The 103,668-nt window shown below is 36.6% G+C and overlaps 11 protein-coding genes and 3 non-coding genes across 24 annotated transcripts; 9 read left to right on the top strand and 5 right to left on the bottom strand.

Annotated features, from left to right (window-relative positions):
* Positions 1–1,396: 1,396 nt before the first annotated feature.
* Positions 1,397–10,659, top strand: LOC111487140 (protein TIC 40, chloroplastic-like). 3 transcript variants are annotated; one of them, XM_023134398.1, is made up of 14 exons: positions 1,397–1,771; positions 1,891–1,990; positions 2,189–2,246; positions 2,364–2,381; positions 3,086–3,332; positions 4,131–4,231; positions 4,303–4,366; positions 4,723–4,801; positions 6,113–6,153; positions 6,804–6,849; positions 8,807–8,901; positions 9,474–9,577; positions 9,644–9,691; positions 10,146–10,659. In XM_023134398.1, exons 1-14 carry the CDS (start codon positions 1,576–1,578, stop codon positions 10,203–10,205), a joined length of 1,257 nt encoding a protein of 418 aa, XP_022990166.1. In that variant the 5' UTR covers positions 1,397–1,575; the 3' UTR covers positions 10,206–10,659. The 3 variants fall into 3 exon arrangements, with proteins under 3 accessions (XP_022990166.1, XP_022990167.1, XP_022990165.1); XM_023134399.1 differs by having other exon boundaries at positions 1,888–1,990; positions 4,312–4,366; XM_023134397.1 differs by having other exon boundaries at positions 1,888–1,990.
* A 1,159-nt stretch (positions 10,660–11,818) lies between these two features.
* On the bottom strand, positions 11,819–13,619 carry LOC111487796 (psbQ-like protein 3, chloroplastic). Of its 2 annotated transcripts, none has more exons than XM_023135333.1 (2): positions 13,127–13,619; positions 11,819–13,022 (listed from the first exon to the last, which is right to left on the bottom strand). In XM_023135333.1, exons 1-2 carry the CDS (start codon positions 13,586–13,588, stop codon positions 12,972–12,974), a joined length of 513 nt encoding a protein of 170 aa, XP_022991101.1. In that variant the 5' UTR covers positions 13,589–13,619; the 3' UTR covers positions 11,819–12,971. The 2 variants fall into 2 exon arrangements, with proteins under 2 accessions (XP_022991101.1, XP_022991100.1); XM_023135332.1 differs by having other exon boundaries at positions 12,708–13,035; positions 13,127–13,616.
* Positions 13,620–14,400: 781 nt separating this feature from the next.
* On the bottom strand, positions 14,401–29,777 carry LOC111486985 (auxin response factor 8-like). Of its 2 annotated transcripts, XM_023134182.1 has the most exons (15): positions 29,215–29,777; positions 29,060–29,121; positions 28,754–28,869; positions 28,473–28,571; positions 28,092–28,148; positions 27,853–28,008; positions 27,687–27,771; positions 25,425–25,515; positions 25,172–25,336; positions 24,950–25,072; positions 18,984–19,059; positions 18,259–18,406; positions 15,400–16,403; positions 15,133–15,323; positions 14,401–14,824 (listed from the first exon to the last, which is right to left on the bottom strand). In XM_023134182.1, exons 1-15 carry the CDS (start codon positions 29,229–29,231, stop codon positions 14,650–14,652), a joined length of 2,565 nt encoding a protein of 854 aa, XP_022989950.1. In that variant the 5' UTR covers positions 29,232–29,777; the 3' UTR covers positions 14,401–14,649. The 2 variants fall into 2 exon arrangements, with proteins under 2 accessions (XP_022989950.1, XP_022989949.1); XM_023134181.1 differs by having other exon boundaries at positions 29,060–29,776.
* Positions 29,778–39,309: 9,532 nt separating this feature from the next.
* On the top strand, positions 39,310–41,301 carry LOC111487376 (probable acyl-activating enzyme 5, peroxisomal). Its single transcript, XM_023134756.1, has 2 exons — positions 39,310–39,382; positions 39,574–41,301. Exons 1-2 carry the CDS (start codon positions 39,326–39,328, stop codon positions 41,296–41,298), a joined length of 1,782 nt encoding a protein of 593 aa, XP_022990524.1. The 5' UTR covers positions 39,310–39,325; the 3' UTR covers positions 41,299–41,301.
* Positions 41,302–45,082: 3,781 nt separating this feature from the next.
* LOC111487609 (probable acyl-activating enzyme 5, peroxisomal) lies at positions 45,083–46,804 on the top strand. The gene has a single exon (XM_023135070.1). The coding sequence runs from the start codon at positions 45,116–45,118 to the stop codon at positions 46,766–46,768; it is 1,653 nt and encodes a 550-aa protein (XP_022990838.1). The 5' UTR covers positions 45,083–45,115; the 3' UTR covers positions 46,769–46,804.
* A 7,915-nt stretch (positions 46,805–54,719) lies between these two features.
* Positions 54,720–61,219, top strand: LOC111487610 (probable acyl-activating enzyme 5, peroxisomal). The gene is made up of 2 exons (XM_023135071.1): positions 54,720–55,610; positions 60,385–61,219. The coding sequence occupies exons 1-2, from the start codon at positions 54,745–54,747 to the stop codon at positions 61,190–61,192; spliced, it is 1,674 nt and encodes a 557-aa protein (XP_022990839.1). The 5' UTR covers positions 54,720–54,744; the 3' UTR covers positions 61,193–61,219.
* Positions 61,220–68,105: 6,886 nt separating this feature from the next.
* LOC111487797 (probable acyl-activating enzyme 5, peroxisomal) lies at positions 68,106–70,324 on the top strand. Its single transcript, XM_023135334.1, has 3 exons — positions 68,106–68,212; positions 68,286–68,396; positions 68,473–70,324. The coding sequence occupies exons 1-3, from the start codon at positions 68,156–68,158 to the stop codon at positions 70,192–70,194; spliced, it is 1,890 nt and encodes a 629-aa protein (XP_022991102.1). The 5' UTR covers positions 68,106–68,155; the 3' UTR covers positions 70,195–70,324.
* Positions 70,325–73,241: 2,917 nt separating this feature from the next.
* LOC111487588 (uncharacterized protein At1g65710-like) lies at positions 73,242–75,463 on the bottom strand. Its single transcript, XM_023135037.1, has 2 exons — positions 74,273–75,463; positions 73,242–74,162 (listed from the first exon to the last, which is right to left on the bottom strand). The coding sequence occupies exons 1-2, from the start codon at positions 75,461–75,463 to the stop codon at positions 73,398–73,400; spliced, it is 1,956 nt and encodes a 651-aa protein (XP_022990805.1). The 3' UTR covers positions 73,242–73,397.
* Positions 75,464–76,078: 615 nt separating this feature from the next.
* Positions 76,079–78,446, bottom strand: LOC111487678 (butyrate--CoA ligase AAE11, peroxisomal-like). The gene is made up of 3 exons (XM_023135170.1): positions 78,147–78,446; positions 76,979–77,858; positions 76,079–76,848 (listed from the first exon to the last, which is right to left on the bottom strand). Exons 1-3 carry the CDS (start codon positions 78,342–78,344, stop codon positions 76,199–76,201), a joined length of 1,728 nt encoding a protein of 575 aa, XP_022990938.1. The 5' UTR covers positions 78,345–78,446; the 3' UTR covers positions 76,079–76,198.
* A 5,704-nt stretch (positions 78,447–84,150) lies between these two features.
* On the bottom strand, positions 84,151–92,549 carry LOC111486942 (SUPPRESSOR OF ABI3-5). 7 transcript variants are annotated; one of them, XM_023134115.1, is made up of 17 exons: positions 92,374–92,549; positions 91,938–92,071; positions 91,785–91,863; positions 91,528–91,568; positions 90,532–91,291; positions 90,375–90,446; positions 90,190–90,282; positions 90,024–90,103; positions 89,614–89,764; positions 88,763–88,850; positions 88,593–88,687; positions 88,281–88,349; positions 87,603–87,782; positions 86,968–87,160; positions 85,189–86,145; positions 84,726–84,910; positions 84,200–84,557 (listed from the first exon to the last, which is right to left on the bottom strand). In XM_023134115.1, exons 3-17 carry the CDS (start codon positions 91,830–91,832, stop codon positions 84,378–84,380), a joined length of 3,192 nt encoding a protein of 1,063 aa, XP_022989883.1. In that variant the 5' UTR covers positions 91,833–91,863; positions 91,938–92,071; positions 92,374–92,549; the 3' UTR covers positions 84,200–84,377. The 7 variants fall into 7 exon arrangements, with proteins under 7 accessions (XP_022989879.1, XP_022989883.1, XP_022989881.1 ...); XM_023134111.1 differs by lacking the exon at positions 91,938–92,071 and having other exon boundaries at positions 84,151–84,557; positions 91,785–91,922; XM_023134113.1 differs by having other exon boundaries at positions 91,785–92,071; positions 92,370–92,549.
* A 2,020-nt stretch (positions 92,550–94,569) lies between these two features.
* Positions 94,570–97,818, top strand: LOC111487478 (phytoene synthase, chloroplastic-like). The gene is made up of 7 exons (XM_023134889.1): positions 94,570–94,930; positions 95,175–95,803; positions 95,891–95,941; positions 96,195–96,367; positions 96,479–96,714; positions 97,224–97,416; positions 97,542–97,818. The coding sequence occupies exons 2-7, from the start codon at positions 95,371–95,373 to the stop codon at positions 97,692–97,694; spliced, it is 1,239 nt and encodes a 412-aa protein (XP_022990657.1). The 5' UTR covers positions 94,570–94,930; positions 95,175–95,370; the 3' UTR covers positions 97,695–97,818.
* A 1,722-nt stretch (positions 97,819–99,540) lies between these two features.
* Positions 99,541–99,622, top strand: LOC111487873. The gene has a single exon (XR_002719130.1). It is a non-coding gene; the product is annotated as a small nucleolar RNA Z103 (small nucleolar RNA).
* Positions 99,623–99,793: 171 nt separating this feature from the next.
* LOC111487868 lies at positions 99,794–99,894 on the top strand. Its single transcript, XR_002719125.1, has one exon. It is a non-coding gene; the product is annotated as a small nucleolar RNA Z103 (small nucleolar RNA).
* Positions 99,895–100,068: 174 nt separating this feature from the next.
* Positions 100,069–100,150, top strand: LOC111487874. The gene has a single exon (XR_002719131.1). It is a non-coding gene; the product is annotated as a small nucleolar RNA Z103 (small nucleolar RNA).
* Positions 100,151–103,668: the final 3,518 nt, after the last annotated feature.

Below are 103,668 nucleotides of genomic sequence, written 5' to 3'. Positions count from 1 at the left end.
TTCTTTATAACCGTTATATTTTTATAATAGTATTCTATTTTTATAATAGAAATCTATGTGTCCAGAATCTTATTTTTATATCATTTCCTTCTTTATAACAATCCTACAGAAATTTTATTTTTACAATAGGATTAAAAAATAAGTGTCTATATAAATATGTACTGGTCTCTTATAACAAACCTATTTTTATAACAAATTCAAAATCCATGAGTGGCTCTCTTTTATCCTATTTTTACCATCTCTTTACCCCACTCCTATTTTTTATATTTTTAGAATAGGATTCAAAATATGTAATTCTCCATGTTATTTTTAAAATACGTTTCAATCTTTATTATCTGTATCTCACGTTTCTCACGTTTCAATCTCTATTATCTGTGTGTCCTAGTGTCTCTCTATTATAATAATGTTATTTTTAAAACATATTCCAACCTCTCTCCATTCTATAACAATCCTACTTACTTTCTGCTTTAATAATGTTATTTTTAAAACAAGTTTCAATGTGTCTCTCCTATAACAACAATCCTAGTGTCTCTCCTCTAATAATACTATTTTTAAAACACGTTTCAAAATCTTATATTTTTTTAAAATTGTCTCTCTTTATAACATTTCTATTTTAAAATACAACTGGTTGTTTCCCCTACTTGCACTCATTTACACGAATATTTTTAGTCTGTATTGTTGCAGCTACTCGCACCAATTTCCACGAATACTTCTAGTCTGTGTTGTTGTTGCTACCCGCACTAATTTTCACGAATACTTTTAGTCGTGTTGTTGCTGCTACTCGCACCAATTTTCACGAATACTTTTAAACAGCGAAATTTGTTGATAATAAGTTTTTATTTGGACCCAAAAAATATCTTTAAAACTATAACTACAAAGGAGTTAAATGCTATTATGACTATCCATGACATGTATAGCAATCACATACAATAATCTCGACATTGATTATTAATTTTATTTGAGAAGAAAGTAACATTTAATAAGTGACTATGGTTAGTAATAAATTGCAAGTACATTTATTTGAGAAGAAAATATTTGAAAAATCTCGAACATTCCGTGAGTGACTCTATTGTGAGTCATAAACTGCAAACACATAGACATGAATCATGACATTCAGTCATATTAGAACCTAAAACTATAGTTGTAGGATCCAATCTCTTTCATATACTGAATTTGTATCACTTTCCTAGCCATGTTTCTATATTAACAATAAAATATTTGGAGACAATTTTTAAAGAGTACTTTGGTTATAATATTTTTAAAATTTGTTTAAATATATTACTAAAATAAAAAAATTAATTGGTATTTTGAAATACTTGTGGGGTATTTTTGTAAATTAGATTTAAATTTATAACAAAATAGGCATTTAGCATGAGCCCGCGAGCTGATGATCCAAACCAACGACTGAAATCAAGCCCAGCGGTGAGCAGTAAACTCTGCACAGAAAAGTTGCACGCTCTCCACACACCCTGAACCAAGCCGAAATCTTTTCAAGGATTCCAAGCCTATCTTCATCTTCTTCTTCTTCCCATAATCAGTCGCTGTTTATCACCCGAGCAAACTGAGAAGAAATCAATGGACAGGCTCACTTTAGCCCTAGCATCTCCTCCCAAGTTTGTGTTTCTCGGCTGCTCTTCTACTCCTACCTTCTCCACTGCCACCAGAACCAATCAATTATGCGGAACCAGGCGCTTGGCAACGTCCTGGATTAAATCTCGTCCCAGAATTTATGCTTCTGCCGTTAATCGTCGATCCAACCAACGTATTGTCGGTAATAGTCGAATTCATTATATAAATTGATATTTGAAAGTAGCTTGTAGTCAGTCTTCAGTAATTCACTCGGCTTCGCATTTCGTTGTTCTCTGTTTTGTTTGTTATCGTCAAAAGCAGTGGCTGAACGATTTGCGAGTGTTTCTTCTTCGACAACCAACAATGAATCGTCTTCTGTTGGTGTTCCATCAGTTTCGGTTCCTCCCCCTTCCTCTTATGTGTAAATCTTCGTTCCCTTATCTTTCAATTGTATGTTTCTGAAGTTCATTCTACACTTTTTTCCTGAGAAGAAACAGATTTGATTGAGTAGATATGACACAAACTATGTTCAGTTTTTAAGATGCAACTGGCAGCTTTGTTCTGTTCTGTTTTTTATTTTATTTTATCTCTTTAATATTCTGGTTGTCTACTTTTTTAGAGGGTCGCCTCTCTTTTGGGTGGGTGTTGGTGTTGGGCTTTCAGCATTATTTACTTGGGTGAGTGAGAACCAAATCTATATGTCTAAACTGCATATTTTTCTTATGCGGATGTGATTAAATTTATCAAGAAGCTTTTAGCCCGAATGTTCTTTTAACAAGTTCTAAAAATTTCAGGTGGCTTCTTACTTGAAGGTGAGTTTTCTTCAACAAGGTATGGGGATATAATTGTGCCTTATAAACTGTCCTTCGGGTGCTGTCGTTCCTGCAAGAGTCGGTCTTCCATAGCTCTCTCTTAGCTTGCTCTGATATTCTTCTTAAAATGTCTGTTCTCTCTGCTTGGAGCTCTACACGATATCAGTCATTGAACGTAAGAAAAACATATGCTATCATTTTGGATTTCGGTATCATGACTCTGACGTTTCTTTGTGCATTAACAAAAGATGTAGGACTTACATGGGTCTAAGAGAGCCTAGTTACAGTTGAGGGATATTCGGGAGTCTCCTTCTCTTCTACGTGTTACTACTTATCTTTTACATAAGCATACGTCACATCTTTCTACTACTATAGTACTACTTATACTAGTTTTCTTTCAACCCTTTCCATTCTTCCATTAATACGTTGTCTCTTCATACTCTTACCCATTGACTAAGTTCTATCATTATTTAATAAATTGATCCCCACCCTTTGCACGCTTTCTTTTGTAAACAGTAATGATCGGTGGCCTATCCCAAAGTTCTGTTTCTCTGATAAAAAGATTCATGTGTTCAATGAACCTAGTACAAATTACCTATCTGTGTGTTTTTCTTGTATATAAATTACAACTTGGATCATTATTAACCTTGACCTATCTGTGTGTTTCTTTTGTTCCTATGAATTTCATTTTAATTGTGTTTTAGAAATATGCTATGCAACAAGCTTTCAAGACGATGATGTCTCAAATGAATTCTCAAAATGGCCCAATGAGTAATCCTTCACTATCCAGATCACCTTTTCCAATACCTCCAACATTTGGGACTGGCAGAGCAGTTTCTCCATCTGTTTCTGAACCTGCTCCATCAATTGATGTACCAGCAACAAAAGTTGAAAACAAACCAGTTACTACTGCCAAAATTGTGACGGAGGACAAGGAAGCAAAGAATTTTGGTACCCAAGGATTCTCCTTCAATTACATTATTTCGATATGATGGTTTTCTTGATTGATCAATTATGATTTGATTTTGATTTATGCGCTCCAAAGAGAATACTCTCTTGACTGGAGGCTCGAATGTTTGGGATAAATTGCAAGGTTTGCAGTTTTGTACTTCTGATGAGCTTAAAACTAAAAAAAACTTCCAGGGTTTTATTGCTTTTTTTCTTGGTATTGGGGTGTGAACAATGCGTTCCATAATCTTCTGGATTAGTTTGTGAAGTGCCCTATATGGATACTGGAACTATGGATGAATTTTTTATATGGTTTATGCTCTTTCTTGTTCCTTTTCTAATAATTACGAACCATTCATGTACTTAATTGTCTGTGTGGATGTATATTTGTTAGTTTTTTTAGATTTCTTTTGAGGAATTTTAGAAATTTCATTTCTGCTGTCTAGGTGCAACATTCCACCACTTTGCTTGTAGTAAGATTCTTAGATAAGTAGGTCCTTAATAACTAAAGATATGTGAAAGGAGGTTTGGCAATCTCCACCCCTTAATGTCAAGGCTTCAATTCTTTTGGAATAGGCTTCACAAAATTTAGTGTAATAGGTGATAAGTCCCATTCTCATTTCTTGCTTGTACCTGCTCAGTAGTATGCAATCATTGTAAATATATGCACATATATTTCGATTGCAGGTGTTCCAGCCAGTCTATGTGCTTCTTCTAAGCTAACTTTATAAGATATTAATTTGAATTTTCTGACATTTTGTATCAAAACTTGGAAGGATTTATAATATCTACTTTTCACAGCTTTTGTAGACGTTGCTCCAGAAGAAATGGAGCAAAAGAGTCCATTCAAAGAAGATACAGTGGACTCGAGTGTTCCAAAGAGTGCTCAGCCTACTGAGGAAGTAAGTTTGTTTTTGGTAGTTGTGATGGCTTGCGTCGATATGTTGATTTACTCTTTGATTTATTTATGAAGCTTCCACAGAATGGAGCTGCTTCTAAGCCGGCTTTTGATGGTTCAGAGGGATCACAATTCAGCCGTAAGTTGATAATAATCAATTATAATATTTCTTCGTTAATGTCATTCTTTTTTCCACACTCTACGTTTTCTCTCTGTACAAGTCTTAAATAAAAAGTAAAGCCAAACAGATGATAACTTAAAGTCCAGTCTTGAAAGATAAGAGCTTAGGAAAATACTTGATCTACATATGGCACGACCCTTATAAAATTTAAGCCATTATGTGATATTTCTGTCTCATACAAATAATTTATTTTATATTTCTTTGATCTTGTTATTTTTCTGCTGCTAGGTGCGCAATTCATGATTGAATGTATATTATCACAGTTTAGTTATTACATAAAATTTAATATAGTCTCTGACATTCTTGTCTATTAGGAAAACCTGGCTCAGTCTTATCAGTGGAAGTTGTGGAGAAAATGATGGAAGATCCGACAGTGCAGAAGATGATATATCCGTATGCAGCTTTTACTCTTTATCTACTAAATCATTTTGGAATTTTTATGATTTGGTTTTCTCATATATATGTATGTTTATATCAGTGAAAACTCATTGCTGTATTCGAAATAAAAATGTATAAGTAATGTGCAGAAATAGACATTATTTCACACATTTAAATGCAAAGAACTTGCAATACATCAAGCCAATTGGTAATAATAATCCAAGGATGGGGACTGTGATCCCTGTAATTTTCCAGGTTCTGTAGTTCAAAACTGTACTTGCTATATAATAGAGTTCCATAGAGGATAATATAGAGGAGTTCTTCACGATCTCTTGGAGATTTAAGCCTGATTTTCATACTGGATATTGCCCGAGCTAGCCCACTTATTTTATTTATTTATGTTAATGATAGGAATTACTATTCCACCTGGAAAAATAACTACCTTCATGCATCCTCTCCTCAAGGAAATCTCATAATTTTCTCAGTAGTCCTGATGATATTTATTGACATTTTGCATAAGTAGGAATATTAGAGAGGATGAAATAAGTGTAGCGCTGCCACCTTTTGAAAAGTAAGTGCTCTTCCACCCCTTTCATCTTCTCTTTCTCACAGGTGGTGGAGTTAACAACACCTCTCTTTTCAAACTCAGATGATATCTTTGAGAAACCCTGTTTCTAAAATTTCTCCTAGATTTTTGGAGTTTCACTGCTGAAATCATCAACTTGGGGTGTTCTTATCAACCAGCTCAAGGATAGGCTTTCTGATTTTCACCTATTTAATGTGTCTTTAAGGCTTATCTTGGAAGTTTTTGCAGTAGGAGACACTCCGGGGAAATTCAAATGAAAGCTGCTTTAACTGGGTTAATGGTTTTAGTGCTGTCTATAGTTACCTCTCATTTTCTTCGAGTCAGTGAGGATCCTAACAACTGCCTTTCCTGCCTGTTGATAAAACACCTCTTTTACCATTAGTTAGTCTGAAAGAATGATGTCAATGTATTTTCATGTCTTGTCGTAGGGCCAGAATCAGATACAATGACTTCCTTGCACCAATTCTTTTTTTTCATTAAATTGAGGTTTTGATTAGAAGACTCTCCATTATGCATGAATGTTAATTTTGTTTTCGGCCATGTCCTGGGCATTCAATGCCCTCGTATTTTCTAGGTGCATATCTTTTCTGCCTTTTGGGATCTTTTATTGCTTGTCTTGTTGCATATACATGTAGCTTGTATGATCATTTTCTGAAGCAGCTTAGAGCTAAATTTGGTTCCTGAATACTTGAAATTGTGTTGATATCTGAAAGAAAGTGTACTTGTTTTTCATCTTACAGCCATTTGCCCGAGGAGATGAGAAATCCAGAAACATTTAAGTGTAAGTCTATTGATTATTACATCATCAGCCATTATGCCTTCTATTAAGCATTGAGAAAGGAGGATATAAATCAATAAGATGAAGAAAAGGGCCCATGGGCGTTTCTGATGAAGATAGAAGAAGAAACACTGAGAGGGGGAGGGTGGGTATGCTGGAAGTAAATAAGAAGAAAATTAATTAACCAATAAGACAAAACATACGTGTGAACAAAGTGGGCGCAGTGAATGCATAGAAGAAATTACCTTTACCAAGTGATTGTAACAAGATGCAAGACAAGTTTTTCAATGCTATTTTAATGTTCTAGAATAAAAATCTTAGAGGGTCGCATATTTGGTAGTATTATTCTTCAGCAGCCTCTCAGATATATAAAGGTGATAGATACAATAAATAGCCTACACTTTTTACCCTTTTTTATTACTACCATTTAAATTCAGATTATGGATCTTATTAACAACATTGGAATTTCTGAACATTTATTTTAAACTTGATAACCTAGAATAAATTTCTGGAGTTCCTGTGATTTTTTTGGGGGCATACTTGGAACTTGGAAGATGGGTAACATATGCTTGGTTTGGAGTTTTACTTGATCAGTTACTTTATTGCTTAGTCTCCAACATGGCATCCCTTATTAATTGAACTATATTGAATAGGGATGATGCAAAATCCACAGTATCGTCAACAATTAGAAGAAATGCTGTAAGTACAGTTTCTTTATTCTTGTTTTTCTTCTTTAAAAAGTAATTATTTAATTCTGTTCGTAGGCTTCTTATATATCATCTTAGTTTGAGAGCCATCTTTGCTGTTGCTTTCTTTACTTTTGTGTGCTTGCCAACTTCTGAAACCATACCTGAGTCTTGTATTTGACTTTATTGACATATGCAATTGCAGAACATGCTTGGTGATATTGGACTCTAATGTTTTTCCTATTCAGCATGATCTGTAATTTAAATGCATAATGCAATTTATCCTGTGTTCCATATTATTTTAAGCTAATATTATATCTAAAGTTCATTTTTTATGCCTCGTACATCATTTCATAATTTTCAATGGAAGCTAGTTTCTTATTAAAAGAAATTATATCTAAGGTTCGTGCAAAGGGTCACTTTTATCTGGTTTCTATAGATCCTTTCATAGTCTATGTATAGCTTATTTTCTTCAGGCGGCCTTCCTATGCTCTCCATTTCTCAATTCCAAGCAAGTTTTCGAACCAAACATTTGCCATTCAATCAGTTAAAGAACTCCGATTTAATCGAGAAGTAGGAAGGGGATTTGAACTTAAAGTATGTTTGAGTTAGCTTTTAATACTTCTGTCATAACATTGACTTGTGGGTTGCTACTAAAAATAAGATTTTCTAAACTTTCGCCCTTTCTTTTGAGCTTTTGTGAACTTGATGTTGATACTTCGTGGAGATAGTATTGTTGCCTCATGGTAAGTGGTTTTTGGAGTGGCCTGGTTGGAGCCATAGAGGATTATAGGAAAGGTCTTAATAGATAGATTGAAAATGGTCTTTAGCCATACCATAACCCATAACTCAACTCTTAAGCCTTAAGTAGGTTGTCTGAGTTATTTATTTAACAAAAAAAAACCATGGTGGCATGTTGGTAACAAAAGGAGGAAGGTAGATAGGGCATTGATGTTTTGGGTTTCAATTACTCAAAAGGGCTTGTTAATTAGTCTTGCCTCTCAATCTTCCGATAGATTGAAAGAAAAATGTAGAAAGTCCATTTGTTGCCGCCATTGTAAACCTAACACACACCTCGCCATTGTGAATGACGAACCTTGGGAAGTATATAACACACACCTTGCCATTGTGTGACACATGGAAAAGATTTAAACCACATCCTTCCGGAAAACTTTTTGTGAACGTTTCTACCGACTTCTGAGTGTGTCTATCCTCTAGTTTGGATCGTTGGAAGAGGTTCTTCTAAATTCTCCTGATAGGGGAAGACTCCTTTGTGAGACAAGTTTTATTTTCCCACTTTCTTTTAATAATATTTTGTTTGTTTTGGGTTGTTTAAAAAATATTTGGTTTATTTGGTAGTAGAAGAACAATATGATTTTTGGTGATATAAAGGGATCTTAACGAGGTTCAAAGTTTGGATCACTTAAATCATGGGTTGACCTAGTATGGTGGTCACCTGCTTGTAATGTTAAAGTCCTATAGAGTTTTTCAACATTTGAATATTGTAAGAGCAAGTGACCTTAGTTACTCACAGTCATTGAGAAGATATAAAAAAGTTATTTTTTATAATTTATAGAGTTGAATGATCTTTATTTGCGGAGTACTTAATATAGAATTTTATTTTCATTTCATGCATGCCATACATGCTAAATTGTAATCGCACTACTTCTAGTTCTAGTCTCAATGCCTTCTCATTTTTATTTTTTTATCATATTTTCTTTTAGACTCCTTGGTGTGAGAGGAATGGGAAGATTTTTAATGATCGACACTCCTCCTTTGGTAGTTTTATAGATTTGCTCCTTTTTAATGCTCTCTATTCGTGTAAATGTGTAGTCCTTTTAGATTTTCAGTATTTCTTTCTCCATTACGGATTGGCCAGATTTCTTGTAGAGTTGCTAATATGTTTGAAGTATATGCTATAACACCATCTTCTAACGTGATGTTTTTTCTGCTTTAATTATTAATCTCAGTAACAATATGAGTGGAAGCCCTCAATTGGACGACAGCCTCATGGATTCCTTGAAAAACTTCGATCTAAACAGCCCTGAAGTTAAGCAGCAATTTGGTCAGTCAAATCGTTCTTTTTTGCTTTTGTACATTCTGCTTGATTACTATTCTCTGGTCGGCATTTACTATGGCATCATATGTTTCATATATAGATGAAATGCAGATGATGTATATGATTTTCTGTGACTGATGCAACCATATAATGCCAGTCTTAAAAATATGGACCGACATTTTGTTGTTTTGTTGTCAAAATAATTGATAAGCTCAGAAGTCTGTCAACTTTGCTTCGGTTTTGGTTTTCTGATGCTAATGTTTGTTTCTCTTCTTACAGCAATGCTGAAATTGATTTAAATATATTCTTTCAAATGAATTGCAAGATTACGGTTCATGTATACTCATAATTAATAGTTTCATTCATTATATCTATTATATGTTTCTGTGAGTTCATTGGTGTCTGGTTGGAAATGAAAATTAGAACGGTTTTGTTTTTAAGAATAAAAAACAGTTTTTTTCCACATATAAAAGACCGCAAAAACAAAATCTTATTGTTTTCACATGTTTTTCAATTAATTATTCATTTATAAATATTACAATAATTGAGCCTACTCTTTCTTTTTGCAACTATGACAGATCAAATTGGGCTTACACCTGACCAAGTTATTTCAAAGATTATGGCCAATCCAGAAATCGCTATGGCATTTCAAAATCCAAGAGTTCAGGCAGCCATCATGGAAGTATGTTTTACTTAAGGGTAATACATTTTTGGTTCAAATCTAACATTTTGATTTTACTTTTTGCAGTGTTCACAAAATCCACTGAGTATAACAAAGTATCAAAATGACAAAGAGGTACATTAAATTGATACTGTTCTTGTACTTTCATCTTTCATGTGGTTTATATAGAACTCGAACGAAGTAGAGTTATGCCGACTACATGTTGACATAAACTCAGAATTGCATTTTACTGATTCTGGTGGTGGGAGGGTTCTTTTTGTAGATTGTTAATATATATTCTATATCATTAACTTGCTCATTCTCAGCTGCACTTTGCACCTTTCTAGTTTCATTCAGTTAACGAAATAAAAAACATAATCACTCTACATTCTGTTGTTTCACATGTGCAGTAAATTGTTTCAATTTGTCTTTGTTGAATACCCCTCATTTAATATTCTGGGCTTATTTTTCTTATCCTTTTGGCAGATCGCATTGATCTCCATTACTTCATTTCTTTAAATATGTATCAATATGATTCACTCTAAACAAATTCTAATGTTATACCTTTTCTGTTTTGGTGCACTTGTAGGTCATGGACGTTTTCAATAAAATATCAGAACTATTCCCTGGAGTTTCTGGGTCACCATGATAATTGTAACTATTTTGGTTGCTAAAGAGTACATGACAAGATAAGAATCAAATATGGAAGATTGAGCATGCTTCCTTCCCGTCCATTGTGAAATAAGTTGGAGAAGATAGTCATCTCTGCCTTTTTCGTAATGAAGTTAGCTGAGTCGGTCTCGCCTGCTTCGATTACACGAGTTATATTGGATTTTTCGGGTGAGCTAATTCTTTTTTCCCTTTCAAAACCAAGTTTCTTTTTCCGAGTAGTACCATCTGGAGGTCATGTATTTATTAGTGGCTTTGCATTTAATCAACACATCATAGGAACCTCTTCTTTATATAGTGGTTAGATTGATTGTAAGAGACTTTTAAGCTCATTGATATATCAAGGTAGTCAATGTAGTTTATAAGTAATTTTGGCATATTCTTATTTCCCTTTCAATTGAATGACTTTATTGGAAGTATTGCTGAGTAAAAATATCACCACCCTTTATTAGGAAATTAGAAGTGAGATATATGTTTGATTTTCCATTTTCATTATATTATAATTCTGCATCCATATATTCTTCCTGATTGATGATGGATCATCAGCCGTCAGGTTGCAGCTCTTTAATTGATCAGGGAATAAGTTTTTATCAGTCGGGACTTGTCTCGAACGGGGAAGCTTTCCGTTTAGATGGGGAATGGGGGACGAAATGGGGATAAATGGGGTCCTGTGACGGGATTATATTCTCCACCCCACCCAGTTCTCCACTCTTGCTTAATATAAATAAATATATATATATATATATATATATATATATATATATTATGTATTTGACTTTTGGCTATGGGCTATATTGGCTTGGTTGAGACTTATGAGATTTATGTTGTAATATTAAAATTTTAATTTTAAAAAATTAGGATAGTAGTTTATGAATATATTAATTTATTATGATAAATAATATATTGAAAAATAAAAATTTTAAAATAATTATTATTTTTAAATGGAAAAAAGAAAATAATTCTCTCGAGAAATCTTCACTATAAAGAATGAAATAAGTGGTGGGGATGAGAGATTCTCTCGTCCCTCCCTGCATCTCTAGTCTTTAGCCTTGAGGGGGCTTAGGAGAGAGTGAACTCATTCTTATATAGTAAACTCATCTGTTAGCATGTGAGGGTGTATGAGAAGTCTATAATCTTAGAGTTTTTATTTCAATGTTCAGTTATTTGAATCAAAGTTTAGTCAAAAATATTGTAGAGATGAAAAGCTGTTTCAATAGATTCATCCATTTTTTTATTCATATATCTTACTAACAAAAAAACTTTATGTGAACGCTATAAAGTTTTTGTTTGGTACTAAATTGTGACATCCATCTTATGATAACATGAGATTTGAACTTCATTACTAAATTGTATGCAATGTGTCACAATCTGTAATACGATTGTGCCCCGAGTAAGTCATCGAGCACGATGACTAAGTTAAGTGAGGGAAAATGTCACAACCATACTATAAAGAGAGTAGGTTGTGACCTTCACGTCGCAACAATAGAAGCGATGACCCTCAAGTGGCGCCCATCCGACCACGCGAGGGCCTAGACGAGTGCCATGATGTGATCGAAGAGAACGATGCATCATCCAACACACCACCACGCAAAGTAGGCACTGAAGACAAGTTTAGACATAAGCAAGACTGAGACATCAGAATAGACATGAAGGGCAAAGATAGGCTTGTTGAAGGGCCAGGTAGAGCCCCAAGCCTTAACCTCAAAAGTCGGGGTTCCAGAAAGAATTTGAGCATGCGGTTTGGGAGTTAAGTCCATCCATATGAAATAGGAATGCTCGCCAAGTTTGATATCAATCGGACACCGGACGGACAATGCACGAACACCGTATGACCGTTCACCAAAATCATGTCTAGGCCTGGAAAATTGAAAATGGCTCAAAATGTACCATAGGAGTACCATGGTGTTAGCTCTCCACCACCCCTGACGAGTGTCTCGGGCGACTTCCTTTGAAATGAATTTTTGAAGAACAGTACCGGACGGCACGGGTGTGTCGGTATTGCGTCCTAATCCCCGTGTTGGAGGTTGCTACATACACTCATTATCCGGTACGGTATCCGTAAACAACTCGGCATGGGCACGAGAGGGCCAATGCCTCGATAGAACTCGGATGGATGGATGTACGGGAAGTCCCGATGGGATGAAAGACACGCGGGCCCATTCTCGATGGCATAACCGAGCGAGTTATGATGGCCAACGACATCCCGAGACTCGGGATGGAGTCAAGACATATGGACCCTGTCGATGGAGATCGAGATGACAAGATGAGAGGCAACGTTGCATTGAGAGACCTTGTCCCGAGTAGAGGCAAGGTCGAGCCGAATGATTTGGCCTAGCGTAGAGGCAAGTTGGATGTCTCACAGACGATTGAACATGCACGCGCAAACGGCGTGTGTAGTCGAACAAGCTTGTATTTTGCACAAACGATGTTCGATTGACGAAAACAAACCTCGCGTAAAGTACGACGAAGCCACAAAGCCGAGTTAAAAATATATATGGGGCTTAATTCCCTTAAGGCTAGTCGTGAGCGTGTCAAAATCACGACAACACAGTAAAAAACCGTAGGACCGTGGCACAATGCATGTTCATCATTGTATTCTACATGTTATTTCCAATATTTTGTGTTTATATGCCAAGTTATAAGATCGAAAAACAAAAGAATGGAAAGAGTATTACGATCATTGGCTGGAGAATCGAGAACTTTCGTTTATCTTTCTAAATTCTGGATAAAATGTCAGAAATGGCCATCACAATGTTATCGTAGCACTGCCAAACTCGTTCCGCATCTTTATCTCTCGCTGCATAATCCATCTGCAAATCGTCAAAATTGAAGAACAGAAGAGTTGAATTGAAGAAGATCATCAAGGCATTGTCAAGCTTCAAACGATCAAATCAAACTTACTCGAGTAACATTGTTGAAGAGAAGAGAATAGAGTTTCCTGAGAGGAGGTCGCTCAGCAGGCGGTTTATATTCAATTATAGTGTACAGATCCTGTTTGAGCAGCGGCGAACTGCTTCTCAACTGCTTCTGCGCTTCCTTCCAAGACTCCGATTCAATTAAACCTCTCACCTGCAAAACCGCTTCCGCATGGCCTCTGATTCCGCTCTCCGCCTCCTCGAAGCTCTGCTCCGGCGCTATCAATTTCAGATCCAAAGCATTCGTTATTTTCACAGGCGTCGAGGCTACAGACGACGACGCCATTAAAGCCATGAATCCCAGCCCTAATCTTCTGCTTATGCTTCTGCAATTGCTACAACGCTTGGCTGTGATGCTGAACAATTGAAAGGAGATTATAGGAGGAGAAGAAGAGAAATGGATACGATTACTGAGGTTTGAGACTGAGATTGGGCTTAATTCCGCCATTGAAGTACAGAGAGAGGCTTCCTCCTGATCTCTGTATATTTATGGAAATGAGAAGCTCGGAATATGCCACGTCAGCAAGAGAGAATTTGGTCAGATTTATTTATTTATTTATTTATTTAAAATCTTGTGTAATTATTAATATGTTACGGTAAAAATAAATAGCTTAATTTCAAATTGTGAAATTATCATAAATCAAGTGACCTTTTCGTATGGGCTTTCCTTGTAGATAGATTGCAATCGATCGACCAATTTGATCATATCTAAACCGCGTGGGTAAAGCTTCAAGCTTCTAATCATTCTTTTATACAATTTTGAAGAACACAATTTTCAAGACCAACCATGTTTGTTTGGTTGTTTCTCCTTCTTGTCAGCAGTGAATACCAGGAGGCTTCTAGAGAATACAAACCCTAGCACAACAAGTACTCCTTTCTATGTTTCCATGTCCCTTCTGTGTGACGATTGGAGTCCCATCATATGCACAAGCAACTATAGTGATGACGACTGGAGTCCCATCATATGCACAAGCAACTATAGTGATGACGACTGGAATCCCATCATATGCACAAGCAACTGTAGTGATGAGCAAACCTTGAGCGAAGGAAGCAAGAAAAAGGCCCCCTAAACCGCTTTCGTTAAAAGGAAAAAGATTACATTTGGCTCATTAGGGATATCATGCCACTTTGGTAAGTGAATAATCCTAATGGTAGAAAAAACTCCCTCCCATTTGATAACCTATGAAGAAAAGAACACCAGAAGTGAGACAATAAATCAGATTCGAGACAACATAAACTAAAGGAACAAATGGAGCAAGATGATCATAATGAACAGCTCGAGTCGTTCCAGTGTAACATTTCTTATCTAAGTAAACGACGTGCATGTATTTTAACCAGTCTTTGAAAATGATAGTTGTTTGAGAGTATTTATAAGCAAAGGAATTATGAATACAAAGAGTTTACACACACTGATCTAATTTGAAGGCATTCATTCAACTGCATATCTAGTTTGATTCCAAGTTCCAAAGTAAACGTCTTCCAAAAGCTCGTACAGTTTCCCCTAATAGCTTAGTATTCCAACGAACCAACAGACGGTAGCCCCGAAACATTTTCGGCTTCATTGCCACCACTGGTTAGTCGCTGACCATCGATAGGGTTGAAGGACTCGATTACCTGTTCCCTTAGTTCCTGAACGTCTTGAGGAGAAAGTATCTTGATATACCAAACATTATTGACAAATGCCCTGCAACATATAAGAACAGTACATGCAGAATTAGCAGACAGGAATTTAGGACAGGAAACGAAATTCTTCGTCTCAGAAGTCGATACCAGTTGAGAAAACCATGTGCAGTTCGGTTACTGTTATAGAGAAGTTTTGAAGAAATTTAGGACACGAAACGACGAGCTTTCTCTTTTCAGTATTAAACCAAAACAATTTGGAACGATGGTACCATTTTCATTGTAAGCACAAGTCTATAAAGGGGATGCATGGAAGTGAATATATACGGTTGAGCTCAGGTTATTTAAATGGAAAGGCATCCAAGTACTTACTCCCAAGGGTCGTCTCCAAGGAGAAGTGCATCGTTCTCCCTGTCGACAAATACAAGCTGCCAGCCTGATCTACAAGGGTCTTCCAACTGTCCCTCTATGCCAAACATCTGAGCCAGCTCCTCTCGCAGCTCCTGATAGCTACTGAACCGGGAGATGTCTAGCGAACGCCCAACAGACCCAGTTTTGTAAACCTGCAAGAAAAGGAGTTATAAGCCAGCACACAACTAAGATAACAGAATTCACCACGTGTATTTGCCCGGTTCAAACCTTCACAAATGTCTGAGTTGGATTCGACGGATCAACTTGCCCCGAGCTGTGCAACAACTCGGAAGAGCCTTGAACACAATTGTACAAAGAATTCTGAAATCCAGAATCTCCCAGTGGCATTGAGGTTGAATCAGGAGCAATTGATGGAGAAGCATAAGTGGGCACATTAGAGGGAAGCAGAAGCCCAGATGAATCAATATTAACACCAAAAAGTGTAGGACTTGGAGAATCTGAATTACAATTTCCCAGCTCCAAAATCGAGTCTCTACCAGAAAATGGAAAGGACATCGAGTTTGGGTGAGCATCGACCGGTGAATGAGCATTCTTAGAAACAGGAGATTGTTGAGGTAACTGCTCGGTTAAGATCGATTGCCCACTTCTATAAATATTGGAAAGATTTCCAGTCCCTTCAGCACATGATGAAGCAATTATGTTTCTTCTAGAGGAAATGGATTCTGGGTAATTTGAATTCGAATCCATAAGGTTTGATCTGGGAAACGTGGGCGATGGCACATTTGAATGCCCGCCCTGATGAAATTGATTGCTTTGAACCTGAACGGTATCGTGATACGTATGCTGTTGCTGGTTTGGCAGATCCTCGGGTTGATTTTGTAGCGTTTGCTGAAGAATGTGTTGGGGTAGGTTTTCGGACATAACTTGGCTTGGTGCTTGCAGGATGTTCTGAGGCATAGATTGTTGAACCAATTGCTGTTGTTGCAGCTGCAACAGAGAATTATGGAGGCCTGCCTGTTGAGCGTATTGGAACGGCTGTTGAAGATGCATTATTTGCTGTCTCAGCATATCGACACCTCCAAGGTTCGGCATTCCTGCAGCCAACATGGCTTGATACTGTTGGTTATGATCATTTCCAAACATGGAAGAATCAAGTCTCTGCTGCAACCAGGGCAGTGAACCCGCAGATTGCAAATTCAGCAAGTGTAGAGCTTGTTCCCCGACTCCTCCCCGTAGCCACATTAAGCCATTCGATGCATCATCTCTGTTATCTGTAAGGAAATAGACCATTAAAAAACGTGGTTATGAACCATGGGCACATTTGTGAAAAATTTTAAGCGCCGTGACCCGTGAGCATAAGCAATCCCTGGTAAATGACAAAACAGGGTGCCGAAATTTCCTACAAGCCATAAAAAAATGGAATGATAGAAGATACACAGAAGAGCACGAGGAATGCATTAACAAAATATCGATATGCTGATATGGAAGAAATAATCCATCAAAAACAAGAATCCAATAACAAAATAGAGAATATGCTGGTACTTATAAGTTATATTTCATTGGAAAAGAAAATCCAAAAACAAAATAGAGATACGTGGATACAAAATTTTGAAATCTGGAACTAGAAAGAAGCACAGGTAATAACATCAATGTGAGATCCCACGTCGGTTGGAGAGGAGAACAAAACATTTTTTTATAAGGGTGTGGAAACCTTTCCCTAGCAAGCACGTTTTAAAAACTGTAAGGGAATTCCGAAAGAGAAAGCCCAAAGAGAACAATATCTACTAGAGGTAGGCTTAGACTGTTACAGATGGTATCAGAGCCAGACATTGAATGAAGGGTGTGGAAACCTCGCCTTAGCAGACGCATTTTAAAAACCTTAAGAGAAATCCCAAAGAGGACAATATCTGCTAGCAATAAACTTGGGCTATTACAGATGGTATCGAAGTCTCACACCGGGCAATATGCCAGCGAGGAGGCTGAGCCCCAAAGAGGGGGGGACACGAGGCGGTGTGATAGCAAGGCACTAGGCCCCAAAGGGGATGGATTGGGGGGTCCCACATTGATTGAAGAAGGGAATTTGTGCCAGCGAGGACACTGGGCCTCGAAGGGGGGTGGATTGTGAGATCCCACATTCGTTGGAGAGGGGACAAATCATTATTTACAAAGGTGTGGAAACTTCTACCTAGCAGACGCGTTTTAAAAACCTTAAGGGAAGTCTGAAAGGGAAAACCCAAAGAGGACAATATCTGCTGATGGTGGGCTTGAGTTGTTTCAAATGGTATTAGAGCCAGACACCGGATAGTGTGCTAACGAGAACGTTGAACCCCAAAAGAGGATGAATTGTGAGATTCCACATCGGTTGGGGAGGGAAACGAGCAAGGTTGATATATCTCATGTTAGCTATGTACTGTGTATTGCAGGAAACAGAGGAGGGGAAAGAACACCAGTTGACTGGGACACAAGACTCAAAATTGCTCTTACAGCAGCAAAGGGCATTGCTCATATTCATACAATGGGTGGTCCAAAGTTCACTCATGGAAACATCAAGGCCTCAAATATTCTCCTAAACCAAGATCTCAATGCTTCTGTCTCTGACTTTGGCCTTACCCCTCTTATGAATGTCCCAACTTCTCGAACTGCAGGTTATCGTGCACCCGAGGTGATCGAAGCTCGTAAACANGGGGGGAGGGTGAGACTATGAGATCCCACATCAATTGGGGAGGAGAACGAAGCATTCTTTATGAAGGTGTGGAAACCTCCCCCTAGAAGATGCACTTTTTAAAAACCTTGAAGGGAAGCCCGAAAGAGAAAAGCCCAAAGAGGAAAATATCTGCTAGTAGTAGGCTTGGGCTCGGGAATTTTTTAAAAAGCTGCCAGCAAACGTAATCCAAAATGAACGTGCGATCCCAATCATGTTAACTCCCCTTCTTTATCCTCACACTTCTGCACAGACTCCAACTAGTAATCCAAAATCAATTCATTTGATACCTAAAGTAAATATTTTTATCCACTTAAATTTTCCATCTCAAGAATATGCATTACAAAGCATCAAAGACTTCAGAAAATAGTTCACACACCTAATTCAGAGCGCAGAAATGAGTTAAGTAAATACAAAACGAATACCATGAACAGACGAGACTCCAGGATGCCATGGACGTTTCAATCGAAGCGGAAAAAGGGAAGGATACATCGGAAATGTAGTTAAAGGCTCAATTTCCCACAACGATACCCTTGGCTGCCTCTCCCCAGCTGTTGACTCATCCCACCCGACCTGCAAAAGGACATAGTAACACAAATAAAGGCCAATGGTCAAGGTACTGAAAGGAACAAATTCTCTCCATTGCTATTTAATGTTATGGTTTACGGAATAACAAATTGATAATTCACAAAACCTTCACAGTAGAAAAGCTGACACTGAACTGCTGAAGTTTTAGAACAAAATCATTTGAGCACCCTAAACGACAAATGTCAAACCGACAATCTTTTCCGTATACTAACAAATACTACTAAACTTTAAATATATTTGAAGTGCATTAAAGCATATAACACCATTGGAGTCGGGTTTTCAGACCACTGTTCGTATAACCATAGACCTTTTCTGTACTGAAACTACTGTAAGAGAGTTTAACTCATATTGAAACAACCAAAAGATGAGGATTGTACTCTAATTTTTAGCAACCGAAAAGAACAGGAGTTACTAAATCAGCCGTACAGTAGAGAAAATAGTCATTCCTACTTTAGGCGAAAATCTTAGCATATGGTACTACATTAAGTAGAGAGAAAGATAATGTGATAGTAAATGGAGCAAGTGTTTTTGTGGAACTGTTGTAGAAATAAAGCTGAAACACCTTGACAGAACGCCAATGAGAATTCGACCAACGAACAGGATCGAGATCACTTATTCCAGTTATAGTACCCATGTACCTGACAATTCAACTATCCACATATTAGCATCCAGAAACATGCATATGCCCGAAATAAAAGGTAGAATTTTAACCTCGACACTGTCGAAGAATGCAATAGTAACAATCTATATTTCATATAAAGTCTTTGTCTAATACTTATGCTATATCTCTACATAGTCACAGATTATATCTCTACATAGTCCCTAAAGACAAAAGAGAAAATTTTCTTTAGAAAAAAGCTCAAAGAGAAACATAAAATCTAATAAGGGACCAAACATCACTTGATGATCTCTCGAGCCCTCTAATTATTTCTCTCCTCCCAAAGCTCCCACGAGATGGTACTCTTAACTTAACACAAAAACTTTCGTCTCTAGCAAAAAGGGGAATTTAGAAGGAAATCCTAGGTCATCTTTCTGCAACCCCTCTAGTAGCTAGCCAAATCGAGACCGGACTTTCAAATAACAAATTCCAAGCAGCATAATCTACATCGCAACTCAAGCAGCCCCCTACAATGAATGGAACACCAAGGCCCCACTATGTTCACATTTCTCCACCCTATCTAAGGTGTTACTATTTTGTGGAGGACATACCAAGCAAAAACCATAACCTTTTTGCAAATTTTCATCTTCCACGATGAAGTGAAGTCAAAATCACTCAAAGGAGAGCGATTGACTAGGTAAGAAAAAAGGATCTAAACGAAAAGCCAACAATCAGACTATGACTCCAACATGAACATATCACCTCGCCAGAGTACAATGAAAGTCACCCAGAAAAGAAGGTTGACAACTTCCAAAGCTTTCTTATCAAACAAAAAAAGCTTTGGAAACCCAACATAAACAAATGAGAGGGACCAAGCTGAGGCAAAACAACAGAAATCAAATGACTCCTCCCGATAATAAAATGATATAAATGTGGAAACACAAAATAGAGAGGTCTATCCTCCAACCGCTTATCTTTCCTGGAAAAAAATGTTCCTCCCGTCCCCCACATTACATCGGACAAAACACGAAAAGAAAGGGTACTCCTCAGCAATACCTTTCTGTTCTAGACCTTTCGTTTCTCGTTTTGGTAGGAAAAAGAACTGCACATAAAAAATGGCATATACAAGTAGGGGAAAACCACCTCAACCAAGGATTGCAATTTGCAAAGAACGCCTCATATTGTTCAAACCTCCCGCCATGTACATCGGGCCAATTATTTCCTTGGTGGTGACCTCAAATTTGGGTGCTTTTTATAAGTTTTTTCCTTTTTTCTTTTTGCATATGTAACTACGAATACTTAATTTCTATAGAAAAAACTGTCCAGAAAGTGATGCATGCAACCAGCACACTATTTTTCTAGTTAAACAATAAAAATAATATCAATGCTATAACATTTGCACTACTTGACAGATATTCAAAGGAATCTAGCCATAAAGTATAATGCACTCATCATACACTGTCAGTTCGTTATTGATTAGCCATTCAGCTTCATTAAAAATAAAATGAGAAAAAAAAACATCTAAAACCAATGGTCACTGAAGACGGAAGCTTGTACAAAAAGCAAGATATGCACCCTACCCCAGGTCTGAAACCACTGTTCACATCAGTTCCTTCTCTTTTTCAGTAATATTTTCAGCAAGCTCTAAGTGAAGTTCACGTACATTAGATGTGAGAAAACAGAGAGGGAACTGAGAACTAGGAACAAGTTAACTGATTGTAAGACAGGCAGTCAGTGATGTGCTATCTGGAGTGTTGGCCTTGTATAAGTCTACAAAAAAAGTGGGTAAAAGTTGTTAGATGCCATGAGATACAAGGGGTGGGGATAAAGAAAGAAGGATGGGCAGATATAGGAAGTCAGTTCCCTTAGTTTCAAGAGGAGGTAGAAAAGCTAAGGGCAGTAATCTACCAAACGTAACCCAGAGCGGTATGAGGGAGTTAAATAGAAATACGTGCATCCAGCCCCATTTGAACAGCCGACTTTTTTAACCTTTTCTGTTTTTACCTTTTCCTAATAATTAGTTTGGAAGGATTCTTAGTTGGGGGAGAGACCCGTGTGCATTGTTTCTTTATCTTTATATTTATCATTTTCCTGATAAGAGGTTGGATTCGGGGACCTCTATCTTACCCTCTTTTGATAAGTACTAGTCACTATCCCCGGGGTTTCGTCATCCTCTCACTGACGAAGGGGTAATTACAATCGTTGATCTCATTACTATCTTTTTTGATCAGATGTTCCATCATGGAAGAAGGGATTCTAGGTTTTGGGTTCCCAAACCCGAGTCTCCCTGTAGCTCATTTTTCCATCTCCCTAGCATCCCTTCTCCCACCCAAGGAGCTTCTACGTTCTCCTCTGTTTGGAAGGTTAAAAGATCTTACAAAAGTGAAACTATTTGCCAGACAAGTAGTGCATGAGGGATTGAACACAAAGGAACATTTCTCAAGACTTCATCTTTCATGTTGCGGTCACAATGGTGAGTTATGACCATCTTTTGTAGTATTATTTGCTCGCTTTCTCCCTCGGAGATACTTTTCAAAACCATTGAGGTGGATACAACTCGTAACAGAGAGTGTTGTTCCATGATTGAGGAGGTGCTCCTAAATCCACCTTTAAGTAACAAAGGGAAAGGTTTATAGAAAGCTTGTTTTCTTGCAATTTGTGGGGTATTTGACTTGAGGAATAAAGAATCTTATGAAGGTTCAAGAGGAGGATGAGCAAAGAGCTTTGGGAGTCCGTTAGATTAACTCGTCTTTCTTTTCGACTAGGATTCATTCTTGTAATTGAATTTTTGGGTTTTTTCTGTTAGCTCGTTTTTTAATGTTCATTTCTTTGCATGAAAGCATTTCTTCTTGTTAAAAAAGGGCATTGGGACAAAAGAGAAATATTTTTATAGTTCAAGTTTCAAATATCTATACAATTTCTAATAACAGAAAATTCACTAAATGTGACCCCTTCCCCATCCTTGACCCCCCCCCCCCCCCCCCAACAAAAAGTTCCTCCGGATCTGCTAGCAATGGGCTTAGCTGTTACAAATGGTATCAGAGCTAGACACCGAACGGTGTGCCATCGAGGACGTTGGGCCCCCAAGGGGGTGGATTGTGAGATCCCACATCGATTGGAGAGGGAAACTAAGCATTCCTTATAAGAGTGTGGAAACCTCTCTCTAGTAGACGCGTTTCAAAACCGTGAGGCTAACGACAATACGTAACGAGTCAAAGCGGGCAGTATCTGTTAATAGTGGGCGTGGGCCGTAAAAGAATACCACTCAAGCCAAACTTTACCTCTTGTAGAGATGTAGTAGGCTTTCTAGCAAGATGAAAGTCATCTTTGAACCTTTTCCACCATCATATCCCAACCAGTTTCCAGAATTACCAAGCTAAATCCTTGGAAAAAACACCCATTCTTATACATGTCACAATCCAATTCTCATCTTTCTAAACCAAGGAGAAGCTGGCTTCTTCGATTGATGCAGAAAGCCAACCATAGTTCATGTTAACGCTTTGGTTCCTAAAATAGAGGGAAAAGCATTCTCTTCTATAGTTTGGTACACAATTGACCTACTATAGTATTTCCAACTTCAAGAACCTTCGAAAAACTGATTTTGGATACCTCGAGAATCTATGGTGCACTCAATAAATTTCTTCAAAACTACGACATTGCAGTGCAATTCATCTCAATTACCTAATAATAATCGTGTTCCTGCCACAATGTTGAAAGACATCGATACATTTCGTGACAGTTATTCTCTCTTGCTTCATGGCTTCGGTCATTATAAGTCATTATCCTGATTTCATAAATTTGAGCAACATCTCGAGCCTTGAATAAGTGCAGTGCATGAAGTCCCATATGGCTTGTGCACTATGTAAAAACATAGATGTATCACTAATGGATGGCTCCATAGAACTCCAGAGCCATGACATTATCATGGAATCTTCCTCATCCCATGTAATAAATCTAGGATCTGGCTTCCCTGATTTTGTTCCAATGAGGTGTCAAAGTTTTCCCCTGAATTAAGGTAAGCACACATTTTTTAAAGCATTTGAGGATTTTTTTTTCCTGTTGAGTCGGTATAACAATCAAATCGGTTGCAAATCACCTTTCATTTGAACCATAGGAACTTCCTCTATTGGCGATGAGAAGTTTGATTCTTCCGACATGATAGAGTAGCAAAGAAAAAACTAGTCAGTCTTAGTGCAGAATCTCGAGGATCAAAGCAAAGAAAGTTGTTATCCAAGTGGCCCAAGTGATTCTTAGTCTAGGATTAAAGCTCGATCGTTTTGTCTGGACTAACGCTTTTGTCCAAGTGGGCCAAGTGGGATTGAAGCACGTGATTGGAATGGGCCTTAAATGGGGAAATTGTTTGGAAGCAGGTGGTAGAGCAGCTGTCGATGGACTGGATCTAAGAACCTTGCGAATCCTGGAAATCGTGAAGGTTTATCCAAAATTAAGGCTACTACAAGTCCGAGAATTCTTCTGCAAATCGGCCACAGATCTGAGTGAAACTTAGTTATGATGGACGAACCAGCCAGATGACATCACAAAATGATCTTACTTGCTTTTCCTCATTCCAAAGTTTTTCATCACTGAATTTCCAAACCATTCTTGTAGCCAATGCTTTAATCAAAATAAGGATTTACCAAGGCGACATACCTTTCCTTTCAAGCAACAAACCTAGAGGTTTCTCCATATACATCTCTTCTAGAAGATCACCATGAAAAAAGTCATTTTTAATATCAAGCTCATGCAAGGGTCAGTGATGAATAGATGCAAATTAAGCGAATAACCTAACAAAAGCCAATTTAGTAGCCAGAGAAAAAGTATCAGAATAGTCAACTCCATAAGTTCGTGTGTAGCCTTTAACAATAAAAGGAGCTTTCAACCAAGCTACAGATCCACCTGCATCGACTTTGATTGCTCCAACAATACGCTTCTTTTCTATTGGAAGATAAACTAAATCACAAGTTTAGTTGTAATCTAAGGTAGTCATCTCCTCCAACAAGGCAACCAAGATGAAACAAAACCTCATGAACAGTCTTAGAACAAATATAGACTATAGAGACCTAACGAAAGAACAGGAAGAAGAGTGCAAAAGGTTATATCAAACGAAAGAGGAAATAGGATAAGTGTACTGATGTTTACATTTACAAAGGGCAATAGGAAGATCGAAAAAGTGTCTGGCATAGGTCATATAATTAAAGGAGCTGGTTGTCGATAAATCTGAGTAATAGGTAGGAGCGTAAAAACGGGTACAGATTGAGGTGGGAGGTGGATCATTAGAAGGCTCTCACAAGAAGAGAGTAACGTAAATAAAAAAATCTTCCTTTTTATGCTCGACGAGACTCTTACTCAAAGGTGGAGAAAATAAAGAAGAATCTTCAAAGAAGTGGCATCAAGAGAGAAAAAATATCGATCAAGACTAGAACTATAACACTGATACCCTTTTTGAACACGAGGATAACCTTGGAACATATATTTTTAAGACTTTGGATCTAGTTTAGTGGGTTGACAGTGAACATAGCGAACAAAGCAAGTACAACTAAATATTTTGGTTGTAAGAGAAAATGAAGGTCGTTTGAGACGAAGTACGATAAGGTACCTCACCCTTACAAACCGAGGAGGGCATGCAATTTTTTAAGAATTAAGGTGTTGATACACCAATCTAAAGATATATGGAATATGCATCTGAAAGACTAAGGCTTGATAAGGATTCAATGTTCACTTAAATAAGAACTAACATCGTGAGAGAAGTAATTTTTAGCATTATCACTCGGTAGAACTTGAAGAGAACCACTACATCGAGTTTGTATTTTGACATGGAAGTTACAAAAAAGCGCGAGCAACTCATGCTGACCAGAAGTGCTGAAGAGGGAAGTATGCAAGAATATTCTTAAATCAAACGGATTATAATAAAGTATTTAAAGTTATCATACCTTCGAACGCTTGACTCTTCAGTCTCAAAAAGCATCCGAAAACGCATCCCTACTGAAACACGGGTATGAAATACAGCTTTAACATATTTTGTCAGAGGGATGACAAACTCTGATGGGCTAGCCCTGTAATCATTTTTTACAGAAGAAAATGTTTTAAGAAGGGTCAAAAATTAAATTATAAAAAAGCTATAACAGTAGTAAAATTAAAGAATATTTCAAAACCTGGGGTTGTAGAAAACTGTGAAACAGCTATTGGTTGCGGCAGCATGAGCAGCAGCCGCAAGGAGTCCAATGTGCATGCTATCACTTGATAAAACAGAAGAGGGCATCACAGTTTGTGGTCTTGTGGCACGGCGTATACCCAAAAGAAGCTGATTTTTTTCGTTCCTAGAGAAGTGATTCAGGGTGTTCAAATTATGAACTCTGAAATAGGACACATAGAATGAAAACGCAAGGCGGAAAATGGAATAGTTACCATATAAAAAGCACAGAATCCCCAGCAACCAATCTTTTGGCACTAACAAACACACTCCAACCAGTTGTAAGAAGATGTCGTTTTGGCTGTCCTGTGACAACAAAGATAATAAGCCACGTCAGCTGCCGATGCAGTTTACAGTTCCCGAATCGATTTTTAAGTTGAAAAACAGACTTTCAATGAAGAGAAATGATAGTGCAATATAAGAAACCCCAAGCAACCTTTACAAAAGCCAAGCAATCAGAATATGAGAACATCTTTCCCCGTCTATCTTTTATCTCGATTGTTGTTGGGATAAAACCACAAATATTTTACTCAAAATCGATACGAGCTTTTGAACAATCTAGTAAATTAACGGTTTGAGAAGAAGAAATGTTAACGAGGCCTCCAAAGTGCTCTCCAATGGCTTCAAAAGTGCTTCTTTTCCAGTATGACAATGGTAATTTTTTTAAAGGAATCCATTCTTCATAACCTTCAATGAACTCCAGATGAGAATGCTTGTCATAACACCAATTTTCAACTTCAAATATAATTCTCCAAAAAGCCCTCATTTACCTTCAAAACTTTTTTAAGGAATTATTCAACAAATTTCAACAAAGCCTTATCAGTCATGAATGGATTGATTAAAATCCTAGATAGAGAACAGTCTTCTAGAACTTTTTGAATTTCCTACCAAGACTTATGAACAAACAGCCCGAAAACCACAAAAAATTCATTAAAATTCAAATTCATCACTTCTTAAGCTTTTATTACCCAAAAAGATGATCTAGCAAAAGTCGTTTCAAAATTCTGACTCATCAAATCTTCTTCTCTTTCACAACCTCCGCATAAGTTTTGAAAGGCTGTTTTCCTTTATCCTCCACGGGCCTAAATAAGTTTCTTTCCAAGGATTTCTTATGTATGCTTTTGTGAGACCCCAGATCGGTTGGAGAGGGGAACGAAGCATTCCTTATAAAGGTGTGGAAACCTCTCCCTAACAGACGCGTTTTAAAACCTACCGGAGAAGTCCAGAAGGGAAAGCCCAAAGAGGACAATAGTTTCTAGCGGTGGACTTGGGTTGTTACAAATGGTATCAGAGCCAGACACCAGGCAGTGTGCCAGCGAGGACGCTGGCCCCCCAAGGGGGATGGATTGTGAGATCCCACATCGGTTGGAAAGGGGAACGAAGCATTCCTTATAAGGGTGTGGGAACCTCTCCCTAACTGACACGTTTTAAAACCTTCAAGGAAAGTCTAGAAAGAAAGCCTAAAAAGGACAATAACCGTGCTTGGGCTGTTCCAGCTCTCCTCATTTCTTTAGAAAATCCCTTAACCTTTCCCATAAGACAAGGCAATTCTTTTGTCCAAACTGATAGGAACTCGTAACATCTTCCTACCACCGGAAGGTGGCCAAACCACACAATTAAAGCACCAACCATGGAAGGATCTATATTAAACAAAATGTACCAGAAGCATCTCTGTCCTATTTAAAGGAGTGTGAATACATTGGATATTGCAAACTTTCTGCCAAATAGCACTCAAACCATTGAAGAAGGTGGACGACAAAGGTATCACTTCCTTGTTTTTCATATATTCAACAACAACAACAAAAAAAAAAAAAAAAAAAAAAAAAAAAAAAAAAAAAAAAAAAAAAAAAAAAAAAAAAAAAAAAAAACATCTTAGTTCAAACCAATTACAGAAATAAATATTACGAACACAACTCCTAATGTCCATGACGCTAAAGATGCACCAAATAAAACTCGAAGTAATAGATTCAGACAAAAGAAACTAACCCAAATACTGGTTGACAAAAACAGAAGGTGAACATACATACATACATAACCTCCTAACTAATAATGTTAAGCTTGAACTCAAAAACCAAAGGTATGAAGATGGCGAATGGAAGCTTCAGGTTGAAAGAGTTGGTGACAGCATTTTCAGGGCCAGGGGTCCTTCGTATGTTTCTACCCGTTATGTAATTCAATGTTTATACTCTAATAAGAACCAACCTCTCTTGGAAGTGAATTTTATTTGCAAAACAAAGTGTCTTACATTTGAAGAACTTGATATCACTATTACTTTGAAGAAAAAGCAAAAATGATTGATTAATAAGTTCCTTGACAGCTTCATTTCAAATGCCAACTAAAACTGAATGCTTAGTGCACACTACAAATAAATTGGTTGAACTAAGATCAAAGAAAAGGTTGAAGATAACTTAAAAACCATCAACAAAGAAAACTTTGGCACTTATTTCCACAAATGGACAGAACATAAGGGGACTTGCCTCGAAAAATATGCCTAAACTTCCATTCAACATCGTGAAGATCCCGTGCAATCAGCTCTTGCGCTGGTGGCTGCTGTGAAAAGTCCTGCAGGGCCATACAAAAGAAAGATGGCAAAAGTCATCCATCATATCCAACAGAATCATATAACAGAATATATGTATGTACCAGCGGAGGAAAAACTTTCTCAGCAGCACGACGAGGTACAGAGAATCCTCCATGAGTGCTCGTATCACTTGCAGTCAACGTCTTGCAAAAGTAGTTTGTTGGCTGTCTACTTGGAATCCCCAATTCCATGGGTAGAAATGTATCCTTTTGCTCTTGCTGTATGTATGAAGAATTTGAGCAAAGGAATTAACAAATGAGGCAAGAACTGAAAGAGAAATACAGTTGTAAAGATATTTTACTGCAGTCAGCGGCTGTAATGTCATTTGAGCGTATACTTCATCCGTTTCCACATCTGCCTGAAATGTCACACATACAAACAAATCCTGCTTTAGAGTTCTCACCGCTTGATTAATCTAATTTCATCATTTATGGTTAATGATTGATTAATTGTAAGATCGCACATCAGTTGGAGAGAAGAACGAAGCATTCTTTATAAGGGTGTGGAAACCTCTCCCTAACAGACGCATTTTAAAAACCTTGAGAAGAAGTCCAAAGAGGACAATATCCATTAGCGGTGGGCTTGAGCCGTTACATTAGTGGAAGATTTACGCATTAAAAGCATTAATCGTGAAAGGAAAAGGCTAAATACACTCAAATTACATGAAATATAGAGAACCCACATGCATCGTAACGTTGTGAAGTTGACATATCAACTGGGGAGGCAGGTTCGGGTAATTCGGTATATGCCCATCAACTTCTTTGTTGGTTGTGGCAGCAACCTACAAACACACAAGAAATCAACAGAAAAGTCCTTTCAAATTTCAATTCCACAAGCTAATCCAATCACAACTAACTAAACTACTGCACTAAGTTGACATATCAAATGGGGAACCGCATAAATGGAAATTTTCATTTTCGAACTAAAAAGAAAAATGAAAAAAAGAAAAAAAAAACATGGAACCTGTTCGCTGTGCCCCTGAGGGAAGTAGACAACCCGAGTCCCAGAAGTTGGGAGGGACACAAGGGGCCCCGCGCATGCATGCCATAGCTCTGAATTCAAGCATTTCTTTTCCCCTCCTATAATCATCATCATTATTACAACGCCATAATTAAAGCTCAGCACAGCAGTGATCAAAATTAATGGCGGGAGATGAGGGAACCAAAGCATTTAATAAAGGGGAGAGAAAACAAGAAGCACATAATAATAACTCAAAACAGGATTTCAAGCGTCCCAAATTGAAAGAAAACAGGGAAAATCATATCATACCTTCGTGATCCTGCTGACCAAACCCTGATGTTGAAAGCTTCATATCAAGCTTTACCCAATCACTAAAAAAGGTCTCAAAACACAAAAAAATCAAAAACAAAAAAGAATAGTAAAACCCTAATGGACAGGACAAGAACCCTGCCGGAAACTCATACCTCTCAATCGATAACATTAAGAAGATTCTTCCGCTGCCTAAACCCAACGCAATCGCTCACAACCCCACCGCGCTCTCCCATCTCCCCCGCCCCAAATCAAACCAACCCAATATCCATCGCTCTCCAAAACACAGAATCGTTAAGGGTTTAAGCAGAAAACCCCCCCAAAAAATCCCCAATAAAACTCGAAGCAAACAAATTCAAACCTCGATCAATCGACCCATAAAAAGGCAATCCAGACAAGATCCCCACGAGAGAAAAACGAAAGGGAACAACGATCAAGTGTGGAAACTGAGAAATAAGAGAAAAATTAGCACAAAAAAAAAGGTCACCCACTGACAAACAAGTGTAGAGTAAGGCGGTAGTAGCTGAATCGGGACTGACTGAGAATGTCAGTGAGTACAAATACACAGAGAGAAAGAGTAAAAGAGAAGAAGTGGGTTCTTCATTGGAGCTGAGCTTGTTCCAAAAACTGAAAGATGAGAGAGAAAGAAAGGGTGAGGAGAGAGAAAGCACGGTCAAGGCAAAGCAGAGTCTGTGTTTACTGTAATGTCAAGAAGAGTGAGAAAAAGAGAAAATCTAAAACCAAAAAAAGAGAGAAATGGAGTCCAGGAGATACTAATTTACAACGAAGCAATCTAAGCCCTTCATCTATCCGTACCTTTTCATCTTCACCGTTCATTCTCCCTTTGATTTGACAGCAGGCATGTGCCACCATCCTCCAGTGGTCCTTGTCAGAAAGTACGGATTATGTTAAATAATCACATTTTTCCTTTTTTTTTCTTTTTTTCTTTTACACACATTTTTTCTTTTTCTTTTTCTTTTTCTTTTTTTTAGTTTCCTGTTTCCTAAAATATCTTTGGTTTTATTTTAGTTTTAAATATGCAAAATTTCAAAATTTGTGATCTTTTAAAAATGTATCGTTTTTTATTTTTATTTTTTCGATTCAATTTTATTAAATAATAAACTCATTAACTATAATCTTATTAAATAACATTTTAATATATATTTTGAAATATTATATTCTAAATAATTAAATAAAAATAAAATAAAATTATGAACGTATTCCAAAGAAAAATATATATTTTAAAATTAATAATAAATTTAGTAGTACAGTTCAACCTATTTTAGTTCTAACCGAATTTTTATTTATTTGAACTACATAGTTGAGCAAAAATTTAAATATAATATAAATCGGACTAAATGTGAAAGTGTATTTGTTTGTTATTTTCAAGCATAATATAAAGTATATTTAAATACTAATAATTTCATGCTTTTATTTATTTATTTATTTCAGGTAAGATAACTCGTGACAGCCAGGTTAATCATAAACTCACTAAAATCATAACCAACAATAATATATTAGAAATATAAACCGTGGAATTCAAGTAGATTTTAGATAATTAACTCTCCACACACATACGAGTCAGAGTACTACTTAAGGACAAGACTTTTGAGAGTTTAAGGCGAAAAATATGCTTTAAAAAAAGTCAAACGTGTTCGAAGTAATATTAAACGACATGCATGTAAAACATACCAAATCATCGACTCTCTCGTTCCTATAAACTAGGAGTTGTAGTGAGATAAATATGTTCGAACGAAAACATTGAAATAAAAATATTACAATTGTGAAGTTACTCAATGATTATCTCTCTACCCTATTCGTCGTACTCGTACTTGTCTGTACATGAAAATTGTTTTGAAAAAAAAGTGAGTATTAAAAATATCCAAGGTAAATATACATACCAAAACAAGCAAACTCAAGGGACTAAACTTAACCTAGCTCATATAACCTAACCTTAACAACACATAGAGACATCAAACTTAATCATGTCAATAGCCTCGAGTGCTTAACAGAGAAGCTATGAGCCTTAATGACATAGTTATGTGAAGATCTACGAACAGTGTGGTACATAGAAAAAAAAAGTTGGCATGAATATGCTAAAATGGTCGAAAACTATATAAAGAGAAAAGACTCTAACGGTACTTGGTTCGTGGAGACATATTTATACTCTTAAACTTTGGAGTTTATCTTAATAAAAACTCGAATTATTTGTTCGTGAACCTTCACATATGTGTCAATTTGTACGAGCTCACAAGGGTGGACTCGTAATTTTACTAATTAAATTCCAAATAATTTTAAAGGAATTAATTTAGATTATCAATTTAAAAAACATCAAATTTTACTACTTAGTCGGTTACTACATGCATGATATTTAAAATTTAAAAGAATGCTTTATTTTTATAAAAAAAATATGTTAAAATTAAAATTAAAATACTTTTATTTTGGGATCCCAAGAAAAAAAAAACTATTGCTTTAATAGAATATTGGAAACAAACTTTAACCCCAAATGGGCACCAAAATAATTTATAAGAAAAGAAACATAGGTCAAACGTGACTTCTTTTTGTCCCCTAACCTCATTAATATATCATCTCGTGATGTGCCAGGCACGTTTCTATCCTTATTTAAAATAATTTAAAAAAAAATTTAGTATTAAAAATATTTGACAGAGAACTTAATATTAAATCGGGATATGTATTTAGATTTAGGTGGGTAGAACATTTATATATTTTTTTCCTATTCATTTTTGTTTGTCACTTTCATATATATTAATTTTATGCTATCACTTGAACATAAGTGCATATCAATTTCATATATACAAACTCGTGCATATCAATTTTTGTACTTAGATGTTGAACATGCATCATGTTCAAACCGTTAAATACGTGACTTTTATGTAACATACGCGTGCATATAAAGTCCCACAAATACACATAACATTCTCAGTATTTGACCTTTCCATCAATTTGTGTGGCCTTGAACTTGGAGTGCTTGAAGTGTACATTCTTGAGATTCTTGGTACTTTTATTTACTTTCTATAGTTAATATATTTGTCTGCCATTACACAATTGGAGATTGGCTCATGGACTATATTGGGTCGATTCGTTGTTAGTTCATCTTCCTGTGTTTAACGATCGGCCCAGTGTTGACGGTGTAATTTGTCCATGCTTAGATTGTTTTCTTGCAAGGAGTGGTCTTTACGGCTTTGATGGCATCGTGCCTATGTTCTTTATCGCATAAGCCCGTGGTGTAACTTTCATGGTGAGATCCTATATGGATTAGAGAAGAGAATAAATCATTTATTACAATGAGTGAAAGTCTCTCCCTAGCAGACGCATTTTGAAATCACAAGGCTAATGACAATACGTAACGGGTCGAAATGGATAAATCTACTAGCCCGCTAACTCCTTGATGACAATACGTAACGGGCCGAAATGGATAAATCTACTAGCCCGCTAGCTCCTCAAGGAGTGGATTGTGGAATCCCAAATTGGTTAGAGAGAGTAATGAAACATTCTTTACAAGGTTGTGGAAATCTCTCCCTATCAAACGGATTTTAAAACCGTGAAATACGTAACTAACCAAAGCAACTAATATTTACTAACAGGGGAATTGGACGGTTACACTCTTGCTTCCTTTGATTTGGCCGAAGTTGTCGTCCATCACATTGCTTCTCTCCACCAAAATGACTTTGGTATGTACCACATCCTCAAGAAAAACAACTAATACTTTGATATTTAACCACCCATCGTAGCAGTATGGCACTCGTCGGTGTTGATCTGCATCGTGTTACTCGATTTGTTTCTGACATTAGAGTGGGTCGGGATGTCGTTAAAACTCGAGTCAAGGAGCTGAGGAAGTAGTGTTCTTGTTGGCTTAAATTAAACCACAGAATTGTCTTGCACTGTGTAGAACGATTCTTTATTATGGTCCCCTTGCTTTAATTGTATTTGTTCCACATTGTTGGAACTGTACTAACAATCTATTTCCTGTTTGAATGGTGGATTCATGACCATGACTCTTTAAACTCTGCCGGCTGAAATCGAAACCTTTTATTGTCTGCTCAAAAGATAGTCTTTTGAGAGTGTAAAAAAGCTACAGTAATCTAAAACCATTCCTTAAAACTAAATCTTTCCTTTTCATCACTGTGCACATCAAAGTGTTATATTTTCAGATGATGGGGATGGGATTTAGAAACATCAACTTAGAGGTCCCACGTCGTTTTAAAAACCTTGAGAAAAACCTGAAGAAAAAAACATAAAGAGAACAATATCTACTAGTAGTGGCTTGGGCTGTTACAAATGGTATCAAAGTCAGACACTGCAATGTGCCAGCGAGGAGGCTGAACCCCGAAAGGTGGTGGACATGAGGCGGTGTGCCAACAAGGACACTGGGCCTCGAAGGGGGTGAATTGAGGCATCCCACATTGATTGGAGAAGGGAACGAGTGTTAGCGAAGACACTAGGTCCGAAAAGAGGTGGATCGTGAGATCCCACATCGGTTGGAGAGAAGAACGAAACATTAAAGGTGTGAAAATCTCTACGCATTTTAAAAAACTTTGAAGGGCTAAGGGAAAGACCAAAGAGGACAATATCGGCTAACGGTGGCTCGATACCATTTACCACTTTTAGCATCACTTATATCTTCCACATTTCTTGCATTTTCTCGACACTTCCACAGTATTCTTAAACCAGTATATACTTCAAAAACTTTCTGAGTTACGAAAACATCAATAACAACGTGTACATGTCAATAAACATTTCAACATCAATCCTGCACATCAATATAAAAAGATACAAACCTATAAAGCTGTCAGTATAAGCCAGTTGCATTGGTAAAGAATTTACGGGAATGGCCACATATCAAACCCCTCAGGCTTCTTTACAAGGATCTGATTGTATTCTGGTCTTGATGTCTGCAAATTGTTTGCCACATTATTAGAATCTCTTGACTTTTGCACATGAATAGAGGGAGACACTAAGAAAAATAGATACCGAACAGTAATCATACTCTGAATAATTAACGAGATAAGAATGTTCGTGATCTAGTGATAAGGCAAATAAACAACAAAGGATGTGTTGATGTCAGGTTTTAGCTAAATAATTTATTATAAAGATTAGTTTCAAGGACTAGAAATATTTTTTTTATAAAAAATTTATGAGCTAAAATAAAATCTAGACTAGAGAGTATTATAGGGTGTTTGCTCATTTCTTCCAAAGGTTAAAAAAGAAAAAAAAAAGCTTTTAAAATAGAAAACTAGAAAGTTAGGAATGAAACGACGTGAGTATGAGAATTAAAGATCAAATATGAAAGTTTTACTTAAAGGGCCAAACTCAACATGAGCATTCCGACACTCAACTAACTAACTACTGCACCAAGCGCACTATGAATCTATCTGACTGCTGTTGAAAAGGGAGAGTCAGCCCACAAGACACATAAATAATGAAATTAGTCTTCAATTTTGATGCCTACGTACCAAACAACATCAAGAATTGTGAGATCCCACATTGGTTGGAGAGGGGAACAAAATATTATTTATAAGGGTGTGGAAACCTCTCCCTAGCCGGAAACCTCTCCCTAGCCGACACGTTTTAAAACCGTGAGATTGACGGCGATACATAATGGGGTAAAGCAGACAATATTTACTGTCGGTGGGATTGAGTTGTTACAAATGGTATTAGAGCCGGACATCGGATGGTGTGCCAGCAAGGACGCTAGGTCTCGAAGGAGGGTGGATTGTGAGATCCCATATCGGTTGGAGAGGGGAACAAAACATTCTTTATAAAAGTGTGGAAACCTCTCCTAGTAGACGCGTTTTAAAACCGTGAGGCTAACGGCACTACATAACGGACCAAAGTGGACAATATCTACTAACAATGGGTTTGAGTTGTTACAAGAACTATCTACAACAATTTATTCAAGAAAATCCAAGATATGAAGGTTTTTTCCATAATCGTACAAATGCCATGCATCTCGCTATCTCAAACTCATTACACCTCAGAACGGAAAAGAAGCAACCAAATTTATACAAGCTTATTGGAACTAAGAAGGAGAGAATCAATTTCCCTTTTCCTGAATTTATGAACCAGAATCCATTCTACAATATGACCTCATTCTGAATCCTAAGAACTGCTTTCAGTCATCAATATGTTCACATTTCAAGAAGCTGCCCTATTATATGCAATGAGCTAGGGAAGGAAAGTGCTCCCAAGCGAACAATATAGCTATGGAACTCCTAAATAATGGCACATATGTGACAAAATGACAAGCAAAAGGCCGGAATATATTATTTCTAAGTGTGGTACATAAATATAGTGCTTCACCAAAATAACTTTTACTGCAGACGTCTAGATTCTCCAAATGTTCTTTTTGGCAAGAGAAAATGGTTTCATTAATGCCAAAAAGAAGAGACAGATGAACAAGACATCAAACTATGACAAAACTCTATCCAAAGGAGATCATAGAAGTACAGCAGGGTTCACTCTCTTATTCATTAAACGTATTTTATTTCCTTTTGTACAAAGCTTTTCCTTATGTATTGTGAATACTTTGTGTGTCTAGACTTATATTTTTCGTCCTATTGCGGACACGAACATATAAATCATTTATCTCTTCAATATATCATTCCTCTACTTCATATCTTGCCTTCTCCCTTCATCTCTTGCAATTCCACCCTTCGATCTTACAAACCTAAGAACCACCAACATTTAACAGTTCGTTCTCCACAATGAAATATAGCCTACGCCTAGAGAAGCATAGACTTGATGTACAGTTTCCCTTATAGAAATCTGCTCAGAATTTGACCAAAGAACTACTATCCACTTGAAAGTCAGCCTCCAATAAGAAAGCCATGTCTAGCAATATAAAACTAGTCTTTTACCATGACTGTTGCAACAACAACCTATTTCCCAACCCCAAGGATCTCTTGACACTTCGAATGATTCTATTTCTTAATATAGGCCAGCTCACTATTGCTTTCTAATGAGCCTGACATGAGACCGTTCTCGACCAACAGAAACAGCCATGTTCCATCTAATGCAGTCGTGGCTATCATAATTACAATCTGTTACTTACTGTGCAAAATTTCTAATAGACCTCTCCAAGTTCTTAGTCACAATGGGAAGAATTCTAAAAAACCAGGAAAGGAAAAGAAAAGAAAAGAAAAATAGGTAGGAATATTTGTATCCATCAACTTGGCCAAAGTGAGGTTGCAAAAACAGCCACTTCTTCCATTTCAAAATTTTGGAACTTACAAATCTAAAGGTTGCTGCCAAGAGGCAATCCTAAATATTCAATGGTTCGAGTACCAAAGCTCACAAGCCAACATTAGTAGCCAATTCAACCATAGCCTATACAAAATTGTGACCCGGATCTCGCAGATTTTTCTATTGGGGACAATTACATATAGGAAATTTTTCAAGTTCTTTAACTCCTTGTGTGTTTAGTGGAATATCTAAGGGACTATATGATAACTTTTTTGATTTGTTTACTATTTATAAACATCATACATACATAAATATCTTCCTTGTCTTCTAATCTATAGATTTCTTCCTTGTTTTCTAATCTACTTTCAAAAATATTTCTCTTACCTACTAGCCAAATTTTGAAAACCAAAAAACAGCAGTTTTTTTTCCCCTAAAACCTGAGTTTGTCATTCTGAAATTAGCGAAAAGTTCTAATGTTTTCACAAGTTTAGACTAAACCAGCACCTAGATACATTGAAAAAAAAAGGGAAAGAAGATTAACAGCTGCTCAGATTAAATCTAATTCGAGGGTCAAAGTAAACTAACATACACGAAACTTCTGATAACAAGATCCCAAAACAACGAATCAACAGCAAAGATGGCTCTCTACAATTATCATTTCGATCTATATCATCGGATCCAATCAAATTGAGACAACAAGCCTCAAGACAGAGCAAAAATAAGAACAGACGAATAACGGAGAAACTTACGAGATCTTTGAAGATAATAAAAGCTACAATGAAGAAGAGAACGAAAAGTATCTCAAACTCCGCCATCTTCAAGAATCTGAACGCCGTTTTCAGAAACCCTACAACCATCGATTCATTCCCATTCCCATTCCCATCCCCATTCCTGCTCCGACCACCTGCTCGAGCCATAGCCACCGATTACGATCGCTGCTTTTGACGAACTGTGGTTTCTCTTCAATGATCAAAGAGGAAAATGTATTCTCTATCCAGATATTAATTTGGTCAAATTTCTCCCTTTCGAATTCGGAGAGCTGAACGCGTTAAGAGACTCCTCGATTTCATATGATATTTTATTCAGATTTCGGTTTGAACACTCTACTCTCCCACAAAACAATTTCATAAAAAAAATAAAAAAAAATAAAAAAAAAATATTTTAATTTTTTTAATATCCTTTATTTAAAAAATATTGTTGTTATTTTAAAAATTACAATATTACTTCTCACCTTCATAAATATTTTAAATTTATAATAATTTATATGAATTTCAAATTTAATTTATATAAACATCAGATTCATTTAATTTTTTCGAAAAAAGTAATTTCCAACACATTTTAAAACATGTTACGAGGCAACATCCTCCAACGCCTTGTACCGTTGTAGTTAGAGATGATCTTGCCCATAAGCTTACTTTGCCAATTGGTATGACACGAGAGGTACAACCAAGCCTATATCCATTTAGATGAAGTTACAAGACATATGAAATAAGCTGAGCAATAATCATTCACGAACGTCACTCCAAAAGATTAACCTGATCTAATATGAAGGAAGAAGAAAGTTCTTGTAGAGAAGTAGATAGAAGAAGAGGTGACCTTACAACTCAACGATTAAATATGTGAAAACTCACTCCATATTCTATGTGAGTCGGTTGACTTTGATTAGACCCCGGGAGAAACGTGCTCACAAGGGTACCATCAAATAACACACAAAGATTTCTTATACACGTTCATTAGGGTCTCATAACACACTAGAATCCTTTTCCTTCTTCATTTCATTCTTAAATCAAATACATTTGGTTTGTTTATCATTAATTTTTTAAAAAAAAAAAANAAAAAAAAAAAACTCTATTAGCCTTAATATTTTACAAATTTTAAGATTATATTCACTTTTTATATATATTTTAAAATAAAATTATTACTAATTTTAATCAAATTCTTAAAAAAAAAACATCAAATAAACAATAATAACAAATAGTTCATACATTAAAGATTATTTAAGAAATTTTATTAAACTATAAAAAAATTCTAATTTTAAAATTATAAGAACTCATTTCTAATCTTTAAATTTGATTTCTAATTATCTATTAAGTTTGTTTTTTTTTTCTATTAATTCTTTACCAATAATAATAATAATAATTTTGATGAGACGAATATAATGTCAATTATCATAAATTAATTTAAATTGAAATCTAATTAACGTATTTTAATTTAACACTATTAAATGTAATTAGTTTCTCGAGTAGACAAATAAATTAATTAATTTCTACCCAATTGCAATTAATCAAGAAGTTAGATCATATTATTCAAATTAATTTATTAGTTGCGTCTACATTTTTGTCACGTTTGGATCCAAAAAAAAAAAAAAAAGAAAAAGAAAAATACTTAACCCACCAAAAAACTTGAATTTATTTATCTAATATGCAATTTTTTAAGCTACTAAAATATATTTTTGAAGAAATATGAAATTGGTTTTTAATTGGTTCCTGTGTATAAAAAAATAAAAATAATTATAAACAAATTTACAACTCATTTTTTATATATATATAAATTAAACATGTATTTATTCTAATTCCATTAAAGTCAACTCATTAAGAATCATTTATAAACTATCTCCCCACCTAACTAATTTGAAATTAAATTGAATTAATGTTTCATTTTTGTTAATGGACTGAAAGACTGAAATAGAGTTTATAACCACCAACACACAACACAACCTTCTATTTTCGAGTTAGTTGTCATTTTTTTTTTTTTTGTAAATATATAGTTATCTATAATATATGTTACTTTAATAAGTAAATCTCACCGAACTCAGATATCAAATAATCATAACACATCACTAATTTTCATAATAATATTAAAAACGGGGTAGGGCAGGTTGGTAAAACAACTAGCAAACCTACCCAAATTTTTGAATTTTGAAAAGTTTCAAATAATTAGAGGGTAAATAGAAACTTAAGTTAACATAAATGAGTAGTAAATTGAGTTCGGGTATAAATCGAAGCGGTTGTAGTACAATTTGGGAGACTTCAATTATCAAAATCTTTGATCGATTTAATAGGAATGTATAGCAATTTGACATTGTGGCGTCCTATAAAGTTAACCTTTCAAGACTTAGCAGTAAGAAATTTTTATAAAGTTAACCTTTAAAGCTACCCACTTCTAACTCGTGTTTCTCTCTCTCTATATATATATATATATAGCACTTAATAAAAATTTTAATTTATGTCATTAAAAATTTGAGATACAAAGATTTTTATTTTTGTATAATAAATTATCCTGTTCGTTCCTCTAACTTCCCATATTTGCAGAGACGGAAACAGAGCAGCCATTACAGAGCACTAACGAAATCCTCCAAACCCATTTCCATGGAAGATTTGAAGCCAAGACCTCCTAATTCCGCTCCCCTCACTCCCATTGGCTTCCTCGAGAGAGCCGCCACCATCTACGGCAACTTTCCGTCCATCATCTACGGCGACACAACCTACACCTGGTCGGAGACTCACCATCGATGCCTTCAACTCGCCTCTTCCCTTTCCTCCTCCGGCATCCAGAGAGGCCACGTCGTCTCCGTCATCTCTCCCAACACTCCCCCCATGTACGAACTCCACTTCGCTGTTCCCATGGCCGGTGCCATTCTCAACACTATCAATACCCGCCTCGACGCTCGAACCATCTCCACACTTCTCTTCCATAGCGAATCGAAACTCGTCTTCGTCGATCAAGCCTATTGTGCTCTAATCTCCGATGCATTGGCCTTGTTTCCACCGGAGACGAATCCGCCGTCGCTCGTCCTCATCGACGACGATGCTGCGGCGGAGGAATCGCTGTCGTCCTCTGTTTCAATTCGCATCGATTTTTTCGATTCGTATGAGGAAATGATTCAAAAAGGAGATTATAAGTTCCAGTGGATTCGGCCGATTAGTGAATGGGATCCGATCGTTCTAAACTACACCTCTGGAACCACGTCGTCGCCGAAGGGAGTGGTTCACTGTCACAGAGGAGTTTTCATAGCTGCTTTCGATTCGCTTCTCGAATGGGGCGTTCCGAAGAATTCAGTTTATTTATGGACATTATCGATGTTTCACATCAATGGATGGAGTTTTTCCTGGGGAATCGCCGCCGTTGGTGGCACAAATATATGCATTAGAAAATTCGATGCGGCGTTGATTTTTTCCCTAATTCGTCGCCATCACGTCACACACATGTGTGCAGCTCCGGTGGTGTTGAATATGCTAACGAACTCTTTGGATAACCGATCGCTTGATCGGCCGGTCAAGATTCTCACTGGCGGATCACCGCCACCTGCGGCGGTTTTGTTCCGCATTGAATCGTTAGGGTTTGATGTTACTCATGGATACGGATTGACGGAGACAGCGGGGATGGTGATTTGCTGCTCTTGGAAGACAGAGTGGAACCGGCTACCGGCGATAGTGCAGGCGCGGTTGAAAGCGCGGCAAGGTGTGAGGACTGCAGCGGTGGCGGCGGTAGATGTGGTTGATTCAAAGACTGGAAAGAGTGTGAAACAAGACGGAGTTTCGATTGGAGAGATTGTTGTGAGAGGAGGATCGATCATGGTTGGGTATTGGAAAGATCGAGAAGCAACGGCAAAGTCGATAACCGACGAGGGGTGGTTCCTTACCGGAGATGTTGGAGTGATGCATCCTGATGGATATTTGGAGATCAAGGACCGATCGAAGGATGTGATTATAAGTGGCGGAGAGAATTTGAGCAGCGTTGAGGTAGAGTCGATTTTGTACACGAATCCAACCGTGAATGAGGCGGCGGTGGTGGCGCGACCGGATGAGTTTTGGGGGGAGACGCCGTGTGCGTTTGTGAGCTTGAGAGAAGGATTGACTCGAAAGCCGACGGAGGAGGAGATTATTGAGTATTGCAGAGGGAAGCTGCCGCGATTTATGGTGCCGAAGACGGTGGTGTTCGTGGCGGAGCTGCCAAAAACATCGACCGGAAAGATCAAGAAATATGTGTTGAAGGAAATGGCCATGTCAATAGGGCCTAAACCAAGCCGTTTGTGAAGAAATCACAAATTATTAAACAATGTTCTTAGTAGTTATTTTATTTGATTTATGGTTTTAGAATTTTTAATTTGAACAACTTAGTATCTTTTAAATGTTCATAATGTTCATAGTTCTTGTTCGTTCATTGTTGGCTTGTTTTCCGTCCTAGTTTTGACACTGGCCCTAATTTATCTTGAATCAAGATCTATTAGTGAGTTATAAGGAAATTTGGAGTTTAACCACGGACACAAAAGTTAGGGGAGGGCACGCTTCACTCATCCCTTCCCTCTTTTCAAGTATTGGTCGAAGTGGGAAGGTACCTAGGAGCACGACCCTCATAGAAGAGTGTCAACTCAAGATGTGTCAAATTGTGTTCCTTTCTTTAGAGTTACTAGCACATATACTTGTAAATAACTATAATCGTACCTATTTTTGTACTTTTGTTGATTCGGATTTTGGTTTCGTCCATGGTATTGAGCGAAATTTTACCTTATTTTTTTGCATTTCTAATTGTTTGTTTTTTTTTTCTTTCATCTTTTAGTTGCTGTTCAATTTCTCGAATACTTGAAAATTGGATTGCGACAATGCTCTTATGAGCTAATTTGATCTTGCCAGCCTTATCTTTGGCTTAAACCAATCAAACGTGCTAATAGCTAAATTTACATTTAATGATCTTCCATTAAACATGTGAGGGACAACCTCGAGCTCTTTTAACTATGAATCTTACTCATATAATCTTAATCATGGAGGAACGACCTCGCCATTTGAAATTTTTAACACATTGTGTACGACCTTAGTAGACCATCTCATAAACATGTAGAGAGTGACCCTATCATGTAGGATACAATCCTAGAGGATCATCTTATATACATGCAAGAACTGACCTCACATACAAGTTCATATCGTTAAATCACGATCCTAGTAGAAGTTTGTATATAAAGTGAGTGACCCCATATGTATTCTCATCTCACGTAGAGAACGAACTGAGCACAAACATAGTAAAATAAAACATAGCATGTTAGAATGATTTCACATCTAAGTTCATATTATTAGATGTAACGACCCGAAATTTTCTACTTAATTTAAGATCGCTACTGTATACATATCCTAAACATTGAATGCGGAAGACTTCATTTAAATTTTATAAAACATATCATTTATCTTAAAACACAGCCATGGACTTACGTGTTTCGAAAACATCTTTAAAACGACACAACAAAAAACTAAATAAAATAAATAAGCTTTTAAGTTAAAAACATCATATTCTAGCCTAAGTTTAAGAACATAAATATCACTATCATATGCATGTGTCATGGTCTCGAGTTGCGATGCCGTCATCAGCCGAATGTCTTGTCTTAACCTAAAAAATGTAGTAGCACATGGCTTGAGTATTTGAAGAAATATTAGTAAGTGACCCACTATTGGGGTTAAATGCAAGAACATGCGAATGCAATGACGGAACTTATCCTTTTAATCTATTTTCCTACGGTACTATCCTAACGGGTAATTTGGACGTGTACCATATACTCTACACACAACCCATACGTGCGAGTATGGGCTCACCAGTTAGTTCGCACACCGCTGGGCCACTTTCTTTGTCGGGCAAGCATACTCTGGGAGCTCCTTAGGCCGGGCACTCGTTAGAACTAGTAACCGTCACGACAACGCTATGCAAAACATAACGAACGTACCCCTACCATTGGATGTACGTGTCTGTACCCTCGTGATGGAATAGGGATATCCCCCTAAATGCATGAGCATAGATAATGCATGAGGTCTCCAACATTTCTACTTTTATCATTAATGAAGATATCTCCACTATCTTCGTTCATGCTTAACATGTCATTTATCATTTTTTAGTTACATATCATACATAATCCTAACGGGGTTACATTTCATTTCATTTATCATGATATCATGTCATTCATAACATTCTGTATACATACAATTTAGAAAACATAACATCACGCTCTATGCTTTTAACATGTCGTTTCATAACGTGCAATTCATACAACAATTACCTCAATGGTCACATCATAATGTACTGTATCATAAACATGTCATATCGTAAACTGGTCATATCGTTCCCTAACTTATCATAGCCTTAACGTTCTTATACCTATCACAGTCATATCGTTACGTGAACGTACCTTAGTCATATCATCACAAGAACGTATCTTAATGCTATCGTTCTATCAATCTATCACAAACCTATCCCTTTCTACCCATATCCTAACCATATTCTTTCATCAATCTCCCCTATCCATAGCACTGCGATATGTAACCTAACCTTAACGTTTCATGAACGTTTCTTACTCCTATCGTTGCATTTCGTTTTGTGCATCCTTCTCGTATCCTATCTCAAACATATCCTTGAACACATCGCACCATAATTATTATCATACAATCTACATATTATAACATAACATAAACATAATATAAGCATACCAATTCACAGATAATTCACACATATCAGTATATATGACACGTGCATAACCACAAATGGGATCGCTATTCCATTATTTATTTGGTTCATTCCAATTCACCATAATTCATAGGCTTTATTAAGAAATTAAGCCAAACGCATCAATCCCTAGTCTAAGTTATAGCAAACCTTTCTCTTTCATATTCACTCGTGCAAGTGAAGCTAAAAATTAGCTATTCAAAATTGAGCCAAATTCATAATAAATATTTGTATAATTGAAATCGTTCCAGAAGTGACCGAGCCAATCTAACTGAACCGAACTAGATGGTTGGATTAAACCATTTAGATTGAACCCGTCTAATTAAACATATTAATTTAGGTGAATAAAATTGCGAACCTAAATTAATAAAAATATTCTTACATTTTGTATATTTAAAAAATAGTTAAAATTTTAATAATATCTTTCCATTAAGAAAATGTCAAAAATACCCTTAATTTTTTAAAAATATTCCAAAAATTCCCTTAAATTAAAAAATTCTAAAAATATAGTGGTGAATTAATATTTTATTTTAAAAATATTCTTAAATTTTTTTAAAAAAAAATTAAAAATATCATTTAATTTTCAAAATTTTCCTTATTTTGTAGTCAAATGAAAGGTTATAGTTCTAGTGCTTATCAATATAAGACACACCAACCAGTATGTCAGCAAGAACGTTGTGCCTTCAAGGGTGGTAAACACCTAGGTGGTATGCTAGCGGGAACGGTTGTGTCTCAAGGGGGTAGAGACTGGATGGTAGGCCAGTGAGAACGTTGTACCCTCAAGGGATTAGATTTTTTTTTTTTCGTTTCTTATTTCAATTTTTTATTTTCACTCCCTATTTCATTTTAATTTTCTATTTCAATTAGTAATAATGCAATTTAATCTAAACTTATTTAAATCATCTAAATTGCCCACACTTTCACATCAATAAATCAATAAATAAATAAATAAATAAATAAATAATGTCGATTTATTCATGTAAATTAAAAAAAAAATCAAATAAGTTTATAAAAATTAATTTTTACATAATTTTGTTTGGTAGACAGTAAATTATTACAAAATTTAAAGTAGATATACTAAATTACTAAAATTAAAAATTAATTTGTTTATTTAAAGAAATAAAAGGACAGATTTTTTTTAACCATAAAAGGAAAGTAAAAGGCTCAAAAGAAATCTACTAGTATTGGTAAAAATAATAATAATAGTAATATTATTATTGTTATTATATAATTATTTTTATGTGTGAGATATCGATATTTAATAGCTAGGTTTATAATTGGTAACTTTCAAATTTATAAGTTACAACGGAATTCTCATATTTGAGTCAAGAACAGAGCAACCATTACAGAGCTTTAACCATATCCATTTCCATGGAACATTTGAAGCCACGACCTGCTAATTCCTCCCCCCTCACTCCCATCGGCTTCCTTGAGAGAGCCGCCACCATCTACGCCGACTCTCCGTCAATCATCTACGGCAACACCACCTACACCTGGTCCGACACCCACCGTCGATGCCTTCAACTCGCCTCTTCCCTTTCATCCATCGGCATCCAGAGAGGCCACGTCGTCTCCGTCATCTCTCCCAACACTCCCCCCATGTACGAACTCCACTTCGCCGTTCCGATGACCGGCGCCATTCTCAACACTATCAATACCCGTCTGGATGCTCGAACCATCTCCATCCTGCTCTGCCATAGCGAATCAAAACTCATATTTGTCGATCGGGCCTTTTGTAATCTAATCCATAATGCCTTGGACTTGTTCCCGCCGGAGATAAACCGTCCAATGCTCGTCCTCGTTGCCGATGACGCTGCAGCAGAGGAATCATCGTCCTCTGTTTTGATTGAAGGGAATTTTGTGGATTCGTACGAGGGAATGATTCGGAAAGGGGATTCAGAGTTCCAGTGGATTCGGCCGGCGAGTGAATGGGATCCAATCGTTCTTAATTACACCTCTGGAACCACTTCCTCGCCGAAGGGAGTGGTTCACTGTCACAGAGGAAGTTTTATAGTAACTCTGGATATGCTTCTGGAATGGGGAGTTCCAAAGCAATCGGTTTATTTATGGACATTACCCATGTTTCATGCTAATGGGTGGAGTTTCAGTTGGGGAATGGCCGCCGTCGGCGGCACAAATATATGCATTAGAAAATTCGATGCGGTATTGGTTTATTCCCTAATTCGCCGCCATCACGTGACACACTTATGTGGAGCTCCGGTGGTGTTGAATATGTTAACCAACTCTCCAGACATCCGACCACTTGATTGGCCGGTTAAAATTCTCACTGCCGGAGCGCCGGTGCCTGCGACAATTCTGTTCCGTATTGAATCATTGGGGTTCGATGTTACTCATGGATATGGCCTGACAGAAACAGGGGGGACTGTTGTTTGTTGCTCGTGGAAGGCAGAGTGGGACCAACTACCGGCGGTGGAGAGGGCGCGGCTTAAGTCGCGGCAGGGGGTGAGGACGGTGGCGACTCCGGCAGTGGATGTGGTGGATTTAGAGACTGGGGAGAGTGTGGCAAGAGATGGAGTATCGATGGGAGAGATTGTTTTGAGAGTTGGGTCGCTGATGCTTGGGTATTTTAAAGATTTAGAAGCGACGGCGAAGTCGATGACCGAGGATGGGTGGTTCCTTACCGGAGATGTTGGAGTGATGCATCCTGATGGGTATTTGGAGATTAAGGACCGGTCGAAGGATGTGATTATAAGTGGCGGAGAGAATTTGAGCAGCGTTGAGGTGGAGTCGGTTTTGTATGCGAATCCATCCGTGAATGAGGCGGCGGTGGTGGCACGACCACACGAGTTCTGGGGGGAGACGCCGTGTGCGTTTGTGAGCTTGAGAGAGGGATTGACTCAGCAGCCGACAGAGGAGGAGATTATTGAGTATTGCAGAGGGAAGCTGCCGCGGTTTATGGCGCCGAAGACGGTGGTGTTCATGACGGAGCTGCCGAAAACGTCGACCGGAAAGATCCAAAAGTATTTGCTTAAGGAAATGGCTATGTCAATGGGTCCTCCATAGAGACATTTAATAGACCTATCCTTTAGTTGGTAATAAATGTTATCACTGTTGCTCAAGGAAATAAATTTGTTCTACCATTTTCTTTTCCATCAATACAATTTGAATTTCGAGTTGTTCTAATTTATAAAAGAATTTGCATCCACTAAAGTTAGGATGGTAAAATTCACTTACCTAATCCGGATTAAATTTCTAATCCTAGTTAAATGTCTCGGTATTAATGTCTCATCTACCGTGCGAAAATATAACTCTTAAAAGAAAATATTATTAATAGTATAAATGTTGAAAACATTTAAAACCGAGAAAAGACCGATGTAACATATTTAAATAAGAAATATTAAAATTTAGATAAAATAAAAACAAATACAAAATAATTTAAAATAGATCAAATGCAAAACAACCAATTCTAACCTAAGATTAAGAATTTAAAAATGAGTCTCCCTATACCCTATGCGCGTGTCTGTTATAATCGCACAACAACGCACATACTCGATTTAGATGAACACAGTGACCCAATGGGGTATATATATAGTTTCAATTTACATAGCTTCCAAAGATTTAAACCATATAATCTAACAAATATATCTATGTCAAATCTTTACTAAATATTGATATCAAATCTTTACCAAATATGTACCATATATATATCTATCGATCTTTACCAAATATCTTTCAAATATATCTTTATAATATCTTCCAAATATATCTCCTCTTCACGAAATATTTCCCAAATATATCTATACAGATCTCGACATCAAGCTACATATCCCAACAATCTCCCACTTCGAGATTGATCCACTCCATATCCCAACAATTTCCCACTTAGACACTGATCCAGTCAACCCCAACAATCTCCCACTTGGAGACTAATCCAATCAACCAAAAATTTCATTTGCAGTACCATACCAATTGAGACTTTGCACAACCTCAATGTTCCAACATCAACACAAAATGTTTACTGGATTCCTTGCACCCTTTATCTTCTCCAAACACATCACCATCTTCCACTAACCTCCGAGTGAAATGGTATCGCCTTCTGTGTTTTGTCTTTGAATGATAGACTGGGTTCCTTGCCAATTGCATGACACTCTAACTATCTACATGAAAACTTATCATAGTGCTTCTTGCCTAATTCTTCTAGATAGTCTGCCATCCATATCATCTCCTTTCTAGCTTCAGCCATTGCCACGTACTCAGCTTCAGCAGATGAAAGAGTAATGCATTTTTGAAGCCTAGACATCCCATTATCCGTAGCTTGCTTCCACTTAGTTGTATCCTCCAACTGGAGGGCCTCATCAAGGGGCTTTCGTTCCCCTTCATCAGTCACCAACCGATAGTTTAAAGAAGTACATACCTATATGGTACTCTGATGGCTTTGGATGATCTTTTCAACACCTGCTCAGGTGTCACTTGCTTTGCTTCTAGTTCCTCACCAATAGTCTAAGGAGTTTCTTGAGTATCTGCTACAATATCACTAGATGAATCTTTTAGCAACTCAACTTCAACTCTCACTTGCTCTACCTTTGATTCCTCAGCAACAGTCTCAGGAGTTTCTTGAGTATTTGCTACAACATCACTATCACTAGGTGAATCTTTCGGCAACTCAACCTCAACTCTCACTTGGTTCTCCTCTGGTTCCTCAGTAGTAGTCTCAGGAGTTTCTTGAGTATCTGCTATAGCATCACTCTGTGAATTGTTCTGCATATCAACCTCAACTCCCACTTGCTTTGTTGTCCGGTACTTTTCTTCAATTCTCTGACAGTCTTTGTAAAGCTAACTCGTTTCTGTTTGCTCATAATGCAGCTCTCACAAGGATTCATATCAACAGTTTCAGACGTTCCAAAACTTCTTCGGCATCTTCATTCCTTTAATGCTCAAATGTCCAAGTCTATTTTGCCATAGGCTTGAATTTGAAGCACTCTCAGCAATAGCAGTCATGTCCATACACCCTGGTATACAAAGTTCCAAATTTTATGCCACGTGCTACCACCATAGCACCCTTCACAATCTTCCACAAACTCTTCTCAAACTTTGTTGCATAACCTGTGCTATCCAACTGACTAATAGAGATCAGGTTCTTCTTGAGACTAGGAATATATATGACATTCTTTAATGTCCACTGATTTCCTGCCGTAGTTTTTATGCAGACATCCTCTTTTCCTTCGATCTTCAAATTTTTGTTGTCGACAAGATACATCTTCTTGAAATTTCCAGACTTCAAATTTCTAAACAACTCTTTATTTGGAGACAAATGAACAGATGCACCTGAATAAAAAATCCAGGATTCAATCGGACTGTCCACGCTGAGAATTAAGGCATCCCCAATGTCTTCTGCTGAATTTATAGAATCATCGTCATCCTCTTATTTGTGATTATACTTCCTCTTTGTACAATCTACCCGAAAGTGACATTTTTCTCCACAACTTCAATACTTTACGTTTGGTTTGTTTGGAGATTTTCCTCGGTTTCTTGATTTTGATCGCCCATTGTCTAGGCCCTTTGATTTGCTTCTTCCCCTTCGATCAACATTGAGAGCATTGCCGGATAAATTTTTGATTTCCCGTTTGCGAATACTTTCGCTAAGAACTACATCTCAAATATCATTGAACTTCAGCTTATCAAATCCTCGTGAACTACTGATCGCAGCAACAGTATCCCACGACCCAGGTAAAGATGACATCAAAATCAATGCCTTAATTTCATCTTCGAAATTGATATCCATTGAACTCAGTTGACTTGTAATCATATTGAATTTGTTTATATGACCAGCAACAGATCCACCTTCTGACATTTATAGATTAAACAGTCTCCGCATCAAATACACCTTGTTCATAGCCAACGGTTTCTCGTACATATTCGACAGCGCCTTCAACAAATCTAACGTTGTCTTCTCCTTGATGATATTGAATGCCACATTTTTGGACAGCGTCAACCGGATCAACCCTAAGGCCAGACGATCCTTGAGCTTCCACTGCTCCGTGGTCATAGTATTCGGCTTCACCCTCAATAGGGGTTCGTGAAGATCTTTCTAGTACAGATAATCTTCAATCTGCATTTTCCAGAAACCGAAATCGAATCCATCAAACTTTTCAATTTCAATCTTTGAAATTTCCATCTTCTCAAATCGTCGTGAATTTCGCCTCGCTCTGATACCAATTGTTAGGATCGATACCAGTTGTTAGCTCTGATACCAATTGTTAGGATCGTTCAACAACGCACACACTCGATCAAAATGAACACAAAGAACAAAAGGGAGAAAATTCAAGGAGGAATATTGGCTAAAGAGTTTTATTAATGATGACACTTCAAGCATGTACAACAAGATAGATAAAATACAGAGAATGGAAAAAAATGGGCTTTGAGAGCACGGGCTAATAGGGTATATATATGGTTTTAGTTTCCTAATATAACTTTCAAAGATCTAAACCTACGAGTTATAATGTAACAAATATATCTCTATCAAATTTTTACTAAATATCTAACCTATATATGTCTATCCGATCTTTACGAAATATCTCTCAAATATATATCTACCAGATCTAAGCATCAGGCTCCATATCCTAACAAGCGATTATGGGCTGTGGGTCTTGGGCGGTTGCAGGATGGGATGGCTTAGGATGCTGGTTGGGCTGCGGGTATCCGATTCAGGTCCGATCCGAATCTGATGGATCCTTTCTTCTTCGCTCGGTTTCCTACGCAATTTTTCGATTATGTTTCTCTCTCCTTCCCGCGACTATTCCAAGCGGACTTCCTCGGATGATTGATCTTCAAAGTTCTCAAAGGTTCAAATTTTTCGATTTTGTTGATGCCAACCTGCCCACATCAGTTGAAAACTTCTGCTATGGTCACCTTGCATGCAGCAGCATAAAGTTTCAATTAAATAGAAATTAAGTTTTAAAGTATACTTAATCCTAAATTAATTAATTTATATTGAGAAGTGATTACACTCATTCAATTAACTTATTTTTTAATTCAACCCTATTAAATGTAATTAGTTTCTCTATTAATTATATTTGATATAAATATTAATTAATTTCTATCAAATTGCAATTAATCAAGGAGTCAGATCATATCACTAATTGAATTAGTTAAATCATATAATTAAATTAGGTCTACATTTAACTTACCTTCGTTAAAAAAAAAAAAAAAAACTAAAAAAAGAAAGAAAATAACTATGAATAATAATAAAAATAAAAATATTATTATTATTATATTGAAGATAGAGAATCTTAATGAAGAAGATTAAATTAGAATCGTTGGATATGGATTGGCAGAGACAGGTGGGGCGGTTGTTTTCTGCTCATGGAAGGGCACAATGGAACCAGCTACCCGCGACGGAGCAGGCGCGGTTGAAAGCGCGGTAAGGTGTGAGAACCGCAGCGGTGGCGGCGGTAGAGGCGGAGTTGCCAAAAACATGGACCGGAAAGATCAGGTTGTTCCTACATTATTAAACAATGTTATTAGTGGTTATTTTATTTGATTTATTGTTTTTAAATTTTTAATTTAAACAAACCTAGCTAGTCGTAATTAACCTAACTTCGAGTAATATGTTTAGTTTGAGTTGAGTTGGGTTGAGAGATTTTTTTTTATCCAATTCCAAAAGTTTGGATTAGTTGAATTGATAACCCAGATCCAAACTTTTCACAAACACAATTCAACCAGTTCTTGGATTTTTTTTTTAAGTTTTTTTAATTTTTTTTATTTATTTACGCTTTATAATTATTCTATATAATTTTAATCAAAAATATTAAAAGTTTACTTACATCAAACAAACCAATCTATAATTATTAAAAAAAAAAATTATCAACCACAGTCTAACAAAAATATTAGAAAAAATGGTGTAATTTTTTTAAAAAAATTGTAATTTTAAAAAAAATAATAAAAATACCTATAAAAATGGAAAGAAGTAAGGAAAATATAAGGGAAAAAAAATGGTGTAATGGTAAGTAAGGAAATATAAGAAAAAAAATATATAAAAAAAATGGTATAATGGTGTAATTTTTTTTAAAAAAATAAAAATACCCTATCATAAAAGAAAGCAAAAGATAAATTAAGTCGAACGGGAGCATGGAGTATTTTAATAAATATAGATTGCCACACCGACCTTAAAATACAACAGAGTTCTCAATGTTACTTATAAGGTTTATTCGATTTTGGGTCAACTCGAGTTTTTATCTTATGAATCGGAAATTGAACCAAGTCATTTCGGGTTCAGAAAAAACAATCCAATCCAACCCAACCCAACCCAACCGACTAATCCAACCCAACCTAACCCCTATAATTCGGGTTGGGTTGGTTCGGGTTATCGGATTGGGTGTACACGCCTAGGGAGTATTTAGAAATCTCCAACTTATTAGGTTATGGAGTCTAATATTTACTTAGTTATTCAATAGTATACATTATAAAGACTATATAGTAAATCTCCATCCTACAAGCATGTCACCTGCACCTGGAACCGTCCAACTCGATCGTGAAAGGCGTGTGGGAGCACATGCAAGGTGCTTTTCAATTTTTTCGGTCTCTATTAGCTTGTTTTTCGTCTTGGTTTTAATATTGACTCTAATTTATCTTGAATCAAAACCTACCCGCCAATTTTTAAGAAATTTGGAGCTTAACAAGCGGAAACGGAAGCTAAGGAGGACACACTTTATCTAGACAAGTAATTACACGAACTTTAGGCAAGTTATTGAGTATTTTTTATACTCATCCCCTTTTCTTTTTCAAGTATTTGTCGAAGTGAGTAGGTATTTGGAACTGAATCGCCACATGGGAGTGTTGACCGAAGGTACCAATGTTAATTTGTATTCTTTTCTTTTGGTTTTCGCACCCGTTTCATGCTTGTAAATAACTAAAACAATACCTATTTTGTATTTTGTCGATTCTAATTTTGGTTTTGTCCATGGTATTGTATGATTTTAAACCGTACCAAATTTTATAGTATTTTATGCATTTTTAATGGTTTGTTTTATTTTACTTTTTTTTCTTTTCTTTTCTTTGCAGTTTGATTTTTTGAAGTCCGGAAAATTGGGTCCTAACAATACTTTTGATCTAATTTAACCTTGTGAGTTTATCTTTGGCCTAAACTAATCAAACGTGCTAATAAATAAATTCACATTTAATGATCTTCCATTAAACATATGTCTTTTAACTTTGAATCATATTCATATAATCTTAATCATGGGAGAGTAACCCCGTCATTCGAAATTCTTATCGCATTGGGTTTGATCCTAGTAGACCATCTCATATACATGTAGGGAGCGACCCTATCATGTAGGGTACAATCCTACAGGATCATCTTATATACAGGTAAGAAATGACCTTGCACAGATGTTCATATCATTAAGGCACAATCCTAGTAGAAACTTGTACATAAAGTGAGTGACCCCATATGTATTATCGTCTCACGTAGAGCACGAACCGAGCACAAGCATAGTAGAATCATAGCATATATTATCATTTAGAGCATGATCCAAGTAGAATCATATGTGAATTCATATCACTCAGGGCATGACCTTGTAGCTACCATCATCGGTACATATACGACATTAACAATCTTGATAGTTCAATTCTAGAATTAGGTTGTAGTAAAATAATAATAATCAAGAGTGGAGCGACTCTATAACACTCATGTGGACCATTGCTCTAATCTAGATAAGTTCACTACTATGGAGTAGTTGGTGAGCTCATATTAGTCCCTCTCTTAAGCCTTGTTATGTAATCTTACATAACCTATCATAACCACTTCTCCTCTCTCAATTACCCATACACATCAGACTTAAATAATATTACAATTATCTTAAATAATAAGAGAGTGAATTAGTCTAATAATCAAGCTAATCTAACTAGATCGAATTAGATGGTTCAATTAAACCGAACGGGTCTAATTAAATATATTAATTTAGGTGGACAAAATTGCCAACCTAAATTAATAAAAAAATATTCCTTATACCACCTAAATTTCTAAAAATGTAATTAAAGTTTTAATAATATTTTTAAATTAAAAAATGTCAAAAATAATTTTAAATTAAAACAATTCTAAAAATATAATTTTAAATGATTAATATTTTATTTATAAAATATCCTTAAAATTTCAAAAATAAAAATAAAAATAAAAATACCCTTTAACTTTCAAAATTCTCTTTATTTATAGTTCTCATCCTCTATCAATATCAAATACTAGGCGGTATGCTAAGGAGAACGTTGTGCCATAAAGAGCGGTAGATACTGAGTGGTATGCTAGTAAAAACGATGTGTCTCAAGGGGGTAGAGACTGGGCGGTATGCTAGTGAAAATGTTGTGTCGGTTAGAACTGGATGGCATATCAGCAAAAACGTTGGAGAGGGAAATTGCAAAGCTGATGACGGTGCGTAACAGGCCAAACGGACAATACTACTTTACCTTAAATTAATTAATTTATAGTGTGAACTCGTTACACTAATTCTTATTTGATTATTTTAGTAAATTGCGAATAATGTATAATATTAATTTAACTTATAACAACTTAGCAATTAATTAATCAAAGAAGTTAGATCATATCAATCAATAATGGGAAGCAGTGAAATCATATCATTAAAATTATTCTTATACTCAGATCTACATTTGAGTTAAGTTTTCAAAAATTAATGTGTATTTAAACCATGAATTAAACACTAAAATACACCCTTTCAAGTAATTAAAGACCAAATAGATTTAAAAAAAAAAATAAAAACCAATTAAATTGGTGTATTTTCTTTGTTAGAAAGTAAATTATAACAAATTTTAAAAATTAATACGTTATTTTAAGGAATAGAGGGACAGATATTTTTTTAATGAAAGTAACAAAGCTAAAAAAACTACTACTCTTAATAATAATAATAATAATAATAATAATAATAATACTATTATTATATTATTATATTATTATATTTATTATAATTGGTAACTTTCCAATTTATAAGTTACAGAGCAACCATTACAGAGCTTTAACCATATCCATTTCCATGGAAGATTTGAAGCCACGACCTGCTAATTCCTCCCCCCTCACTCCCATCGGCTTCCTTGAGAGAGCCGCCACCATCTACGCCGACTCTCCGTCAATCATCTACGGCAACACCACCTACACCTGGTCCGACACCCACCGTCGATGCCTTCAACTCGCCTCTTCCCTTTCATCCATCGGCATCCAGAGAGGCCACGTCGTCTCCGTCATCTCTCCCAACACTCCCCCCATGTACGAACTCCACTTCGCCGTTCCGATGACCGGCGCCATTCTCAACACTATCAATACCCGTCTGGATGCTCGAACCATCTCCATCCTCCTCTGCCATGGCGAATCAAAACTCATATTTGTCGATCATGCCTTTTGTAATCTAATCCATAATGCCTTGGACTTGTTCCCGCCGGAGATATACCGTCCAATGCTCGTCCTCATTGCCGATGACGCTGCAGCAGAGGAATCATCGTCCTCTGTTTTGATTGAAGGGAATTTTGTGGATTCGTACGAGGGAATGATTCGGAAAGGGGATTCAGAGTTCCAGTGGATTCGGCCGGCGAGTGAATGGGATCCAATCGTTCTTAATTACACCTCTGGAACCACTTCCTCGCCGAAGGGAGTGGTTCACTGTCACAGAGGAAGTTTTATAGTAACTCTGGATATGCTTCTGGAATGGGGAGTTCCAAAGCAATCGGTTTATTTATGGACATTACCCATGTTTCATGCTAATGGGTGGAGTTTCAGTTGGGGAATGGCCGCCGTCGGCGGCACAAATATATGCATTAGAAAATTCGATGCGGTATTGGTTTATTCCCTAATTCGCCGCCATCACGTGACACACTTATGTGGAGCTCCGGTGGTGTTGAATATGTTAACCATGTTAAGCACTGTCATAAGCCCTATTCTATTTTTAGGGTTGTTAGTTTATATTTGAGTGACCTATTCTCAAGGTCTTGCTAGGCTTGTTAGCTTATATTTAGATGACCTATTCTAGGCTTGTTAGTTTATATTTAGGTTTAGCAGAAGGCTATATAATGCCATTCTTTCTGCTGTTGAAATCATCAAGTTTTCTGTGCAAATTGTATGCCTTGAGTAAATTTAGTGTTGTGAGTAAATTTAGTGTTGTGAGTAAATTTAGTGTTGTGAGTACATTTGTTCCGCTTTCGGCGCACAACAAGTGGTATCAGAGCTAGGTTGTGGTATTTTGGGGTATTGTGAAAGCTTGGGCATCATCGACCATTAGACGTGCTCACAATCGTGGTTATTCTCTTGAAAATCAATTTTCAAGAATTGTGTTTTTGAGTTTCATCCAGATTAATTATTGCAAATGGCAGAACCATCACGACGTGGATCGAGAGTGTGGAGTTCCAATCTTGAAGTAGAGAAATTTGATGGAACCAATAATTTTGGTGTTTGGCGAGGCGAAGTTAGCGATTTGTTGGTCATGCAAGACCTCGATGTCTCTCTCCAAGAGGAAATGCCTGAAGACATGACAGAAGCAGAATGGACGAAATTAAATCGGCAAGCCTGTGGAATTATTCGATCCTGTCTTGGCAAGGATCAGAAATATCCATTTATGAAGGTTACCATGGCGAAAGAATTATGGGACAAGCTTGAAGCGAAATATATGAAGAAGAGTGTGGAAAATAAACTCTATTTGAAGAAGAAACTCTTCCGTTTTGATTACAAGGAAGGCATCTCAATGGCTGAGCATTTGGATGATTTTAACAAAATCATCACTGATTTGCTCAATCTTGATGTTAAGATTGATGACGAGGACAAGGCGTTGTTGTTATTAAACTCCTTGCCGGAATCCTACGAGTTTTTAGTAACGACCCTACTACATGGAATCACTAATATTGATTTTGAAGATGTTTCAAATGCCTTAATAAACAATGAGATGCGAAAGAAAGAAAAGGAGACGTATCAAAGCTCTAGCTCAAATGTTCTCACTGCTCATGGAAGGACTTCCAATTGGAAAAAGAACGAATGTGGAGAGTCTCGATTAAAGTCGAGAGGTAGATCTGATAATTGGAGAAAACTTGATAAAAATGAGTGTGCATATTGTCGACAGAAAGGCCATTGGAAAAAGGATTGTCCGATCTTAAAAGAGAAGGGGTCGAAGTCCAATGTGGTTAGAGATGACGACACTGATACAGATGATGCCTTGACAATCTCCCTATCAGTCAGCCAAACCAGTGAATGGATTCTTGATTCTGGGTGCTCCTATCATATGTGTCCCAACAAAGAGATGTTTTTGGACTTCAAGGAGTTCAATGGTGGAGTTGTCTATATGGGAAATGATAGTACTTGTAAGATAATGGGAATCGGCTCAGTACAAATCAAGATGTTTGATGGGGTTATACGAAAACTCAAAGATGTGAGGTATGTCCCTGACTTGAAGAAAAATTTGATTTCACTTGGCGTTTTGGATGCGAGTGGTTATCGCATCATTTTGGAAGGAGGGAATTTGAAAGTAGCTCGTGGAGCTTTGGTGGCAATTACAGGAACTAGAAGAGGTAGCATATACTACCTCAACGGAACCACAATAATTGGGCATGCTGCTGTGGCAAGTTCGAAAGAACAAGACATATCGAAATTATGGCACATGCGACTCGGGCATGCTGGTGAGAAGGCGCTTCAGACACTGGTGAACCAAGGAGTCCTTAAGGGTGCCACAACTGGAAGAATTGATTTCTGTGAACATTGTATATTTGGCAAACAAAAAAATGTGAAGTTTGGTACAACTATACACCAAACAAAGGGCATTTTGGATTATGTTCACACTGATGTATGGGGTCCCACAAAGAATGTCTCATTGGGAGGAAAGAGGTGGTTCGTCACCTTTATTGATGACTACTCGAAGAGAGTTTGGATGTATCCCATGAGGCACAAAAACGAGGTTCTCCAAATCTTCCTAGAGTGGAAGAAAATGGTAGAGAATCAGACGGACAAGAAAATCAAAAGGCTGAGATCAGACAACGGGGGAGAATATACTTATGATCCATTCCTTAAAGTATGCCGAGATGAAGGGATCGTTCGACACTTCACTGTTCCTGGTAAGCCACAACAAAATGGAGTTGCTGAGAGAATGAACCAGACATTAATAGAGAAGGTTCGATGCATATTGTCTCAAGCAGGATTGAGTAAGGCATTTTGGGCTGAGGCTCTCAGTTATGCAGTTCACTTGGTGAATCGTTTACCTGTTTCTGGAAACGGTGGGAGAACTCCGCTTGAGGTATGGTCAGGTAGTCCTGTTAGTGATTATGATAAATTGCATGTGTTTGGGTGTCCTGCTTATTATCATGTGACAGACTCAAAGCTGGATCCTAGAGCAAAAAAGCCAAGTTTATGGGCTTTAGCAAAGGTGTGAAGGGCTATAGGTTATGGTGTCCAGAAACAAGTAAGATTGTTAATAGTCGAGATGTGACATTCGATGAGTCTGGAATGTTTTTGCAGAAAATTGAAAATAATGACGAGACATTGAAGCAGGTGGAGAAGGTGGTGTTCTCTCCTGATGTGGTTGCTCCTACTGAAGAACCTATTGACCAGGTAAATAATAACTTTGATGTCTTAGAACAGAAAGAGCAAAGTCTTGAGGAGCAAAGCCTTGTAAATGAAAGAGTGGAGGAACCTGAGTCAATCGCCAAGAATAGACCACGAAGGGTAATTCGAAAACCTGCAAGGTTTGATGATACGATAGCATATGCTTTCTCTTTGATTGATGGAGTTCCTAACAGTTACAAAGATGCTATTCAGAGCCCGGATAGCTTACACTGGCAAGAGGCTGTGAATCAGGAGATAGCATCATTGGAGATAAATCAAACTTGGGATTTGGTACAACTTCCAAAAGGTAAGAAGGAAATTGGTTGTAAATGGGTTTTTGCAAAAAAGGAAGACCCTTTTGGTATACGTTATAAGGCTCGACTTGTGGCTAAAGGCTACGCACAAAAGGAAGGTATTGATTACAATGAAATTTTCTCACCTGTGGTAAAACATTCTTCGATTCGAATTTTGTTGGCTTTGGTTGCTCAATTTAATCTTGAGCTTGCACAACTCGATGTAAAAACTGCTTTTTTGCATGGAGATTTGGAAGAAGAAATATATATGACGCAACCAGTTGGTTTCCGAGTAGTTGGACAGCAACATTTAGTATGCAGATTGAAGAAATCTTTGTATGGGCTGAAGCAATCCCCTCGCCAATGGTATAAAAGGTTTGATCATTTCATGGTAGAGCATATGTATACTCATAGTCAATTTGACCATTGTGTGTATTATAGATGTCTCGATGATGGATCGTTTATCTACTTGCTCTTATATGTTGATGATATGTTAATTGCTTCAAAGAGACAGGTGGAGATTGATAAACTCAAAGATGAGCTTTCTAAAACATTTGAAATGAAAGACTTAGGCAATGCAAAGAAAATACTTGGAATGGAGATAGAGCGAGATCGGAAAAAAGGTACAGTCTGGTTGACTCAGTCTCAATATCTACGCAAGGTATTGTCAAGATTTAGTTTGAATAATTCAACCAAACCTGTTAGTACTCCACTTGCTCCTCATTTCAAGCTTAGTGCTTCCATGTGTCCAAGTTCTGACGATGACAAAAGATATATGGAGAACATTCCTTATACAAATGCTGTTGGTGCGTTGATGTATGCTATGGTGTGTACTCGACCTGATCTTTCACACGCAGTAAGCATGGTGAGTCGTTATATGCATAATCCTGGTAAAGAGCATTGGCAGGCTGTAAAATGGATTCTTAGGTACATTCTTGGCACTATTGATGTTGGTATTAAGTTTCAAAAACAAGAAATGTTTAATCTTGACAATCGTGTAGCTGGTTTTGTGGATTCTGATTATGCTGGTGATTTGGATAAGCGACGATCCACCACGGGTTATTTATTTACTATGGCTGGTGGACCTGTTTGTTGGCGCTCAACATTGCAGTCTACTGTTGCATTGTCTACCACTGAAGCAGAGTATATGGCGGTAACGGAAGCTTTTAAAGAAGCTATTTGGATGCATGGTTTGATCAATGACTTGGGTATTTTGCAGGGACATATAGATGTATTTTGTGATAGCCAGAGCGCTATTTGCTTGTCAAAAAATCAAGTCCATCATGCTCGTACAAAACACATTGATGTCCGTTTTCACTTTATTCGAGAAATCATTAGCAAAGGGGATATTCGTTTACTAAAAATTGGAACTGCTGATAACCCTGCTGATATGTTGACAAAGGTGATCGCTCGTGAAAAGTTCTGCCATTGTTTGGATCTCATCAACGTCGGAAGGAAGGAGTAGTGTGTTGATGTGGTAGCAACCAAATTCGTTATCAACTTGGAAATCTTATGACAAGGTGGAGATTGTTAAGCACTGTCATAAGCCCTATTCTATTTTTAGGGTTGTTAGTTTATATTTGAGTGACCTATTCTCAAGGTCTTGCTAGGCTTGTTAGCTTATATTTAGATGACCTATTCTAGGCTTGTTAGTTTATATTTAGGTTTAGCAGAAGGCTATATAATGCCATTCTTTCTGCTGTTGAAATCATCAAGTTTTCTGTGCAAATTGTATGCCTTGAGTAAATTTAGTGTTGTGAGTAAATTTAGTGTTGTGAGTACATTTGTTCCGCTTTCGGCGCACAACAAACCAACTCTCCAGACATCCGACCACTTGATTGGCCGGTTAAAATTCTCACTGCCGGAGCGCCGGTGCCTGCGACAATTCTGTTCCGTATTGAATCATTGGGGTTCGATGTTACTCATGGATATGGCCTGACAGAAACAGGGGGGACTGTTGTTTGTTGCTCGTGGAAGGCAGAGTGGGACCAACTACCGGCGGTGGAGAGGGCGCGGCTTAAGTCGCGGCAGGGGGTGAGGACGGTGGCGACTCCGGCAGTGGATGTGGTGGATTTAGAGACTGGGGAGAGTGTGGCAAGAGATGGAGTATCGATGGGAGAGATTGTTTTGAGAGTTGGGTCGCTGATGCTTGGGTATTTTAAAGATTTAGAAGCGACGGCGAAGTCGATGACCGAGGATGGGTGGTTCCTTACCGGAGATGTTGGAGTGATGCATCCTGATGGGTATTTGGAGATTAAGGACCGGTCGAAGGATGTGATTATAAGTGGCGGAGAGAATTTGAGCAGCGTTGAGGTGGAGTCGGTTTTGTATGCGAATCCATCCGTGAATGAGGCGGCGGTGGTGGCACGACCACACGAGTTCTGGGGGGAGACGCCGTGTGCGTTTGTGAGCTTGAGAGAGGGATTGACTCAGCAGCGAACAGAGGAGGAGATTATTGAGTATTGCAGAGGGAAGCTGCCGCGGTTTATGGCGCCGAAGACGGTGGTGTTCATGACGGAGCTGCCGAAAACGTCGACCGGCAAGATCCAAAAGTATTTACTTAGGGAAATGGCTATGTCGATGGGCCCTACAAAGAGGAGTTCTAAAAAGAATTAATCAAATATCGTCACATTTATAATAAATGTTATTAATAAGTGGAGACAAAAACCACATACGGACAAAATAATAATAATAAATAAATAAATAAATAAATAAAGTTAACAAATAAACTTCCATGTGTGTGATATTCAAGTAATTGACTCTACTATTGGTTTAGTTGCACAAATTATATGATGTATGATGACACGTTTCCCGTACCCCTTTACATGTCATAATTATGATTGTTATGTTATACTATGCCAAATTTATAAGTTATGCTATAATGTGATTGTGCTATATTGTGGAGCCATTTTATGATAATGATAACCTAACCTCTATGCACCATGCCATACCATGTAAGCTATGATAAGTATGGAAGATTTGTTAGAAATTATGTATCCATGATTCCCAAGCCGTTATATTATTAATGAATGGAGGTTTGACTTACGTCATAAACTTACGCCATGATTTTAAGTTTGAGAGACCTTATGCATTTTTGTATGTCACGTGCATCAAGATAATTTCCCGTTATGATGAGCACGGACACGTACATTACAATATCTATGTGTATCATGATATTATTCAGACTTTTTTCCCTCCGTAGCTCCAGTAGCATGAGTGTGTGCTAGTTGAAGGACAGACCCAAGGGGAACACATACACCCGTCTGGTGGGTCCATGTGCATGTACGTGGGTAATGTGTAGAGAAGTATTATACATCTAGATTTAGCCCAAACTTGCCGTCAGACTTGAAATGTTTTTTATGAAATGATAAGCTCCAAGCATAATTGCATGTTATGATCCAGTAGTAAGGTTATTTATTGAGTATTTCTTATTTTCAAGTAAAAGTAAGACACATATGCACGGATGACGATGTCGTTGTGATGACAATGGAGTTTAAGTTAGGGTAGATGCATTTATGTTATTTATAGCCCTTAAGTTAGATTACGACGTTATTTTATTTAAACTTCACGTTATTGATTTTCTGCTATGTTGTTTTAAAGATTGTACCATGAACGTTTAATTCCATGACATTGTTTATGAAATATTTTAAAAGAATGTTTCTGCACGTAACAGTCATGTCATGCATGCATTGGGGACCTTGTTTTTAATAAGAAAATAGGGTAATTCCAAATGGAATTAGGATGATCCAATGCGAAAGTGTTAAGAAATAGAAATAGAAAATAGAATTGGAAAAGTGTATGATCTTCATTCAGGTTTGCCACGTTTAAATAGATACAAACTATTAACTAATACCTAAAAATAGAAAAAAATAATATATCTAACTAAATCTTGTAAATAAATAAAATATACGATTAATCAAATTTATACGAACTCCCTAAATATCTCAGATATATTCTAACTAATATATCTCCAAAATATCCTCTTAATACTCCCCCTCAAGTTGGAGAGTGTATGTCGATCACACCCAACTTGTCCTTCAAAAGGTCAAATTGCTGTCTTCCCAGAGCTTTAGTAAAAACATCTGCCAATTGCATTTTGGTCAAAATATAACACGGTTTGATGATTCCAGCTTGTAAGTTTTCTCGAACTATATGACAATCTATTTCAATGTGTTTCGTACGTTCGTGAAAAACTGGATTGGCTGCTATATGTAATGCTGCTTGATTATCACAATATAATAATGCTTGTTCGGACAGTGGAACATTCAAGTCTTGAAGAATGTATCTTAACCAAGTTAACTCTAAACAAGTATTTGTCATAGCTCGATACTCGGCTTCTGCTGATCATCTGGACACATTAGTCTACTTTTTAGACTTCCAAGAAATAATTGAATTTCCAAGGAAAATGCAGAACCCAGAAATAGACCGTCTGGAAGTTCGACAACCACCCCAGTCAGAATTGCAATATGCTTGTAATCTTAAATTGTTTTCAGATGGCAGTAGGAGTCCTTGACTAGGAGTGCCTTTGATGTACCTCAAAACTCGAAGAGCTGCCTCCCAATGTGGTTTTCTTGGTTCATGCATAAATTGGCTAAGCATACGAACTGAATAAGCTATGTCAGGCCTAGTGACAGTCGAATATATTAATCTGCCAATCAACCGTCTATATTTACTTGGATCGTTCAATTTCTTTCCTTCAGTTAAAGAAAGTTTCAGATTTTGCTCCATAGGAAATTTGTCTGGACGTGCTCGTGTAAGGCCTGTGTCTTGAAGGATGTCTAGAGCATACTTCCTTTGAGACATAAAAATTCCTTTTCTAGACCGAGAAAATTCAATGCCTAGAAAATATTTCAAATTTCCTAAATCTTTGATAAGAAATTTTTGGAGTAAACTAGTCTTGAGATATTGCATTTCTTTGAGATCATTTCCTGTCAACAGAATATCATCAACATAGATTAGAACTGCAGTGAAAGAAGTATCTTTACTCTTGGTAAACAAAGAGTAGTCTGCTTTGGACTGAGTGTAGCCTGCATTTTGTATAGTTGTAGAAAATATGGAGAACCAATTGCGAGAAGCCTGTTTTAATCCATAAAGAGATTTATGGAGCCGACATACTGTATTCTTCCCCTGTCGGCGAAGACCTGGTGGTAAAGACATATAAACTTCCTCGTCTAGATTACCATGGAGAAAGGCATTTTGAACATCCAACTGATGGGTGAACCATTCTCGAGTAGCAGCAACAGTGAGTAAGAAACGAAGTGTAGTAAGTTTTGCTGTAGGGGAAAATGTTTCTGTGTAATCAATACCTTCAACCTGAGTGTATCCCTTTGCTACAAGTCGAGCTTTATAACGTTCAACAGAACCATCAGAGTTGTATTTAATTTTGTACACCCAGCGACAACCAATAGCTTTATGACCAGGTGGTAGAGGAACGAGAGACCATGTATGATTACGTTCCAAAGCTGCAATTTCATCATTCATAGCCTGCTGCCATAAAGGGTCGCCAACTGCCTCGTCATAGGTTTTAGGTTCTGTCTGGGATGTAATAAGAGCTAGAAAAGCACGTTGAGTAGGAGAAAAACGAGAGAATGAAAGGTAATGATGAAGGAGATACCTGGTGCCAGTGCCGAGACTTGAGCTAGAGGTTAAATGATTGGCTCCAGAAGACAACTCATAATCCTTATGCCAAGCTGGAGGCTGTTTAGTGCGAGTAGAACGTCGGAGTGGAGCTGATGTATCAGGCGGGATAGGATTGGAATCAGTGGGCAAATCTGGAGAAGGTGGAGGAGACGACGAAGTAGTAGGTGAAGGGATAGGAGGTGAAGGAGGAATGGAAGGTGGAGGATGGATGCTTAAGTAGGATGGATCATGAAGTGGAACAACAGGAGTCAAAGGAGCTAATGTCGAAGTTTGTGAAGCTGATGAAAAAGAAAAATCATCTTCACAAAATTTAACATCACGGCTGATAAAGAATTTGTGAGATTGCATGTCATACAATTTGTAACCTTTATGACCACAAGGATATCCTACGAAAACACAAGGAATTGCCCGAGGTTCAAATTTTTGCTTAGGATGTACTATAGTTGCATAACATTTACAACCAAAAACTTTAAGATGATGAAATGTAGGTGATCGTTTGTAGAGTGCTTCAAAGGGTGTCTTGTTAGATAACACTGGTGATGGCGTTCTATTTATAAGATAAACAGCCGTTAAAACGCACTCTCCCCAAAAATTAAGTGGAACCTGTGATTGAAAAAGAAGAGACCTAGCTACATTTAGGATATGGCGATGCTTACGTTCTACGACTCCATTTTGTTGTGGAGTATAGACACAAGTGCGCTGAAATTCAATACCACAAGAAGTAAAGAATGGTTGCAAAGATAGAAACTCAGTCCCATTGTCTGATCGAACTATCTTGATAGTAGTATGAAATTGAGTTTGAACAAATTTAACAAAGTTCATTAACAAATGATGTACTTCTGACTTATGTTGCATTAGAAAAACCCAAGTACATCGAGTAAAATCATCAACAATAGTGAGAAAAAAACGCAAACCAGAATGGGTAGGAATTTTATGTGGTCCCCAAACATCACAATGTATCAGATCAAAGGCAGAATGGGTTGTTATTGAACTTCTTGGGAAAGACAACCTAGTTTGTTTTGCTAACGGACAGATACTACAATTATGAGAATAACTCGCATTATTAAGATGCAATTGATCAGCTAGAAATTTAAAACGAGAAAAAGAAGGATGACCTAGACGTAAATGCCACAAATCAGATGACTGAGATACTTGATGAGCTGAAGATTTGATTGGAGATGAAGAAATATGATAGAGACCTCCAAATTGTTTACCCGAGCCAATTATCTTCCTCGTAGCCAAGTCCTGCATAACACAAGAATCAGGATAGAAGGTGACATAACATTGCAAGTTATTGGTAAGTTTGCTGATCGACATTAGGTTTAAATTGAATGAAGGCACACATAAAACGTTGTTTAACTTAAGGCTAGGGCTAAGGAAAATATTGCCAGTATGTGACACACGTGCTGTCTCTCCATTAGGCAAATTTATTGTAGACATGATGGCAGCCTTTAGATCAGTCATAACAGAAGATTTTGATACTATATGATCCGTAGCTCCACTATCGAGAATCCATGAATTAGAACTCGCAGAGTTAACAGATAATGTAGATATGGGAAACAAACCTACAACATTGATGTGATTGTCAGAATTACCAGAAGGGTTTTGATTGATTGCAGATAAGGCTTGTGCTATCTGTCGTAATTGCTCAGAAGAAAAATTTGGAATGGAATTAGGTGACTGTTCTTCTGTATTCAACTGTGAAACATCGGCCATATTTGCAGATGATCGGTATCCACGATGATTGTGTCGATTGACTTGTCTTGTCCTTGTAGAATTATTTTTCTGTCGACACCGATCTTCTGTATGTCCCCTTCTATCACAAAACTTACAATGAAACTTAAGAATTCGACACTCATTGATTGTATGACCACTTTTATTGCAGTGTTCACATGATTTGTCCTTGGCGAATTTTGAATATGTTGTTTTCTTCTGCACTGCTGATGCAATCGAGAAATTCTCAGTAGGTTTAGAAGTTACCTGTCGCTGGATCTCTTCTTGTACAAGTAATGAATAAGCTTGCCTCACATTAGGTAATGGAGACATCATCAATATGTTAGATCTCACCGTTTTATAAGACTCGTTGAGCCCCATGAGCAATTGCATCAACTTGTCTTCTTCGCGTTGATCAATATGTATTTGACGTTGGTTACACGTAAATGGTGTGCGGTACGCTTCCAGTTCATCCCAGAGTGCTTTGAGCTTGGTGAAATATGTTGACAGTGCCATGGTTCCTTGTGACATCGTTGCTATCGATTTTTGTATTTGAAAAATTGCTGGAGCATTCTTTTGTGAGAATTGATCGCGAAGATCAACCCACACTTGATGAGCTATCTTGGCGTGAATAATGCTTTTAACGATATCTGCTTCAACAGAATGAGTTAACCAAGATATTATCATACTGTTGCACTGATTCCAGAGTTCGAATTCGGTTGAATCTGCATCTTGGGGCGGTTCCTCAATTGTGCCATCAATGAAGCCAATTTTCTTCTTGGCAATAAGAGCATGCATAACTGATTTACTCCAAGATTGGTAATTTGCTCCATTTAATTTGATTGGAACAAGTGAATATCCTGGCTGATCAGAGTGATGCATATAGTAAGGATCTTCTTGGCAATAAGAGTATGCATAACTGATTTACTCCAAGATATTTGATTGGAACAAGTGAATATCCTGGCTGATCAGAGTCATGCATATAGTAAGGATGTGTTAAATCAACATCCGAAATTTTAAAGCTGGATTTGGTTGATTCCGCCATAAAGGAAATTTTGATATTTAAGAATACCACGATCGATGCTCTGATACCATGTTAAGAAATAGAAATAGAAAATAGCATTGGAAAAGTGTATGATCTTCATTTACGTTTGCCACGTTTAAATAAATACAAATTATTAACTAATACCTGAAAATAGAAAAAAATAATATATCTAACTAAATCTTGTAAATAAATAAAATATACGATTAATCAAATTTATACTAACAACTCCCTAAATATCTCAGATATATTCTAACTAATATATCTCCAAAATATCCTCTTAATAGAAAGCTTATAGATATGTGATACCCAAGTAAAAGATTCGTACATAAATTAACCGAGACCACATTATATTTATTTTATAATTTTATAACAATATTCACATTAGGTCTATTCTTATATGAAAATTATTATTAATTATAATCAATTTCTTAAAAATATTAACATCAAAATTAATAATAAGATTTATTGAAAGAATTAACATGGGATGAGACTCAAATTAAAATATATAAAAATAGTATTTAATCTATGGGTTTTAAGAAAATTAGTCAAATATTATAGTTAGTTCTTATGGTTTTCTTAAATTATCAAAAACATTTTATTAAACCAAAATATTTATGGAATTTTATTGGACCATAAGAATAAAACTTAATAAATTTCTAAACTTTTCTTTATAATAATTAGAATTAAATCGGTTCTCAAAAAAAGGGTTAATTGTGATATCCCAAATCGGTTATAAGGGCGTGGAAACCTCTCTTTAGTATATGCGTTTTAAAACTTTCTATCAGTCTTTATCGGTTGTTACGTGGTCTCTATCGGTTGTTATGTATCGTCGTTTTAAAACCCTCTATCGATCTCTATCGATTGTTACTTGGTCTCTATCAGTTGTTACAACTTAGTACCATAAATTCAAAAATTAACTAAAAATTAAATTTCATCAAAGACCAGAAGAAAATTAATTTCTCCTGATAACAGATAAAATTAATTCAATTAACTTATTTTAATTCAAACCATATTAAATGTAATTAGTTTCTCTATTATAAATGTTAATTAATTTCCATTAACTTGTCACATCAATAACTATTTTCAATAAATGAGTGATAAATTAACAATATATAAATTGAAACATTTGTTGAAGCTCTTCAGCCTAGCTCAACCATTGATATCAAGAACATTTAGCAACAATGTGCAGCACTTGGTTTCCATGGCGTCCCATCAAGTTAATCTTCAAAGGCTTACCGGTAAGAAATTTTGATTTGATATCGAACATAAAGCTACCGACTCTCAAGTCATCTTCTTTCTCTTCATCTACAGGATTCAGCTTTGGTGTGTAACGACTACAATTCTAACTTTAGACGATCAATGTTAGTACCTACCCATGAAGCCAAACCGACGTCTCTTATGTTTACAAACCTTTCAAAGAAGGTAAGATTAAAGATATTGATGTTATTTTTTTTTTTAAGTATGATAATAATCTAAATCTTCAAATTTTTAAACACAGGCGAGTAAGCATTACACAATATCCTCCAAATCCATTTCCATGGAAGACTTGAAGCCAAGACCTGCTAATTCCTCTCCCCTCACTCCCCTCGGTTTCCTTGAGAGAGCCGCTACCATCTACGGCGACTCTCCGTCAATCATCTACGGCGACACCACCTACACCTGGTCGGACACTCACTGTCGATGCCTTCAACTTGCCTCTTCCCTCTCATCAATGGGCATCCAGAGAGGCCACATCGTCTCGGTCATCTCTCCCAACACTCCCCCCATGTACGAACTCCACTTTGCTGTTCCGATGGCCGGTGCTATCCTCAACACTATCAATACCCGTCTCGACGCTCGAACCATCTCCATCCTCCTCACCCATAGTGAATCAAAACTCATATTCGTTGATCAAGCCTTTTGTGCCCTAATCCACGATGCCTTGGCGTTGTTCCCGCCGGAGACAAAACGTCCAATGCTCGTCCTCATTACTGACGACGCTGCAGCGGAGGAATCATCATCGTCTTGTATTATGATTCACGACGATTTTGTCGATTCGTATGAGGAAATGATTCTGAAAGGGGATTCCGATTTCCGGTGGATTCGGCCGGTGAGCGAATGGGATCCGATCGTTCTTAATTACACGTCCGGAACCACTTCCTCTCCGAAGGGAGTGGTTCAATGTCATAGAGGAATTTTTATAATAACTCTTGATGTGCTTCTTGAATGGGAAGTTCAAAAGCAATCGGTTTATTTATGGACATTGCCTATGTTTCATGGTAATGGGTGGAGTTTAACATGGGGCATGGCGGCTGTCGGCGGCACAAATATATGCATTAGAAAGTTCGATGCGGCGTTGATTTATACCCTAATTCGCCGCCATCACGTGACACACTTATGTGGAGCTCCGGTGGTGTTGAACATGTTAACTAACTCTCCAACTAATCGACCGTTTGATTGGCCGGTAAAGATTCTCACATGTGGAGCGCCGCCACCTTCTGAGGTTTTGCTCCGTACAGAGTCGTTAGGGTTTGATGTGACTCATGGATACGGACTGACAGAGACAGCTGGGCCGGTTGTTTTCTGCTCGTGGAAGGCGGAGTGGAACCAGCTACCGACGAAGGAGAGGGCGCGGCTTAAGTCGAGGCAAGGGGTGAGGACGGTGGCGATGACGGCTGTTGATGTGGTGGATCAAAAGACTGGAAAGAGTGTGAAACAAGATGGAGTTTCGATTGGAGAGATTGTTCTAAAAGGTGGATCGATCATGCTTGGGTATTTGAAAGATCGAGATGCGACGACGAAGTCGATGACCGAGGAGGGGTGGTTCTTTACCGGAGATGTTGGAGTGATGCATCCTGATGGATATTTGGAGATTAAGGATCGGTCGAAGGATGTGATTATAAGTGGCGGAGAGAATTTGAGTAGCGTTGAGGTGGAATCGGTTTTGTATATGAATCCATCCGTGAATGAGGCGGCGGTGGTGGCGAGACCGGATGAGTTTTGGGGGGAGACGCCGTGTGCGTTTGTTAGCATAAGAGAGGGATTGACTCAAAAACCGACCGAGGAGGAAATTATTGAGCATTGTAGAGGGAAGCTACCACGGTTTATGGTGCCGAAGACAGTGGTGTTCATGACGGAGCTACCAAAAACATCAACGGGAAAGATTCAAAAGTATTTGCTTAGGGAAATGGCCATGTCAATGGGCCGTGCAAAGCATCCTCGATCCGAAGGGAAAAAGTAAGCAAAAATGTCATTTTTCTAATTTTTAATTCCTTGTCGAGAAGGAATTTCAAGTACTTAATAAGGAAAAAATTACCAACCATGGCTATTTTATTTAAAAAAACTAGATTTTTAGGAAGAATAAAATAATAAAAAATGGCATGTAATCAAAGAGGTATGAATTTGAGGAAAATTTTAAATTCTTCGTACACGATCCATCAATCTTCAATCAAAGGATGTCATGAACTTTGTGACATTAAAAGGAGAAGAATTCACGAACATTTCGGGGCCTGAAAAGCTCTCTATCGCTTTGTCCAATAAATGCTAATTTTGCACAAAAATGGGTATACCACAGAGGAAAAGAATCGAGAAATTGATAGGCACACATAAATTCGTTCTTGGAACATATTTCAGGAAGGAATCGAGACCAAAAAGTGTCTAAACGTCCACAACCAATAACAATTCGCATCGCTCTCCAGGTGAGGTGGGAGACTTCCAAGTCAACATAAAATGGCCATTTGGGGTTGGTGGAATTTGGTAGACTCTTTTGTGGAAATAGAAAAAGGTTTTAAAAATTTTCTCTTTTTTTTATTAAAAAAAAGAAAAGGCAAATAATTGATCCTTTCCAAAAATAAATAAATAAATAAATAATTGGTTTCAAATTTATGTAACTAATTTCCCACATGTTTTTAATAAATTAAAAGATAAATAATAAAATTGAAAATTTGAAAATGTGAAAAATATATATATATATTTTATAACGTATTTTAGGGAAGAAAATTTTAATTCCAAGAAATAAAATGGTATAAATTTCAATGAAGAAATATATTAATTATAAGTTTGGGGATTGAATTTTGAGTATTTATTTAATGTATATTTTAATTCCAACTACTTATTTAATCTCGACCCTATTTTTTTAAGTTTTGGTTGGGTCGTCAAAAAGGAAAACCCTCTTGTAAAAAAGGAAAAATTATTGGGTAAGACTATTATAAATAAATCAACCCGTTTACACCATTGGATAAATTAAGAGAAACATGAACGAAACAAAAGACGAGTAACTTATTAAACAAACCTTTAGCTACTAAGTGTCACAATCACACACTTACGGCATCGAGACAGTGATTATGCTCGAGTCATGTTTACGAGAAATACTTTAACAAACGTGAGCTTGAAAACAATTTGAAAGAATTGGAGAAAGCAACATTATATGTTTATAAGCAAATAAAGAAACATCATACCTTAAATAATATATAACTCAGGGTTAGAAGAATTGACAACTAGTTGTATAGACATGGTTTTGGTGAACTGTCATACATTCTCTATTGTCATAATATGAAATAGTAAAAACTATGTGATCATGGACAACACGTCTTGAACAAGTATAATTAAGACTATAACGACCTAGATCCAGCTAGCAAATATTGTCTCTTTAGGCTTCTCCTCAAGGTTTTAAAACGTGTGTTAGGGGAAGGTTTTCACGTCCTTATAAATGGTGTTTTATTCTCCTTTCCAACTAATGTGGGACATCACAGAGACATCCAATATGCGAGCATAGGCAACACGCGTTGGAAAAAGATGACCCGAGACTAATCATAAGCAAGTTGATTGAGAGATTAGGGGGGAAAATGAAGAAAGTGGAAGACAGGCATGAAAAGTACAAATGAGGCCACGCGGATTCATAGATTCTTTTTGACCGTAAAATCCAGAAGAGAGTGAGAGAAAAGGGTTTGAAAATTGGGTATAAATTAGAAGGGTGCTGGTATAGCTGTGAGAGCCTCACAGCAACCATAATGGGTTCACCCAAGATATCAATGGCGTTGCTTTTCTTCTTCGCAGTGCTTTTGGTCGCCTTTACCGTCTCAGCGGCGGAAGTCAGTGCTTCGTTTCAGAAGCCTCATATTCGTAAGTAGTTTTTGTTCTTCTTGATTAAAGGCATGCCATGGGCTGTGTAATTAATTTTGGGTATATGTTTGCAGGTAAGCTGAGCATGGAGTATAGATCTGTTGAGAAGGCTGCGCTGACAGCAAAGCCGGCAGTCTATGATTTCCCATGGAAGGGTGGCTATGATCCTCCCGCCAACAACCCTTGATGGGCTACCAAAATCTCTGTTTACAATAAATGATTGTGTACTTCTTTACTTAGTTTTTTCCTCTTTCATGGTACCTAAATTATGCTTAGATATGTCTCTAAAATGTAAGTCGGGAACCAAAATCTAGTTGTTTCTGTCTCTTATTTCATATCTAAAAAGTAAGTCGGGAACGAGAAATTCTATCTGTCTACCTTGTTTCTATCTCTGTTTACAACCCGTGCCTTTCAAGTGGTTGGAGGGTAAATACCTTTCTCTAGTAGAAACATCTTTATGACATACAACAGATCGTTATATGTGATAAAGCGTAAATAGAACCATATAGATACGGTTAGTTATAGTCGGTGCTTTAAAAATATTCTTGTATTTTCTTTCTCCGATTCTTTTATTAATCTAGATCTGATGAGGACGGTTTGAAGACGGTTGGAAGGAGTCCCACGTCGGTTAATTTAGAGAATGATCATGAGTCTATAAATAAAGAATACATCTTTATTGGTATGAGGCATTTTGAGGAAGCTCAAAACAAAGCCATGAGAGCTTATGCTCAAAATGAACAATATTATACTATTGTGGAGAGTCAGGATTCCTAACATAGTATGAGTCATGTCCTTATGTCCTTAACTCATGTCAACAAAATTCTCCACTGTCGAACAAAGAAGAAGTGGCCTAGAACATGTAGTGAACGGCTCCCAAAAAGGAAAGGAGTCAGCTACAGTTGGGCTTTACAAGCCTCTGGAGGCTCTTCATTGGTATGATGAAGCCATGATTCCTAACAAGATCAATTGTGTGCATTTTCTTCTCGTGTTCTTTGTATTCAAGTCGTAATTCCTAAGTCGAATGAAGTATCCTATGGTTAGAAATTCACGCGGCCAGTTTCAACCTTCATCGAAATAAAAAGAAATTCCCCGGGAAGTTTATACTGGATGCACTACTTTATTGTTCATATCACACTTCAAGTAATCCGAGCTACTGCTAATAATGAGTGGAAGTTATCAAACACAGTAGAAATCGTTGCAAGTTTGCAACAGAACACAAATTCAGAACACTAAAATTCTTCTTTTCACAGCATGAAAACAAGAATTGAAGATGAAAAATCCACAAACAAATGAAAACACAGCCAAGAATCTATACAATTCAAATCAGTTGGTACCAGTGGCTGCTACAGGAACTGTATGAAGAACTTTACTGCCACTCCCACCAACTCTGCCACGCCCAATCCCACTTCTGCGGGAAGAAGAAGAACAATCAGACTCTCTCCTTCTCTCCCCTGTTCTCCGCTTGCTCTCGTCTCTGTCCACCCCTGTTTTTGATCTACACGAGGAATCAGTTGAATCAGCTGAGTTGGGTTCCCATGAGGCAGCTGAATTCCCCCACTGCTGCTGCTGCTGCTGTTGAACAATTCCGACAAAACTGTTGCTGCCGGAGGATTCTTGATCCTCTGTATCTTCCCCTCTAGCAGGGCTTCCCCTTCTCACAGTCACGTACTTATGGAAGCTTGGTTCCACAATATCATCAAAAGGGTCTCTGTTTCGATCCTCGGAGAAAGCAGAGGAATTGAGATCAGCAACTGCTTCAACAATGGAACACGCCTTGGTTACACAAGCTGGAAGAGAAACAGAGTTCGAATTCTTTTGATGGAAGTTTTGAATGTCTTGAAGCAACATCTTGGTGTAAGATGGTGTTTGATTTTGATTCAAAAGAACTTCTGGGTTAATGTCAAATTCTCTGGATTGCCTTCCTGATCTGCTTCTTGCAAGAACTCCCTCTGTGTTTGTCAATGGTGGTGCTGTGGAGGTGATGATATTCACAACCCCTCTTGTTGCAGTGGCCGGAGTGCCTGTTTTGCTGCTATTCACTTGAGAAACTGCTACTTTGTGGCTACTTTTGGACTCTGTTTTTGGCTTCTGGGGTTGAAAGATTATAAGGTATTATCAATCAGTATTAAAATACTCTGTTTTTTAGAGATTTAGAAGCTGAATTCATTAAGAAAATGTGTGTTGATTCCAATATGTACCTGGTTTGATCCATTGTTTGTGTCTTTAGCAGATTGAATCCTGTTGTGTTGCTGTGAATTAGTATCGATTTCGCTCAATGGGTTTCTTCTATAAGGAGATTGCTCTGTTTTTCTTGATGAGCTGCGGCTCAGAGATGGCTGCTGCTGCTGCAGCGGCGGCTGAATTTCGTCTGAAACTTTGACATGTCCATTGATTCTTGCTGGGGACTGTGAGCGAGGTGATGAAGCAACTCTCGAACCCGCCATGGCGGTTGCCTCGCCGACATTTCGTTTAACCGATATTCTCTTAACGGCAGTCGCAGTAGCCGAATCATTGCCAGAACAACCACCAGTGACATTGTTGCTCTTGTCCATTTCCAAATGAGCGACTGTTGCAGGAACTGAAACCATTTTCGCCGGTCTAATAATACCACCGCCATTATTCGAACCATTTGAGGCAGACGGCTCCACCGACCGTCGGCCAGGCGACCGGCTAACACGCCGCTCCCGGCTACTGGATCGTTGATTCTGATCTCTCTCCCTACTGGGAGTTCTCCTCCTCCCTAGAGAGGGAGAATATCTCGAAGATTGGCGGTGGCGCTGTCTCTGGTTATGGCGTTTCTCCGCCGGAGTTCCGTCGTCATCAACCTCCACCGAAATGGGATTCTTCCCATCTTCATCTTCATCACCGTAATTTCCAGAATTAACACCATCTCTATCAGAATGGTCAAAATCAAAGCTTCTTTTCGAACCAGAATACTTCCTTCCATTACCATTAGCAGATGAACTCCGGCTCAACCTTCCACACTGAATCAAAATGGCGTCGACCTCCTCTCTAGTACAGCTCGAAGTTCTAACCAACCCCACCTTCAAATTTTCCCCAACATCTCCAGATTCCAAAATCTCACAGGAAGAAGAAGACAAAACACCTCCAATTTCCTCTACATTTGGAAGAACAGAGGCTCCATTTTTGTCTCTCCCATCATGACTCTTCCTGTGGTTAATTACAAACACCTCCTTCCTCACAGCGTACTCTGTCTCCACCCCATTTTCTTGCTCTGTTTTCTCCCTGTTCACATCAATGGCGGCGGGCGGGTGAGAAATTGGGATGATGGGTTTGAAGGCATTGCAGGAAGTGGGTGGATCTTGAGGCACATGGGTGGAAGAAAACGAAGGTAAAGTCTTCTTCTTTTTGCTCAAACAAGCACCCATTAGAGATTAATGGCGATTTTGAGCTGACCCAACACAGGAAATCTTGCAAAGAGATAGGGAAATGGAAGAAACAGAGCTAGAGAGAGAGATTTTGAGATTTGAAAGTGAGATTAGAGGAGAGAGAAAATGGGATAAAAGAAAAGGGAAGCGTAACGGGTGGCGCAGTGTTCGAGAAGCATATTCAAAATGCTGCAACTTTTTTGAAAGAGAAACAGAGGAAAAATTCGAAATTTGAAAATATTTGTGAGAATTAAGAGCCGTTGAATTATTAAGTTGGAAGGGCAAATGAGTCATTCAGCGACAAAAATATAAATATAAATATGACACGAGATTTTGTAGAAAGGTATATTAAAATATTTGAATCTTTTTTCTAAAATAATTAGGTATTTTCGTTCTCTTAAAATAGGTATATTATCTTTATTCTTGAAATATCTAAATCAAATCTATATTTTTTTATGAAATATCTTCTAAATAATTACAAATTATTTTTAGTAATTAATCGATGACTTTTAATTCAATTTTAGATTAAATTAATAAAAATACTCGTGAATTATATGTTTGGTTTATTTTTAATATTTATATTTTTGAGTGAATTATGTAAAAATTAGTTGGAAGTAATAATAAGGTGTTGTTTGAAGCAAATTTGTTTTAAACCTTTACACAATTTTTACCTACCACTCATTCTTCATCAGGTGTACGTATTTTTAATTGTACATCAACAAAACGGGGCACCTCTCAAAGCCGTGACATGGCCATAACATGCTCACCGTATTCCGGCAGCCGCCCACCGTCGTGCCGCCCGGACTTGTTCCCACCGGAGACACGTTTCTCAGATGCAACCAACAATTTCGCCTGCTCCCTCAGTTTGAACTTCTGAATCTTTCCGGTCAACGTCTTGGGAAGCTCCGCCACGAACAACACCTTCTTCGGCGCCATATAGTGCGACATATTCTTCCGGCAAAATTCAATCATCTCCGCCTCACTCACCTTGCCGCTGTCGCTGTGGACCACGACGAAGGCGCACGGGCTCTCACCCCACCGGGGATGTGGCATTGCCACCACCGCTGCCTCCGCCACCTGCGGGTGACGGTACAGCACCGTCTCGACCTCCACGCTGCTGATGTTCTCACCGCCTGAGATGATGACGTCCTTCGATCTGTCCTTTATCTCCAAATACCCATCTGGGTGTATGACGCCCACGTCGCCGGTGAGAAACCACCCATTTTGGAAGGCCTTTGCGGTGGCTGCCGGATCCTTGAAGTAGCCCTTCATTATACTGCTGCCACGTAGGACGATCTCGCCGGTGGTCCGACCGTCGTGCGGCACGCTATCCATTGTTTCCAAGTTTTTGACGTCCACGTCAGCTAATGTCAAAATGCTGATTCCTAATCCGCAAAAGAGTGAAATAAATATCAATTTTCGTGCAATTAATTTTCCCAATTTTGGGTATTTGTTTATAATTTTCAAATTTCTCGTTTTTTTTTTTCAAAAATATTTATTAATTAAAAAAAATACCTTGTCTAGCTTTAAGCTTGGCTTGTTCATCGGCCGGCAGAATATTCCACTTTTCTTGCCACTCGCAGACCAACGCCGGTCCGGTGGCCTCCGTCAGCCCATAAGCATGAGTAATATGAAACCCAAGAGCCTCCATTTTCTCCAGGAGCGCCGCCGGTGGCGGCGCTCCACCAGTCAGCACATTGACTAGCCATCCAAATCGCCGCCGTTCACCGCCGTTAGCCTCAAGGATGATACGGAACACAATCGGCGCACAGCACATGTGAGTCACGTGATGCAAATTAATATTCCGGTAAATATCAAACGCCGTCGTATTACGAATACAGACATTAGTCCCACCACGAGCTGCAATCCCCCACGTGAAGGTCCATCCATTACAATGGAACATCGGCAAAGTCCACAAATAAACAGGCGCGTTACCCATTTCCCATCCCATCACCAGACTAAGCGTACTGAGATACGCGCCGCGGTGACTGTACACCACGCCCTTCGGTGCCGATGTTGTGCCGGAGGTGTAATTCAAAGCTATTGAATCCCATTCGTCGTCAACCTCCACCGGAGTGAACCCAACATCGCCGTCGTGGACGAGTTGCTCATATTCCAATTCCCCGAAACGGGCACCGGTGGGAGAATCGATGTCATCGATGACGACAACGAATGGAAGCGGGAGGGACGCCGCCATCAGTTGACGGAGGGCATCTTTGGCTTCTTGTATGAATTGGTAGTCAACGAACAGGATCTTCGCCTCAGAATGGCGGAGGATCAACGCGATGTTACTAACGTCGAGACGAGTGTTGATTGTGTTCAAAATAGCACCGGCCATGGGTACTGCAAAATGCATCTCATACAATGCCGGAACATTGGGCGCCAACACCGACACCTTCAAGAACCAAGATTGTGAATAAATTTAAAACTCATACCCATCATGAATCTCTATAATAACATAATAAAATTATTAATAAATTTAAACATCTATCTAGGTTCAAAATTTTCGAGAATATCAAAATGGGATGCTTTTGTTAAAAATCTGGTGCATGATCATTTTGCACCATCATTGTCTACTAATTTAAGAAAATAATCTTTCTTCTCTCCATTGGTCTGACTAGTCATGTTCAATTGCCACTAAATTTGAAGAAGAAAAAAAAAAACGAGAAGAAAGCGGTCTTACGACGGTGTTCTTGACAACGTTGAGGCGGGAAAGCGAGGAGGCGAGGTGGCAGCAGCGTTCGTAAGTCTGGCGCCATGTGAAGCTAGTTCCTTCGTAGATAATGGAAGTCCGATCAGCGTAGAACGCGGACGCTCTCTTCAAGAAGGTGATGGGCGTAAGAGACGCAAAGTTGGCATCGCATTTGGAAAGGGAATTCATAATTTCGAAAATAATGAAGAACGAAAAAGAAAAAAGCTCAGAGTTTTGTCTGTTAGAGAGAGAAGAAACAGGAGAGAGAGAGAAGGTCTGGTGGAGAAACAAGCGATGTGGAAACGGAGGCTTTATAGGAAGGAAGAAGAAAGAAAGACAGAAAGAAGAAGGCAAACGACTGGAAATTGCAATGAAATGTACACACTTTTTTCTTTGTATTTTCTCTTATTTATTTTATTTATTTTATTTATTTTATTTATTTTATTTATTTATTGTGGTTTGAATTGGTTTAACGAAATTCATTCTTAAAAATTTCATTTGGTGCGGATTTGTCTCCCAACCAAACAAGAAATATTGGTCCAATTACCTATTTTTTCACCACACTATTAATTATTTGATAACTTAATTAAAATAAAATGTGAATAATGTTTTTGTAACTAAAAACAAGAATTAAATATAATTTTTATAATATTTGTAATGCAATATTTAAATATGGAAATACAAAACATGAGTCATTGCTTTATTGAATGTGAGAAGCAAAAGCCAAAATAAACTTATTTACAAAAGAATTATATTATGAGAAATTATAATCAAACAAAATGAATTTATTGAAACATTATCTCATCAACAAATTCTTCAAAATTGTGACAAACCACTCCAAAATGGAATTTATGAAAGTAAATGTCCTTTTCTTACCAACAAACTTTTTCGTCGTTTTTAGTTTTAAAATTTTTAAATCGTGTCCGTTAGGGGAAAAGTTTCCACACTTTTATAAATAATCTTTCATTTATCTTTTCAATCAACGTACGATCTCACAATCTAGTGGCCCACTGTTCTCGCTAACACTTAGTCTACATATGTACCTAACCATATGCTTCTTTTATTAATAATAAAGTTTTGGTTATTTATTTATAATAAAAGTCAACGACAAAGGACAAACAACACGTGTTAACTATATTTGTAAAAACTGTCTTTTTTTTTTTGGTTTTTTTTTTTTTTCCTTTAGTACAACTGTGATAGCTGTAATCTAAATTTTGTTCACACGTCTCTCTCTCTCTCATTATATTAAACCCATTAATTAATTTAATTAATTAATAATTAAGTAGTTTATTTTCAAAATTAATTCATAATTTTATATCTAAATCTATCTATTTTAAATATTTCTTCAAAACTAAACCTGCCAAAATAAAAGATTAAACATATGAATTTAGAAATCTTGTCTTTTTAATCAATCAATTAGTTTATATTATAACGATTATCGGGTTTAAATTACTAGTTTTTAATTAAAAAAAATATTTATTTTTATGGGATGGAGTGTTGGATGAAAGTTCTGCTAATTTAGGAAACGATCGTAAATTTATAATAAATAATATTATTCTCATTGGTACGAGACCTTTTAGAGAACCCAAAGCAAAGCTACGAGAGCTTATACTCAAAGTAGACAAATATCATATCATTGTAGAGAGTCGTGTTCTTCTAAGATCAAATTTTTTTAATGGAATTAAATAAAACTTTCTAATAAATTCAATAATATTTTATATTAAAAAAATATAATATAATATTTTAGTATTTTCTAAAAACTAATTAATATAAATTTAATTTATTAATGTTTCTAAGAGAAAATAAATATTTGATCATACCTTAAACAATATTTCAATGGAAAATTCCAATATTAGTGTCAATATCAATACGATTGAAAAAGTTTAAAATTTTAATTTATATTTTTTCTATAAAAAAATTCACCCGATTGATATATTTCACACTTATTTTTTAAAGGTAGTGTGACATCCGAGTAAATGAGGATACATAAATTAACTGAGACCATATTCGAAAGAAAATAATTATGAGGATAAATGTAAAGTCTTTTTAGTGGCTCGACCATAAAAACTTCAAAGTTAAACAATCTATATTAGATAACCTTATGTATGTTTACGTGAGATACATGTGAGTAAAGATAAAATATATTAAAAAAACGATGATATAAAATTAATATAAATTAAATTTATAAATATAACCTTTGAAGTTTTTTTGAAATTTAGGTGGTCATACCTACTTAATATTTCAACGAATATAATAAATTAACAAGAATTTTCCACAAGAATTTAAATGGAAAATACCAATTTAAATAGTCAAAGAAAAGAAAAGAAAAAGAAACAAAATTTAATTATGGTCAATTTAAATTGAAAAATGTTTCTAAACATATTCATAGAAATTATTACAAAATTTCTAAATAAATTTAAAATTCCCTCCCTTTTTTTCTTGGAAACTTTCCTTTATTGCACTAATTTTTTTTTTAAAAAAATATTTTCATAAATGTTAAATAAAACCATTAAAAAAATTTAATAATAAATTGGTGTGGTTTTAATTATAAGTTGATCTAATATTTAATTTTAAAAATTCCCAGATTTACAGACGAGATTATATTCTATATTTCTATCCCGTGTTTGATAATCATTTTGTTATTTTTTTAAAAAAAAATAGCATTTTTTTTCACCATTTTTTATAATATTTTTTTTATATTTATTAAAAAAATATAACGATTCTTAATCTAATTTTCAAAATAAAAATAAGTAGTCGAAAATTATTTTCATTAAATCTACCTAATTGCAAGTTCAATCCATTAATATCACCTAAATTTATTTGATATAATTAGGTATCAAGATTGGGTCACTATCAAAATTTTAAATTGGTGTGAATCGTTTAAAGAAATGTGTGGGCGTGCTATGCGTTAGTAGGCTCCTATGTGCACACCCACATCTATGTTGATAGGCTCCACATATGTCTTTGGTGTCGTACTCGTGAAGAGATATTTAACAACTAAGAGTTTAATACCCGCCATAATTTTAACGACTTATTAAAAAAATATTAAATAAAACAAATGTAATATACACCTTGAACAACATTTCAACTATGATTTTAAAATGAGTTTGTTAGAAAGAATGTTTCGTTCTTCACTCCGGGGTTTTCACACCCTTGTAAGATAAGGAATGTTTTGTTCTCCAGGTTTCCACACTCTAATAAGGAATGTTTCATTCACTTTTTCAACCGACATAAAGTTCCACAATCCATCTCTTTTGGGGTACCGTTGAAACCCATCACGAGTAAATATTATCCGTTTTAGCTTGCCACGTGTCATCGTTAGCTTCACGATTTTTAAAACTGGAGACATTTCTATACTTTAATAAGAAATGATTCGTTTCACTCTCCAAGTGATATAGTATAAAATAATGAAAGATAATATAATGTTTAAATAAGAATAATAATAATAATAATAAGTCAACCTGGTGGCCCCATATGCCCCTCCTCCTACCTAAATTTGTTAGTTTTAATAATTAATCTTTCACACTTTGTTCTTCACAAAAATAGAATCAATGCTTTATATATATATATATATATAATATAATATGAATATTACACTCCCAATTTTTAACTATATTAATTTTTAAATGGTTTAGGGTTTAAATTTATTCATATTTATCGATTTTATTGAATTATAGCCACTAATTCTAATATTTAAAATTTAAGAGGACTGAATATTAATTTATTTTTATTAAATTAAATATATGAAAATATTTTTTTTAATAAAAAGAAAATGATAGAATATTATTATTTCATTAACTTGGGGTAGTCCACTTATATTCCCTCCCTAAGTACATCAAACCCATTATTTTTATTTAATTATATACTTTATTGCCAACACTAATTAATTAATCTAATCTATAAATCTATATAACTAATTGTAATAATTTAGTTTCAAGAAAAATTCCCGAAAAGTCAACTAACATAAAATTGCTCTAAGTTTTTATGATTGAGCTATCGAAAAGGAGAGTGCATCTTATTCATGGTTGTCCTGTCCCATGAATTGCTCTCATTCAGATATATCCTTCATTTACTTAGGGTATCACATTAATAAACTCAAACCATAGTCTTCCTAATAAGTTCAATAGATTCTTTTGTAGTCGTGGTGTCGTAAGTAAAATTAATAGAGTCAACGTCAACCGTTAAATAAATTAGTGTATAAAAAAGTGATATCGACGTAAAAGAGAAACATATTTGTAGTTTCCAAGAAAGTGGGTCGTGCCAACATTTCGACCAAAATGCGATTTTCCACGAGAAATTAAGAGGAAAAGGTGATTTAAAAACTTAAGTTTGGTGAATGTCAATGGAAAAGGATAGTTTATATATGAAAAGAAGGAGGCATAGAAATGATATCTGAGTTTCTTGGCTAATCACTTTCAAAGTTCTTCATTCATTGCTTTCCTTCATTTTTCCCTTTAATTTCCAGTGAAAGTTCTGATTTGAAGTCAACCAATTGGCCCATATGCCTCCTACCTAAATAACTAAACTATTATATAAAAGTATTGACATTGACTTATACCTAAATTCACAAATATATAGATTGAATCCCATATCCGTTGCGGAGGAGAACGAAACAAAGGGTGTGGAAACCTTTCTCTACCCTACTTGTTTTAAGTAAAAGCTCAAAGAGGACAATATTAACTAGTGGTGGACTTGAATTGTTACAAATGGTATTAGAGCCTGAGGTGATGTGCCAGCGAGGAGGTTGTTCTCCAAATGGAAGAAGATACGAGTCGGTGTGTGAGGCAGTATGCCGGTAAGGACGCTAGGCCTCGAAGGGGGTGGATTTAGTAGAGTCCCATATTAATCAGGAGGAGACAAATAAATGGTTGAAACAACAAAACTGAGACACACAAGTTTTTGATTGGTTTCATATTTGGAAGATAAATGGTATTGAAATTGAATAGGCAAAGGCAATTTTATTGTTTCTAGTTCCAAAATTTAAATAAAAATGTTGTATTTTTAACACGAAATAGAAGAGAAAACTATTTAAAATGATCAAAGGAATGAAAACGTGAATCTAATTTTTTAGTCGAATTTTGTGGTTGACAACTATCTTCTTTTGCTATAGCACGTGCATTTAATAGAGGCAAAATGAAAACGTGAATCTCTTGACTTTTTTTTTAAAGCATATTTGTCTGTATAAATTATTTAATCGAATTGAATGAGATGTGACACAACAAAAAGATGATAAGGATGTTGTCATTATCACAACACCCATTCAGCTATGGTTATAATTGCTCTTGATGAATTTTGAAAAAGTTGGTTTAAATGAATGTGTAAACATGAATTGAAACGTGAACACAGAGTAAGGACCATATTGCCAAATATCTTAGAAAGTAAGGACCCTAATGCAACATATCTGGTGAGGAATTTATCTATTTTTGGCTACTGCAAGATATTTGAATTAGAGTACTATCCAATTCTCATAGTTTCAAACACGTTATAAAATAGGTTTAAATTGATGGAACTAAAACATGATATTATGTAATCACTTTTAACTATTGTTGATGTGAACAATTTTAATAATCAAACTAAAACATGATATTCTAATTGAACAATTTTAATGGTGAACTTCCGGTGAACCTCGCCTTTAACTTTAAGGCTATGCCATCTACTTTAAGGCTATGCCATCTTAAGAGTCATTAAATAATTTTACCTTTGAAATATTGATTTTTGTTACAAACTAAATCATTACAAAATTGAAAGCAAAAAAAACTAAACCAGCAATTATGGTGGGGAACTCTATCACAAACAGACCAATCTTGATTGTAAGCCAAATGCAACCACAGGTTAACAAAACAGCAAAGACAGTTAATTTACCCTAATTTTTTTTCTTTAGGGATCAAACTGGATATTAGAAGTGGGAGCAATCTATCAATCTGGACGACCCTTTTCTTCTAAAAATTGATTTTATTGATCAGAGTCCTCTTCTTGTGTAAAGAGCCTAATCTAATTTTGTCCATGAAGTTCAGAGTATAAGTGTAATAATGCAGCAAAAGACATGAAAATAAGTAAGTACTTGGACAAGACGAGAGCTGGCTGATTCTAAATTGAATGCCATCGACACATCCAACAAATGCTACAGCAGAAACAAAACTTGTTTCTATAACCTAACGTTGGTAGGAGATCAATTTCAAACAAGTTTTGTACATTTGTCTGCGTTTGACTTACAGAACCATATCAAGACATCTCCCGGAACCGAGCAAGCGCTTTCTTATGAATGAGAGTTTTGTAGCTGTCACCAGCCTGTATCTCGAGGCTCGGATCCATCTTTTTCTGCTGACTCCCGAGTCCCGCCCTGCTATCCATGGCTTGTGCCTGGACTGGCTCCGTCATTCCACTTCCATCCTTACCTAGACCCTGGATGCAAAAAATATTACCAGAGAACAATCCCAACGTCACAATGGTGATGATACCAACAACATTTAATTTGCCAGCATTATCAAGTTCTACATTAACTCCAAAAAAAAAAAAAAAAAAGCCGTTTGGAAGATATGACAGAAGATTTAAGAACAAGAGAAAAATTACCGAGCCTTCATGCCAGCCCATGTTACGGAGCATCCTGTTGCCCACGTTATTTTCATCGATTGCTTTATCCGCCGTAATCACTTCAAAAGTGTTGAGATTTGCATCCCCACTTACTCGTCCTCCACCAACGCCAGGAGGAAAAGGCATTGAATCCAGAGAACCCTTTTTGACTGAAATATCTCGATCTTCAAAATTCACATATGATAAACAAAGAGGAGATCTCACATGTCAATATGAAAATTCTGAATAAAGCATCGGCTCATCAACCCAGTTAACAAACTCAGTCATCAAACAACAATCTGACAGATCCCAGCGCTAATCATGAAGAAAATGAATCTGAAAGTATCAAGTGCAATGATTCCAAATATAATTTGGTTTCAAGTAAACATTGTATAATCTTTAACCATAAGATGAATGTCTAAACTATATACAGAAGCTAAAGTGATAGAATGGCTGAACTTACTCAAATCCCCAAACTCGAGGTTGGACCGATCATCCCCAATGAATGTTGACGAGCCATATAAACTTCTCCTTTCAGCGGCACGATCTCTGTAGGCAGTCTGCGGTTGTTCCCTACTTGCAGAAGCAGAAGGTTGGGGCATTTCAGAAAACCTTCTCTTTCCACTTGCAGAAGTTATAGGAGGTGTGTAAGAACCCAAAGCAGACGCATCTGTTCTGAAGGAACTTGTGGTAGAGGGAGTGGGAGTATCAACAGCCATCGATGAAGTTGAATTGGCAGCACCATCTTTTACAGTTGAAGGAAAGACCACACTGGAGGTTGTTGGATACAAACTATCTGATTTCACGATACCCCTCCCAGAACCTCTGATAACACCCATCAAAGTCCCCCCGGAGCTGTTACTCACAGGTCTTGGCTTAACCTGAGATTCTGGAACAGAAGTTGAAGCAGCACCCGAGTTGAATGAAGTGCTCTCCCTTGAGGTTTGAACATCAGCTTTCGGTTTACTCTTCATCGATTGTCCAACAGGGAAAGTCTTATCTTCAGTTGATGCTAATAATTGGTTGTCATCAAGTGCCACTCGGGTTGCCTGTCCTTCATGACTTCGTTGCTTCCACATTGTCAAAACATTACTCATCTTCTTTTTACTAGCCAGTAAACTACTTTTTGAAGCAAGCTTTATCTCTTTAGCCTTTTCTTTCTCCCTCTTCTCTGCAGCTATCGCTGCTGTTGCTGCAGCCTGGACAGCATCTGGCAATGAAGCAGCCTTCTCAACCGATGTAATGGTAGCTGCAGGCGCAGAAATCACTACTTTTTTATTACTTGAACCTTCTGATGTCTTCGGGAACTCACCATCTTTTCCAGCAGCAGAGCTCTCATTCTGATCAGTACAGGGGATATATTGCTGCTTTTGATGGTCATATGTGTACCAAATTCCCCTGTTGCCGTCATAGTACAAGCCTGTGTGATAAATGTGAAAACTTAGTCTTGAACCTTAACAATTAATAATATGGTACAGATCATTAAAAAAAAGTGCGCAAATATAACCCTCTATTAGTTAATCTCACATTTTTCTTAAGATTTGTGGCTATACAAATAACTCTGGTGGCTTTAAGACTATTTTTATCAGAACAGGTTCTTCTAATCATGTTTAAATGCTTTAAGTTTGATTTTGATATTTTCTTTCTTTCTGAGCAGCTTATTACCAACTAAGTTTGTTGCAAATTTCAACTATTTATGGTTCAATTTAGGCATTTATGTTCACAGAACTTCGGCATCTGGTTGTGCGTGATTAGTAGATTTTTTGTCCTCTTAAAACCCAATTTGCTCCTTTCTTTTTTTTTTGTTCTCTTCCCAAAAAAAAAAAAAAAAAAAAAAACCCTGGAAATAAACTGGTATTCGGTCCTTGTTTCCAAAAAATTGAGCTAGGGATAGAGTTTCAAGATAAACTTTCAAATCAAACTTCTCTAAGCTCCTTCAACTCTCTAATACAGCTCATTATTTCCTTCCAAATTCATTCGCCACCCCAAACACTTAAGCCAATACTGAACTTAATCCTAATAAATTGCAGTCCTTTCATCCTAGTAACCTCTTTTCTGTAAGAAACGAGACTTCCAACCAACAAAAAAAAACATGGGTACAGGAGGATGTTAAGATTTCCACTCAAAGGCCAAGAAGATTAAAAACAGAAATTGGCAAGCAAGCAATAATGGCAAAAATATTATAAATAACAGACTCAAATTAGTTGCAATGGGATAAGGGTAAGCTCCATCAAGGGTGTACCTGTATTTCCGTCATAGTAGAAACCAGAAGCAGCATCATAATAGTAACCTGATGCTTCATCCCACACAAAGCCGGATTGTGGAGCCGAACCATGACTTTGAATTGCCACCTCCTTGCCTCCTAGTTCCTGGCCACCATTGGATTGTTTGTCATCTGGGTTGTATTCCTTTGGTGCCCATCCAACAGCATCATACTAAAAAACACACAAAAGAATAATCATGCACAAAATACCCTAGAAGTAAATATAGTGCTAGTTTGGATCCCGTTGATACCAAGACTTATGAATCACATATCTACTAAATACTTGTTCGTATAGCGAAGGGTGCTTACAGCAGAAATTTGTTAGAAATAAAGATTTCAGACATCAACTTAACAGGAGAAAGAAGAGGTACACATTTTGCATAGCTCCCTCCTTCATCACCTCAAACTTATACTTGTTAATGCTTTTTTGTTATTAATAGCACCAAGACCAACATAAAAAATATTTAGTTTTGAATTATGCTTATTTGCATGTGGGTATACCTACTTCAATACTTGTGTATACTAATCCCTGGTTTTTTTTAGAAAAAAAGATAGATAATGAAGTGTTCATGAAAATAATTTAAGGGGTGAAAAATAAAATAGCTTCAAAATACCTGCTGAGCAAATGTCGCAGCCTCAATTGCAGCAGCTGCAAGGCTGCTTGACTGTGAAGATCCAGATGGTCCTGATCCTTGACCAAGAATGCTCTTAGCATATGCTACTCGTAAAATTTGTCCATTCTTCTCGAGGGTTGTGCCATTTGTGGCATCAAGAGCTTTTGTAGCATCCTCCACCTACAAAAAAAATACAAATCTCATATAACAAAATATAGCTTCTCTGCCTGTTTATTTGTGCTAAAATATCTTTTCTAACAAAAATTAAAAATTAAAATTAAGCAAGCAAAAATTGCAATAACACACACAAATGTGATGAGACAGAGAGAGATTCCACTAAGCTAAGTACAGAGGCCCACTCCACTTATCTCCTTCATGCATCAGAAAACAGGTCACAACTTTTTTGGATAGGAAACAAAACACAGTTATTAAGCACTACTTTGCTGGTTATAAGGATGGCAGCAATAATTTTGTCATCATAATGTATTGCTGATTTTCAAGTATAGTAGACTGTAAATATTCCTCTGCAGAAATAAATCAATCTCCAGAAAACACGTTAAAATAATGTCACAAAGCACAGAGAAGGAGATGCATCAACATCAACATTTGGTACCATCAATTTTGTAGAAAAACAAGAAAAAATTCACATTACATATCCAACTAAAAAAGCAAGCTTACCGAATGGAAATGAACAAAAGCAAACCCTCTAGAAACATGAGTGAATTTGTCCCTAACCAAACGAAGGTCCTGCAAATATTTTTTTAAAAAGAAAATGTCATTATAACGTATAGTATTAACACTGTCATGACCTCGTAGAACTTTCAAAGATAACAAAGGCCAAAACACACCAAATCCAAGTGAAGTTGAATGTGTTTATAGCTGGTTTAAGAGATATTTTGAAGCAAATTCTATCATCTAAGTTGAAAATTTGTCCAACTCCAATTAAGTGATTATAAGAAAAATGAAATTTCAACAATTAATTTAATGTACCTTAATAGGAGCATGTTTAGAGAATTCATAGCGAAGCATTTCCTCATCCGCATTTTCATCCAATCCGCGAACAACCAAAACATGAGTTGGACCTACTTAAATTCAAATTCAGATAACTTCATCACAAGGGAATAAAATAGAAACAACCTGATGACAAACTATACACTGACCTGCCTCTTGTCCTTTCTTTCCTAAAGATGATTGATTAGACATATTAATATCTGCCGGTGGAGCATCATCAGTCCGAGGTTCATTACACTGCATAATACAATTGTGGTTTTTTCAATATTAACACGTCTGTCCTTAAATGAACAAGATGTCCCTTTGCCCAAAATTAGAGATTTAAAGCTTCAGGATTTAGTCAAATACTTCATATATATAAATATTTATCCCATCGCTGCCATATATAAAACCACTTACATGAATTACAATAAAAAGATTGTTATTCTTATCAGACAATCACAGGGGCAAATTAAACAAGAAATCGAAAAACCAAGAAACATAAATAAGGTATGAACCACCAAAAACTTATTTCATATTAATTAACTCTATATTGACAACAAGAACCCTTAGTATTTACTTCCAAAAAAGATGAACCTACACTTAACATATGTAATTTATAATAGAATCAAAGCAGTGGTCCACACACAAAGTTAAAATACTCGAGATCAACACAGGCAAAGACTAGAATATTGGGGGATACGGTTTGAGAGACCAATTTCCTAAGAGTAATAGTGAGAGAATCGCAATCAGGAGGCATTAAGCATCCTCATGGAGGGATTCGTCCACTTTTTTATGATTATAGTTACTGAGGTAGCTTATTCCATTTGAGAAGCTATATAGAATTATTATTATGGTTTAGATTATACTGCATCACTCAAATGAAATGAGCTTCTTGTTTCCACATATGTACATCAAGCTACCAAGTACACAACCCATGTACCAGAAACATGGTTAAAGATCACTACAACTGCAACAACTATCAAAAGTAGAAGAATATAGAAGAGATATTGGCAAAAACCTGAAAGCAAGATGTACGCCTTGCAAAATTTACACAGCCACAGATTGTGCACATCCAATCAGATGGCATTGCCATGTTCTTGCTAAAATAACCAGATCTCATAGTATTTTCTGCAGCAAAAGATCCTCCTGCACCCCCAGTTGGCTTACTACTGCAATACATAATAGATGAAATAAAAATAAGCTAGAGCAAAAAATAAATCATGAACTCGCTGAAGCCTACATTCAATAAAAATGACAATAAGACCTGAAAAAAAAAATTCAGAGAAGCCTGATTCTCATAGAACCCAGTATTCTGAACTCCAGGCAAGTAAAAAATAAATAACATAAAGGAAACCTAGACAATTAGACAAATGCTAGCCTTATCCAATTCAGTGATAAATCTAAATTATAGTGATAAACTGAACAAACCTGTACTCAAAGAAAAGCTTCCTGCCATCAACAACTAGTCCATCATCACCAATCTTGTCCATCATTGTTTGTGCTGCTCCCTATTTCATCAATAAGAACAATTATACATATCCACTCAGAAAATATAATATAATTAACCAATACAAAGTTTGAAAATTGTGGTTACCACTGAAGGGAAATCAATAAATGCAAAACCGCGTGAAATGCCAGAATTGCGCTCTTTGATCACACGCACATGACGGAGGGGTCCCCATTCAGCCTATAATGAAGCACATTATAAAAATATTTCAAAGTTTATAGCTACTATGTGAGCCACAAGCATTTTAAATAAAATATCAAGCTTAATATTACAAGGATTTGGTAGAGATCTTCTTCAGTGGTTTTTTGAGAAAGACCCTTCACAACTACAGTGGCAGATGGAGCCTGCATGAAAATGTTAAAAATCACTCAGTTCTATTCCCTCATAAATAATGAGTAAACAGAATAGACTGAGACCAAGAAAGAATACCACTGAATAATGCTCACGGCCTCGTTTCTCTTCTCGATCTCTTCGCCTCTCAGACCTTTCATGGCGATCGTCATCATAACTATCTTCTCGATAATTTCGTCCATGGCTTCGACTCCGAGGAGATCTTGATCTAGAATGAGAATCACGCCCACGAGACTTAGACCTATCATGTCTTCTATGAGGACTTTGATCCCTATCCCAACTAGAACATCTCTTGTCACGTTCACGATCACGTGATTCCCTCCTTCTCCAGTTACCCTCTCTTCTACTACCTCTATCATAATCAGAATCATATCGATACCGTCCATGGTCATAATCCCTCTCATAACTATCATCTCTCTTTTGATGAGCCACATTAGACTTGTAGTCATAATCATCGTACACATAATCATCACGCTCACGACTCCCAAATCGATCTGGCCTGTCAATTCCATGATCACGAAGATTACTAACACTACGATAACCATCACGAGATCTATCAAAATCCTGATATGTATCAATTTCATGTTCATTAAAAGCATCCAAGTCATGGTATGACTCATTATATGGTCTTTCATATCGCCTTGATCCCCTATCAATAGGGTAGTCATCTTCATAACTTCTCCTCCTTGATTGAGACCAAAGGCCAGAAGCTGAAGGTGCTGGTGGGGGATAGTCTTCTCTATTGGCAATATCATGGTGAAAGGCATCTCTTGGATAACTGTTATCTCTTGTGTATCGTTCATCTAAAAACCTTTGCTCATCATATGCTCCGCCAACCCTGCAAAAATGATAAAAGAAATGGGATGGAAGAAACCTATGTAACAGAACAAGAACAAAAAGTAAACTTGGACAAAACCACCAAATATGAATGAGAATCCGAGTAGAAGTACAAAAAAAAAACTCACTTAATCACCCATTGGATATACATCAATGCTCTTAAGATTTATGAACGAACAATTCTTCCCAAACATGTTAAAATATTCTTTCCAATGATGATCAAGAGTTATTACTCACCGGAAGTTTGGCTCGTGAACATTACCATAACCCTCCAAAGCCTGTGGATTCAAGAGAATAAGCTATGTCAGCACAAATAGTCAAATGTTCTTATGAGGTTAGGCAAATCCAGTCCACATCCTCAATGCCCCAAGTCTTTCTCTCATTTTTTTCTTTAAAGATGAGATGCCGGAAAAGAAATGGACATTCACATAGCCCTAATAATTTCGGGAATTATCATCCATATAGGTGATTATTAAGGAGGAAACCACAATTACGCTGTTATTATCCCATCCTTGTTGAAGACCATAGCGCCCAGGATCCATTATCGCAGGAAAAGTGAGTCACGAATACACCCTACAAAGCTCTGGATGTTGGATCAAAAGATTCAGGAGCACAATGTTCGAAAACCTTTCCTGTAATATACGCACCAAACAGACATAGTTATGCCATGACGAACCAACACTTAACAAGCCCCATGAATAGACCTTGGCCTCGTATCTAAATTGGAATCCTCATAAATATAATCCTTCCCAGAATTCAGAAGCATCAATCTTCCGATTCCCTTTACAAAAAAAAGTGGACCTTAACATTAGAAACCATAGAGCTCACGCAGCAACAACATAACTCAGTTGCCAAACTCAATCGCAAATACATCAACGCATTGAACATAATGTTTCAAGCGACCAACATGGCAAACGCCAAAGCAAACAGAAAAAGAAGAAATCCACAAAACATCGAAGAAACAATGACTAAATGACGTTATTTCCTACCAAAAGGCGCAGCGACACATGACGACACACGAAACATAACAAGTCTTCAACAACATTGAAAATTGCAATGAATTAGGAAATTCGACGTACATACAATGGAATTGGAAGACTGATTTTGGATCCGATCGACTGAATTGAAGCTATCCTACTTTCTGTTCTTGCTCTTCTCGGTCTCTTCTAGGGTTTCTTCCGCCAGAACCAGAATGCGTTAAAGCCCCGAAAGCATTCGACAAAAAAAAAATGCTTCCAGCTTTCACTACTCTCTTCGCCCGACTCATTACAGAAAAATATAAATTTGCCCTTCTCATTGATGATCGAAATACGTGGGCCGGGCTTCAAACTGTCTATCGTGGGCCCAACTACCAGGCCCAGGCCCAATCTTGAATGTATGTTTTCATAATTATAATCAATATTTTAAGAAAAATCTAATTAGTTACTTTTTAAACTATATTTTAAGAAATTTCGTTTACTTAGTTATAATCTAATCATATTATTATTAATAAATATATTGAAAAAAAATTACGTAAAATATTCGTGGCAATCGAAGTAGGCTTTTATAATTACCTAATTTATATTTTATTATAATTGTATTTAAAGCTATATTAATTTAGATCTTTTAAGACACTTTTTAAAGTTGTACTTAATTAAATTTTAATTTAAAATTGATTTATTACCAATATATAAATAAATAAATAAATATATATATATAATAATAATAATATGCCAATTTTCAATTTTATATCTAATAAGTTTGTGATATTTATAAGTTTATTTTTTATTAAAAAATTAGAAAAACTAAATAAATATCAAATATTTAAATTGGACCATATAGCTACAACCAGAAACAAAATGTGCATTTTTTTTTTGTAATTTTAATTTGATTATATTTAAATTAAAATACAATAGAATTTAAAACAAAAAAATCTAGACAAAAAAATATTATTAATCTACATAATATAAAATATTTATTTCTATTAAAAAAAGTATTATTTATATACTATACTTTAAATTACAATTCTACCTTAAATTGCTATTTGTAAATAACACAATTTATAATTATTAATTTGTTTGAGGAAAGACTCGTGAACTTTAAAAAGATTTAAAAAATCCCTTTTAATTTTTAAAATTATTTAAAAAATACACATTTTCAAAAGTTATATTAATATTCTTTAAATTTTGTTTTTTGAAGAATATAAAAAACACCTTTAAACTTTTTAATGTTATTAAAATAATTATGGGTAATTTTGTTCATAGTAATAAAATTTTTTAAATATTTATTTATAAAAGTTAACGTTATTTTAAAATTTTATAGATATTTATTAAAGTTTTAAGTATATTTTTAAATATAATATTACGGGTTTTTATCTAAATTGTATATAAATGTATTTTTTAAGATTTTTTTTAATTAAAGGTTATTATTGAATATTTTGTTTGAAAAACTAAAAAGTTATTTATTTATTTATTAATTTAGTGTTCAAATTATGAATATTAAATCTAGGGCCATGTGTCCTTTTAAGGGTCGGTACCCCATTAGTACCGGATCTCATGGGCTTACACTCTGCCACGTGTCCTATTTAGGAGTACAATGTATCTCGTTATTGCGGTAAGGTGAATTTTTGATAACGTTATCTTCCGCTGATTGGGCTGGATTGTCCACGTGTCATCTTCTTCATACACTCACACGCTTCTCCCTTTATCCTCATTCCAATGGCATGGCATCACGCTTTTTTCCTTTTCAGACAAATTATTCAATAAAGTCGTTAATTTATTTTCAATAATTGTAGCGATATTCAAAAGATACAAACGAATTAACATTGTGGACGATATTATTTGATTATCAATTTTAAATCGACACATCTTAGTGTATCTTAGTGTTCAGAGAATTAGTAAAAATTGCCTTAAATTGGATTGTCCAGGCCACTCAAATTCTGCCCCTTTCTTAAAAATAAGTAATTGGCAGACAAAGCGAATATGTAAAAATTGCCTTAGTTTGAATTGTTTCGTGCAACTCGAGAACATGAAGTTGAAATCGTTACTAATTGCGAAATTGACCCACAAATTTGGACAGGGCTCAAGACGTAGTCGAGCGCCGACATAGTCCCAAGCTAGAGCAGTCTAATAAGGGAATCGCCGACTGGTTCGTGTTGAAGAAGTTAGACCCATGAACTTTAAATCTCCCATTGTAGCTAAAATGTCAAATGAACCCGAAATCTTAGGGAGGAGTATGAATTTGAAGAGCTAGAAGATATCGAGAATCAAAATAACGACAAGTCAAGTTGAATGGACGAACATCAAAATGTAATATTTTATTGGGCAAGCTACAATATGACCCACACTCTCAGCCCCATTTTAAAACTGAGCGGCAACTTGCAGAAAAATAAAAAACTGGACGGGCTCGACGCAGTTTGCGGACCAAATTCTTCCAGCAACGATCAAGACTCCATTACAGCAACCATCCACCACCAAATCCCCGAAAAGAGCACAGTGGCCTCAACTCAAATGCGCCACAAAAAAACAAACAAAACAACACCCAGTTCATTTCAATCGCCTCTTTATAATACAATCGATCTTCAAAGTTGAATCGAAAGAGAGAGCTCCCTCCCTTGGCGGTTCGTTTCTCCTCCCTGCTCCATTGCTGTTCTTTAGCAATCGTAAGTAATTCTGCTGTTCTTGTTTTATGTAATCGCCTCGCGTTTTTGATTTTGGGGATTCGTTTCTGTTCATATTCTAGTCAAATTTCGAAGAAATCTGAGGATAATCACCATGTGAGTGTTAGGTGTTTGCTGGTCGCGGAGTTTATTTTATGTCCACATAATCGGGTTCTTATATTAATTTATTGTACTCTGTTTTGGCTGTGCTTGTTTTTTAAACTATAAATTTTTGGACGAATTACAGGCGCGATATAAAAGAGAAACTAAGTGGGGAGCTTCCTCCGTGTCCAAGCATTGCTAGGAATTTCTTGGACGGTTCAATCGGATTTAAGTTGCTTTTTCCAACTCATTTTCAATTGGGTTTCTCGATTACTCTGCGATTCGTTATTTCTAGATTCGAATCATCGAGTGAGGAAGTGAAATTTTGAAAATCGATTGATATGTCTTTTGCTTCGTCGTTGGTTGTCTCTTCCAACGTCGAAATTTCGCCATCGAACTTCGGGTTTCTTGATTCAGTTCGAGATGGATCTCAAATTCCCGATTCTTCGAGATTCTTTTCCCGAAATCGAGCTGCGAAAATGATGAAAAAGAGACACAAATGGGGCAATTACTCTCGCTCCTCACAATTGAAGTACCCAGTTATTGCTGCAAGTATGGTGGTGAATCCCGCCGGAGCAATGACCATCTCGTCGGAGCAAAAGGTGTACGACGTGGTTATGAAACAGGCGGCTCTGGTGAAACGGCAGCTGAGGACCGCCGGAGAATTGGATGTGAAGCCAGATATTGTTCTTCCTGGGACTCTGAGCTTGTTGAATGAAGCTTATGATCGCTGTGGTGAAGTTTGTGCAGAGTATGCCAAGACATTTTATCTGGGTTAGCCTTTTTGTTATCATTTTTCTTACTAAAAATTTGTTACTTAAATTCTTGTCTGATTTCATGTCTTTTTGGTCTTCTTTTTAGGAACTATGCTGATGACTCCCGAGAGACAAAAGGCTATTTGGGCAATATATGGTAAGTGGTACTGAACTATTATATTTGAATTTCCGTTGCTTGGCCTTTGTAGCTTTGATCGACATGATGTCGGTGTGCAATCTGTTCGGTTATAGAGCCGACTGTTATTTATAGCTTTTGTTATACATAGTAGAATTTGCCTCCTTGCATTTTCTCTCTCTTGTTGTTTGTATTCATTTAGATTGAATTTATGCGTTGTTGTGCGATCTTAACACAATTTGTACTAAGTTTATCCTCGTTTGTTGGCTTGAAGTGTGGTGTAGGAGGACAGATGAGCTTGTTGATGGGCCAAATGCTTCACACATAACACCATCAGCATTGGATAGATGGGAGGCAAGGTTGGAAGAGCTTTTCCAAGGGAGGCCTTTTGATATGCTCGACGCCGCTTTAGCCGATACCGTTACTAAGTTTCCTGTCGACATTCAGGTCAGCTATGGTTTGATCAACATTGTAGCCATATGAAATCTTGGTACCTCTAGTAGAAATGGTGTTTGGCTATGAAGTTGGATGAAGTCTAATATGTTTCGATTTTTGCAGCCGTTTAAAGATATGATCGAAGGGATGAGAACGGATCTAAGGAAGTCGAGATACAAAAATTTTGACGAACTATATCTCTACTGTTATTATGTTGCTGGAACAGTTGGGTTGATGAGTGTTCCTGTGATGGGCATTGCACCTGACTCGCAAGCAAGCACAGAGAGTGTGTACAATGCTGCTTTGGCTTTAGGCATTGCTAACCAACTTACAAACATTCTCAGAGATGTTGGAGAAGAGTAAGTTCACTGCCCATGTTGACTCTACAGTAATGTTTCCTAAGCTGGTTCATGTCTTAACTAATCTTAAGTCAGCTTGATAGTCGTTAAGAACTTAGAGGGAACTAGTTCAAACCGTTACAACGACATTAGGCAATCAAACATAGTAGGGTCAGACGGCTCTCTCATAACATTAGTGCTACACACACGCTAGCTCAAACATCCACGGATAGGGGTGAAATCAACACATAGTGTAAACTTAATGATAAGTAAAAAAGAACGTCGTAGAACAAGTCCAAACTCTATAACTGTAACAGCCCAAGTTCACCGTTAGCAGATATTGTCTCTTTGGACTTTTCCTTTCGGGCTTCCTCTCGAGGTTTTAAAAGGGAAAGGTTTCCACACCCTTTGTTCTCATTCCCAACCAATATGGGATATCACAATAACGACCAATAACCATTGTTGATTGAAGTGCATAAACAGATGTAAAAGACGTTTCCTTTAACGGGATTTATTTATGGTATGTAAAGTGCTAGAAGAGGAAGAATATACCTACCACAAGATGAGCTAGCACGGGCAGGGATTTCAGACGAGGATATATTTGCTGGAAGAGTAACTGATAAATGGAGGAACTTCATGAAGAGTCAAATTAAACGAGCTCGAACGTTCTTTGATGAGGCCGAAAAAGGAGTGTTGGAGCTTAGTAACGCTAGCAGATGGCCGGTAAATAATCCATCATTTCTTTTACTTTTCTTCTTCATTTTGCTATCCATTTTGATCCAACGGACCATCATTCGTTCTATTAGTCATTGTGCTTGAAATATGAATGGTAGCCATAATGTCTATAGGTGTGGGCTTCATTGCTACTGTATCGGCAAATATTGGACGAGATTGAAGCAAATGACTACAACAACTTCACGAAGAGGGCATATGTGAGCAAAGCCAAGAAAATGATGGCACTTCCAATGGCTTATGCAAGGTCTCTCCTTCGCCCTTCATGAACTTGCACGAAAATTTTGTATGTAAACATGTTCTTTAATTATATAGTTCCTCTCCTTCATTAGTCAAATAAAGTTAGCCACGAAACTAATGGAAAAGAAGCTCAATACATGAGGTAAAGGAAAAGAGAATAGTTTGGGTCGAGGCCCCTAATCAACCCCCTCGGCCTTGACATGAGACCAAGGTTGACATTTGGTCGACCTCTTTAGGGACCATGTTTGTTTGTAGCCATTGAATTTGGTCTCGATTATCTTAAACCTATTTGTCAGTCAGAAAAAAATATCCTAAAAAAGTTTGAATATAAATATTGATTTCATTAAGAATCTAAAGCTAAATATAAATCTCTTGTCTATAAGTATTTGAGAGAGACTTTTTTTTTTTTTTTAATGGAGTAATTTTGTTTGAATTTATGAAATATTGTGAATAGCTTTCTAATTTATATGGTAATTTAGTTATTATTATTACTACGGGTTTACATGGGTTGAACTTAAAATTTCTGGTTGATGATGACTTGAGCAACTCGAACATAGTTTATAACCCAACCTAATTCTCTATTTTCGGTTTGGGTTGGATTTGTTGGGTTGTTCTTTTTTATTTTTATTTATAATTATTTAACGAAACCCTATTTATTATTAATAACTAAAATTTTATATAGTTCAAATATCAAATATTAACGAGCATAGCACACCACTAACATCAATGAATATTATATTCTTTTTTTTTTTTTTTTTTTAAGTAGGGTAAGGTTGAATTGAGTTGTAACCCTAATTTCGGGTTGGTTGGATTGACCATACCAAAAAATAAATCAAACTAAATTTGTCAATTTTTTAAAAAATTCAACCAAATTGAACCTTTATTGGACTTGGGTAGTCAAAATGGCTCGGTATCAAGTTACATAAACACTCATTTTTTCTTAATTCAATAACAATGATGCTCGCCCACACTGTGACACACATATGTGCCACAAGGTAGTTCACTTAGGCCACATGGTCCAAGGGTGGTGGAGAGTTAACACCATGATACTCCTATAGTACATTTTGAGCAATTTTCATTCTACCAGGTGTGTAGACATGATTTTGGTGAGGTTTCATACGGTGTCGTGCATTGTCCGTCCAATGTTCGATTGACACCAAACTTGGCGAACATTCATATTTCATATGGACGAAAACACTCCAAAATATTGTCTTGAAATAATAATCTAATCTTTTTTTTAATTCAATAACAATGATGGTTAGATTCAAACATCTAATCTTTTTGTTGGTTGATGATACGTATCAATTAGTATTGAGTTAAGTCGAGTATGACGCACAAATTAACCAAGTAATGCTATTATTACTAAAATTTTAAGATAGTTTTATTCAAAATAAGAAAACGGCTAATAAAATGGAAAAAATCCGACCGTACACGTGGCTTGATATAAAACGATAGATCTGTAAACCCTAGAAAGCAATTTTAGGGCTTGGAAGCGAACATTGCAGCCCCTCTGTTTCTATATATAAGCTTCTTAGCGATTTAGCTATCACACCAACAATCGTCTTCTTCATGCGGCCCATCTTCACTATGTAGCGTTAGGGTTTTGATTCGCAAGAGGTAAACCATTTTCTTTTTGTAGTGGACTTAATGGCGTCGGATACTGATTACTGGCCTCCGTTAGACTCTGTTTCATTATCGGTTGCTTTGTATTTGCCGCCGCGATAGCAGCTCCGATTCTGTTAACTAAAGAGGCCTTCACGGCTTCCACACGAAGCCGGCCGTTGAGTTTCAGTTTCGTGCTTAAGGTCACTACTACTTGCTATGGATTTAATGTTGCCTTTTGCATTGTTTGATATGTATGGTTATCAATCGTAGATGGAAGTGATGACACTTTCCCCAAATGATCGACGCTGATTATACTGTGCTGGTGTGGTTACCACACTTTTGTCTGATCCATCTCATTCGATTGTGATTGAATTTGAATGTCTTGAATTCTCCATTCTACTTTTTAGTATTCTTCGAAAGAAACTGCCATTTCTCTTTTAATCGTTAGCTGAGTTATTTTTAGTACTTTTGGTCGATTTAACATGACCGTATTCAGTTGCTAAACTGAATAATTGCGATGAAGTTGGAATTGATGATACTTTCCCCAAATGATCGACGTTGATTATATTATGCTGGTGTATATATCACATTCCGTCTGATCCTTCTTCGACGATCTTTTTTCAATTGAATTTTTCTTGTCTTAGTCTTTCGATTCATTGAGTTTCATAGAATTTAATGCTTTATTTCTTATTGTCATTTGATTGCATATGTTTTTATTTACCGTCGTTAATTGAATTTAGTCTCTACTTTCACTATTTGTTTTAAATGTTGTTTGAGATGTATTACTACCAATCGTAGATGGAAGTGAGGACACTTTCCCCAAATGATCGACGCTGATTATTCTATGCTGGTGTGCTCATCACACTTTAGTCTGATCCATCTCTTTTGCTCTTAACTGTGAACTAGTTTTAATCCATTTACGTTTTTCCTGACTTCTGCATTTTACCTTATTTTGGTTACTTTGAATTTAACTGTCATTGCTCTTTGGGTCGGTAGCTTCATCAAATTAGTCTTGACAATTTTGATCATCATGTATTTTATTTTGGGCAAAAGAGTAAATTTCTTCTCCAACGCATGTATTTTATATAATCTCTTGTTTCTCTTTTTCGTCTCAAAATCTTGAAATAAAACCTTAAACCCTAAATAATTTTGGTGATACAATTCACTTTCTATCATTAAAGTTAGAAGTTATTAGTACTTTGTTGTGTTTCTCCTTAGACTTCATTGTAAAAACTGCCACAAATTCACCATTGGAGATCAAAATCAAGAAAACTCCCAGTAGAGACTTATTTTGTTTAAGTGAAATTTGGGTGGTAGATTCACTCTGGAAAATTGAAAATTTACAATGTACAATTATGACCTTTTTGTTTTGGTTGTACGAGGAGTCTTGGAATCTTGGAATTTCCGGAGAGATAAGCATGTGTTTTACGTTACTTTGAACGTCTTTATTTTGTTTTGGGTCAAGTGAAAATTTCCAAGATAATACGTCCAAGTTGTGTGCGTTATGTTACCAAAATTTAAAGAAAATGTTTGAACACTCCCGTCGCCCAACGTATGGAGGAGCCCGGTGTAATCGACGAGCAACACATGGCAGAAAACGACTGGAAGTATGCGTCTGGCCCTGGCAGTGGACACTTGGTTCTTGGACCCAAGTCGACGTAAACTTGACTCAGTACCCAAGCGATCTGATTTGCGACTCATTATGTCTGACCCGCGACTGCTCAAAGGTTCCCGTGCGTGAAAATGCGTGTTAAGTTCTCCCTATCTAAGGTTATATATATTAAGCTGTTGTTATTTCTCTCTTGTTTGTTTATATATACAAGTCTATTTAAAAAATCTATTTTCTAAAATCTTACCCTTGATTTCTAAAGCCTTTTTTTAAAAGAGGCTAGAGGCTCAATCATAGTTTAGCTGTAGATGACCAAGAACAAATTAGCTTAGTTCATTTATCGTTGGAAAGTGAGTGTTGCACAATTGTTAGTCCTCTTCTTTTAAAAGTGTGATTGTGTCCAGTGATATCTAGTGTTTCAAATTCTCAAATTCTGTTGTTTGTCTTTTGTTAGCTAGTTTTTTTGGCTCAGATATGGATACTATTGATGTGAATTAGGACTCCCGAAGGGTATCTTGTTACTTTTGGAATAATAAGAAATTAAGCATACTTAAAATCGATTAATTATAAAATTGCTTTAGGCTAAGAATATCATATTGCATGTTGAAAGGAGGAAGCAAATTTTGTGAAACATGCAGTTCGGGTGAAGATGGAAGTTATCTCTCGTCGAACATGTGTGTTGATATTACAATGACTATTGCACAACTCTAGTATACGATTGCCTATATTTTATTTCTTGTTGAGAATAGGAAGAAACATTGAGCTTAGACTAGGGTGCTAGAGACTTATTGGGCTAGACAAAGTCTAGATCAAGATGGTGTTAGGAGATGGTGCATTTAGGGTCACGAAGGGTGGCCAATAGACCCAGCCCCAATGTTTGAGACCACGATGATTGTCAATTTTTGTGGTAGTATGGTCTTGTGGATTGTTATTAGGTTATGGATGCGAAGAGAGCCTTCTATAAGTGGTTGCTTAATGGGTATTCTTATATTCATCATTTTCTACATTTTTTTCCCGGGTGTATGATGTCATTGATCAAGGCCCAAGGGTGCTTGGGAGACATGATGCCACAAAGGGGGTGACCTAGAGCGTCTATGAGTCTGCAAAGTCATGCATAGTCATATCATGCATTTTGTTACCCCATTAACTTCTCTTATGAACTTCATATACTACACGAACATTAGTCTTTTATCGGAAATTTTCTTTTTAATAACTAAAATTTTTCCATAAAATCTTCTTCCTCATTTATTTTCTATGTTCTTTCCTCGCTAGTCTCTTGATCACACAATTGGTTCGAGTCTCAAATTTTGAGCACTAACACTCATGCAAGCAAACCCAGTAGGAATGATTCCTCCTTCGAGAACGCTAACATTAAAGATGGTAAAGAACAGAGGGTGAAGAAAATTGAACCCTAAAAAACTTAATAGAAAACCAAGATTGAAACAGAACAACTAATCTATTAACATTGTTGCCGAAGGTAAAGAATACTGAGTGACGGAACAACAAACCCACAATGAGCTCAATGTGACCTAGTGAAGCCAAGTAGTGAAGCCAAGTAGTGAAGCCAAGTCTGACCCAAAGTCAAATAAAAAACATAATGAATATATTACCAAAGTGAGCAGAACTACTCATTCTCTCAACGCCCAAAGGTTCATTGAATCCTCTTAAAAACTGCGCACACCAAAGAAAATACTTTATTCAATTATATATATATATATATATACAAAATTTTTAAAAGAAGTCACAGTAAGTTTACGAGATAAAAGAACATTCAAAATTTTTAAATGTTACGAGAAGATTCCCACGACCCATTCCCAAGTCATAGTAGGTTCATGAGACGAAAGCGCATTCCAATTTTTTAACTCATGGATCTGAACTGCCACTTGTTTTTTTGTCGTATTCATGTTATTCTTAAAACGAGAATATTAACTTTGAACCTTGCACCTCATTCCTTTTCTTCTCCTTGTATCCTCCATTTGTCACCATGTAGAACTCGCAACACATGCACTTCTTGATGTGAGAATAAACTTGAAAACAATATCAATAGTGGGTTCTTTTCAAACCCTATCTTACATAGATGCTTATAACAGAAACTTCGGTATTATCGATACACCTAATTGAATTAGGTAAACGTCACTCAATATATTTTGCAGTTCCTTATAATCAACTCGAGACGAACATAGAAAAAATTGTTGTATTTTTTATGTTATAAATAAAGATGTTAAAAATTATTTATAAAACATTTTAGTCGAGAAGATCACTAAATTTGAACGTGAACCATTTGATGGGAATACAATTGGTGGGTTGGCAAAGGACACTAAATCATGGAATAAAGAATAAGCTTTTAAGTAGCTGTAGCTTAGGCATGTTCAAAAAGTAATGTGGGTTTAGAAATTGATTCCAACCACTTAACAAAAGACACACAATAATTCAAAAGTAAGGTTGGTAATTTAGGAATATCCTTTGTGTTTGTCGCTTAATTTTCAAGCGTTCCATCTCAATCACAAATCATCGAACAACAATGATCAGATAAGAGTGTTTATGGGTTGAGTTCGATCTGATTGAGACATTTTTTAATGTGTTTGTCTTATGGGTTGAGTTTGATAGGATTAATGAGAGTGATCCTAAGAATATCTTAGTTAAAAAAGGTTTGAAAGAATCGAAAGTTACTATATATATATATAAACAAGATGCACCTTTTTTTTTAATAACTCAATCATAGAAACTTCAATCTAAACGGTACAGATTGGATTGAGATTATCGATCTAAGATAAACGTTGAGATTATTA

This window comes from Cucurbita maxima, unplaced genomic scaffold (genome assembly GCF_002738345.1).
Source record: "Cucurbita maxima cultivar Rimu unplaced genomic scaffold, Cmax_1.0 Cma_Scf00012, whole genome shotgun sequence".
In the NCBI taxonomy this organism is placed as follows: domain Eukaryota; kingdom Viridiplantae; phylum Streptophyta; class Magnoliopsida; order Cucurbitales; family Cucurbitaceae; genus Cucurbita; species Cucurbita maxima.
The sequence above is the reverse complement of the archived record's forward strand: the minus strand, read 5'-3'. Positions and strand labels throughout refer to the sequence as shown.

What these genes read in the sequence shown, in the direction of transcription:
- LOC111487678 (XM_023135170.1), bottom strand. Translation starts at nt 78,344, where the DNA reads ATGAATTCCCTTTCCAAATGCGATGCCAACTTTGCGTCTCTTACGCCC. An exon ending in ACGTTGTCAAGAACACCGTC is followed by an intron (nt 77,859 to 78,146) that starts GTAAGACCGCTT and finishes TGGTTCTTGAAG; the next exon opens with GTGTCGGTGTTGGCGCCCAA. An exon ending in CAAGCTTAAAGCTAGACAAG is followed by an intron (nt 76,849 to 76,978) that starts GTATTTTTTTTA and finishes TTTGCGGATTAG; the next exon opens with GAATCAGCATTTTGACATTA.
- LOC111486942 (XM_023134111.1), bottom strand. Translation starts at nt 91,832, where the DNA reads ATGGATCCTGGGCGCTATGGTCTTCAACAAGGATGGGATAATAACAGC. An exon ending in TTATTGATTTCCCTTCAGTG is followed by an intron (nt 90,104 to 90,189) that starts GTAACCACAATT and finishes TTGATGAAATAG; the next exon opens with GGAGCAGCACAAACAATGAT. An exon ending in CCTCGAGTTTGGGGATTTGA is followed by an intron (nt 84,911 to 85,188) that starts GTAAGTTCAGCC and finishes TGAATTTTGAAG; the next exon opens with ATCGAGATATTTCAGTCAAA.
- LOC111487478 (XM_023134889.1), top strand. Translation starts at nt 95,371, where the DNA reads ATGTCTTTTGCTTCGTCGTTGGTTGTCTCTTCCAACGTCGAAATTTCG. An exon ending in TGCCAAGACATTTTATCTGG is followed by an intron (nt 95,804 to 95,890) that starts GTTAGCCTTTTT and finishes TCTTCTTTTTAG; the next exon opens with GAACTATGCTGATGACTCCC. An exon ending in GTAACGCTAGCAGATGGCCG is followed by an intron (nt 97,417 to 97,541) that starts GTAAATAATCCA and finishes TAATGTCTATAG; the next exon opens with GTGTGGGCTTCATTGCTACT.
- LOC111486985 (XM_023134181.1), bottom strand. Translation starts at nt 29,231, where the DNA reads ATGTTATCGATTGAGAGGTATGAGTTTCCGGCAGGGTTCTTGTCCTGT. An exon ending in GTTTAGGCATATTTTTCGAG is followed by an intron (nt 25,516 to 27,686) that starts GCAAGTCCCCTT and finishes TTGTTGTCACAG; the next exon opens with GACAGCCAAAACGACATCTT. An exon ending in CAACTCAGACATTTGTGAAG is followed by an intron (nt 15,324 to 15,399) that starts GTTTGAACCGGG and finishes CTTTTCTTGCAG; the next exon opens with GTTTACAAAACTGGGTCTGT.
- LOC111487796 (XM_023135332.1), bottom strand. Translation starts at nt 13,588, where the DNA reads ATGGCGGAATTAAGCCCAATCTCAGTCTCAAACCTCAGTAATCGTATC. An exon ending in TCTTCAACAATGTTACTCGA is followed by an intron (nt 13,036 to 13,126) that starts GTAAGTTTGATT and finishes GACGATTTGCAG; the next exon opens with ATGGATTATGCAGCGAGAGA.
- LOC111487376 (XM_023134756.1), top strand. Translation starts at nt 39,326, where the DNA reads ATGTATAGCAATTTGACATTGTGGCGTCCTATAAAGTTAACCTTTCAA. An exon ending in TAACCTTTCAAGACTTAGCA is followed by an intron (nt 39,383 to 39,573) that starts GTAAGAAATTTT and finishes CCATATTTGCAG; the next exon opens with AGACGGAAACAGAGCAGCCA.
- LOC111487609 (XM_023135070.1), top strand. Translation starts at nt 45,116, where the DNA reads ATGGAACATTTGAAGCCACGACCTGCTAATTCCTCCCCCCTCACTCCC.
- LOC111487797 (XM_023135334.1), top strand. Translation starts at nt 68,156, where the DNA reads ATGTGCAGCACTTGGTTTCCATGGCGTCCCATCAAGTTAATCTTCAAA. An exon ending in TAATCTTCAAAGGCTTACCG is followed by an intron (nt 68,213 to 68,285) that starts GTAAGAAATTTT and finishes CTTCATCTACAG; the next exon opens with GATTCAGCTTTGGTGTGTAA. An exon ending in TTACAAACCTTTCAAAGAAG is followed by an intron (nt 68,397 to 68,472) that starts GTAAGATTAAAG and finishes TTTTAAACACAG; the next exon opens with GCGAGTAAGCATTACACAAT.
- LOC111487610 (XM_023135071.1), top strand. Translation starts at nt 54,745, where the DNA reads ATGGAAGATTTGAAGCCACGACCTGCTAATTCCTCCCCCCTCACTCCC. An exon ending in CCGGTGGTGTTGAATATGTT is followed by an intron (nt 55,611 to 60,384) that starts AACCATGTTAAG and finishes CGGCGCACAACA; the next exon opens with AACCAACTCTCCAGACATCC.
- LOC111487588 (XM_023135037.1), bottom strand. Translation starts at nt 75,463, where the DNA reads ATGGGTGCTTGTTTGAGCAAAAAGAAGAAGACTTTACCTTCGTTTTCT. An exon ending in CAAACAATGGATCAAACCAG is followed by an intron (nt 74,163 to 74,272) that starts GTACATATTGGA and finishes TTTCAACCCCAG; the next exon opens with AAGCCAAAAACAGAGTCCAA.
- LOC111487140 (XM_023134397.1), top strand. Translation starts at nt 1,576, where the DNA reads ATGGACAGGCTCACTTTAGCCCTAGCATCTCCTCCCAAGTTTGTGTTT. An exon ending in ATCCAACCAACGTATTGTCG is followed by an intron (nt 1,772 to 1,887) that starts GTAATAGTCGAA and finishes TATCGTCAAAAG; the next exon opens with CAGTGGCTGAACGATTTGCG. An exon ending in TGAAGTTAAGCAGCAATTTG is followed by an intron (nt 8,902 to 9,473) that starts GTCAGTCAAATC and finishes CAACTATGACAG; the next exon opens with ATCAAATTGGGCTTACACCT.